The 137,812-nt window shown below is 41.5% G+C and overlaps 2 protein-coding genes across 5 annotated transcripts; one reads left to right on the forward strand and one right to left on the reverse strand.

Moving 5' to 3' along the window:
• Positions 1 to 50,405: 50,405 nt before the first annotated feature.
• MCM9 (minichromosome maintenance 9 homologous recombination repair factor) lies at positions 50,406 to 119,654 on the reverse strand. Of its 4 annotated transcripts, XM_075202986.1 has the most exons (15): positions 119,568 to 119,654; positions 116,006 to 116,111; positions 113,479 to 113,806; positions 110,423 to 110,736; positions 109,924 to 110,005; positions 108,820 to 108,888; positions 107,655 to 107,855; positions 106,152 to 106,277; positions 92,611 to 92,730; positions 69,280 to 69,454; positions 68,449 to 68,651; positions 67,796 to 67,999; positions 65,646 to 65,728; positions 52,480 to 52,625; positions 50,406 to 51,978 (listed from the first exon to the last, which is right to left on the reverse strand). In XM_075202986.1, the coding sequence occupies exons 3-15, from the start codon at positions 113,786 to 113,788 to the stop codon at positions 50,445 to 50,447; spliced, it is 3,567 nt and encodes a 1,188-aa protein (XP_075059087.1). In that variant the 5' UTR covers positions 113,789 to 113,806; positions 116,006 to 116,111; positions 119,568 to 119,654; the 3' UTR covers positions 50,406 to 50,444. The 4 variants fall into 4 exon arrangements, with proteins under 4 accessions (XP_075059087.1, XP_075059086.1, XP_075059088.1 ...); XM_075202985.1 differs by lacking the exon at positions 116,006 to 116,111 and having other exon boundaries at positions 119,568 to 119,631; XM_075202987.1 differs by lacking the exons at positions 108,820 to 108,888; positions 116,006 to 116,111 and having other exon boundaries at positions 119,568 to 119,631.
• ASF1A (anti-silencing function 1A histone chaperone) lies at positions 71,489 to 79,735 on the forward strand. Its single transcript, XM_075202984.1, has 4 exons — positions 71,489 to 71,877; positions 75,373 to 75,488; positions 76,271 to 76,447; positions 79,196 to 79,735. The coding sequence occupies exons 1-4, from the start codon at positions 71,769 to 71,771 to the stop codon at positions 79,406 to 79,408; spliced, it is 615 nt and encodes a 204-aa protein (XP_075059085.1). The 5' UTR covers positions 71,489 to 71,768; the 3' UTR covers positions 79,409 to 79,735.
• Positions 119,655 to 137,812: the final 18,158 nt, after the last annotated feature.

Consider the following 137,812-nt stretch of genomic DNA (forward strand, 5'->3'; position numbering starts at 1 on the left):
CAAGTTCTACAGAAATGCAAAATAAACATAAATAATTGCACTGGCAGTTCTACTGATGGCGCAGCAAACATGCAAGGACAATATAAAGGCTTCTCTACATGGTTGTCAACTGAATCACCACACCAAGTTCATGTCTGGTGTTATGCGCATGTACTGAATTTAGTACTGGCACATACCACAATAGGTGTTGTTGAAAGTGCCTCGTTATTTGCTTTAATTAATGATGTTGCAGTATTTATTCGGGACTCTTTTCAACGCATGAATACATGGCTAAGTGTCAGTCAGGACCCTCACCAACGAAGACTCTCTGTGATTGGTGAAACTCGCTGGTGGTCTAAAGATACAGCACTTAGAAAAGTATTTGGCTCATTTTCACAACCTGATTCTGCTTTGTACATTGACCTTGTTGTCACATTGGCAAAGATTAAAGAGCACCCAAAATCTAGAGCTGAAGTGCGCCTAAAAGCAAGAACATTTGTGGAATCTCTTCTTAAATACGAGACATTCTCACAGCTCAAATTTTTCTTCGTATATTTGAATTGACAACACCATTGTCAAAATATCTACAAACAAGTGGTTTGGACATATTAAAAGCTCATCACATGGTGTCTGGGACACAGGAAAATCTTAGAAAACTTGTAAGAGATTTTGATGTGGTTAAGAACACTGCAGATAATTTTGTAATGTGGGCAAATGACAAGCTGCAAGATCTTGAAGACTGTGACCTTGAAGTACAGACCACTCTACCTCAAAAAAGGTTAAGGAAGAAAAAAACCATTCCTGGTGAGTCTGCTCAAGACGAAGTTATATGTGATGCTATTACAGCATATAAAATCCAAGTACACAATGTGATCCTTGACATAATCACTGAGAGCATAAATCGACGTTTTCTCGCCAGTGGATCACTGTACGCTGATTATGCTTGCCTGGACCCTAGGAACTTTTTCATCATAAGAGAACAAGGACTTCAGAACACAGCAATGGAAGACTTAAGTAAAGTCTTGATCAAATTTGATGAAAACGCCACAGCAGAAAATTTGCGCTGTGAATTAACTAATCTAGCTTTGCACTGGGAAAAATTAAAGACATCAGCGCTAGAAGAATATACTGTTCGAGTGGCAACAGAAATCCTTGCAGAAGACCAGAGTGAAGAAGGTGGTGACATAGAAATGGAGCTGGTGAATAAGCCATGTGCGACATGTAAGAACTGTGCCATTTGTTGCTATCAAATTCTACGGCGATACAATTTATTAGCAGATGCCTATAATGTGATTGGTCTGGCCTACAAATACATACTGACTCTATCATTCACACAAGTTGCTTGTGAGAGAAGCTTCTCCACCTTGAGGTTTATCAAGAATAGACTGAGGAATACTGTATCCCAGGACCATTTGGATTCTTTCATGCTGATGGCTACAGAAAAAGACATTCTCATGAGTCTTGATGTGGAAGACATAATCGACAGAGTTGCAGAAAGGAGTGGAGTCCTGCGAAGTCAACTCATTCCTTAAAAGCTCGCCATGCACAGAGTTTTTGCAGTGATTTTAGGGGTTAGCTTTTATATGGGGGGAAATCACAAGGTTAAAAATAAGTTTCAGTTATATGTAAAGGATACAACATTTATATCACTCCTCGCCCACACTGGAGAGATCAGAAGAAATAACTATACTGCTATATAATTCAATACAATGTTGTATCCTTTAGATATTGCATAAGCTTATTCTTAACATGTGATTTCCCCAAAAACCTCTTTGAAATTACCTTCAAGTCTTAAAATAATTCAGTCTGTTAAATATACCGAATAAAAGTTACAGCAAAGGTGACAGCAGCCATAAAGGATGTGGGAAGTTAAGTAGCAGCGCCTCTTGTACCTGGTGGAAGGGGTCATGATGGAGGATATGCTGACTTTTGGTTTGTTTACATTGTAGTGAATAGGTAGTTTCATGCAGTTCTGTGCAATATTTATGTTTTACATGTTTTACTTGTTTAAAATACTTATTTTATTTACAATTCTTACGTTATTTAAAATAGTTATGTTATTTAAAATTCTTATGTTATTTATAATTCTTACGTTATTTAAAATACTTATGTTATTTAAAAGACTTACGTTTTATGCTGTGGCTTATAGTATGTTATGATTCAATAAATTACTATTGCCATTACGTCTCAAAACAATTACTGTCTTATATGGTTCAGGGGGAAGTAGCATGGAAACATTATACATTGTATTTTAACTATATATTTTGAAAGATTAGGGTTTGGTGCATTTTCATTGTGCTGCAGGTGATTTGCACAACAAGGGAATTGATCAGGGTGGGCAGAGGACAAAGTGTGATACACAAGTTTGTGCTGATGCTTCATGTTGGACTGCACCAGCAACGCCACTTCAGTGTGCAACAATATTGTGCATCGAGCCCACAGCAGGTGGGCCTGTGTGCTTTAAATGCCAGGGCTGATTTTTAGTCCCAGTCCGGCCCTGGTCAACAATAGTCAACAAAATGCACACGGACACATTCTGGACAATCCATATTTGCATTAGAAATTATTGAGTAGATATCTGATTGCACCTTTGTCACTTGTGATATTGCCCGCACAGATTACTGTCTTTTAGAATTTCCCGTCATTTATGTAGGGTGTGGGATTTGTGAAAACGTATGTGTATAGTACAGTAGATTTTTATAGTCTAGTGGTATATATATGAAGTAAAGGATTAATTATGTAGACCTGATCAGGGAAATGTTTTGCTGTATAATAGATTTAGAAAATGTTAAGTAGGTTGTCATGACTAGGATGTCTTATTACAATTTAGTTCAGAAGGTTATCATTATGTCTTTACATTATGTGATTACATCCGGATTTATACTGGTCATTATAGAACATAATACTGGATATATATATTGTGAACAGTGTAAGGTGAGGGATAGAAGTAAGATTGTTTAGAAGGGTTAAAATTAGTTTATTGTTTTATTACCTTAAGAAAAATGTATTGATTTCATTGTTTTAAGAAAGATAGCATGCACCTTAGCTTAATGAAGGACAAGGGAATTGTGATCAATTATTGAATATATATATTAGGTACTGCCGTTAGAATTGAGCAAAGTAATGACTGAGCCAAGCTTGGTGTGACCAGAGGGTTATCTTTTGGTTTTGCACAGCATCATAATCACTTTCAGACCTCTATCTAACTTTCATTTTATTTAAAAAAAAAATTTGCTTGGGGAAACAGCCACATGGCATGAACTGTAACAATGAAGTGACTGTCAAATATTTGATAATCGTAAGTCAAACAACTGAAGAAAAAAAAAGTGAGTTTGAAGATCCTCTCCCCAGACTTGTGAAACACTGACTGTTACCAGTAGAAATTTACTGTGTTCTGGTTGTGTAATAAAGCAATGGGAATGATATTACCAGGTGTTGAAGACTGCTACCACATTACTGAAGGTTGTGAAAAGAGACACTTGGATCCACTCTACCATTTGTAATAGGAACACCAAGCGATCAAAAGACCAAGCAGAAGAGGGAGAAATACTTCCACAGCTTGAGAATGTGTTTCAGGAACTTAAAGATTGATTGGTACAAGAAAGACGAATCAGTGAAGAAGAATGAGCCGTACATGGTGGCCACCACGTGTTTTTCTCCTCATTGATTTCTATATGTTCCAGCATTATCTATTTTCAATTACAGAACGGGGGATTTGAGAGTGATTCTGAATATGCTGTTAAGGTTTTAAAAAGGTAAAAAGTGAAGTCCAGTTCATTTCTTTGTTCAATCCACAAATTTAAAAGAAATTCATTAGTTTAGACATTAGATTTGGGATGATATATTGAGCATATCTCACTGGTTGAACAGATTAACAAAAATGGAAATTGATAGAATAATCAATGGTCAAAATACACACTAGTAGAAACATCTGGTACAGTGGAAGGGTCATACTTAGGTTAGGACAAATTGAGTTAAGCACTATATGGTGAAATCAAAGGAAGAATTTTTTATTATTATTATTATTATTATTATTAATACACTTTTAAAATTATTGTAGTTTTGGGTACTACAAGAGAGTGGAATGTTGAAGTTGTATATATAATAATAATAATAACAACATTTAGTGTCAGCAACCTGATTTGCAATATTATTATATATTATTATTATAATACATATTATTATATTGAGGAATTGCTGGTATAATACTGTGAAAAGGCTAGGAAATATATCTTGTGCAAATATCTCTTCTGAGAAAGTAGATCCGTGATTCATTGTAAGCCATTGACCTCTGTGATGACATCATTTTGTAAACACACCCACTTGTAAAAGTTTTTAAATTGACCTGCAGTCAATTTAGAGCAGGCATTCTGCTAAGAATCCTGATCTGTCTCATGTATGGTAACTATGTAACTTAGGATCTAAAAATGAAGTAAATCTCTTTTTATTGCAAAATCTACAATTGGACTGGACAATATTTATTTATTCTGGAAATTAATTCAACAATTTTTACCCCTCCCCCTTCCTCCTGGAACAAGTTGTATGCTTGCTTATGATTTTGTTACGGTTTCACTGTATTTCAATGTGAAAATTCAATAAAAAACTATTTTTAAAAAAACAAATTGTTAACATGGGCTTAATTCTGTAAATGAGCTACATTGTATGTTGGGAGTTAGTAAGTTGTAGATACATTTTCTGTGAGTAGATGCATTTGTGATTTTTTACAAAGTAATGGAACACAGTTGAGCAAGCATTAAACAAAATCTGAACATCACAAGCTACAATCCTCATCTGCTACCTTCAGAAACTACATTCACCGGACTTGGCCGGGGAGCATGTGCCCTCCTGGCCGGTACTATATGCATATTGCTGTGGTCCCGCTGAATAAGTGGGACACCCTAGTGTCCCAAATTGTCTGCGACCCAATGCAGAAATGATGCAACCGGGTCTTTCGTGCAGTGTATAACGACACACTCTGGGTGCGCCAGTGGGACTGTCCCCATTAATCTTCAAAATTTGCCACACAAAGAGGGCGCAGCCCTGTGCACACTGCCTGTCATGGATTTATCATTGAAAATGAATGGACTAAAAGACATACTTATAAAAAAGCAAAAAAGCCCTACCATTTTTCCGGCAATATGGATTTTTTAAACAAAAAGACAGTAGTTGTCAGTGCTTATCCTTAACACTGCATATCTGTGTGTATCTAGCAAAATGAAAACATGAGGTATTAGTTCCTATTTTGATCAAAACTCACCTGCCAGGTACAGGGGCTTAGTGCATCTGATTTTAATTCCATTTTAATGGTTATTAAAGCATATAGGGCAGTGTAGGACCTATATACTTTACAATGAGGTGCCCTTGATGCTGGGATGCAGGCTTAAATGTTTTGATCAAAATATGAATTCAAAGAGTAGGATTCCCCATGCAAAAAACTGTTCAATTATCGCTATCTCTGGATGCCAATAATAGATTAAAATCATTTAAAAATGCCTATTTTTTTAGAACATATTTTACAATATATAAAGGTTTGTATATATTTTTCAAATAAATTTGATCTACTTTTAAACTTTTTTTGGAAGAGACTGAACATAGTACATTAGAATTACTGGATGCAGTATAACTAGTAAACACAGCATTGAGAATAATTGTAGAGACATCCAATAGGAAAGCATAATGAAATGTTAAAATATTAGTCAGTGGTCGAAGTGGAAATTTAGAAGTGGTGGTATGAAAAATGTAAGCGATTGGTAGGGGGCAGTCTAGGCCCCTGAAGCTTCAATGGAATTTGTATTTTACTACATAATGTTAAAAACTACCAAAGACATTAAATGATGCATGGCTATCTGCGCCCACCTGTTCTCTCATTTCCCTTTCACCTTTTTCCGTGTCTCTAAAACTATCCCTGATGTCCCCCTCATCTCTTTGTCATACCTCCCTTGTTATTCCACCAGTCAAAATTAAAGTAAAGGGTCAGGGGTCATTGAGGTCCAAAAGAATTTTTAGGAATATGTTTTTTAAATAAATTTTAGATCCTTTTTCAATACTACTACCTAGCTCAAATGTGTGTCTGTATATAGCCCGCTACCCCCCTGCTGTATCTCGTCTCTGGTCCATTTTATATAATCAGTCTTCTATTCTCCCCTCAATATGTGCCTTTCCATTGCTTCCCATGCCTGTGTATTGTCTGCCTCCTTTTATGTGTGGTCATTGCTTGTCCCACCTCTACCTCCCCCTATACCTAAAAAGCCTGGGGCCTCTCCACTTCACAACTGCTATCAAATGTTATCACAAAGACATCATGCCTGACAGCCAGACAGTGAGGAGGAGGGAGCCAGGCGGTGGGCTGGGTGGGGGCAATCACTGCCCATCAGCCCTGGAAGAGAAGAAGTTGGTCTGCTTATCTAAGAATCAGTGCTGCACCCGGCACAGTACTTGCTGCTAGATGTGAAGATGAAGCTTCAGGTTGCGGGGGAAAGGGGTTTCTAGGCAACTGGAAACCCCCCTGCGTGTGTGCCTGACACTATACTCCTCACACTGGCTGACACACTGCATATTTTCTGCTGCTATATGCCCTCTGTTCTCAGACACTACACAAAGACCTCAGCATTTAACAAGACACAGACTTGACAGTTGCCTTATACCTGCCCCCTCCCGCTGACACACAATGACCACAGGAATCACCACTAACTTTTTCGTGGCTGAGCTGTCTTTCTCAGAAACTCCATTGCCCTGCTCTTGGACTCATTCAGGCTGTCTGGTCTGATCTCTTCTGGCATATTTATTAATTAATGGGGTCGTTGTGATGACAGATGTTTTTTCGACCCCATTTAATAAAAAAATCATCCCAGGACAGTGCATTGATAGGAGGCTGTCCCAGCGATGATTTCACTTATTTTAAAACTCACATTCTCTCTGGTCACTATGGCAATGTTGCTTTGTGCATGTACTTGCGATAATAGCCAGAGGGCAGTGCAGGTAAGCTGCGGTCAGGGATCTTTGGATCCCTCTACTGCAATGATTTCCCCATAGGCTTCAATAGTTAACGCCATCTTCAGATGGCACCTACTCCAAATGCCAATACCCAATCTATGCAGTTTGTCGAAGTGCTGGTTTGGCATACCTCCGTATACCATCCCACTTCGACCACTGATCTTCGCTATTTATTTAGAGACACAAATTGAAGCTATATGTTTCCTTAAATAACTAAAGAAAGAATCTTACCATCATTAATCACGGCATTTCTAAAAGCTCCCAAAAATGGAAAAAAAGAAGAGTGCTTTAAAAACAAAATGAATCGATCTACTTGTACAGTTTTTTAACTTACTCTATGAGAGCAGGGCAAGTTACATAGAAAATAAGGTAGGCCTACAAAAAGGAGGGGAAGAAGCCAAAATTATCATTAGTAATTATCATTAGTAACATTAGTAATTACTACAGAGGAGGAATCGCTAATTTGCTGTCATAAATACTGTCACGAACAGCGCTCACCTGAGTCTGCGTGATGCTTATGTGACACAGGGTTAACCAAACAACAACCACCTGGTCTGTCTAAAATGATTAAATCCTTCCCTATTTATGCCACACACTAGCTTTGCGACACTAATTACCACCACCAAGGTTTTTCAGACAAGAGCTGACACTCTTATTTAGGAAGCCTTCGGTTCTCCCTAGCATTAATCTAGCACAATTTACTTTAATCAGAGTTGACATAAACCACAAGGTTTGCAAAGTTTCCATTAGGTAGCGTCTGGACCAAACTGTCGCGTGAATTCGTAAGAACACAGAGACTAGAACTTATTAAGTGTAATTTAATATGGAAAATACATCCACAATGCTTAAGATAAAAAGATAATAAATGACATACAAATATAATGCAATTGTTTCTTATAAAATAAAAAGGATAAAACACAGAATTGATACCTCACTTAGAATCAAGGTTCTGTTGCTGGGAGAAGCAGGTAAAAAAAGGGACCTCTTCAATATCGAATTGACTCCCTCAGAGTGAACCCGGAGTTACATTTTCAGTACAGTTTTAAAACCCAGCTACAGGACCCCCCCCAACCCCCTTTCCTGTGAGGTTAGAACCAACAGGAGGAAAGAATGCAAATTAGGGTCTTATGACTTTGCTGTTTGAATACCTTTAAGCAGTGCCGTAACTAGCCATTTTAGTGCCCTGGGCGAGATAGGGAAGCGGCGCCCCCCATCTAAGTGGGAGTGTCAATTGTCGAGTGGGCGTGGTCAACCTACTGTGGGGGGCGTAGCTAGCTCTTTACAAGTTCTAGACCGCACTGAAACCACCTCGCTCCCCATTCTTCTCGGTCTGGCTTTGTAAGGATCTTTATGTAATAAGCCTCCATAGATCAAAGTACTTTAAATGCAGCTATCACATGCTAGCTGTATAAAAAATGAATTGGTTATTGAAATAAAACTCACTGAAACAAATTAAAACAAATGTAACAGTACCATCTGTATCACACTGCCCCTTCATCACACTGTGCCCTCCATCACAGTTTCTCCTTTATCACACCGTGCCATGGAGCCATGTTTATCCCATCGTGCCCCCTTATCACCATCGCACGAAATGAATATATATATATATATATATATATATATATATATATACACACATACACACATACAATATAAAGAGCCTCCTAGTGTCCGCCATACCTTACAGAGAGCATTCCTGTGACCGCCATGCTATACAGAGAGCATTCCTATGACCGCCATACTATACAGAGAGCATTCCTATGACCGCTATACTATACAGAGAGCATTCCTGTGACCTCCATACAATACAGAGAGCATTCCTATGACCGCTATACTATACAGAGAGCATTCCTATGACCACCATACAATACAGAGAGCATTCCTATGACCGCCATACAATACAGAGAGCATTCCTATGACCACTATACTATACAGAGAGCATTCCTATGACCGCCATACAATACAGAGAGCATTCCTATGACCGCCATACTATACGGAGAGCATTCCTATGACCGCCATACTATACAGAGAGCATTCCTATGACCGCCATACTATACAGAGAGCATTCCTATGACCACCATACAATACAGAGAGCATTCTTGTGACTGCAAAACAGATAAATACCTCACCTGAAATTAATAGACCCTACCATTAAATTAAAAAGCCCCAACAATAAATTTAATTGACCCACCAGCACCCCACAAATAAAATAGTACCCATTAAATAATTAGCCCCCACCTAAACGTCACCATTAAATTAATAGCCTACCTCCCACCCATGTACTAAGACACCTAACCTCCCTACACTCATATCACACATTAATTCATCCCCCCTTCCATCACACATTATGGCAGCATACCCCCCCTTCCCTCATAAAGCATAGCAGCATCCCCCCTCCATAATAGCAAGATGCAGCACACATTCCTCTCCTCCATAATAGCAGCACACCCCCCCTCCCTAATAGCAGCTCACATCCCCCCTCCTTAATAGCAGCTCACATCCCCTCCCTCCATAATAGCAGCTTACATGCCCCTCTCCCCTCCCCTCCCTCCATAATAGCAACTCACATGCCCACCTCCCTCCATAATAGCAGCTCACATCCCCCCCTCCCCTCCATAATAGCAGCTCACATCCCCCCCTCCCCTCCCTCCATAATAGCAGCTCACATCCCCCCCCTCCCCTCCCTCCATAATAGCAGCTCACATCCCCCCCTCCCCTCCCTCCATAATAGCAGCTCACATCCCCCCCTCCCCTCCCTCCATAATAGCAGCTCACATCCCCCCCTCCCCTCCCTCCATAATAGCAGCTCACATCCCCCCCTCCCCTCCCTCCATAATAGCAGCTCACATCCCCCCCCTCCCCTCCCTCCATAATAGCAGCTCACATCCCCCCCCCTCCCTCCATAATAGCAACACACATCCCCTTTCCCCTGCTTTGAAACTTACCTTTTTCCTCTTTCTTCCTGTCCAGCCGTCGCTGCCTGGCTCCTCTCTGGTTCTCTGCTCCTCTGCTGCCTAGCAACGTCATGACATCAGACGCTGAGGCAGAGGGCAGAGTTCAGAAGGGGGTGGAGCCGGGTGCCGGCCGCCATTTTGGATGCGCCGGGCGGCCGGCAGTCTGAATCTGAGGTCTGTTTAATTTTTATTTTTTTTCACTCCTCACACAGAGGCAGGTGCGGGCGGCCATTGCGCCCCCTTGGGACTGCGCCCGGGGCGGCGGCACCGCCCGCACCGGCCTCGTTACGGCTCTGCCTTTAAGTCAAGTTTTCTTTACACCATCCTAACTTTGCAACAGTATGGTTTATGAACATGATTTTACCCTTCACACAACAGGTCCTAAGTTTCCCTTCATCTGCATACCACACATGCCTCTGGTATGTATGATATTGGAGAAAATGATATGATCTTTTCCTGTGCCCTTATTCAGCTTGAATCTGTCATTAACATACAACCCTGTCTCTGCAGTCGGCCTGTCTGGGGCCTCCCAAACATGTGTGAGATTTCATTGTCTTGCAAGAGATATCCTCAAAGGCCTTCACATTTGCGTCCTGCCATAAATGGTATAAGGTGATATCCTTATCTACCAGCCCCCTCTGGGTGGTTTAACATACACAAAACCCCTTGATCTAACAGCTTCTAAGAGAACCATGTCACACTATTTCTAGGAAGTAATTCACAAACACCTATTTGCAGATTTATGCCTAAAAATTAGCTTGCATATGACACCTCTCAGTTCTAGAGGGTGGCAGGGAAATTGTTACCTACATGACGATTTTCCCTGCTCACCTGACACAAGGCTTTCGTTCTGACGTGATAATCCATCTGCATTACCATGGTGGCTCCCTTTTCGGTGCTGAACAGTGAAAGTGTATTGCTGGAGGGTCAGACCCCACCGGAGCAACTTCCCATTGTCCCCAGCCACCCTGTGCAACCATCTGAGAGGGTTGTGATCTGTGATTACCGTAAAGTCCCGTCCATACAGGTAGGACTGCAACTTTTGCAAGGCCCACACTATAGCTAAACACTCTTTTTCCACAACTGCGTAGGCCACCTCCCTGGGAAGCAGCTTCCGACTAAGGTACAGGATGGGGTGCTCTTCCCCTTGTTGATTCACTTGGCTGAGTACAGCTCCCAGCCCATAGTTGGAGGCATCCGTTTGCACTGTAAACCTCCGGTCAAAATCAGGAGCTTGCAATACTGGGGATTGGGTAAGTAGAGACTTCAATGCGGTGAATGCTTCTTCACAGTCTGGGGTCCAAGTCACCACTTGGGGCAACTTCTTTTTTGTAAGGTCAGTTAGGGGCTTAGCTAAGGAGCTATATTGGGGCACGAATTTTCGGTAATATCCAGCGGTCCCCAAAAAGGACATAACCTGTTTCTTGGTCTTATGAGTGGGCCATGCAGCAATAGCATCTACCTTCGTTGGCTCGGGACGCAGGGTATCTCCTCCTACTCGGTGCCCCAAATACTGCACCTCATTCATACCAATCTGACATTTCTCAGGTTTTATTGTTAAACCCGCCCCGCCTATTTTAGCTAGCACACTGCTCAAGTGGATCAAATGTTCTTCCCAGGTCTGGCTAAACACAGCAATGTCATCTAAGTAGGCTACAGCATACCTGTCTTGGCCCTCTAGCAGGCTATCCACGAGTCGCTGGAAGGAGGCAGTGGCATTTTTCATCCCAAAGGGCATGACCAGAAACTCATACAGACCAAACGGGGTGATAAATGCGGACCACTCCTGAGCCTCAGGCGTCAGAGGGATCTGCCAATAACCCCTACTCAGATCCATAATGGTTATATAGCGAGCATGGGCTAACCGTTCTAGCAATTCATCTATCCTGGGCATGGGATAGGCATCAAACACAGTAGCCTCATTTAACCTCCTATAATCCACACATTTTATGGGGATCAGCACTACTGGTGCAGCCCAGGAGCTGTGGGGCTTCCTAATTACCCCTAGCTCCAACATTTCTTCAATCTCCCTTTTCATATCTGTCTGCACTTCCAGGGAAACTCGATAAGCTGGCTGTCTGAGGGGAGGCTGATCGCCTGTGTTTACATGATGAGCAACTAGATGTGTTTGTCCTGGCTTCCCTGTAAAATGGTTCTGATAGGGCCTCAATGTCACAAACAGCTGACCTATCTGTACTTCTGTCAAACTCTCACTATGCTGGGTGTTGTCTAATGATCTCCCACTCTTGGCAGAGGCCACTAAGTCTAACAAGGGGTCTGGCTCCTGGTCCTCTTCAGGTAAGCTACATACAGCTAATACAGAGACCCCCCTTTCGTGGTAGGCCTTGATCATGTTCACATGATATACCTTGTGCCTCTTCCGACCCTCATCCCTGGCTACCACATAATTGACATCATTGATGCGTTGAACTATCAAGAAGAGGCCCTTCCAAGAAGCCTGTAACTTATTCTGCCGCATAGGGACCAATACCAGAACTTTCTGACCCACTTCAAAGATATGCTCCCTAGCACTGTGGTCATACCATTGCTTCTGCTTAGTCTGGGCAGCCTTCAGATTACTATGCACCATCCCCATTAGGGATTGCATTCTCTCCCTGAACTGCACCACATAGTGGACCACGGAGGTTTCGGGGGTTATTAATTTCCCTTCCCAATCCTCTTTGATCAGATCTAAGGGACCGCGCACCCTGCGCCCATACAGGAGTTCAAAGGGGGAGAAGCCAGTGGATTCCTGCGGCACCTCCCTGTACGCAAACAGGAGGTGTGGCAGAAACCTCTCCCAGTCTCTTCCCTGGGACTCCACAAATGTTCTGAGCATCTGTTTGAGAGTACCATTAAAACGCTCACACAGGCCGTTAGTCTGTGGGTGGTAAGAGCTGGCTATGAGGTGTTCCACGTGCATCTTTTTACAAAGGCTTTGCATTAAATTAGACATAAACTGTGTGCCCTGATCAGTTAACATTTCCTTGGGGAATCCTACCCTGGAGAAAATGGTTATGAGGGCATCGGCCACCTTGTCAGCCCGTATGGAGGAGAGGGCCACCGCTTCGGGGTACCGTGTGGCATAGTCCACCACAGTGAGAATAAATTGTTTTCCAGAGCTGCTGGGAATGGCAAGGGGTCCTACAATGTCCACAGCTACCCCTTTCATAGAGTCCTGCTATTATTGGCAGGGGCACTAGAGGGGCGTGTCCCACATCACCAGGCTTCCCCACCATCTGACAGGCATGACAAGATCGACAATAATTAGCAATATCAGTGCCCATTTTTGGCCAGTAAAACTTTTGCTTTAAGCAAGACTTAGTTTTCTTTATGCCTAAATGCCCTGCCAGCGGGACCTCATGAGCTACCCTGAGTAACCCTTCCCGATACATAAGGGGTACCACTAGCCGTTTCTCAATCACCCCCGCCAAAGGTAAATCTCTGGCTACACTTTCCTTATACAACCTTCCCTGTTCCCAAATCACTCTTCCTTTATCAGACTCAGTGGGAGGACTGCCTGCTAGGCATCTCAGTGTTTCCAGTGTAGGGTCAGTGTGCTGTGCTTGTTGAAAAGCTTGGCTTCTCACTTGCTGCTCAGTGTCTGGTGATAAAGGTAAGGCATCTGTAACTACATGTGCTGGAAGGAGGGGGGTTAGAGGGGGAGTTTCTGGGTCAGAGAGACTTTCTACCTCTCTCTCAGGAGTTAATTGTGAGGACCTATCCTTCTCTGCTTGCCTGCGTGTGACCACTGACACTGAGGAAATAGTTACATCCCCTACCTCCTTGGATACAGACAGTTGACCTAGGTCGGATACAATTGAGCAATCATTTTCCTTCTCACATCCTAGTTTACAGACTTCAGATACAACTGAACAAACATTTTCCCTGTCACATCCTGATACCTGGGAAAAAACATGGTTAAGTTCAGAGTCCACAACATCACTACTAGCAACATAACGAGATAACATCCTGCCTTAATCAGTTCCAAGCAAAACATTTGTAGGAATATTGTCCGATACCCCGACTTCCCTTAGACCTCTTCCAGAACCCCAGTCCAGATAGACCCTGCCATAGGCACAGCAGGGTGTATTCCTCCCACCCCTTGCACAGCAATAGTTTTACCTGGAATTATATCCGATGACCCCACCAACTCTGAACGCACTAGGGTAACATCAGCACCCGTGTCTCTTAACCCCACAGCTACCTTGTCACCGACAGTGACCGTTTGCAGATTGTCATTCCGGCTCACTTGGGATCCCGCAACACATAGGACAGCTGGAGCAGACCGGGGAGGAGGTGGTCCCACATGGGGGGCTGTAGATGTCTTTCTGTCTGGACAGGCGGCACTGAGGTTCCCTGTCCTGTTGCAAATAAAACAACGGCGGGTGTCTCCCTGAACAGGCTTGGCCCCCACCCTCCCAAAAGATGAAGAAACAACAGCAGGTGAAGGTGCTCCTCCGGGCCGCTCCCCTTTCCCGGCCGACTGTCCTGGCACAAAAGTTCCTCTTTTAGCTGCAGGTGCCCGGGTGACAGTGTACTTGTCAGCCAGTCTAGCTGCTTCCGCAGATGATGCAGGGTCCCGATCCACTACCCATTCCTTCACATCAGCCGGGTACAAAGTCAGAAACTGCTCCTGGATCATCAAATCTTGCAGAGCATCAAAGGTGGTGATCTGTAGCCCTCCAACCCACTGTTTGAAGGAAGCACACAGCTGGGCCACAATTCCTGAATATGTGTCAGAGGCACTGCATTTTAAATCTCTGAATTTCTGCCTATGCGCCTCTGGGGTGATGTTAAAACGTTGCAACAGGGCACTTTTGATTGCCTCATAATTTTCGTTCATCTCAGGTGGAAGATCTGCAAAGGCTTCTAATGCTTTACCTCGCAAACCAGGGGTTAAATATTGTGCCCACTGATCTTTGGCCAGTCCATACTGTCTGCAAGTCTTTTCAAATCCTCGCAAAAAAGCATCCAAATCCCCGTCTTTTTCCAATACAGGGAAATTCTCAGGACGGGGTCTGTTAATACCAGTCTCTTTGGCTTCTGGCTGGCGTTTGAGCTTGGCAAGCTCCAGCTCATATCTCCTCTCTGCCTCTCGCTCGGCAGCTTCTCTTTCTGCCTGTCGCTCTGCTTGGCGCTCCGCTGCCTCCATAGCAGCACGCCTCTCTGCTGCCTCCATAGCAGCGTGTCTCTCTCTCTCCTAACGGTCAGCAGCTTTCTTCTCCTGGAACTGCTGTATAAGTTGCATTTTAGTTGTAATGTCCGCTGGGCCCAAATATTTCAGGGTGGTTTGCATATAAACGTCCATAGCAGTGTCCACACATGAACCATTAGAATCATCCAAAATTACCCATCCCTGGTTTTGAGCAATATCCACAGTCAGGTCACCTTCTGAGTCCTGGCTATGCTCTTCCTCAGACACAACTGTGAGTTATGTGACACAGGGTTAACCAAACAACAACCACCTGGTCTGTCTAAAATGATTAAATCCTTCCCTATCTATGCCACACACTAGCTTTGCGATACTAATTACCACCACCAAGGTTTTTCGGACAAGAGCTGACACTCTTATTTAGGAAGCCTTCGGTTCCCCCTAGCATTAATCTAGCACAATTTACTTTAATCAGAGTTCACATAAACCACAAGGTTTGCACAGTTTCCATTAGGTAGCGTCTGGACCAAACTGTCGCAAGAATTCGTAAGAACACAGAGACTAGAACTTATTAAGTGTAATTTAATATGGAAAATACATCCACAATGCTTAAGATAAAAAGATAATAAATGACATACAAATATAATGCAATTGTTTCTTCAATATCAATATCGAATTGACTCCCTCAGAGTGAACCCGGAGTTACATTTTCAGTACAGTTTTAAAACCCAGCTACAGGACCCCCCCAGCCCCCTTTCCTGTGAGGTCAGAACCAACAGGAGGGGAGAATGCAAATTAGGGTCTTATGACTTTGCTGTTTGAATACCTTTAAGTCAAGTTTTCTTTACACCGTCCTAACTTTGCAACAGTATGGTTTATGAACATGATTTTACCTTCACAAAACAGGTCCTAAGTTTCCCTTCATCTGCATACCACACATGCCTCTGGTATGTATGATATTGGAGAAAATGATATGATCTTTTCCTGTGCCCTTATTCAGCTTGAATCTGCCATTACCATACAACCCAGTCTCTGCAGTTGGCCTGTCTGGGGCCTCCCAAACATGTGTGAGATTTCATTGTCTTGCAAGAGATATCCTCAAAGGCCTTCACATTTGCGTCCTGCCATAAATGGTATAAGGTGATATCCTTATCTACCAGCCCCATCTGGGTGGTTTAACATACACAAAACCCCTTGATCTAACAGCTTCTAAGAGAACCATGTCACACTATTTCTAGGAAGTACCGTATTTCCCCATGTATAAGATGCACCTTTTTTCAAAAAATTTAGGGTCTAAAAACGGGGAGCGTCTTATACAGGGGCAGCGGGGGATCCAGAGGGGGGGGGTGCGATTGGCAGATCCGTTCCGCTAAAATGTGCTGAGGGGCTTGCTGTCAGCGGCTGCACACTATGTGCAGATCCGTTCGGCAGATACAGGCAGGGAGAGTGTACTGGCCGGCTGCTCTGGTCACAATCAGAGTAGCCGGCCAGCACACTCTCCCTGCCGATCTCTGCAGAACGAACCTGCAGGGAGAGTGTGCTGAGCGGCTGCTCACTCAGAATCATCAATCAATACAAAAGGGGAGGGAGAGATGGTTCCAGCAGTGCAGAGGGTTGGCTGTCTTACCGGACTATAAAGGTACCAACTTTCCATAGCGCAGAGCAGCACACCCTCTGTCTCTTCCCTCCGGCGACCTGCGCCAACTGATTGCAATCGGAGCAGCCAGTCAGCACACTCTCCCTGCCTGTCTCTGCCAAACGGACCTGCAGGGAGAGTGTGCTGGCCGGCTGCTGCACAATCTCAGCACACTTCAGTTGAACAGAACAAAACGTTTTAACAGCAAATATATATTTTTTTAAAATTTCGGAGAAAAAATGAAGGTGCGTCTTATACAATGGAGCGTCCTATACATGGGGAAATACGGTAATTCACAAACACCTATTTGCAGATTTATGCCTAAAAATTAGCTTGCATATGACAAATACCAATCTGTTTCAGTATATTATTCTGAATAGATTCCTCTAAGCTTTCGATGTATAGGCCCAATTTGGAATCTGGAGTTTTCTCTCTCAATGTCTGGGACAGTTCCCCTTCTGTCAAAACAGAGAATTTCCAGCAGTTCAAATATAACGTCAGTTAGAAAAGGGGGTGTAGGAACTACTGACAAGAGTGGTTTAATATCTTGACATTTTTGGGTTGTAGGTCTGGGACCCACTTATAAAAATTGCAATAGATCTCTCCTTAACTTAAGACCTAAAACTGAGTTGATGTAGGTTATTACCTTACTTAAAAATTCTCAATATTTCTACATGCTCAGACATTATGGAAAATGGAAGCAGTTTCTCTTTTGCATTTAGGGCATGTGTCTGTTTCTCCTCTGACACAGGGGCCAATTCAAAGCAATGTGCCATTGAGTGCCTCTGGAATAGTCACAAAGGCACCATGCAGCAATGCAACATCACAGATTTTTCCTTGCATCCCATAGAGGCGTGCAGGAAAATCCCCCACGTAGTACTCAAAAACGTGTGCAGTACCCATGAATTGTTTAAAGAAAACTGTTCTTTTAATTGCTGATTGTTCCTCCAGTGTCAAATATATCCCTGATGGAGGCAATTACTTTATCTTTGCAGACCATAACATTTTTATTTTACAAATCTGGAATAAATGCTAGATTGAGATATTTGGTCATTAGTTGGGGGCTATTTAATTTTATGCTTATGTTTGTCCATGTTTCATATGTGACAATACGTAGTGAGGGAGAAGGGATTTAGAGAGGCGAAGCAATGCACCTGAAAAGTAAGGATGAAAAAGCTAATTTTCCAAAGTCCAATTGATTAAGAATTACGGATCTAGTAACCAGCCTGAAATAGATCTAAGTAATGTTGAAGCCACATATGCTGCAATATCAGTGAAGTCTATTCCACCATATTTATATGTGGTTTCACTGCAAAAATGTTGCAAAGAGTGGTAAAGGTGGTGCATTGACATACAGGCATCTGCATCAGGGGTGCTCTCTATGTGAAAACTACTGACTTGATTTCTGCATTTCTGTCCAGGATCAATAAGTTCAGATGGTTCCAGTTCTAAACTATTGATTATTTTTGTTAGTGCTTGAAAATAATTAAATTTGCACAAATCATGAGGTAACAATGGGATGTAAAAGCCTAGGTTGTGTTTGACTATTTTAAACTGAGAAAGAGCTTGAAGATAACCTGCTGTAAGAATAACTCCCATGAGGGGGAGGGCTTCTGATTAATTTATGTCATTTCTGTGGTTTGCAAACAATTGTAAGGTATTTATTAGGTTTAGTATCACGGGAATAGAGGAGATTGGTTAGATATGATCAACATCATATCATCGGCAAATAATGCCAATTTACATTCTAAATTGCAAATGCCTGCGTACTCCTGGCATTCCATGAGCGCAAAAGCTAATGTCTCTATGGCTAAAGCAAACAGCAATGGGGATAGGAAACTTCTCTGCCTAATTCCGCTTTAATAGCAAATGGTGAAGAGATGTGACCATGGGATATTATCGGAGTCTGTGTATTAGAATATAATTATCAAAGAATTTGTATGAACCCTTCTGCAAACCCGAATCTGGATAGAGTCTCAAATGAGTGTTCCCATGTCGAGAAGTTATCAGCATCCAACAATAGCAGTAGATTAGGACCCAGGTTCCCAGATAATTGTAGATTTTGTATCATTGCCAAAATGTACCTTACATTTGTGATTAAGTTGCTACCCCATATGAAGCCAGTCTGGCCTTTAAGGATAATGTTTGTGAACTTCACCTTTACACTTTATGCTAACATTTTTATGCTAGTATTTTGTAGTCAAGATAGGATGTTGATTGTCACACGCCGGTCCCATAACCAGGTACCGGCGCTGTTACTTTCCTCCTGTAAGCAGTGATTGAACCTACTATTTGGTTCTGAGACATCACTTTTACACATGTGCTCCTTGTTACTTTGTCTTGGACCTCCTCCCTATTCTCATTGGTTCTGGAGTATTATTTAAACTCCCATGGTTCTCTGTTCTTAGCCTGTTCTTCGTGTTACTCACTCAGTACTAGGATTTGGCTTCCATAGGTCTGACTTACCTGTTATTTGTTGATCGCCTGGATTCAGCTGTATTCTTCCATGCTCCTGTTTGTTTCATCTGGACTCGTTATTGTAGCTGAACTTCACTCCGCTGCTAACTCATATGGTGAACTATTTTCGTGAATTACTTGCTACACCTTGTCACGGCCACTAGGAGTCTTGCCCAGGAATTCACCAGATGACTGGGCTTACCAGAGTAGGGAAGTTCACACAGCGGTCCTCTGGTAGCAGGGTGACTAGAGGAACATATCTCACAGCAGATGGAGAGAGAATGCCAATAAATAATAGGAAAGTCAGTGACTTGCAGCAATCTTGGTCAATGAGTCAGCGACTAGCTGATATTGTGGAAAGGCAGATTTGAACACGGAGATCAGGATGGACGTGAGTAGATGCGGGAAGGTAGTAGGGAAGTCAGTGGTCTGCGTACAGCAAGTTGTACCACTGCTATGGTGAGAAGACTTGTCCAGGTGCAGGTAGGTAGTGGGGAAGTCAGTGGTCTGCATATAGCAAGTTGTACCACTGCTTATGGTGAGAAGACTTGTCCAGGTACAGGTAGGTAGCGGGGAAGTCAGTGGTCTGCGTACAGCAAGTTGTACCACTGCTTAATAGGTGAGGATGTGTACAGGTGTCGATGAGTGGAGGCATACAAGGATAATAGGATGCAGACACTGAGAGCACAGAGGAACTTGATCCCAATAGATATGCAGCGTATCCAGCAAAGTCTATAACGGTATGTGTGGCGCTGCTTGGTAGAGACTTGCTCAGCACAGATATGCAGGCCAATAATGGATAGTCAATCACAATTATGCATATAACGACTGATTAGTACGGTTAATTCCAAACAGGTATGCAGCGTAACAATAACAGTCTATAGCGGGTATGGATACCGCTGCTGAGAGTGGAAACTTGTCCTAGCGGATATGCAGAGTAAACGTAGAAAGTCAATAACAGATAGGCATACCGCTATTCAGTAGAACAGTCTGTCCACAGGGAGATGCAGGGACTGCAGAGACGCTGAACGGCAGAGACGAGTGTAGGAACCACAGGTGAGTAGATCCGGTAATCAGAGTCCAGCTGAGGACACAGGCAGGAAACAGGAGACTGTAGCAGGTATGGAAACCAGCGATGAGTAGCACAGGGAATCCACAGGAACTGAAGACACTAGTAGTACACAGGAGACAGTAGCGGGTATGGAGACCAGCGATGAGTAGAACAGGAATCAGCAGGAAACTGAAGACACTAGTAGAACACAGGAGACACCTTCAGAGACTCACAGGGAATGAGACTCAAGATCAGGCAATGAGGTAATGAGCACAGGTGCCTTAAATAGGGAGTTGCCTGATCAACCAATTTAGATTAAAAGCAACAGTCACAAGAGTTCTTGGGGGCTGCGCATGCGCAGACCATCAGGATGGGGGACGGCCGCGGTTCAGGATAGGTGCCGGCAGGAAGGCTAGGGAGCCACGCACCAGCGCAGAGGCACTCACGGTCCGGTGAGTGACACACCTGTGTTCATTATTGCAGCTCAAGTTCCTCATTCCTGTCCGGCTGGTTCAACATCACTATTGCTTCACTATTGGATCTACTGCTGAGTTACCTGTCATCTGTAGTTCCACGCACGGCTCAGCTATACTTCACTCCTCCGCTACTTCCAGGTAACGAACTGTTTGATGTATGTGTCTTCATCTCTGCCACTTGGGATTGTTATCTGTAGATCAACGAGTTCCACGCAATTGCTTTTTCTACAATGGAAATTATTGCGATGCCAGTAACTCACCTGCTACGTTGAATCATCTTAGTTTACAGATCAGCTAGTTCTATATTATCTTTCTGTTTGGACTTTCACTGTATCAGTGATTCGCCTTTATCTGCCGTGAGTTACTATATTGGATCTAGCATTCTCTTTCCATCATTTCCAGCGTTGAACTACTGCTCTACTCATTCCCTGCATTTGTCAAGGGTTACCAACTATGAAGTAGCGTGTTGAGACTTATTATGTCAACCTGACCAACCTGCCGTGTGTTCAGCTTCTGCCGTTATCTCAAGTTATCCTATCCTTCAATTATACCAATATTCATTACTTCCAGTCTACAGCTACTATTCCTCATTATTACTCTTATCTGTGATCCCTGTGAGCTATCAACTTTTAATTCGTGTAATTGCATCCTCCTCTTATCCATCATGTCTAAACCTCCACTACTATCTGCCACTACTCGTTTGGGAGAACGCGACCTGCGGGATAGGAGCGGTGAAGTCCATATCCAATTGCGGGGATCACTGGTGAAGACCTCCTACCTGTTAGACTCCGCACACCTGGGCGAGTTCCATCTCGGCAGAGACAAGGGATCTACTAATTCATTCAGAGTCGTGACATTGATAAGCCTGTATGAGGCTGGATTCTCCAATTCCCTCACTGATTTAAGCTAAATTTTTATGACAGCAGAATTAAAATCTAGCTGCATAGTATGTTACATTAAAAAAATATTATGAAATCCTGTCAGTGATCCAATTATAAAATCTTAGAAAATGTTATAAAATTGTCCACCGAGACCATCTGGCCATGGGCCTTTAAGGATTTTTAATGTTTTGATTACTCTTTTCACCTCTTTGCCTGTAATGGGTGCTGTAAGGGATTTAAATTGTTGGCTGGAAATTTGTTGCAACTTTAAGTGTCTCCAAAACCATTGCTTGTTTGTAAGATCAAGCTGATTCTGACTATATAAATTATTTTTAGAATTCCTTTAATATATTTAAGATCTCTTAACCATTGCTGACTAAATTGCCGCATTTGCTTCACAAATTTCAAGAAACTTGTGAGGTGACTGAGGAATCTCCATTGCTTATTAGAGCCCCAATATTAGAGATTGCAATATTTAACCATATCAGTGCATTATCAGAGAGTGCTATTGCTCTATACCATTTTTTTTTTAGCAGTGATGAGCAAGAATATTATTACGAAGTTAGATTCCTAACTCTCCATGTATCTAGTAGATATAATTGGTCAGTAATATATTTTATCCCTACCTTAGGTGGGTAATCCCCCTGTGTATATGCTCCACCCTGTCCAACCTGGTTTGAGAAATATGATGAAAAGAGTACAACTGAGTAACAATAATCTCAGTAGAAAAATGACTCTCAAATAGATGCAGCTGACAACTGGGCAACCAAGAGAATAATGTTTGTCAGCAAGATTATCTATTCCAGTGTTGGCTAACCTGTGACACTCCAGGTGTTGTGAAACTACAAGTCCCAGCATGCTTTGCCAATATATAACAGCTTATTGCTGGAAGGGTCTGCTAGGACTTATAGTTTCACAACACCTGGAGTGTCACAGGTTAGCCAACACTGATCTTTTCAAATAGATCAATTGAATGATTACATATCCCTAGAGTCCTACCACTGATGATCACAAGCAGCGCACTCAAGCAACGCATTTGTGCAGTTAAAGTACAATGCATGAGGGCAGTAACTCGGTGAACTGTATGATTTCAGTGACCATAAAAATCTTAATCAAAGTTGGAGTAGAGTAGATGACCAACAATGGAATAGAATAGAGAATAGAATAAACAATATTAAAGACAATTGAACAGTATAACAGAGAATGATAAACCATCATCAAATTTTCTACAACTCTACTGCAATAACCTAGCATCCAACTAATTGAAACATATTTCTTTCCCCACAGGTAGAGGATAGGCTGGTTAGCACCACAGCTCAGTCAAGTAAATGCTGGGATATAAATATCCTCTGACTATGAAATACTATAAAATTATTAACCTACATTTCACAGCACACTAATCAATCATGCCGGAAAACTCTCTCATACTGGCTAGTAAATGCACACAATATTTCAACCATCATGGGAAAACGTTCAATTGATAATTTCACCAAGTGGCCTAGGGATGGCTTGGTGCTATGTCAGGGGGATCTAATGCTGCTGGTTTCAATGCTATAGTGCCTCTAGCCCGGATTGGCACTGCTGATACTGATAAATTTGAGGGACCTCACACTTCTTGCCTCCACCCCCCATAATTTTGTCAGTACCGGCCTAGGCTGGCAACACTAGTGCTGGCACTGGTAAATTCTTGTATATCCCATGCTTTTGTCCCTTTGATTTTGCCAGTACCAACCTAGATTGGCAGCACTAGAGGCTGATTAAGCTTTTTGGGGGGTGGAGGTACAGTCTTAAAAACAAAAAAAAATTCAACACAACAAGAATCTACACCAGGATGAAAGCACCTGCAAGAGAAGGTGTATGTGTGGCTACACCCCCCCTAGGCATTATATATAAGGAGTGTTAACATGCCCTTACTTTACTATGCCTATGTTGCCCACCCACTACCCCACCCAGTGTCGGTCTGGGGCATGAAGGGCCCACTGGGGGACTGCAATGCTAGGGGCCCACCAGAGGGGATGTGGCCAGCCAGCCATCAAAGAGGCAAGACCAGACACCAGAGAGGGAGTGGGCAGCTCACGAAGGACAGGTAGAACCATAGTGTAGTATATAAAGAATGAAGTGTGTATTTAAAGAGTACACAGTCTTGACCTGCCCCTTAGTTTGGGTAGAACAGTTACCAAAAATCAGGATTGTCCCACTAGACTCAGAATATTTGACAGACTGTCCTACCTGTTCTTGTCACTTTCACCACCTGTGGCTACTGGTTTCTTTGGTTGCAGCTTGCCTGGATCCTGGAATGTTGGGGGCCCTATTTGAAAAAAAAACAATGGGTACATTTAGAAAATCCCAACCAGCCCCGGCGTTAAATCAATAGGACCCACAATTAATACTTAGGCCTTCCTCCAGCCCCAACATTAAAGTAATAGTATTCCCATTTAATAAATAAACCTATTTCCCTCCCTCCAGACAGCCCCTGCAATAAATTAATAGCATTTTCGTATAATAAATATACCCATTTCTCACAACCGTCACTGCCATTAAATAATTCATATTTACATTTAATAAATAGACCTCATGCTCCTCTAACTCAGCCCTGCATTCAATTAATAGTGCCCAAACCACCATATCTTAAATTAATAGTCCCCACCAACAAAATAGCACCCATTAGTTAGCCACCACCTACCACACCTACATTTCATTGCCACAAGCCCGCTGTGTCATCACACACACACATTACTGTGCCTCCTTGTGATCACACTGTACCCTCCATGCGGCTTTTGCTCCCCTCAATCACCCTGTGCCGTGCTGTTTTGGCCCCCCTTCACTCTCTGCCATGCTGCCTTTGCCCCTTCTCTCTCTGCCATGCTGCCTTTGCCCCTTCTCACTCTCTGCCATGCTGCCTTTGCCCATTCTCACTCTCAGCCATGCTGCTTTTGCCCCTTCACTCGCTGCCATGCTGTCTTCTGTGCTCCCCCTTCACTCCCTGCCATGCTGTTTTTACTCCTCCTTGCACTTACCTTTTCTATCTTCTGCTCTCTTCTTGCCGACTCCTCTCTGTGCCGCTCCTCACTAAATTGTCACACCCGACATTCAGTGCGAACGAAGCAGAGAGGAGTCGGGGAGCACCACGATCACATGAGTATATATATACATATTTTAAAGTTACCTGCTCCCCCCACCAACAAGAGAGAGGAGCGATTAGGGTCGTGGACTACCGGGGGATAGCCCGGCCCCCCGGTGGCCCAGTCCGACCCTGACCTCACCTGTTCCACCTCTCTAAACGTATATAGGCACAAGGGGGGAGATACGTCTCAGTCTAAGAGCTGACTGAGATGTAAGATGTAACCAAGCTGTAACTCATGACCCCTTCAATTTCTATATTCTCCTGTCCTGACAGTCCCACATCTTAATCACACTCTAGCAGGAGCCCTTGGTCAAGTGGATCCAGCTTCTCTGTCTTCTGTATCAAACATGGGGGCAAAGTCGCCGGAAATCGGCAACTTTGCAGCTAAAATTTAAAGCGGCGATGGCTTGTAAAGGCAAATTTGCCTTTATAAGCCATCGCTGCTTTAATTTTAGCTGCAAAGTCGCCGAATTCCAGCGAGTTGAAAAAATCGGAGCATAATACATTTACCCCCTGGTGTCTGTCTAAAACAAAAAGTGCTGCATTCAGAGACACTTCCACAAAAAAGAACATCAATGTGAATGTCTTCTCATGACCTCCTCAAATATATTGTTATCAACCAATATACAAGTTCACTAACAAATCTACACCAGTATACTGTATATCTCTTCACTTGTCTCAAAATATGTCTCAACGCAGCCCCTCTGCTCGAGATCTGTACCGTTCATTCACATTCATTACTTGCTCCCAGTTACAGAACTGTTTTCAAGCATCAACCACTCTGTGGCATTCCCTCCCTCATACAATATTTTCTCCAAGCTTCCAAACCTTAAAGAGATTCCTGAAAACTCAACGCTTCAGACAAGCTTATCAAATTGCCAAAACACGTTCTTAACCCCCCTAGGCTATTCTGCCCAAGTGCCACCCCTCTACATAATTCACACAAAACTTACCTTTATTGTCTATACTTAAAACCTACTCAGGGCAGATGCGTGAGTTCTGGGTGCCTTAGTTTCCCCATGTCTCTGTGCCACACTGCCCCCCTTGGCACCCACCACTTCTTACCTAGTGTAGAGTGGGGGTGTGGGGTGTGACATCAAGTCCAGATCCACACTCCCAGCCCGTTACAAACACCGAGAAGCAGTCAGCAGCTGGTACTCAGTGTGGGGGCACCTTGGTTACAATCAAAACACTGAATGAGTTACATTATGTAGCCTCGGGAAATTAAGAAGGTGGTTTTGGAATTTGATAAGCTTACCTGAAGAAGTGAGTTTTCAGAGATCACTTTAAGGTTTGAAAGCTCAGGAAAAGTCTTGTTACATTATGTCAGTCATTCAGTGCTTTAGTCGCTCCTTACACACTGGTGCATGAGTGTTAGCACTGTGGCTATTGATAAGCCTTTAGAACCGGACTAGTAGAGGTTTTCACCTTTAGCAGCTGCCTTTCCTGTAGAAATTTAACTGTTCGCAGGTACTCGGATGCCCCCAGGACTTATCTCTATGGTAGTAGAGGCTTATCAGGATAACCGCGGCACAGGGTAAAGAAACTGGAAGACTGGAGGCCTAGGTCGCGGGTCTGTAGACAGCAGGAATGACAGGGTAAGGCCAGAGATTGGGGCTGGCAGTAAACAAGCAGGTCCAGTATTCAAGCAAAGGTCAGGGTCACAAGCAAAATAGCAAAATCCAAAATCCAGGCAAAAGGTCAGAGCAGCAGGCAATCAGGAAAGATCCAAAAGATCAGGCAAGGTCACAGCAAGAGATCAATCAGAATGTCAGAAGGCAGCGAAGGTCAGCAACAACACAGACTGTGAACACTATAACTGGCAGGGAGGTTAAGCCCTCCCTGCCTTAAATACATGGAGGAGCCAATCAGAATTGGCGAACACAGCAGGGAGAAATCAGTCCAGAAGGCTAATAATAATTAATGAAACCCTTAGCGCACACGTCCGGCTGCCCCTCCTGCTGGAACGCGGCAGTAAAACAATGGAGCGTCCCGACCGTTGCCGTAGCAACGGCCAGGGCAAAAACTGAAAGTGACCTCACAATCGTCATTGAAACGGCCAGGACGCAGTGGATGGGCACAGCGAGTCACGGCGGCTAGAGCCAACGCTGTGGCTCATAGCAATGAATGGATCCCATAGCCTCACTAAACACTGGCTGACCAATATGCAATCTGTGGTCCTTAACCTTATATATCAAAGTCACATTTTTCTATAGTTTGTAAGATTGTGAGCAGGGCCATCTTACCTCTTTGTTTTTTAGTACCCAATTTTATACCAAAGTGTTGTGGAGCATTCTATATAGCACTAAATAATAATGATACAATTTGTGGAAAAGAAACCAGTGTTAGAATTAGTGTTTATGAAAACATTCTAAAACATGCCATATTAAAAAATAAAATATACTATATTCTAAAATATGCAATAAAAAAATATCATGCACAATTCTGTTCCTTTACAACTTCACTGTCAATTTTTACTTGTGGCCGTGTAAACAGACCATCTGTTTACATAAAGATCTGTGTTTTTCTCGCTTAGTAAGCTACAACTCTATTTTCAAGCTTATGAGCAAAATTCCTTTGTATGGATCTAACATATTCTACACTTCTCCCACATAGAGATCAACTTTACTTTGAAAGAAGGTGCAAAATGTTTGTCCTGGGAATCAATGAGTCACATCTGACACAGTAAGCAGTATTATAATTCTAACATATCCAGGATGCAATTAGAATTTTATTCAGTATTATTTTCTGAGAGATCCAAAAATGGTAGATTCAAGCATTGATATAGATATAAAACTAATAATTAGCCCATTGAGTTATAAGGTTAGAGACACAGAACATTACAAGAAAACAAAGATGTGACTTGACTGCACTTTGCTTTTTGTTTAGCTGTCAACATCAGTCATTAAAATGGCCTTCATTTGTATTATCTGTGTATACAAGACACATAAGTCATCTGTCCTGCCAGAGGCACAAAACAGGACTCATTGCATAAAATGTTTTTACGATAGCTTAAGGCCTACTACATAATGTTTTACATGTGATAACCCAAGAACAAAGACTGATGTTTTGAACTGGAAAATATGAAGCTATTTTTCTTTCCAGGACAGATCGACTGTTTTTGCAATGGCGGCATAATACAGCAGCTTGAAATACAATACTAACTCATTTCAGTCAGTGTATATAAAGAGTAACGCAGGAACAGTGCAAAGATCATTTAAAAAATAGAATTCATGATGTAACTTTTATGTTATCAGCAGTGAAAGGATGAAGCAACCATTCCCAGCATTCCCAGTCTTGCCACAAAATTAATTGCAATGTTTCCTGTGTTCTTCTAAAATACTAAAAATGTCCACAAGTTTCTACTATAAGTGGTCCAAACTGTCATGTTTACCATAGGGCAGGTTGAGACTGGGATGTTAAGCCATTGACAATGTGCTGTGGTTTCAAACACATAAACCACCCAATGGTTTTGTCAAAACCGCCAGAAAAATCGACCAACAAAAAAGTCAGGTTTTTTTTTAGACCTGCCTCTGATAGGCTAGATAGCTCAAATAGCAGGTTTGCCATACAAGAAGAAGCACCTCAAATGTATGAATTATGGGGCAATCAGTATCTATTGATTATAGGGACAAGATCACTTTATAGGTTATAGGTTATTTTTGGGGACATATTTTAATTTTCAGTATATTAAGGAAGTTACTATATAATTATATTAAGAGGAGAATCATATTTGCTTCCTATAAGGGCAATAATTATTTGGGATGATGGGGACACCATACATACTGCACAAATATGACACTACAAGTGCCAGAATGCACTTGCACCCATGTACATGCTGGCCATTGTAGTATATTATTGCCCCCTTAATATAATTTTATATTCCCCCATAATAAAATATTGTAATAATATCCCTCCCCTCAATATAAAATACAATTTACCCCCATAAGTTATTTATAAATTAATTTTGTCCCCATAATAAAATAGTGATTGCCCCATCATGCCATATGTTCTGAATAGATATATAGTTCAAGCATCATGCACTTGAGCAAACTTGCCTACCACACAATTGCCTCTTTTTTTCTGGCTGTTTTTCAGGCAGTTTGGCAAACCTCAGTATATTAAATCTGATGGTTTGTATTTTTATCAAGTAATAAATTGGGCGGTGATTTGTATTGTGGTGCTTTATTAAACTGTAGTTTAAGGCAGTTTTATGGCAGTTTAATAAAAGTGGTGGCTTTGTAACCGGTGGGTTCATCAAACCAACCTTTAGTACATCTAGCTCCATGTGACCAAGCAGAAGGGGTTTCCTACTCCATTATCCCAGCCATGGAAGCAACGTAGGAAATTCCACCTCCTCCACTGTTCTGTCTGGACAAATCCCCCCCTTCCCTACATAACTACCCAATCTAAATCCGTTTTCCTCTCAACTTGTCTGGTTTCTCTCCCCCATTGCATGTCTACCTCTCTACTCGTACAGTTCAATACTAGTTTAAACACACATATCACCAATATCCCATCTCTTGATACAGTGCCTCTTAATCCAGCCTCTCTTTCCAACTACCACCCTATTTTCCTCTTTCCCTTTGCCTCAGAATTGCTCAAGCTGTATATTGCTTTCTCCCCTCTCATCTTTCTGCAATCCTCCTGGACCACTGTGCCACAATGAACATGGAAGATGACCCTCTTCTCCTGCACAAACTTCATTCCATTAGCCATCAGTTCTTTCTTTGTTCACTTCAATATATCTCACACATCCTCCCCTCCCACTGTTGGTTGGGGTTCCACAAGGCTCTGTTCTCGATCCTCTGCTTTCTCACTGTACATCATTTCTCACTCAGCCACCAGTACCACCTCAATACTGACACCAAATCTACTCTCACATACCAACCTCGATCACTGTCAACATTGTCTTCCAGGCCCACTACCTTGGAGTCACACTTGATTCTGCTTTTTTCTTTACTCCCCACATCCAGTCTCTTGCATTCCTATTACCTCTACCAACTTCAATCGTCCTTAAATGCCAACAAAAGATTCTCATCCATTCTCATCACTCCACATCTCCACATCTGCTGCCCACTCTTCAAATCCCTACAGTGGCTCCTCATATCCCCCGAAATAAATTCAAATGAATCATGCTCACCTACAAATCCTTCAAACATATCTCCTTTATACATCTCAAATTTCATCTCACGATACCCTCCCTGATGGCTTTTTAGACCTGTCTGTGACCTACACCTCGCCTCCTCTGTTAACCACATCTTATTCCCACCAATAAAACTTTTCCCACCTATGTAATACCCTACCACACCAAACAAAACTCTGCTACAGCTTTAAAATCTTTACATGCTCTCTGAAAACCTACCTCTTTATTAGAGCCTACACTACTCCCACCAATATTATTCACACGGGTGTACCTTGTTACTGCCCCAATCACCACTCTGTGCCACATGTACTCCTCTTGTCTTGGTCCTGCCCTTTTTCCACTACATAGTAAGAAGAGCAATGCCCTCCTTGTTCTTTGTTTTGTTTTTTTGTGTCTGCATTTATTATTTCTAACTTTTATGTTGCTGCTTTAGGTATTCTGTTTTCCCCACTGTTCTGCGCTGCGGAGCACTGTGGAACCTTACAAATCAACAACAATAATAAAAAGAATACTGCACAAAATGCAAAAACAAAAAACATTACTGTAGCTGACCTTTACTGAGCATGGAACACCAAGATCCACTTCGTTCTTTCCATCAAATAAGCAATATTTTTCTCCACTGCAGTCAGTGTCATCTTCACAAGCTAAGCTATGCCCTTACCTCTGAGAATTTGCACAAATATCAACATTATCCCCAAAAAGGGGAACATTTATTCCAATTTATACCATGCATCTGAATTATTTCCATCTTGTTTCATTTGTTGTGTATATGACGAGTGATAATATATTTATAAAAATAAATAAACCTAAAGGATGAATACAATACAATATAACGTAATATAATAATATCAGGGGCTTCAATAATCATGTAAAGCATTTCTATAATGAAAATTCCTGCTTGTTTCATGCTTATTGTAAACTTATAAGCTGGGCCCTCTAACCTCTGTCTGTTTTACTTAGTATTGTTTTATTACAGTGTTTTTCCCAATTGTAAAGCGCAACAGAGTTTGCTGGCACTATATATAAATAAATGTTGATGATTAATTTTATATCAGTCAATTAATCTGCACTTGAGCATTTATTTTTAACTTAAATGTGGTGTAAAAATAACATAAGCAAGGTTTAGGCACTACACCAAGTTACCCTTTGCTTTTGGTGTCCCCCCCACAAAAATCCTACATATGCACCTGAGAAGTACAAGAAAGACAAAACAAAAGAAACATACATGCTTTATAGTATTATAACAATTAAGCTAAAACGTTAATTGATCATTAACGTCAGTAGTAAATAACAATATTTAAGTGAAATATAATTGTGTAGTTTAGAAAAAGCAAAAAAAGGACAAAAATAAAAAGACAATGCTTCCAGTCACCGTAATTTCTCACTACACAAACTACAAAATAGAATACTACTTTACAAATTAAATGTATTGTTTATAAAATAGGAAACATATTTGAAAATTGTAGTTAACTGTGAAAATGTGTTGCCCATAGCAACTAAGCAAATTCTAGCTGTAGCTTGTAGTAGAGGTTAGAAAAATGATGGGCTACGTTGCTTACTTTGAGGACTGTGTTTCAGCTCTCAAAAGGGCAGCAGTGTGTGCACTGTGCAGATGAGAAATTGTGGCGCAGAAATCGGCTGCCCCCATTCTGCCTCATTTTCTGCTCATTACAAATCAGTAAAATTCCTCTGGAATAGCAGACTAGGGGTCCGTATGGGAAGGCTCGGTGGGCTTCTGGTGGACTGCTTGCCGCCTGTTGCCCAACACCGGGCTAGATAATTAAAAGCAAACTTCTGATATACTGTATATGATGTGTCTCACCCAAAGTGTGTACAATTCTGTCAGTGTATGTCCCTCTTTATATAGAACTTGTCATGTTTTAACATACTTAGTAATGCAATTTACACTTTAGCTATAGTTTTTAGTTCCCCCTGGTTTTGTTATTTAAATACAAGTAATAAAAATATACAAATAAAATGTTATGTAATAACATTCTACTTCTATCCTCTAAACTATGTTAAGAAAACTCTCAAACAATGCATGTTCCTAACAAAACAAATCACCAACCCCTACTGCCAATAAAAATATTTCCTCATATAATTGTAAGATTGTGGATTAAGCGGAATCATTTTGGTTAGTGATACAAGCCACAGTAGATACCCAGGAGGAATGCTGCAGCCAGTATACATAATTAATTATACATTTACTAGACTAACAGGAAATAGAAGGCACTCAATCCTCCGCTGACCTCATCTTTTCACTCTAAAAGCCTGGCTCTGTGATAAAACAGCCAGTACAAAATGGGAAGATATAATTTCATCTGGTGGATTTCTAACGTGTAATGGGAGATGTGATTCAATCAAGGTCATGCCTGTGACTTTTATCATTCATGTTGGTTCCCTGCTGGATTTACTAATGTATGTGGAATTCTTCATGGCCGCAACTGCTGGGCAAAACATAGCTTTAGCTGGACAGCCATTCTGTAGGTTTACTTGGTCAGCTATATGAATTATTACAGTGATAGGTCAAGAGTGATGCAATTGTATAATTTGGTTTCCGGGGGGTGGTTGCGGGCTGCGACAAAATGTCGCACCTCTCTCCGCATTCGTACTTGCTCTCCTGGATCTGTTGGAGGGGATAAATAAAATGTTGGCAAGTATGTCAGAAATCCAAATAAAATAAGTAAATTTAAAGTTAATTTTAATAAATAAAGGCTTGGGACAAGGGCTGAACGATTTTCCATTCATTATTGTATTTCAGTTCATATATGACTGCAACATCTATTGTTATCTACAGTGAGATAGCATTCCTTTCAATAATTTCCTGTAACATGTTTGTCAAACAATAAGTGGTATGACAAAAGTACATTGTATTTACTGTACAATGCGTTTGTGAATAATTTCCTAACCCAATTTACACAATATTATTTCAATGTATACCTCTGTATCAGCTAAGTGAGCTTTAATTTTAACAATAAGTTGGGTCATTTTTTATGTATAGGTGTATTTGCTATATTCCAGTTTATAAAGTACTGGATTAGGAAGTGACAGTGGCTTCAATTAGGTGCTCACATTCATTTTATGTAATATTCATTATGCAAACAGGTAACTCCACAGCAATCTGCTGTTCTCTTTCTGTGTCAAAATTATCATGTAAGCGGGGAGTAATTTGCTTTTCTATTCCTCTACAGAGCCATAGCTACAACATAGCACACTCAAATCTGATGCTCAACTGGTTAATTGCATTAGGGTTCATTTAGACATTATATACCATTCCCACTCATTTACTGCCATATACGAATTACTCCCCGCTTACATGATCATTTTTATTGGAGCAGAATAAACCACAGGACTGCGAGATGGCATCAATCTTACAAGGGAGTTGTGTATGATTAAATTTAGCACATGAAGATAATAATATGGAAGCCATCACAAAGCCTGTGAAATGGTAGCCACAACTCATACCTTGCTAACCGCTTCTTCTCTGTATCAACATCTGGCTCCTCCTCCTCCCCCCAACCTCTCCCTGTTGGAGTCCCGCAGGGCTCTGTTCTCGGTCCTTTACTCTTCTCACTCTATACTTCCTCACTTGGCGCTCTCATCTCCTCCTTTGGTCTTCAGTATCACCTCTATGCTGACGACATTCAACTCTACATTTCTTCTCCTGACCTTTCCTCCACCCTCCTCTCTCGGGTATCTGACTGCCTCTCCGCCATCTCCTCCTGGATGTCCGAGCGTTTTCTTAAAATCAATATCTCCAAGACGGAACTCATTGTCTTTCCTCCGCCCAGACTCCCATCCCACCATGACCTCTCTATTGTCGTCAACAACACCACCATCTCCTCTGTCATCCAACTCCGCTGCCTAGGTGTCACCCTTGACTCCTCTCTCTTTTGCCCCCACATTCATTCCCTTGCCCAGTCCTGTCGCTTCCAACTACGCAACATCGCCCGCATCCGTCCCTTCCTCTCTCAGGATGCCACCAAAACTATCATCCACGCACTCATCTCCCGCCTGGATTATTGCAACCTTCTCCTCACTGGCCTCCCCCACTCCCATCTCTCTCCCCTCTGCTCTATACTCAACGCGGCTGCAAGACTCATCTTCCTCTCACGCCGCTCCTCCTCTGCCTCCCCTCTCTGGCTTGCCCTACACTGGCTTCCCTTCCCCTACAGAATCCTCTTCAAGCTCCTCACAACCACTTACAAGGCTCTCTCCCACTCTACTGCCCCCTACATCTCTAACCTCCTCTCCATTCACACTCCGGCCCGCTCCATGCGCTCAGCCAATGACCGCCGCTTCTCCTCCTCTCTTATCACTTCTTCCCACTCCAGACTTTTCCCGTGCAGCCCTTCACTGGAATGACCTCCCTCGTTCCATCCGTCTCTCTCCTACTTTGTGCTGCTTCAAACGTGCACTAAAAACTCACCTCTTTCGCATAGCCTACCAACCATCTACTTAACCCACCTCCACTACTCGCTCTCCCATCTCTCTTCTGGCTCCCCTTGTGCCTGATTCTGTCTACCCTCCTTTAGGATGTAAGCTCACATGAGCAGGGCCCTCTTCCCTCCTGTCTCACCTGTTCTTCTGCTCTGTGCTTATTGCAGCAGCCTGCCTGGAGTTTCTGAAGTATTGGTATTTTTGTTTATTGTTCTGTACTGTTTCACCCTGTATAGTCTACTGTTTGTACTGTGTACGGCGCTGCGGAAATCTTGTGGCGCCTAACAAATAAATGATAATAATAATAAAACACATGCAGACAGAAGATAGCCGTGTTCATTATGGACAATATATGCAAAGCATATTCATTGTTGTTTACATTAGAAACTCTATAGAAAGTGCAGCTGTTTAAATTACATGACCATCATCAGTCTCTACAGCAGCTATGGGTGTAAACAGGTAGACAGATTTGATGTGAAACATCTACGAGCTTGTGCATTTCAGTTGCATTGTTGTGTAACAGTTTTAGAGCATGAGAGGAATGTGTTCCAGAGTGGTGGAAGAATGGGGTGGGAGGGTACTCAGACTATGTTTAGTTTCTTGTCAAACAATTAAAGGTGGCTGCAAATTGTCATGGAGCAGGGCCATCTTTTCCATTGGGCACGATGGGCAGCGGCCCGGGGGCCCCACAGGCAAGGGGGCCCCATAGGCACGGCTCTTAATGAGAATAAAAAATACTGCAAAAGAAAAAAAACTGCAAAAAAACCCTACAATGGTCACTGAGCAAGTACATCTATCTATCTCTATATATCTATATCTATATCTGTATCTGTATACATCTATATCTAGGGGCCCCGATGCACTGCTTTGCCCGGGGGCCCATAATGTTAAGATGGCCCTGTCATGGAGAGGAACGGGGTCAAGTTTAGTGGCCCTCTTGCCCAAATTTAGGGGAATTGTAATTGTAGTATTACAAACAGCGCTCTAATTTTGATCAGACAAGGATTGGTTGTGTTCAGAATTGTTGTCCTGCTACCAAGGAGTGGAAGGTGTATTCCCTGCATGTTTGTAGTTCCCAGGTAAATGGCATTGGTTACAGCTGTGGATGTCGTACTAGCTGGTTTTGCATGTTATTATTCAGCACCTGACGTTGTTGTACAATTCAGTAGGCTATGATTATCTGAATGATTCCAGTAGTGTGTATTGTTCCTAACGCTAGAATCCTAATTTTAAGACTCGGTCAATATATTTCTGCAATAGTAAATAAATAGCAGATGATGGGGATTCAATGGGAAGTAAGAGATTTGTGAGTGATAGAAAACAGTGAGTGATTGAGGCACAGATCCTATTTTGTGATGATCAAAATGAAATGGTTGGGATAAGTATTACATAATAGGGATATACATATCTGGTATTACTCGGTTTCTCTTTGTGGACATTGTTCATGCTGGTGGTAGTGCATGCTGCAGCTGGTTCACTTTTTAATTGGTAATCCCTTGGTGGGATTTGTTGGTTCTTGCATCATGGCGTCATAGTGATAGGGGTGTGACATGCAATCTGGCTAATTTTCATGTTGCAAATCTTGTATGGTGATTAATAGGCGAGGAGTCTTTCCAAGGGCTTCTATTGATCTGGATATGATGAGTGGGCCAATATCCTTATTGATGTGTCTGGCGTACTCGGTCTGTATGACAAGGTTGGTGGGGAAAAGAACATCTGATAAGGATATATGAATGGATGTGGTAGGTGCTGGTTAATTGTTAAAAGTGAGGGGGTCTGGATCCTGATTTCTAAAGAATGGATTTGTTAATCATTTGTAGAGAATGTGGGACTTGAATGTTTCTAGTCAATACAATCTGGAATAACAACTCAGACTTCCTATCTGCACCAATTATTTTATCAGTTTACTGAGGCCTGAAATTGAAAGTGAAAACACACAAGACTTGGTAATGTAATTGTGACGATACCGCGCTTAGTGTATCGCTCTGTGCTGCACAGCTGGCCTACCCAGTACCTATCCAAGGTTCAAAATCACCCAGGCAAATATCCAAAATAAAATATCTAGGTTTATTTAACAAAATGGTAGCACCAAACAGCAATCAAAATATTTAAATTATAACCTGCAACAAATAACACGACAGTCTGGCACAGACAACATAAAATGGATAAAACACCTCATCAGTAGCCTAGACACTCTCAGGGACTGCTGTCTATCCATTCAAGCTACTCTCCCCTCTCCTTTAAGGCTACCAGTAAGGCAGTGGTCCTGAGTCACTGGCACTCCGCTTTTGGCAGAGACACAGTTCCCCAAGACTTGAAAAGATAGATCAGGGCAAAGGCAGTACTCCAGGGACCGATTGTCCCTTTCCTGTCAGGGGCAGAGATCTATATCTCAACGCCAGACCTGACTTGAACTATCACTCGGTAGTGAATACCAATTTGCTGATCTCTGGAGCTCCTTTTTAAAGGCAGAAATGACCTTCTCAGGAGTTTCAGCCTTTTCTGTGTTTACTTTTTCACAGATAGCAAATGATTTGCTCTTGATACAATTAGGGACAGATATTGTTCTATGGTTACACAGCAGTTTGTTTAAACAGCAGAGATCCAGACACATTACATTTAAAAACACAATGCAGTCCTCTATAATTAAACCTTGAGCTCTATTTGTGGACCTTTTCCTTAGCTTAACACATGAGACCCCCTAGTGTGATGTACATGCAGTACTGATAGACAATAATAATTTTGCCTACGCTGAAACAATGGACTAGTCTGCAAGATAAGAAACCATGCTGCCAGACATTTTAACTACTTAAGCTGGATACACACTACACTGTTTTCGTCCAATAATCGGCTCAAACAGCCGACATACGACCGCTCGTTTAAAAGTTGGGTCAGTGTGTACAGTGACACGATGGTCAAAAGTCTGCCCAAATGGACTATTATCGCCTCATTTGGTTGGTCGTACCATTTAATATTTTCGGTCCAATCTCGTTTCCGCTGTGTAGTGTGTATAAACTTCCGACCAATCCACGACAATCCTCCGATACTTCCTCAACCTGGGGGGCTTGTGTATGTTAATTTTTTATGTCAATCCCAGTCCCACGTGGTGCGGAATCCGCACATCACTGTGTTTTGTATCGATGTATATTGCACCTGTCTGGCTGCAGACCATTACACTTGTGTAAAGCACGTGTGTTATTTCCCTTTGCGTCTATGTCGACAATGTATTCATATTTACTCTTTATACACTTATACCTTTATAACCTATTAAAGTTATATTAACCTTTATTAACTTATAATTGTGAAGTACCCAGAATAAACCACACAGTGTTCAAGCAACATTTTTATTGCTGGAAAAGGTACAAAAATTTTAACACACACAGAAAGATCCGCATGAGAAGTGAGTCAGAGAGCTGAATACTGCAAAAAATTATTTTTAGTATTTAGTATTTTTAAAGGTGCTACTGGTTTGTGGAAGAACAGGTCTTGATGTCGCTTGGGTTTCTATTCCCTTTGATTTCTTTACGAAACAAGGAAATAAAAAATGTTTATCATTTAAATTCTACATCTGTAATTTATATTCAACGACATAAATACTTTCATTTTCTCACCTTTCACACTGCTCGAGATCAGTTTATATTTTGGTCCCTGTGGCGAAATCACAACAATAACGTGCTTAACCTCCGAGCATTCTGGAAAAAAGGCGCCATTTTGATTATTAGAACGGTTTTTCCTTTTCCTCTTCAATTAGAATGAAATAAAGTACTTCTAGCAGGTACACTACATGTCCTACTGACCTTTTTTAATGTTGTTGTCGTCCTGGTCCAGTACTTTTACCATCATCTCCACCTCTCTTGGGCTCATTGGATTTACTCTTCTTGAGTATCTCCATCCCGCACCTTAACTTTTCCAACATTTTTGGCCCTTCCAGCACCATCTCTAACTCTATCTCCGTCTCCATAGCTGCAACCCCCACTGACACCTTCTCACCCACAACCCCCACTGACACCTTCTCCTCACCTGCAACCCCCACTGCCATCTTCTCACTCGCCATCTTCTGACGCTCTTCGGCGCCAAACAGGTTCCGCTGTCATTTTATACACTCAGACATGGGCGTTCGTTTCTGCTGTGGACCAATCAGCGATCATGCACGCCTAGAATGGAGCATTCCATTACATACAAAGGGATTTTATTATTAGGGAATATTCATTGCATTCCACTTTAGCAGTTAAATGTTTTTCTAAATTTAATGTATATTACTAAACTTCTATTTTGTGAAATGAATGAAGACACAGTGTAGCCTTCTCTTTTTAGGCAGCTTTGGGAGTTAACTATAGTGAAAGTTCTGCCCCTTTATGCTAATGTCTTTGGTATCTCGTACATTTGCCGCAAATGTCACTGCAATGTGTACGAAATTTAAATCATTGTTCACGACAACATGGCTGTAAAAAGTCGCTAAAGGGACGTCCGCTCTTCCCTTTATCGTTCTAAACAAGGCTAGTGTGTATGCAGTCCATGGACCGAGTGATCAGACCATCGATCGCATGTAAAATCGCTCGGCATAAAAAGTTGGTTGAAATTTCTGTAGTGTGTACCCAGCTTTACAAATAGAATATATACAAGTTTAACTATGATTGACAAATATGGGGAACCAGGCGCGGGCTGGCAAAGTTCAGCCCGGGGGGCGCACAGGCGGCCACATCATTGATGGCACGGCCACCTGTGCGCTGACACGGCCGTATCGCATGTCTTGTGATGCGGCTGCTTGTAATATTCTTGAAATATTGTATTCAACAAGGGGGCGGCCGGCCCAAACAGCTGTCAGATGCCCCCCTGCCCAGCCCGCCCCTGTGGGGTACCAAAGGGCTAGAAAAAGTATGATTTTATAGACCAGTTTGTGAGAAACGAGATGCAGACTGGTGGAGAGGAGTTTAATACCTTGTTTCAGCACAGTAATGTTGGCTGATTTTTATGGTAACATGGGGGAGTGGGTCACCCTCATTTGATGTACTGTGTTTGATATGGTCTGGACTTCGTGGATGTAGAAGGGTATGTCTAATTGGTGACCTCAGATTGATTTTGTGTCAAATTCTTTGTCGAGTCCCTTGGGTTTTAATTTTTTGAGGTTATTCATCCAGTTGACGTCCTCCCTGTTGATTTTCTTTGTGAACCCCCCTCCCTCCTCTCCAGTTTCTAGCTAATTTTGTTATTGCTGAGAAGTTTAGGCCAGAAGGATTTCAATTGTGTACCTTTTGAAAATGATCAGATACACTGTGTAATGGATAGCCTTTTTAAAGTTACGGATGCGCTCACTACTGACTGATGGCCGCCCATTCTTGCCTAATCAATGCTTGGAGTTTGTCAGAATTTGTGTGTTTTTGTTTGTCTCTTGAAGATTGACCACAAATTCTCAATGGGATTAAGGTCTGGGGGGTTTCCTGGCCATGGACCCAACATTTCGATGTTTCGATCACCGAGCCACTTAGTTATCACTTTTGCCTTATGACAAGGTGCTTCATCATGCTGGAAAAGGCATTGTTCATCATCAAACAGTTCTTGGATGGTTGGGAGATGTTGCTCTTGGAGGATGTTTTGGTACCAATCTTTATGGCTGTGTTCTTAGGCAAAATTATGAGTGAGCCCACTCCCAGCAGTGCAGATCTTGCTCAGGAATGACAGCAGACAGGTGTGAGTGCATCTGCACGCACAGTGAGGCGAAGATTTTTGGAGGATGGCCTGGTGTCAAGAAGGCCAGCAAAGAAGCCACTTCTCTCCAGGAAAAACATCGGGGACTGACCGATATTCTGCAAAAGGTCTGCTGAGGACTGGGGTAAAGTCATTTTCTCTAATGAATCCCGTTTCAGATTGTTTTGGCATCTGGAAAAACGCTTGTCCGGAGAAGGAAAGGTGAGCGTTACCATCAGTCCTGTGTCATGCCAACAGTAAAGCATCCTCACACCAATCATGTGTGGGGTTGCTTCTCAGCCAAGGGAGTGGGCTCACTCATAATTTTGTCTAAGAACACAGCCATAAAGAATGGCACCAAAACATCCTCCAATTGCAAGTAATCTGATCACTCTTCATGATTGTGACTGGATCACTTGTAAATAACTTATGGTATAAAATTATTTAAAGTAAATAGTGCAAGGCACTTATTTATATAATTCCAAATGTACTTATTTAGGGAATTGTGTGTATTTTGGTAAAGGAAATTTCTGAGACCAGTGGAGGAAATTGTTTTTTTTTTGTTTTAACTGCTAGAGAAAATGCATTATTTCTGAGCTATATACCTGATGCAATAAGCCTTTGTTGAGGAAGGCTTTTATGTATTTTGGTGTAGGGAAATTGCTTGTTTGGGGTTTTGTAACTTTTCTTTGGGAATGTGTACTCTGCAACTGTTTGAAAAAAGGACCGATGTTAATTAGACCTTTTTCATGTGTGAGGGTCCAGCACCTGAAGGCACAGGAAGGTTTAATTAAACTTGCTGTTAGATTTCCTGTGTCTAAAGCAAGATCCAGGAAATCACAGCAAGTTTTATGATATCACAGTATGATGTAAATATTGTTAGCTTTGCATTGCATGTAAATCCATGTTTTGGTAAACATATTGCATCCTGATTCTAAAAATAGCTCAGACTTCAGGGGGCTGACTTATCCTGGGAGGCTGTGTTCAAAATTGCATAAAAAGCACTGTCTTGTATTGAAAATTGTTCTTCTTGTTTCATATGACCTGCTCACTGGTACCTTCAACCAGGGTGAGCAAATAAACATCACTTGCTTCAAAAGACATGCTTGGAAACTTGTCTATCCTTGTGACCTACAGATTAGACCCAACTGTAATCCATTCCCGGATGTTCTGAGACTTGGACCCAGCTTTCTGGTACCACCGCACTGCCCGCTACGAAGCAGGTCTGCCCAGTGTGATAGGCATGGGGGGGGATCCATCCACAGCAACCCTGATCCATAGGAAGAGGTCAGGGGTACCAGCCCTAGTACACCAGTAACAGGGTACATTAGCAGCATCAGTTACCCAGAAGAAACCCAGTACTGGATGTCGGTAAGGAGTCCACTGGTGGTAGCATTTGTAAGCCCCTCCTACTGCGGTTAGAGGGCGCATTTGGGATAACGTAAGGGAACGGTGTCAAAGTGAGCCCAGCCAGTTCCAGCAGCACCTGAACAGGGTAGCATAGGCGGGCCATCCTGTCACAATAGCATTCTGGGGAATATGCAAATTGCCATCAGTCAGCAGACTTTGTGAAATATGTGTGTGTTATTCTCAAAAGTTTTGTCCATGGCTGTATTTTGCAAGATGTGTAAATGGATGTGCTAATGTCAAGGCAAATGCACTAATGACCATTTAATCACTAACATCATTACTGTATTTGACGACTCACAAAGGTAGATTCCAGTTTACTAAAAATAATGTTCCCTTTCTGATTTGAATTAACTCTGTTAGACGTATGTATTACTATATACTATTCATGATATAATATCCTTCCAGCCACTTACACACACATTCTTCTATACATTTATATAGTATGAGCAGATCATATACACTTAGATACACATAATACACATGGACAATGACACTTATGTCCCCAAAAATTGCACAAAGATTTAGACCTCGATTTAAGATTTTATATATTCTCATTAACAAAACACTTCAGTAACAATCTTATTATTTAAAATTTAGCATAGACTGTACAATACATGAAATTTACATCAAATTATTTGCCTGTTTTATAGGTGTAAGTATTTATATTGTGTGTGCATATGCATATGTTTATCTCAGATTCCATTACAATTTCCAATACAACTCCCACTCATACAGGAAATACATAAACCACTGTTATGACACATTCACAGTACAGTCCTTTGTGTGATAATGAGGTCTGTAGATAATGTGTCTGGGTCTATCAGCCTGGTGATTTCTTATGCGGAGAGTCCCATGAGCTTCATCCAACATTATTTGTGAATTGGGGTGTTACTCGAATATTTAATTCAAAATTTGTTCAGGACATTGCTTATCACTTGGGAGGAGATGCCACTTGATGTCATTCCAACAAGTCTAGACCTTCATATCTAGGGCATGTTGGTGTTCAGTCTCTTGGAAAGAAGTCATCCGAGGCTTTCCTATTTTCTTTCAGAGGTAATTCTGGTAGCCAAGTTGGAAAGTTCCAATTGGATGAGTCTTCTGTTCTGTCAGTCGAATGGAGTTCCTATTCCAGGCCCTGAAAATCTTGTTTTGAGGGTAGCGCTTTGTTTGCTGTATAGAACTCTTCGCGATGTGCATCAGATGTAATCCAAAGATAAGAGGCATCACTGCACTGGGTTCAGACCGTCAAGAGGCTAAGCTTGCTCTTCATGGATGACATCACTGTCTTCTGCACTGACCAGCGTTTAGTGACAGCACTCGTCCAGAGCAGTGAGAAGTTTATTCGAGCTTCAGGGGCAAAAGTCACAGACGATGCTCTTTTGGCAGTAGCATCTGTCATCTTCCACTGCATTCCTCTTCACAATCAAGTCAGACTTCATCAAGATTCTTGGGGGTTTGGTTTGGCGGAGAGGAGACGGCCCCTTAAGTGTTGGGAAAAAAAAACTGGTGAGTCAGACAGAAAATTAGTTTGGGGAGCCTTACAGACCACACCATTAAAGGGAAAGCACTGGTGCTGCTCAACAAGATCCTTTCTGTTCTGCAGTACACAACATCAACACTTATTTATATAGCGCCAGCAAATTCCGTAGCGCTTTACAATTAGGAACAAACATTAATAAAACAATACTGGGCAATACATACAGACAGAGAGGTAAGAGACCCCTTCTCGCAAGCTTACAATCTATGGGACAATGGGAATTTGAAACACAAGGGCACGTGCTACATCATAATGCACATTGGATCAGCTAGAATGCAAAGTTAAAATAATTGAGTGGGCTGTGTGATCAGTCACACAGCAATGTTGGTCAGAGGGTTGTTGTCTTGTGTTAGCCATGTAGAAGGTGGTAATAGGGTAACCTAGGGAGATTAACATGGTGGTTGAGGAATATCATAAGCTTGCCTGAAAAGGTGGGTTTTCAGAGAACGCTTGAAGGTTTGAAGACTAGAAGAAAGTCTTACTGTGCAAGGGAGGGAATCCACAAAGTGGGTGCAGCCTGAAAAGAGACCTGTAACCAGGAATAGGAGGATGTGATGAGAGTGGAAGAGAGACGCAGATCTTGTGCAGAACGGAGGTGTAGCGTTGGGAGATATTTTGACACAAGTGAGATGTATGTCGGCGCAATTTTGTTGACGGCCTTGTAGGTTAGCAGAAGAATTTTATATTGGATTCATTGAAATACAGGCAACCAATGTAGACACTAACAGAGTGGCTCAACAGAGGAAGAAAGGTTTGCAAGGAAAATCAATCTAGCCGCTGTGTGAAAAATTGATTGTAGGGGTCTGACTTTGGGAAGAACAGTAAGGAGGGAATTGCAATAGTCGATGCGGGAGATGATGAGTGCATGACAAGGTATTTGCAGTGTCTTGTGTGAGATATGTGCATATTCTGGAAATGTTCTTTAGATGTATGTAACATGATTTAGATATTGAGTCGATGTGGGGAATAAATGATAGTTGTGAGTCAAGGATTACACCTAGGCAGCGAGCTTGCGGGGTGGGATTTATGGTCATGTTATCAACAGAAATAGAAATGTCAGGCAGAAAGCTTGTTTTTGGGTGGGAATATTATTAATCCAGTTTTTGAAAGATTGAGATCGAGTTGGCGAGAAGACATCCAAGATGAAATGGCAGAAAGACCGTCAGTAACGCAAGACAACACAGATGGTGAAAGATCAGGAGAGGATAGATTTCTGTATCATTCGCATAGAGATGATACTGAAACCCAAAGGAGCTTATTAATTTTCCAAGAGAACTGGTGTATATAGAGAATAGCAGAGGACCTAGGACTGAGCCTTGTGGTACTCCAACTGATAAAGGAAGAGGAGCAGAGGTGGATACAGAGAAATTAACACTGAAAGAGCAATTAGATAGGTAGGATGAGAACCAGGATAGGACAGTGCCTTCAAGACCTAGGGATTGTAGCCGAGAGTGGTCAACAGTGTCAAATGCAGCAGAGAGATCCAGGAGAATTAGAAGAGAGTAATGGCTTTTACTTTTTGCTGTGATCAAATCATTGACAACCTTGGTCAGCGCAGTCTCTGTGGAGTGTTGAGAGCGAAAGCCTGACTGAAGAGAATCCAGTAGGTTGTTTGCTGTAAGAAACTGAGGCGAGTGTAGGCAATTCTCTCGAAAAGCTTGGAGGGGCATGGGAGCTGAGAGATGGGGCAGTAATTTGAGATAGAGTTTGGGACAGAATTTAGTTTTTTTAAAATGGGAGTAATCACTGCATGTTTGAATAGTGAAGGAAAAATACCAGTAGAAAGAGAGAGATTACAGATTTTAGTTAAAGGGGGAATGAGCACAGGAGACAGGGACCTACTAATTTTTGAGGGAATGGGATCATGAGGACAGGAGGTAGAGTAGGAAGATGAGAAGAGAGTAGAAACTTCCTCTTCATTTGTGGGATCAAATGAAGAGAGTGTCAGAGGGTGCTACAAAGGAATTGAGATGATTGCTTTGCAAGGAAGATGATACCATTTCAAGTCTGATCTTATCTATTTTGTCCTTGAAGATTGCCCACCTCTTGCTGTTGTCTGCACGACCATCACAATGACAATTTCACACTTCATCTGTGGCTCCAAAATAAACAGAGTGAAGTGGTCGGGTATGTATAAGGAGCCCCTCGAAGGCAGGAAAGAAATACTTGATATCCACACCATGCTTCACACTTTCTTTGTAATTGTATCCGCATGACTTTGAGAGCAGAGCATTTCCTTTGCTGGAAACTCCATGTTCCTTTTTTCCTCCTGCCTCTTTGGAGGTCCCTTGGTTTGGACACCTCCTTTTCTTACAACTGGACTACACCATTGTTTCACCTATATGTTTGACAATTTGCGAGGGAGTACCATCTGGAGGGACTTAAACCAAACTTGTGGACGCTAAAACTGTCCACAAGCTCATCAGAGCTAAAAACGTTATGAAGTCTGTTCCAGGGCTCCCTGCTGCTACAGCAAAACATGTGGGAGAATGTGACCTGTAAGAGACTGACTGATAGATATAAAGACATTGCATGGATGGCTATCCAGGAGGGTTTGCCTTGCAGGACATTCATGCAGTCCCGGAACCTGTGCAGATATATTCACTGCCCCTTCTGCATTACCAGAAGGGAAACACCACTGCATATTTTTTGGGAATCCACAGCCTGCTAAGAGACTCTGGGCCTGATTCATTAAGGAAAGTTAAGCAAAAGTAAGCAAGTAAGGCAAAACCATGTTACATTGGAGGGGGAGGTAAATTTAAAATGTGATGGCAGATTGATAGTTGTGGTAGGGCATGTCCTAGATCAAATTTAAATTTCAGTGTACAAATAAGAGTATTTTTGTGCATCATTTAAAAACAGTATTTTCCTTATGCGCAAAATAATAAACTCATTTGCACCCCTTGCATTTCAACACGGTTTTGTCCAGAAAACTTGAGTAAGAAATCTTGCTCAATTTTTTTCTTAACTTTACTCAATGAATCAGGCCCTATAAACAACATTGACAGTGCTGAGGAAGATTATTGTTTTTTGTTTCTCTCGTCTCCTGCTCCCCCTATGTGTCTGTTTTCAATAAAGCTCTGGGCCTGTGAGTCCCCCCTCCCTCCCACTACCCCATCACTGTTTGAAGTTTTGTTGACATGTCTTGCGTTTAATTTATGCTCCTTCTCTTATATATGTGTCTGTCCTTCAATAAAGCTTTGGGCTTTTGATCTCCCCTTACCCCTCTCACCTACCGTCCCATCACAACCATTGCTTATTTGAAACGGATGTTATTTAAGTTTGCATGGTTAGTGCAGTCCTTGATGTATTGTGTAGGATGTCATATCTTGTTTTGTACTAAAAAGTATGAATAATTATGTTTAACAGTGTATTGTGCTTACAGCTGCGCTGAGAAGCAGTACACTGGAATGTAATGTATTATATGTTTTTTGTATCTTTGTACAAAAAACATATAACATATAATATAACATATAATATAAAAAACTTATAAAGATACTTTTTCAATAAAGAAAAAGTGTGTTGGATTACTTTTAAGTGGACACTTTTTAAGAAAACCGACTGAAGAATATGGAAACACATACCACAAAAATAAATAGTTACACAACGCTATTGCAATGTTAACCAAATCAATGTATTTAGTATTGTAGCACTGTTTCTTTTACAGCCAATTATGATTTACCAGTGTTAGAACCATTTAAGTGAAGTACAAGAACGAGTAGAAAATATTACATATGGTTTTGCACACACACATTCTGACTCTCGCTCTACTATTTCTTTCTCCCTCTCTTTACACATCCACTCATAGACCCACCTGTACTCCAAAAGTTTTCATGTCAGTCATGCCCTGTACATCCCCCCCCCCCCCCAGAGTAAAAGCTAATGATCACTAATTAGCAATTACCACTATACCATCCTGTCCAAAAATTGCACTTACCTTGTTGGTCAGGATTTCCGCTGAAGTAGGATGGAGATCAAGTTCTGCTGATCTGCACTGCCCTCTTGCTCCTCCTGTGGTCATATGACAGGGAAGCAGCTTTCTCCAATCAGCTATATTTATAAACCTGGATGAGTGCCACAGTTGAAAGCTCTCTGGGCAGCATGTTGCCCATCAGTGGTTTAAGGAGTCTCATTTTCCTTGTTTGCTACAATCATTATTCACATATTCCAAAACACAAATCATTTTTTCCCCTTAAAATGAAAATTACACTCATAAACGGACAAATTATATAAATCTAGTCACATCACACTAACAAATACATAACATTTTTTATATGTAAAACTCTTCATCAAAATAATTCATCCTATTTCACCTTTCTTTTCTTATAGTAACATTTAACCCCCTTATTTTACACCAATTTCTACATCATTTAGAGTGGAGCTTCCACTATTAGTCCACAAAAACACAACTACAATGAGCTGACAAAGAGGGTTTAGACATTTCTTCTTTCTCTCAATCTGCTATCTATCCTGCCCAACACTGCTTTCACAAACAAATGTTTTTCACTACTGGCAATATTGGTGGACAGGACTTTTTGTATAGGTATTGTGGGACATAGAAACCATTAGTAGAGGGCCATAGATCTCATTAGTGGGCCACCATACCCAATTGCTAGACATTAGGGCTAGATTTACTAAGCTGCGGGTTTGAAAAAGTGGGGATGTCGCCTATAGCAACCAATCAGATTCTAGCGGACATTTTGTAGAAAGTACTAAATAGATGAAAGCTAGAATATGATTGGTTGCTATAGGCAACATCCCCACTTTTTCAAACCCGCAGCTTAGTAAATATACCCCTAGGGATACATTGCATCTGTACTCTAAAGGTAGAGGTTATGCATTTTTTTTTAAATTTAACCAAGGACTTCTTCCAAGGTTAAGGTTACTATTTTTAGAATTATATAGCTGTTGCAGGAAGTCTGCTATCCAGGCTCCATGTTGTAGCGGTAGTGGGCCCAGGGAGAATGTTTTTTTTTTTTCAATAAAACAGCCCTGAGCTGGTATTTACATTATAATTATACAAGGCTAGATAAATACATTATAGCATACATCCCTAATAACGTATTGGCAACAATGCCAGTTTTCTTTACAACCTGTTTTCCTGTGTTCTCCTAGTTGCAGCAGGAAGGTGATATTGTACTCATTTGAGATGGAGAACCCCACAATCAGTATGCTGTGTGCATGCATAGTTATTATTATAGTTATACTAACTTTTATTTATAAAGCGCCACATGAGGTCTGCAGCACCGTACAGAGGGAAAACAACTAGACAGTACATAGTATAACAGTACAATAGAGCAACCAAAAAACAATAACTCTCAACACAGCTACTGACATGCAAACCTATGCCCATTAGCATGGGTGCAACTAACAGGTTTAGAGCCACTAAAAGAGGCCCAAAGATAATTTAAGAGTGGTGTCAACGGGCAATAAGTAAAAATTCTAGGTGATGAGAATAGGAGAGAAGAAGTCCCTCTTAAGAGCATACAATATAAAGGGAAAGGTGCAGACAAATGGTTGGTAAGCCAATGTAGGGGATCTGAGGGCAACAGTGGGAGAGATGGATAATTAAAGAGGGTGAGGTATACTGCATGGTAAAAGTGTTGAGTGGAGGACTGGTAGGTTTTTCTAAACAGGTTGGTTTTCATTGACCATTTGAAGCTACACAGGCAAGAGGATAGCTGATAGAATGAGGGAGATCGTTCTAGTGGGTAGGGGTAGCAGGGGAGAAATCTTGGATAAGGGAGTGATATGTGGTTACCAGAAGGGAGGAAAGGTTACGGTCATTGGCCATGAGGAGAGGGCGAGAGGGTGTATGTATGGAGAGGAGGTTGGAGATGTAGGAAGCAGTAGAATTGGAGAGGGCCTTGTATGCTGAGCGGCTGGCGGAGGGGGTGGGGCCATGGTGTCAACTCAAAAATGTCAGAGCTGTGGGTGGGCGTTTCTCAGCATGAGGCAGAAACCTCAGTGATGGCTTCACCTCAAACTGTGCTCACATTTGCAGTTTGTATATTATTAACGGAGATTATATTGGTGAAAAAGACTTGGGGGTTCCAAAAAATGTCTCTGAACGGCAGATCAAAAAATCTTTTCACAAACTTTCAATGAAATATCACCCCAAGGAAAATAAAACTCCCGATCCTGAAGCAGTTTCAAGAAATTGCTGAAGCGTGAGACCCTTTCAGATAAAATTAAATGTAAAGAATATGATCAGTTTAGCCATCATGCTTTCACAAATGTGGGAAGAGAAAGCAATGAGAAAAACATCAACCATTATTTCAACTTTGATCAGTTCAAAGAGTTTGACCTTTTTTGGAGAGACCCAAAACACTCTATAAAAGAGACACTTTGAAAACCACCATTTTAGGGGCCACCTTTGGCACAGATGACTTTGCATTTGGCGGTGATTTATTTTAGTTGCATACTTTTTAAACATTTCACCACATGGTTGGCTTCAATTTTAAGAATTGCAAAACCCTGGTGTGAATTAATTTAATTAATTATATGTTACAAAAACATCTTTAGAATGAATTTAAGTCAGCCCTATTTATTTAAACTGCAAAATATATGTGGGGAAAATATGGAGCAGACCACTGTGTTCGGGACTCCTCTGTGATTGGTGGACACTAAATGTGGAATTACAGAGCTGATCTTGGGTCATTGCCAAGCTCTGTAGGTTAGCTCTTGTTGCATTTAATTCCCAGATTCCATACTGCTCCATGTATTTGTATGAACTAGTACTTGCCACAATTCTCCTTAAATCTAAATTCTCCAATACCTCACATAATTACATTAAAAAACAAGTGAACACTTTATTCATCTTTACTCCTGCACACTGGGTAACATCCAGGTCACTTGTGTTAGTATGTGAGAATGCTATAAATACAGTTTTATATTGTTGTGTTTTTTAGAAGACATGTACTAATGGTGTTGTCAAAACCTTGGAAACATACCTTGGTCATATTTTAAAATATTAATGCTCCCTGTATCTAGGAATTGTGAATGTCGTTAACAAGGAAAAGTTACCACATAATCAACCTATAAAATCTGCAAAATATCATAGAAAAAAACTTATTTGACAATATAAAATCATTGTGTTTCTGGCGTAGCGCCACTCTTGTCTGCTTCATTTCACCTTCGAACTCAATGAAACTATGCTCAGATTTATTTATAGTATCCACTGGATATTATAAAAACAATATGAATATTAATAAAATTTGGTGAGGAGTTGTTTCTAAAAATATATCTAAGAAAATAATCTGCAGCTATCCATTACGCCCAATGTCTGTTAGGTAACCTCAGGTCCATCTGTAATTTGAATACAAATGAAATGACACGCTGAAATGGAACTGTATTAGGACTACGAGGTCAGCACTGCCATCTGCTGATATTACAAAGTATTGGGGATACAATATACACATCCAAATAAAGAATTGTAATCCAAGTTGGTTCAACATTACCAAATATCCACTTTCCAAAGAGAGAATCAAAATGTATTTAATATAAATGCAGCATTAGAATCACATAACAGATCTTTTTACATTTGTCTCGTCATTCCAATCAAAATCTAATGTTTCATCATCCAAGTCTGTGGTATAAAAAAGAGATTTACTTGTTATTATAGTATTACTGGTAGGAGGATCCAGCTGAAAACATTTTCTTTTTCCCCCTTCACTGTGTTTCTTGGGTGATATTGTGTCTTCTTTGTTGGGAGCAGCATATACATCAGCAGTTTTATCAGATGTAGAAGTGAATGAGAATTTTGCCAGCTTGGCAAGAGTATTAGAAGAGACCTTTCTGCTGTGTGACCCCTCTGTCAGTTTATTTTCCTCACTTAAACACACAGGAAGGGAAATTACATTACTTGTGGCAGATCCTTTCACTGCTTCATCTATGGTGGCAACACATGTGTGATTTCTTGATTCCTTCTGACTCATAATAACAGAACTGGTTTTCTCTATACTACTCGATTTCCCCAATAGCTTCCGTATTTTTTCTGTAGGAGCAGCTTTTGCCTTTTGCCGATCCTTAAATATGTCACCAATTTGACTTTCTTTCTTACCACCAGAAGTCGTCATGGATTCATTTTCTATTGCCAGATAGTGCACTAGTTTAGTTTTTTGCTTAAATGAAAACTTGGCTAGTTCGGCTAATTTGGCGCGCATATCTGGATCCTTTATACCTGCTCTCTCTTCTTCTAGGTCCTTAATAACTGGCCCCCCTTCTTCTGGGTCCTTCATATCTGCTCTTCCTTCTTCTGGGTTCTTCATATCTGCTCTTCCTTCTTCTGGGTCAATCTGGAGTTTTCTTTTTCTGCCTCGTGCAGGGGTGCTATGCAGAGGACCAGCCATTGAAGTACAAACATCTTCTAAAGCAGTTCTAGTTTCCAAGCACTCTGCTGATCTAATAATATTAGAAGCACTTTTTTTTAGTGACTGTTTGTTCATTTTTTGCCATTTTTTAGAAACATGCTCAGTAATAACTTCATCTGGCACATTGCTTACATTTGTGCCACAGGAACTTTTCCCTGCTGGTTGTGCTTGTATTTCCTTTACCTCACCTAGACCTTTATTAAAACCATTACTGCTGATTTCTGCAAGTCCTGGTTGAATTTTTAGGCTTGTATATCCCTCAGTAGCATTAGATATAGGAGAAATTTCAATTCTCTGGTGAACTGATGGAATAGAATCAAACCATCCCAGACTGGAATCATTGCATGTCTTGCTTTGGCTCTCTGAAGGACTCAATGACTGTTCATTACAACTCAGCTTTTCAGAATATCCCATTTCCAGAATATTGTGTGTGCTCTGCTTTAGTAATGGATCAGACATATCTCTGCAAATAAGATTACTTTTTGTAGCTTTTGAAGTATTTTGGAAGGCTGAACATTTTGCAGTGCCTAAATCTGAGCAGATTTCTCCTTTCAAGATGGAATGTTCTGAAGTCTGCGGGTGTACATTATCGACATGCAATATTTTATCTACCATGGAATATTCAGAGCCACTGGGGTTACTTTTACCAGAATGAGGGTGGCAGGAGTCCTGATTCTGTTGTCTGTTTTGAAAAGAAAATATATATATGCATAATAAACAGATTAGAAACTTTCTACTATTACTATGTTCCCTACAATATCTTTTGGCATAAGCTTTAAGTGGTACAAATTTAACAAAATAAACTGAGACTATATTGAGACAGCTCATCGGTGTATATATGCTGACTGATGATGTTGTGTGTTCCTCCTGCTCTTAGGTTTTAAATATATACACGTACACACATATGATAATGTGATAAGGTCAGCTTTGTTTTTAATTATTATGAGAAATATCGCTCTAACAATCATCCAATTACCACACAATCTATGAGAAGACACTACATAATTTTGGGCAACATCTGGTGCATGTATTAGTTTTTAGTATTTTGCAGTGAAAAAAGTACAAAACATAGTGTGATTTGTTTTCCTGGTTTAGAATACTGAAACATTTTTAATATAGCAATGCTAAAACTGCTCCCTATGAGGCAGTATATGTTATAACTTTCTCTGGTAAGTGTAGTTACCTTTCCAGCCTCTGTAACTCTTCCCTTAAAATGTTCTGAAGACCAAGCCTATCCAAGAGGAGCTCACACTGCATCTGGTACTGCTCTTGCGGATTTTCCGGGAATGATGTGTGTAGAGCATTCACCCCTCCAAGTAAAGCACCTCCCTGCATTAGGGGGAAATACACTTCAGTGGAGAACCAAACTAACAAAACATTTTACTTGGTTACATTTTGTTCGTGCATGAAGCCATAATCATGGAATGATCCTACTGTAAAGTCATGAACATGATTTCTTTCCTGTGAATAGTGGGTGGTGAAATGGGTCACTGTGACTACGGCTGCTACCCACAGATATGCAATATTAACATTATGTGGATGTAGTAATTTCAGCAACTGTAAATATGTCGACACTTATACTGTCCACACGAAAATGGTGACTGTAAATTTCCACAAACTCATTCTGGGTAGGAACATGTTTGGCAACATAAAAAACCCTCACAGATGACTATGAAAAAATGACAGCCGCTAGGGCTATTTATAATCTGGGGCTTTCAGCTCTGATAGAGGGGGAAAGTCCTAGGTTATAAACAGACCTAGCGGCTGTCATTTTCTCATTATGCGACAGGAGCTCCTGCAGTCAGGGCCCAGAGTGTTTATAATGATTTCTTTATTTTGACAAGCATGTTGCGGTGGATTAGTTGGGTTATTTATTAGATGTATTTTTTATGGACAACCACAGAGCTTTGGAATTCATTTTATTAGGTTTTCTCCTTTTTTTTATAGCTTGGAAGATTGGAATTATTACAGATGAAAAACTTTTTTCTTTATTTTCAATGCATTTATTTGTCAAATGAGGTGTGTGGTTTATTTTACATTGGTGCACTACAGGTCACAGCGGGCCCTAGGTGCCAGGGCAAGCTGGTACTTGTGGTTCCCTAAGTGCCAGCATGCCCTGGCAGCAATAGGTATGCTGGTTCTTGTAGTATTACAAGCACCAGCATGCCCACCAAACTGTTAATGGCAGGTTTGGGTTGCTGGGACCACTAGTGTGTTTTAATATAAAAATATATTTTTATACCCACACCCACCGCCCAGAGGTGTGGAAAGAGCCCTGGTGCTTACAGCATGGGGCTGGGTAAACCTGGCAGGGGCGGGGGTTAGAATGAACGCTATGGGTTCACCTGCTATAGTGCTACCAGCCCCGGCTGGCAAAGTCTGGTGTTTGTTCTAGTAAAATCGGGGGGACCCCACACTTTTTGTTCCCCCGATTTTGCTAGTACCAGCCTAGACTGGCAGCACTAGGTTTAATCTGTTTGGGGGTTGGGCATGTTTTGTTTTAAATTTATTTACTGTATTGGGGTCTGCTAATACCGGATACGTTGGCAGTACTAAGGTTTAATGTGTTTTGGTGGAAGGTTTGGATTCATGCTATGTTTAATTTTTTATATTAAGCATTTTGTGCTGTACGGCGACTGCTGTTGGCATTGCCCTTTGAATGTTGACTTTGTGACTGTACAGTCACAATTTGAATTTGTCGACAGAATCAATATGAACATTTGCACTGTCACCATTTTGGTGTGGACAGTATAAGTGTCAAAATATTCACAGTTGCCATATCGTACTCAACCTAACGTTATGTATTATGCATAAGTCTCCAGCTCAAACATTCTTTATCTTTTTTTGCTTTGATTAGAGGAGGCAGCTTATGATTAATTTACTTTCTTGGAATTGCTTTACTCTTGGCTATAGATAGACAGGTTATATACCGTAATAAAAACATGTATTAAAACGACATAACTGTTAATGTATTAATAATCTTTTCAACATAATATTAAAATAGCATTAATAATAAATTAATTAATTTGCATTATACATTATTTTATCCTTAAAAAAAAAAAAAAAAAAGATAACTAGTGCACATTTTTTCAGATCCTTACCCCTATGGCTTTAACATGCTTATATGCCAAAACTAAGACTCTTAAGTTCTTGTGCCATAAGTGTAAAGTACACGACACTGAAGCTTCCAGGTCCATATGTAGACATTTGCTAGTAAACATGTGTTTTAAAATGCACCATACAATGAATCCTACAAACACTGTTATTCCCCTCATATTCGACCTAACCTGATGCATCCTTTCACAGACTTTTTTTATTTTTTTACTGTTAAAAATCAATCACATGGTACTGTGGTGGGGCAGAGGATCCACTCAATTTTAAAAGAATGTCTGTTAAGAGGGAAGGGCGGGTCAGGCAGACACCTGGGGGTAAATGTATGAAAGTCCGATTTTTTCAACTCGGCGAGTTTTCAGTGAAAATTTAAAACGGCAATGCCTTTAAAGGCATTGTTTTGCATTTAAAGCCATTGCCGCTTTAAATTTTCACTGAAAACTCGCCGATTAGCGGCGAGTTCAAAAAAAATCGGACTTTCATACATTTACCCCCTGGTTTCTGCCAATCACTGCTTTCGAGACAAGTACCATCCTCCATATACATTGGAGATTGGGGCTTTCTATACATAAAAAAAAGTGTAAAATTATTATTATTATTTTAAAAAGTGTTCAAAATAAAAATTAGAACATACATTAACAGCAGGGTAGTATATGAAACAGACATGTCCATGAGCAGCTGTTTGCTGGATAGGTCTGCTACATAAGGTCAGGGAGTTGCTAAGAGCGCAAAAGCTAAAATCACTTTAAAATTAAAGGAAACTATTAAAAAAAAAATCCTGATCCCCTCCTCAAAAAAATGAAGTTAATGATACACCTCTCAATTTGGGGAATAGCCGAACTAGCTGAAACTACTCTTTTATACTTACAGGCCCTGAGACAACAATCGCAGGTGAAAACTGTTATCTTCTAGATTGCAATGTTCCAATCCATGAATCCCACCAATGTCGACTATCCTCTTGCCTGCTGTGCCAAAAGCAAGCTCCTGATTTCACATTCCCACCAACAAGACCTGCCCTAACCAACTGATTCCATTTTCCATGCAAACACCTTGTTGAGTCTTTCATATTTGATCAATTATGTTGTGATCAAAAAGTAAATAAATCAAAAAGTATAGTTCGGGGATCACGCAGGGCAGCACTGTATTGTAGCCAATAAATGATCAAATGTCAGGGCTCCTAATAAACAAATACAGACAACCATAGAGCCAGAAAAATGAAAGTATCTTTCGCCAGGTATTATGCACTGGACAAATATGAACTGCACTGGTTAAGTCCTCCTAAGTACACTGATGACACATTTATTAGTGTATAAAATAATCTTATATAGTTGATATTTATTATTTATAGTCAGGTATTATGCAGTCTGTTCACAACAGATGTGTTGACAGAGGCTTAGGATAATCACAAAGATTACAGCAAGATGCGAGCAGGCCTGGAGAGGATAGCCTCCAGTGGAGAGGTGATGTGGGAGTGAGGCCTGTTCCACGTCGTGGGTCGGTCATCCAGGATGACACTAGCATCTGAAGAAGTGGGCTAAGAAGGATTCCAGGGGGTAAATGTATCATCCTCCGATTTTTTCAACTCGCCGGAAATTGGCGTCTTTGCATTGAAAATTTAAAGCGGCGATGTCTTTACAAGCCGCCACCGCCGCTTTAAATTTTCAATGCAAAGTCGCCGATTTCCGGCGAGTTGAAAAAAAATCGGAGGATGATACATTTACCCCCAGGGGTTGGAGGCACCAGACATTGACCACAGGACAAAAGCAGAGGCAGGTTGACCCCAAAAGTCCCTGATGTACATTGGGATAATGTCAGAATGATGGAGTCAAGTGTTGAGGAGGCTTCAGGGATGGCCAGGAAAGCCGGGCAAGAGGACTAGGCTGCAGCCCTGGCTTATATTAGCAATGGCAGATCGTGTTAGCGTCTGTAATGGAGGACTCACTCAAGGATAGGGAAAGCAAATTGTCAGCAGAGGTAACTGGATGGTAGAGCAGGGCCTGGGCTTCACCGGATAATTTTGGGGCACAGACGATGTGAGCACTGGGTCCCAGTATCTACCATCTGCTCTGTCCGGGAGCCGGGAGATATCACTGATATAACATGTTTATACATTAACAAGGTAATTCTGAAAATAATGTGTTAATATGTAAAATGTTTCCCTAACAAATCATGTTGTACCATAAAGAAAATAAAGGTTTACTGTGTTAAGTCCAAAATATTGGTTTCATGTAACTTGTTATGTTGCTAATCTCTTTGAACCCCCAATTATCATATCTATAATTTGAAGAACAATTTATGGACCACTTGGATAGGCCACAATTTTAATAAAAAAAAAAAAAAAATCTGCTCAGGGTGTCTTTGAACCTACTCGTACTTACTATATGAAGTCATCAATCAGGAAGTGTGCCTGAAAGATGACTTGGAGTGGAGCTAGGGAGTGCACACAATTTTATGAGAATAATTACCATGCGCTGCTCTCTACTCTATGCTGCATGCCCAAAACCCATGACTGAGCAGAGCTGGATTTAAAAATGGCGTAGCTCTGCTCCTAAAACCGAGCACTGTGACTATATGTACATGGAGCCCTTAGCATTCAAGACTTTAGGTCAATGAAAGTCTAAACATTACAAATTATAGTAAACCTAAGTATTATTCCGATACATCCATGTCTGGGAAGCCCCTTGCGTAAATGCATAGTCCCACAAGTTGCGTAATGAAATATGTCAAAGATAATCAATTATGGCAGCAGGAATTATGGCCAGTGAAGCAATATAGCTTCACTGGCCAGCAAAATGTTTGATATTAATTTAACCCGAAAGTCCTACTGATGGGAAACCCGATACACTCTAAGGACCCCATGTGCAGCCCTCTAACCTTCAAAAGGGCCACCACACATTATCCTTAATATCAGCAATAATAATACATATATTTACATATTTCTGATACACTGCATGGCCAAAAGCATGCAGACACCCAAACATCATATTTATATGTGCTTGTTAAACATAAGCCACATTCATCTGAATTAGTGATCTGGCTCACAGTCAGCATTCCAATTCATCCGAAAGGTGATCTGGGCTTGTGGTCAGGGTTCTGTGCAGGCTGTAACACATCGGTGTCTTAGTCATACTTACCATGTCATGGCCATCTGGCGTCTCCTGGTCACAGTATTACCATTTCTAAACAAACACTTTCTATCTGTTCTGCTGCATGGATGCAGCCATATTGGATTTTGTTAGGTTAACTTCCCAGTCCAACCAGACTCCAGCAGCTGCGTTCACATGACCTGTAAAGTCAATAGGCACTGGGAGCACCCTATTTAAACCAGCTCCTGAGTTCAACTCATTACCATAACAACTCACTTCCTTCTCCTGAGAATAGTTCCCTGGCTCCAGGCTTCAGTTGTTTCCAGCGCTGTTCCTGTCATTGTTTGCATTTACCAAAGTGCTCACTTCCCTGCAAGAACCCTGCATTCACCAAAGTGCGTATTTCTCAGCAGACTCCTGAAGACATTATCTTCTTCATGGATCGCCATTCCTCTCTGCCAAACACCTCTGTGTTTCCTTTAGCACTCCCATTCCACAGTTGCCTGGTGTTCTGCCAGTATAATCAATCAGTCTTTTAGCTGGGGCAAGCTCTGAGTCTCTAAGACTCATTTCCAGTTCTTTGAATCTTTGTGTGGGTTCCGGGCCTATAGGCAGTTCGCAGTCCTGAGTTCTCCACTCCTGGTCTCAGTTCTGACCTGTTTTCAGTTTTAGCTTATTCGGTTTTGAGTTTACATGCGTTGTATCTTCTGAGTTCCCAGAAGTTGGTTCCAGCTCCATGTGGTTGGTCACAGGTGCCGGGGTTGAGCTCTCCGTGAACGGGTCCAAATTATTATAGCAGTGGATTTCAGTTCTGTATTCTGGCTGACTCCGGTCCTAGACTCCTCCCTATCTGCTAGTGCTACTCTGAATTCTGGCAGTTAAAGGAGCATACCTCGGCATTCCCCAGATGAGCAGGTTTTATCAAGGCCCCAGGTTCAGCTATACTCCTGTTTCAGCAACACCCAAGGATCCAGATACGGATCAACAAAAACAAACGACTGTGACACAGGCTAGTCAAGTTCTTCCACACCAAACTCAGGAAACAGTTTTTTGTTGGACTTCACTTTGTACATGGGGCACTGTAATACTGAAACAGGAAAGGGCATTCCGCAAATGTTGCCATACAGTTGAAAGCACACAATTTTCAAGAATGTCTTATGCTGTAGCACTAAGGTTTACTGGAGCTAAGGGGCCCAGGCCAAACCATAAAAAGCAACTCTAGACCATTATTCCTCATCCACCAAACTTTACAGCATGCATTAGGGTAGGAATCATTCTTCTAGCATCTGCCAAACCTAGATTCATCCTTCAGACTGCCAGATTGTGAATTGTGATTCGTCACACTACTGCTCCAGAGTCCAATAGAGACAAGCTTTACACCTCTCTGGTCGACTTTTGGAATTGTGCTCAGTGATCTGAGGCTTGTGTGCGGCTGCTCAGTTACGGAATCCTAATACATGAAAATCCTGACAAACAGTTCTTGTGCTGTCATTGTTTCTAGAGGCAGTTTGGAACTCAGTAGTGAGTGTTGCAACTGTAAATAGACTATTTTTATGCACTACATGCTTCAACTCTCAGTGGTCCCGTTCTGTGAGCTTGTGTAGTGTACTGCTTCATGACTGAGCTATTGTTGCTCCTAGATGTTTCCACTTCCGAATAATTGCACTTACAGTTGACCAGTGCAGTTCTAGCAGGGCAGAAAGTTTACAAACTGACTTATTGTAAATGGCGGCATCCTATGACAGTATCCCGTTAAATGTTCCTGAGCTCTTCAGTATGACCCATTCTACTGTTAATGTTTGACTAAGTAGATTGCATGGCTTTATGCTTGATTGTATGAACCTGTTAGCAATGGCTGAAATGGCAAAACATACTAATTAGAAGGGATGTCCACATATTTATAACCGCGTAGTGCATGTTCCAGATGTGGACTATGGCATATGTTGGTGCAATGAATAGAAATGTTCTCGGGGCAAAAAGTAAACAAAATGGTTGTTAAAACAGATTAGCACACCAACACACCTCTTTCAGTGATGTCACAATGGAGAGGGGTTCAGGCAAAGAAGAAACAGGTTTAAAGCAGAACGAAAAATAACACATGTAAAGAGATGAAAAATTGTCTTTTTGGTTTCAGCCATCCAATTCTGGTCTTTACCCAGGCCACATAATTCACCTGAAATTACTGTATTCCCTGTTTTATATTTATGTATTTTTATAACTAGTTATCAATTTTTTGTCACATCAATCATATCTAGTAACGCTCTATCTTTGTGATCTTAAAGGGCTCAGATTTTATTTGTTTTTTGATATTGCTATATTTATGCAAGGAATTGGTTTCCAGCAACTCGGATTAAATTAGGCATTTTGGGATAAATCAGAGTAACTGGAGATTTCTTAAGACTGTCAGATTTTGAACTAAATCTTAGTGGCGGCAGAGTTATGTTTTTAACACAGAGGGAGATTTTTTGGGCTTTAATAATTTTTAGACAAGCCAGGTGCTTTTGTTTTGATTAACCTTACCATACCCATGTCACATATGACAATCTGTGCTGTGAAAAACCCTAACATACTTGTATTCATCTACCTTTGGTCAAGGGTATTAAAGTAATTTTATCGTTTTAAAGTAAGCATTGCCCAATCAATTGTATGTGTTTCCAAAGCACAAAGTGATTTATTTTAGCAGATGTAAATAGTCAACAATTCAATACACTATTATATTATGATAAAGTACAGTACAGCCAATACCAAAAGATAAGTACATACCAATGCTATCGCATGCGCTCGCTGCGCACCCACGGGACCCGGTGGACAGTATATCTGTTAGAATACCGTGTCAGAGTTGACTGAGTACCAGGGGGTGTGCAGCTATGATTATATACAGTACAGTGTTACACTTGAACAATAGAGATGACGTAGATTGCTTCTATAGGTCCAGACGTTGGGTGGGTCCAGGGTAAACAGATCATAGGTTGATTCAATCTAAGGAATACAAAGGTGGGGGTCGTCTCTCCAGGGGGTCTGCTCCTTTCATAGCCAGCATCATACAAAGGATTATTCCCTAATATCAATAACTAAAGTATGCAATGTGCGATCTCTTCGCCGACTGCACCGGACAGCTGCTGATGAATAGGGTTTCAGTATGATACCAGACATGGTATCATACTGAAACCAGGGCAATGTTTATTTAAACAAAGTTCCTGCAGTCATAATGCATATTGCTACCCCCCTAATTTATTTTACAAAGCATTAAATATTTGGTGTCTTGAAATACAGTTTGTCTTTACTTCATGTACCATACATAAATCCCTTTCTCCGATTCCATCTGGGGGACACTACTACCATGGGGTTGTATAAGGGAACATGGAGTAGGCACTCAAATAGATAACTAATTTGATTCCCCTAAAAGCTCACCGTCAGAAAGTGCGAGGGGAGGATGAGTAGACCTCATGCTTGGGTTCTGGGAGTGTCCAGAGACCAATTTAACTGGTCCAGGCCTTTAACTAAGGACGTGTACCACACAGGCTCTCCCTGAGAGGGGCCTCTGAAAGAGGAGGTGGATGACCTGCCAAGAAGGCCCAGGTTCACAACCTGCCCTGCTGCCAATGGTGCAGCAGATGGGGCTAAAGGGTGGGAGCCAGGGGGATAACCCCAGCGAACACTGGTATCTCTGCTGAACGGGCAAGCATCTGAGTCAGTGCCAATACAAACTGCGCCAGTGTGACCGCCCATGCTGGTTCCTACAACTTTCCAACTACAGTGGAGCAGAACCCTGGGCCTGGTTACCCCTGGCCCCGCACCACAGTCCACACAAACCACCCCTGTGTCTGACTGTCCACTAGGAAGCTTTACTATACATTTGGAGCAAGTGGAATATTTAGTCCAGGGTGTCTTACCCTTGTCTGACATTGTTATATATCAAAGTAATACTTTCCCCCTATTACCAGCCACCTGTCTAGTATAGAAGAAGAAGGTAACTGCTTTTTTTTTTTTCAGAATAGGAAAGAAAAATAACTTTCTTAGAGGATACTGTTTTGTCTATAACATACCCCACAGTACCTCCCAACCATAAAAATATGTATCTATACACACATGCACCTAGGTACCAGCCTATACTCCTATAGCAAACCTAGGTACAGAAATTGTGATTTATGTGGCACAATGTTTATTCCAAACAACAGCATACATATATCCACTATAACAATATAAACACTGTGCATATTTTCTTTTATAATGTGTAAATAATGATAGAAAAAAGTACTTAGCCCTCCTAGATGGCCAAGGACCAGCTCAAAACGATTTAGAGAGGAGAAAAACCTGTGCAGTAATGTCCTGTCCGAATTACAGCCTTGGCTGCCTCAATTGTATTTCCCTCTTGGGAATATACCAACTGCTCCAGAAAAGCGGGAAGACTTCTACATCTTTTTCTTTCCCCCGGACTGCTCTTTTCTTCTTTGGCAGTCTGAGAATGCTGACCAAAGGTAGGCTTCTCTCTAACAAGCCCGTTGGTCTGCTTTTTTTTTTTTAATATAAGCACACAAAACCCCCCAAAAATGTAGTGAGTAGACCTCAATGTATTATACATGTATCAACTTCACTATATTCTCTATAGTACACAATATACTTCCCCTTTGCATATAATGCAGCAAGTACAATGTGAGATAGAAAGGCAAAGGAAAAGATACTTAGCTTCCTGCTAACACTAGCAGACAGGAGGGAATCCGACAGCAGCCAATATGTGTTTTGTTTGACTGCAAACATTCCTCCGTGCTCAGCAATGGATTGGTGCATCCAGAAGAAACCAAAATGCTGATGAAGGCAGGTGGAGCTCCCTATTAACTCCTCCCTGTCAGTCTACCTTGCCTAGATTTCTTTAATACCCCCTGTTATGAGGGGCTTCCAGAATTAATCCCGCAGACAGTAGTATACTTTCTTTCTCCCCCTAATCATGTCTTGTGCTCTAGATCCGATCCTCCCCCCTCCCCCTCTTGAGGAGGGGACTTGGAACATTTCCAAGATGGCATCTGCAAACATGCTGAGTGCCGGCACTCTATGCCCCACAGAGCAATGCCGGACCTCTGAAATGATGAGACCGCGGGCCTTTGTGCCGCCTATCAGCATCAGTACATGCTGGATTCCGGCGCTCTATCCCCGACAGAGGAGTGCCGGTCCTCAGAACAATATGACCTCGGGTTTTACCCGACAGCATCTAGGGGGCATGTAGGGGAGAGAAAAATGCAGTCAGTGAGAGCCTCTGCTGTTCTCACTGTGACTGCTACTACTCAGCTGAAAACTATGAGCAGTGTGCTTGTTCCAGTACTGCTATTAATAACAAATAAAACTATCAACTAAACAAAAAGCCTATCTTTGCAAGAAGAGTACACCAGAGGGCCTATGCCTCTGGCAGGGGATTGGAGAGGGAATATAGCCTGTCGGCAGGAAGTTAAGTTAGTTAACTATTTGAGTGCCTACTCCATGTTCCCTCATACAACCCCATGGTAGTAGTGTCCCCCAGATAGCATGAAGGAGAAAAACTATTTATTGACACATAAGTGGCAATTTCAATAGATAAATTGGTGAAAGGCGTTTCTAAAATAACCTTTTTAGTGTTTGATCGTTATCATCTTTCTGATCAAATTACTACTTAGCCAATATACCAGGGAAAAACTGATTGTCAAAAAGCCAAGTAAGGTCACTCTCAGATTAAGATAGATTACTCACAAATTTAAATCAAGCACATATCCTGAAACTATTACTATAAAAGATCTGTTTCTACCATCTCCTATTATAGTACAAGATCAAACTAATCCTTAAAAATAATTGCCACACCTTGAATAATGCTAGCTCCTATGTTTCTCATATTTTGTTGTGTATGCAATGCAAGAGAGCATATTTTGCTGCAATCAGTACTAAAGCAATGGACTTGGCAAGACTGTTTCTATTGGGGTGTCGTTTGGGGAGAAGTGCCCTAATTTAGTAGGACAGTTAGGACTCAAAGTTTTACATGCTAACAGATTGAAATAACTATGTCTATATTTGGATTGTCAAAATTCTATATTTATTTGCACATTTCAAAATATAGAGGGTACATTGGTGAAAATGCTAAAATGATTAAAGTTTGGGGATGGACAGAAAAAAAATCTTAAAAGGAACACTGCTAGAGTGCAAAATGTTATATTAACATCCAATCTCTTTTTAACCTCTCCTTTCATTTCATTTTTCTCCTTAAATATTTCTTGGCTTAGCGTCACTTATCGCTAAAATAGGACCAAGGGGACATATGTATTGTCTTACATTTGTTTGTGTGTTTGAAGTGTTTTTTTTAGGCAAAGTGTATTTTGCATTCAAATGTGCTTATCTGTCAAGTTGTAACTGCAAGGTGCAAAACTCATTACATTTATAGGATGAGGCATTTTGCTAAGTGAAAATGTCTGTCTAACCTTTAACACAGCAAGGAATGTTCCTAAAAAATGCCCTTTTCATCTCTTTTCTTATTTCAATAATCTAGCTCAGTAACATGAAAAGTAGTCGACCTGAGGTGCACAGAACGCCCTCACTCCGCCCACCTCCTCTCTCATCTACCAGTGCATTAGGTCCTCTATAAACACCTTATTGCGCTATAAGCATTGGAAGAAATCTAAGCATGTAGTGGAAAATCCTCTTGGTGGTGGTGCATCATGTCTCAGTCATTTATGGTACCAGAGGACCTGAACAGGCCTCAATAACAGAAATAATTGTAATAGGTATAAATTATAATTTATCTCTTTCTTCAACAAAAGGAAGCAAAAACGAATGTAGAACGCTCAGATAAGGCCTGGTTCTATGGATATAGAAAGCACAGTATTTTAGGAACGTGTAGAATGGAAAGAGTGCAGATGGAAGAGATGGCCTCTGTTTAGCTGGATGTCCCTCTTCAACGCATCTTAGTGCAAGAGAAAACAAACAGCTTCAAGAGGACATAAAACAATGAGATGTCTAATGTCCTGAAGGTTGATGAAAAACTGTATAAGAGAGCATTGAATAAAGCACAGGATGAAAGTTAAGAGATGTAGGAAAGACACCTGTAAATAAGGTCCTAATAAAATGAAGTCTTGTTTGATATAAAATTTATAAAGAGGAGCATAATTTATATCTGCTCAAAGGGCTTTAACAGTTATGAAGCAATCCTGGCCAGAGGTACCTTAAAATGGTTAGCATGATACGTTCTTTTCTTTGTTGTGCTACTGAAACTCTACAAGAAACGTGGAAAGGAAAATTTTTCCCAAGGTCAGATCCCTTGTAATTGCCTGAAGCAGATTGAGGAAGTGAGCTTCAGTGTGCTGCAGCCTGATAAAATGAATCTCAAGTATCATTTACACATAAACCTAAGAGAGTTAAATAATTGAACCGCTCCTCTACCGTACTCAATGTTGCAAAAGTGGAAAGATTAAGTGTTTCTTAGGGACACAGGTGAAAGAAAAACAATGCCTCAAGTACGTGCAAAAAATATAAATAAATACAGCTTTTAACAGGGTTAGTAGGATGTGCCAAGGTTTAAATATAAGGAGAATTAAATTAAGAGTCTATAATGAGTGGCCATTTATATAAAGCATGTGCTAAAGAACATGGAGATGTGTGAGTAACGTTATGCTTGGAGTGTCCATAGTTGAGTAGTACTGTACAATACCTGGATAGGAATGCATAGAAAATAAACAGGTCAAGCTAAAGCAGATTATTAGGAAGATTATGTGGAAACTAATAATCTTAATGCATGTGTAATTCTGTGTGGAAGGGAAAATATACCTAAGGTGCAAAAATATATATCCAAGGTACCTGGTGCGCAAAAATGTTTGCTTCTAGAAGGATTATAAAGCCAATTTAGAATAGATTTGTTTTTCCAAATGAGTGGAAATATAACAAGAGTACCCAACACTTCTATGTAGTTCCAAAAGGTAGAAAAGGCAGAATCCGTGTCAGAGAAGAGTGGGTTCAGATAGAGAACCTCAAGGGGTACTGGCTGTGTAAAATGCAAGACATCAAGTTCAATCCAGCAAAATTATTTCAAATGTGAGCATTATTATGTGGGAGACATTATTTCAAAAATGTATTCCTACAAAAAGCATGGAGAAGTCAATATTTCAAGGCAGTATATAGTTAACCAAATAAATACACGTACCTGCATGGATGACTCCATTACGGACACCACAGTGATAGCATCTTCCACAGTCACAGTATCTCGATACATAAGTCGAGCATGGGCTGGAGAAAAACAGGTCAGCAACAGTTTAATGCAAAACATATTATGGTTTATTTAAGAACATCTCTTCTGTTGCCATAGCATGCATTACGAACATGTAGAGCCATGTCTGTACATTAATATATAATATATAATATATGTTAAAGCATTTGTAGTATGGAGAAAAATAATATATCTAATGTTTAAACTTTGCTAAATCTACCCAGCATCCTGTCTATTCCATCAATTACAGAAAGCATGATAGAGTCTGATAAAGTTCACAACGTGTTTCGATGTCCAGTATACTAGGCAATTGGAATGTTCTGTACAGACTACAAATTTATATATAGGGGCAAGTATGTTGATGCATAACTGACATGTCTGCTTTATCATTTGACCTTTATGACTCATTTTGAACATGGTTTGAGATTTATGGGGGTAACAATACCCGATTGTGGTGAAGTGTAGGAAATAATTACGTTTTAGTTTTTAACAGATCTTTGTACATGAAACTTCCATTTGGAGGTTTATCTTTTTAATTGTCCTTTAATATTAAAAATAAAATTCATTTGAAATAACTTTTTACAGCATAAATATATAAGAACAAATGCCCATTTGGCATTTATTTCGTTTTGCAATCCAATATTTGGTAAATATATCATGTCTAAGTTCTGTTTAATGCATAGTGAACATATAAAAAGCTCATTAAGCTTTAAAAACATTTACGCACAACTTCCAATATGATTGTAAGGCATATTTTACTGTGCTGTTCAGCTCATAAAAACAAAAAAATGCAACTTTCCCACTATTAATGTGACCTGTTTTGCCCAGGTTCACAGTATCTTTAAACTGAACTAAAAATCTTGTTCAATGATGGAATGATGCTTTTCCAATTCTACAGTATATATGCTCTCATCACAGTCCTTGCAGTGGTTTAGCTTTCACAGCTCCCTGCCATCTCTGTACTCCTTGGGAAGAGACTTGCGCTTCTTAGGCTGGGGTGTTAGAGGCTTTACTACATTACATCTTTCTCCGGACTCCACATACAGTGTCACTATGTCCCTGAAGGCTGCAGTACTAAAGTACCTGAGCCTGCAGCACATCACTCTGAACCCTATTGATTCCAGACACTGGCTGTACAAAGTTTAACACTGTGCTGACCTATTCTGCATACACAGAATGCCTTACAAAACAACTTAAAAAAGTGCATACAGCCTACATGGATGGGACAAGTGCTCCAGACAGTTTTCCAGATGGTGTTGCTCGCAGAGGAATCTTGGCCTGGCATGGTCTCAGTCAATCTCTGAGGTACATAAGGCTTGCTCAGCGCCCCACATGTTGCTATGGGGGAACCCCTTACATGACCTAAATTTATCATCAGCAAAAAAACAAACAACAAGAAAAAACCTGTGCATTGTGGTGGTGAAGGAGATAAATTAAAATCTCTATTAAGGCTGCATCATGTGTTTGTATATTTCAGTTACATATCATTTATTTATATAGCGCCACTGATTCCGCAGCACTGTACAGAGAACTCATTCACATCAGTCCCTGCCCCATTGAAGCTTACAGTCTAAATTCCCTAACATGCACACACACACACAGACTAGGGTCAATTTGTTAGAAGCCAATTAACCTACTAGTATGTTTTTGGAGTGTGGTAGGAAACCGGAGCACCCGGAGGAAAACTATGTAAACACAGGGAGAAAACATACAAACTCCACACAGATGAGGCCATGGTCGGGAATTAAACTCATGATTCCAGCGCTGTGAGGCAGAAGTGCTAACCACTTCGCCACCGTGCTGCCCCATAGTTGACTATAAACAGAATGGTATCATATTGTATTTCTGTTATGTAATGTTATAACTGCTATAGTGCAGTTGACTTAAGCCTTTCATATGTGCTATAGCTCTGTTGCTGATTTTTGTTAACATAACAACCCACTGACCCCAGAATCGATCAATAACACACAAAAATGTCGTATTACAACAAAAACACCTTTGGAATTTCTGTAGCTTATTAAACAAGATGTAAAAAATGGCTATTGACGCTTTATCAGCTTAAAGTTGTATTAATAAATTAGACTTGCCTTCCGCCAGACGTATCAAGCTCTCTAGAAGGCGGATGGTGGTACGTGCTGCATTTCTGCTATCACTTTGTCTCTGGAGCTGATAATAGCGCACTAAAATCATGTTAGCCCCTTCAGACATCTTAGGCTGCAAGCTCTTTACAAGGCAGAAGTAGGTTTTCATCTTTTCCATGCTCCAGAGCTTATCAGATTTGCGTGGGCAACCTATAATGACATGGATAAGAGATAAAATAAATTAAATAAGGGGATAGGCTTTATTTATCCAGTAGTCACAAATGCATTTCAACATACAGCATAGCTTTTTTTTTTTTTATACTAATTTATTATACATGAAATATTTTTTTTTATATTAAACTAATTATGTCCAGCAAGCTCTGTCCCATTTCCTTGCATCATTCTGAAAATAAAGAATGAATTGTGAACTAAAACTCTCTATGCAAATCAATGGATTCAAACATAAGGCAAGGTCAGCAACTGACGGTTTAAATATCTAAGCATGTGCTTCTATTTTCTACTTCAGCTTTTGTACCCGCTACAGCAGATATTTGGTCACTGTCACATTAGGATATATTTTTTTGTTGTTTCTGAAGAAAGGGAATCTCAACGACAACAAACATTTAAATGAATAGTAATGTGACTGGCAGTCAATCTACCTTTGTTTTCCAATATAAAAGAAGATATAATCCTGTCCCAGTCTTCATTTTTTGTGTCCAACAACACTAGAACCAGGTCAAATCTACTGAGAAGAGGACTAGCGAGGGCTACATTAACCGAGATGGACTCTTCTGGGTCATATGGTCCTTTTGGATTGGTAGCAGCAAGGATAGTTGTTCTAGTGTTTAGTTTGCACACCAACCTAACAAACGAAACAAAGAAAGTAAGTGTTCTGCCCATTAGTTCTAAAAAGTTCTAACATCAGAGTTAAATAACATGCAAATCATTAACCCAATATGATAACAGGTCCTTAGACTTTTTACAGTGGATATACTAGTTAAAATTCCACTTTTATTATAATGTATTATTTATGAGTTTTAGTAACAAACACAAAACAATCTTATTCTATTCCACACATGTACCTTGTCAGCTATTAAAATGAATATCTAAGTTGTTGGGATAGATATGGCAATTAAAAGGAGCACTGGCCAGGGGAAAGCTAGCTCATCACTCTACAGGGCTAGTAAAAGGAGTATTACAATGATCAATGCATGTTACTAGATCTTGGAAAACCTACATGGATATTTATGGTAAAGTAACCACTTTTATTATATTATGAATGGTAGGTTTTCTCCCCCTTCAAAACCAGGATAATTTCTTTTGTTAATCAGGTTTACTTATTGTAAATTTTTGAGTTACAAATAGAAACACAATTAACTTATAAAATAAAAGCAAAGTCAAAGTTAGTAAGTCATCACAAATTAAATATTTTGGATATCAATAACCGCCCTGATACTGCAACAATACCATTATTTTATTATTTATTTTACCCAGCTTTGGCCACGCTGATCGTCTGCTGTTCCATTGCCTCATGGATGCTAGTTCTGTCATGTTCCTTGATACTGTTGAATTCATCAATGCAGCACAAACCTCCATCAGACAGGACCAGAGCACCGGCCTCCAGATTCCACTCGCCAGAGTCCCTCACCGCAGTTACAGTCAAACCTAAAAAAAAAAAAAAAGACATTTCACACAATACAGAAGCAGTCATATGAAATATATATTAGACATAGGTAAACTGACGTATTTCTAACAAAATAGGTTATAACATTAAAATAATTCACAACTATGAATATCAAGAGTTACATTTGCCTTGATGCGCATTGATAACGTCTGCCTATTTAATATTACCTAAAACAAATAAGTGTATAAAACCATAGTTAAAAGTTTAACATGGAAAGGAAAGGGTTACACTACTATTTGACAGATGGTTTTAAAACAATGTTGATGACATAAGGGCATGAGAATCAGATGTGAATGTGTAATAAGTAATCTCTTAAATCACAAAACATGGACAAGGACAAATGCAGGATTTCTGGGTGTACTAGTGCATAAAAATATAAAGAGCCACAAAGGTGTTACCAAAAGATATTTATATGTCGAGATTAAATCACAACTCATTAAACTGTTGCGGGAGACACTGAAAAACATGTAATATTTCTAGCATCATTTAGGTAATCTACTCATTCTCCCAGTATGAGAAAAGCCCAACCCTACAGCACCTAACCTAACCTTTGTTTTGTGTGGAGTTATCCTTTAAAGTGTAACTGTACTTAAAAAGTAAAACACTAGTTTTAAACTATAAAAAGTAATAAATTAGTATTTTGACGAATTAACTATTTTTTCAATCTCAGCCTCACCTGAATGGGAGCTGTAAAGAAGATGTTTGTGATGCTGCTTATATATTGAAAGCAAAGAAATCTGTACCAAAATAGAAATACTTATCTGTGCTTACCTATTTTTGTATAGCCGCATATGTCAACAGGTAGAATAAGTTAAAAAGGAAAAATGCTGCAGCATACATGGCTGTCAGTACACAGATCAATGTTAGTGACAAACGTACAAACAGAAATATGCCAGCACTTGGCAGCATGCAGTGGGCAATCTCTGATTCACCAAAGCTGTTCTGACACTCAGGGGAAGGTAAGACAATAAAATTTACCCAACTTTATAAAAGATCAAAATATTTTTTCAGCTTTATTTGCATTTAACATTAACAGCTACCTGTAGGTACTTTTCCCTCCAAGCAAAAACTGTGGTATGTAAATATTGGGATGGGCAATTATAATAAGTATATAGTATCGCTCATAAATCAATTTAATCTCTCTGGCTGATGTGGTTGGGCATGTAGCATCATGAAACTCCTAACAATCCAAGGAAAAATCTCTTGGGTACAGTGGTAAGGTAAGTTGGTGTAAAATGTGGAAATCAAAGAGTTAATAAATACACACACACTGTCAAATGTTAACTATTATTCTGACTGGGGAAGCTAGATAAAACCAAAGGTAATTTATAGCAGACTTTGTAAGGGACATGCAATAAATTGTGAAGGAACACATCTGTTTAGGTTCATAGAATGAAGGTCACATAATTAAGGTTTTATAGATGGTGGTTTCAGCAAATCAGCATATTTGTGTATAGCTTCATATTATTGACACATCATTATGCATTCTAACCCAGGCACAAAGTATTGAGGGTTCCCCACCCACCCTATAGACGCAGCTGAGCAAAAGGCAGGAATAGCAATTATATAAACAACAAAACACAAGGTACTGAAGACCCTGCTCCTGAGAGTGCTGTGTCTAGAGGGACCAGAGGGACACAGGTGCAAGAAGCTGATATTGTGGTAATGAAAACAGAGAACAACCTCACACAACTGATCCCCTTTGGGTCCTGGATATTTATCTGGTAGATACTGGATTACATAATATATATGTTCAAGTGCTATTCTACCCAAAGCATACTACATATTACACATGGGGTCAATAAAATAATAGTTCATAGAGCAAAGATGTGCCAATATAACAGACTGTATCCAACATAGGAGTCAGGTGAAAGATCCTCCCCGAGCACTGTATAGCTGTCAGCCAGCAGGTGGAGCAGCTGCTAAACATTTCCAGCTCCACTAGTCATGACGAGTCTCTCTTTTCCCTTCGTGTAGCTTTTAGTATTAGGGGAGGGATTGGGAACAGCCAATCCAGACACACGCTGTTATAGCAACAGAGCAGAATGTGCTGTAGTGAAGTGAGATAGGAAAGCAGAGGGGGATTAAAAAAAAAAAAAAAAAAAAGAGACAAACTAAATAAAAAAACAGAGTGGACCCACATTGAATTGCATCAATGGAATAAATAAAAAGCCGTGTGCTGGAGGAAAGTTTCTCAGGACTCCTGTGAGGGGCTGCAGGATCCTGCAGAGATAACCACTGCTGTCTCTGGTCTGCTCCCAGACACCATCCCCATTGTTTGTGCGTTTCCAAAATATGGCAAAGGTTCAGGTGAACAATGTAGTGGTGCTGGATAACCCATCTCCTTTCTACAACCCATTCCAGTTTGAAATCACCTTTGAATGCATAGAGGACCTGTCTGAAGGTGAGTTACGGTCTGCGCTTAATAGTGGCCAGTTTGCAAAGGCTGCTGTCTAGTAAACATGGAGTTAAACTTCAATGATCGTAGGCCCGGTGCTCGGCGTGAGGACAGCGGCAGAGCAGGGTCTGCATCAGATCCAGGCTTGTCATCGTACGCCCGAGAGAAACTTGTGTGTATGGGAATGCCAGCTGCACACATGACAGGGAAAGTTTGAGATGTCATGGTGGCTGCTGCAGCAGCCATAGAATGAGTGTGACACCCAGCTGCACAGAGGCAGGAAGAGCTCAGTGACCCAGCTCTCCCAGGGCATTGTCAGCACATGCTAAATACCTCACTCAGAGATCAACCAGGAAATGTATCTTCATCAAAGCCGACCTCTCAATCAGAGATAAAATAAAGAAAAGTTTTTCCTAATATTTATTTTTACTAAACTGGTGGTTAGACATTTAATATATAAATATCAACACTGATATTTCTAAATGAAATGAAACAAATAGGTTTTATATATGCTTGGACATAAACGCGATTGCTAATATTAGAGTACATTTTCCTCTCTTAGTTCATAGAACACGGTTTAACCCTTCATGATTTTTAAAACTAGTTCATAGTGATATTTTGTAGAGTTCAAAACCTGCTTCTATGTTTTTATGTTGTTTGTTGTCAATGCCTTATGAGTTGTCATTAATTGCATTGCTGTACACACACAACAATTCCCATCAATTGAGCATGAAAATGCACTAGAACTTTACAAGAAAGCAAAGAGCTGTTACTCACAATGTATTATTGTTTATATAGCACCAATACGCCAATAGCTACAGCGCTGTACAGAGAATGTGTAATGATTTGCTAAGCCAATCAAACTACATAGAGCACCCGAAGGAAATCCACAGAAACCCAGGGAGAACATATAAACTGCATACAGATAGGACCCAGGTCAGAATCGAACCCATAACCCCAGTGCTGTGAGACAGCAATGCTAACCACTGTGCCACCATGCCCACAGTAAAGAAAAAGTAAAGTAAAAAAACAGCTGTATCATCTACCATGTATGTTCATACAAAGATACATTGGCATATAGAAATATACATTTAACAAAAAACTGTTATTTGGTTTATTTAGACATTTACATACAAGCTTAGAATTAAAGTGAGCAAAATAGTACTGTATGTGTAAATGTGTCACAGAGAGAAATTGTTATTTTATTATTATTTTAGTGTGAATGCTGCCACTGTTCTGCGCAGTTATAATATATCATACATTAACTTTATTAGGATAGTTATCACAAAAAAATTGCAAGTAACTAGTATGGCAGAATTTTTGAATAAAGAAGCATGCATTGTATTACTTTGAAATGTGATGCCCTCTGCCAATGTAGCAGTAGTGATAAATGTATTTGTGAAAGTTCACAGAAGTCAAGATGTTTGACATTATGGGGGAGATTCAATTGTTGGTGATGCTGCGCGCGGATATCACAATGTGCACATTGCCAGCGATTACGGTATGAATCTCTGCTCATTTTTCAGGGGTGCAAGGAAAAATGTGCGGAGATTCCAGTCAGAAAATCGGCGCAAGCTGTCTCAGAGGACATAGTGGAGACATCTCCCCCTGTAACATCGCCCCTCAGTTTGGGAATTTATAAATGTCTATTTCAAAATGTGCCATATCTCTGAATGGATGTTTATAGATTTACATTTAAGATGGAGACCATACTAAATTTCCACAGATGGATCTTCCAGTCTCTTCATACCTATTTGCTTTTAAAGCTATTTAATCCATTACAAACAAATGAAAAGTACATTAAACATAGTGTAAACTATTCCATTGATTGGTAATAGTTCTATTATGTTCAGAAATCTTAATACTGTGTTTTTGTGCTAATTGCTCATTTCCAACCCAGCCTTTTTTTATTCAATACGAAGAGGCAGCATATGGAGATAAAAAGAATTACAAGCACATAAAGGGGGGAATTTAATTAGCCACAATGTACCGCCGGTATATTTAGTTCATTAGTGGATTATCAGAAATGTGTATTAATAAAATATTAGAAATTTTTAATTGATTAGTGTGGGCCTATTGAAAGTGCCCCGATAGACTTTTTTTTTTTCTATCACTGCGATGTCTGGCTGCGTACATTGCTGGTTAATACAGTACAGACTCTCCGCTCAAAATGAGCGTAGATTTGAGTAAAAACACCACCACGTTGTGTCTCCGCGGACTGTTCCAGACACACAATTCCCCCACTGACAGCCATGGGACCATGTACCATTTCTGACTGCAGATCACTGCATGCTGAGTTCAGACTGAATGCTGTCAACATTCTGTGGAATTTTTTGACATCACATTGTGATAATTATTAGGTGGCATAATTGAAAAGGACCTTTGACAAAATCGTTAAAGTATTTTATCTCCCCTAATGTTGATCACATTTCCTGCTATATTTCAAGGGGGGAAAAAAGCTATTTGTTTCTGTTCTGAAAGGTACAAAATATCTCCATCATAAAGGGGCTGTCATCCATTAAAGGCACACATTACCCATCTCCCCTGCAGTGTAAAGAGTCTTACTGACAATATGACAAATGTGTATTTAAATGGTGCAATCCTGTCCAATTTGTCCACTAACATGGATGACCAAATTAGAAGAGTGACAGATGTTCAGCACGTAGGCTTGGTCAGATCCAATCTCAATGAAGTCGGAAGATGATCACACACAGGCTGACAGCAGTGATCTTTTATCTACATGCTCAATTCAATTCACTGGGATAATTATCCTGCATTGCAGTCATTTTGCGACCACAGGGCTGTAATATTGGGTAATTATTTAATATCAGCTGTGATATTGCAGTGTGTGACAAGCTTGCGAACAGAGATTCCAGCATGATCAAATTTGTATCATAAATATCTTTAGTTCTAATAAGTTCCTGAAACTTTTACAAATATCTGTGATCATTAGCTGTTTTATATAGAACAAATTTTTTATCTTGTATGGATTGCTCTTCTAACCAATTTCTGGATGTTATAAACAGAACATCTGAATTTGCCATAAAACAATATGGACATTAATAATCACACTTAAGATAGTGGCTGCTCACCCCTGTCACCATTGCTGATCAAAGACCTCATACCCACTTGGCATGAAAATACATCCTTATACTAGCATTTTTAACTCTTGTAAAAGCATGTAATGGGTATGGGAATGTAACCAACTGGTTCCAATGACCCCATATCCACTAGCACTTGCAGAGGGGGGAGCATTTGCATTGCATTGTTATCTATCCTGCCTTTCATTGCATGTGAATGCACTGGAAACAATGGAGTATAATGTTTCAATGCAGCTTTTTACACTCAAAGACCCAATAAAAAGCTGATAATAATGTAGGCATTTCCATTTAGGTTGTATCGATCAGTCATGTTACTGTTCAATCTAGTCCGATTAAAAGGCATGCATATTTTATAGAACAGAGGTGTGCATTAAAAACCCTACTTTGTTTTATTCCTTAGACTTAGAATGGAAAATAATATATGTGGGATCTGCTGAAAGTGAAGAATATGACCAGGTACTGGACTCTGTGTTGGTAGGGCCTGTACCTGCAGGACGGCACATGTTTGTATTTCAGGTGAGAGTCCATATATTAGAATACCACCTAGCATCTAGTAGAGTGGTTCAGGAGACACTCATCCTTGTTGGTTCTGCACTTGATGTTTCTCCCAGGCCAACAGCTGAGAAAAGTCTGATTGCCGAGCTCATATCTACTTACAGGCGTTTTATTATAAGAATATTACTAATATATATATATATATATATATATATATATATATATATATATATATATATATATATACACACACACAATATACATATATTTAGATATTAACTGTAGTTCAATGCCTGTAAATGGGTATTACTAGAAACTATAGTTTAACATATAATCATACCCACTACAAGCGTGACCATGTTGCAATAGCATTCCGTTTTGTGTTTACATTGGAAAAAGCATTGTGGAAGCCTACAGTGAGCTAATAAATGTTAGTGAAAATGCTTGTAACAGGCATGTTTAATATGCATTTGTACTAGCATTAAAAACGCTAATGTACCACCATTGGGTATGTAGCCTCAATTTTCTTGTACTGGCAACCTCTACTGCTATCCTTTCAGTGGAGATAATGAATATTCAAACGTCTTTTGGCTTATAGCTAAAGGGAGAAACGTTGACAGCAGTGCAATGTGAGTTGACAAAATATTACTGTTACTTGGAGCTTCCAGATTTATCAAATGTTTTGAGTTTTTTTCTTTAAAAAGGTGCAGTAGATTGTTTTTTCCCCCCCATGAAACCTTTTTAATTGCAATATCCAAAACCCATGTTCTCTTTGTTGATATTAATGCATCTCTATTCTTTAGGCAGATGCGCCCAATCCTGGACTCATCCCAGATGCAGATGCTGTTGGTGTCACGGTGGTGTTAATTACATGTACATACAGGGGTCAAGAGTTTATCAGAGTAGGGTACTATGTTAATAATGAATACACTGAAACAGAGCTACGGGAAAACCCACCAGTAAAACCAGACTTTTCCAAGGTATGTGCAGCTGGCTAACCATTCATCTGATTGGCACCAACTATGTGTTCCAGTCAGTTACTTGTTTCTGAATTATAAATAGTGCAGTAACCAGTTTCACAAACAATGACATTTCTAGCAGATAAATCCCAATAATGATAATAAAATACTGCAAAAACACCACAATGTCTAGCTAGGCTGTCACTATACAATAGTGCCCCTGCAGTGCTGCTCAGTGCATCTAGAAAACAATGTTCAGTCATAAAAGCAGCGTGATCTGTAGAATGCAGAAAACAAGTGTGGTTTATATGCCCTTCCTTGCAATTTTCATATAATTATATGCTATGAAAAGTACAGCTTGTTTCTTGTGCAGAATGTACAGTCATGGCCAAAAGTTTTGAGAATGACAAGTATTGGTTTTCCCAAAGTTTGCTGCTTCAATGCTTTTGGTCAGATGTTGCTATGGTATACTAAAGTAAAATTACAAGCATTTTATAAGTATCAAAGGCTTTTATTGACAATTACATTGAAGTTATGCAAAGAGTCAATATTTGCAGTGCTGACCCTTCTTTTTGAAGACCTCTGTAGTTTGCCCTGGCATGCTGTCAATCAACTTCTGGGCCACATACTGATTGACGGCCGCCCATTCTTGCCTAATCAATGCTTGGAGTTTGTCAGAATTCGTGGGGTTTTGTTTTTTCCACCCACCTCTTAAGGATTGACAACAAGTTCTCAATAGGATTAAGATCTTGGGAGTTTCCTGGCAATGGATCCAAAATTTTTATGTTTTGATCTCCGAGCCACTTAGTTATCACTTTTGCCTTATGACAAGGTGCTCCATCATGGAAAAGGCATTGTTCGTCACTAAACTATTCTTGGATGGTTGGGAGAAGTTAATGTTGTTTTGATACCATTCTTTATTCATGGCTGTGTTCTTAGGCAAAACTGTGAGTGAGCCCACTCCCTTGGCTGAGAAGCAACCCCACACATGAATGGTCTCAGGGTGCTTTACTGTTAGCCTGACACAGGACTGATGGTAGTGATCACCATTCCTTCTCCGGACAAGCGTTTTTCTAGATGCCCCAAACAATCTGAAATTGGATTCATCAGAGAAAATGACTTTACTCCAGTCCTCAGCAGTCCAATCCCTGTACCTTTTCCAGAATATCAGTCTGTCCCTGATGTTTTTCCTGGAAAGAAATGGCTTCTTTGCTGGCCTTCCTGACACCAGGCCATCCTCCAAAAGTCTTTGCCTCACTGTGCGTGCAGATGCTCTCACACCTGCCTGCTGCCATTCCTGAACAAGCTCTGCATTGGTGGTGCCCCGATTCCGCAGCTGAATCAACTTTAGGAGATGGTCCTGGCGCTTGCTGGACGTTCTTGGGCACCCTGAAGCCTTCTTCACAACTAATGAACCTCTCTGCTTGAAGTTCTTAATGATCCGATAAATGGTTGATTTAGGTGCAATCTTACTAGTAGAAATATCCTTGCCTGTGAAGCCCTTTTTGTGCAAAACAATGATGGACTGCACGCGTTTCCTTGCAGATAACAATGGTTAACAAAGGAAGAACAATGATTTCAAGCACCACCCTCCTTTTAAAGCTTCCAGTCTGTTATTCTAACTCAATCAGCATGACAAACTGATCTCCAACCTTGTCCTCGTCAACACTCTCGCCTGTGTTAACAAGAAAATCATTGAAATTATGTCAGCTGGTCCTTTTGTGGCAGGGCTGAAATGCAGTGGAAATGTTGTTTTTCAAAGTTCATTGTCATGGCAAAGAGGGACTTAATTGCAATTCATCTGATCACTCTTCATGAAATTCTATATATGCAACTTGCCATCATATAAACTGAGGCAGCAGACTTTGAAAAATAATATTTGTGTCATTCTTAAAACTTTTGGCCATGGTTGTATGGTTTGTTGTTAACAGAAACTATTACTAGAAATACAATAGACAGCAGCAGGGAAGTAGTGGCAAGTAACTTACTTGACCAATGGGGAAAAATAATTAAGGAAATCAACACACCCATGGCCTAAGGGCCAAACAATGCTGATCTAAAACCAAACTAGAGCTATGAGTTCATTATAGAAACGGGGTAATTGTTCTAATGGTACCCATACAGAAAAGCAAAATAGGCCCAGCCCACACAAATGGCAGTTCCAAGCGCATGGCGATAGAGTAGTGTGATTAGCAGTTTCCGTAGACCACCTGGTACATTTTTTTTTATATCCTGTGGCTAATATAGTGTATGAAACCAGCAGTTTGCTTCACAAACATGCTCCATACAAAACAAAAAAACTTTTATCGAATGCTGTAGCAATAACAGCCACTGAAAAGAAGTACAGTTTAAACAGTATTTTTACTTTTCCCCCTGTTCTTCTCAAAGCTTCAGTTCTTTCGAGTTACATTGGTAATTGTATTCAGTTACTACTAAAATTAAAATACATTTTGCCTTAGACAAAAGATCCAACTTTCCATCCGTCCGTACACAGTAATGTGAGATAGAAAGTAAACGGTCTATCAGGACATAATTAACAATCATGTCTGACAATTTGCCTAATCTAACCTCAGGTGACAAACAACATGCATTATTGTGCATGAAGACAAAAAAAATCCATTTTGGGGATGATAAATATGTTTTCTGTTTGGGTTTGAGCAAGGAGAGGGAGATATAAAACTATAATTTAATATAGGTGCTGACATTTTATATACACCAGTGTATCTTATTGTTCATGTCCATTCTGAGGTTCTTCTCACTGTTTTGCAGCTTCAAAGAAACATATTGGCATCAAATCCTAGAGTAACAAGGTTTCACATAAACTGGGAGGACAATACAGAAAAGTTAGATGAACTAGACAACAGTAACCCCAACTTACAGTCTATGCTTTCCACAGAGGCCATGCCATCAGCTTCAAAAGGCTGGCCCTCCTCAGAGAACTCACTGAACGTCATGCTAGAATCTCACATGGACTGTATGTGACCTGCCGGTCTCCAAAAACAGGACTATTTCATCAGGATTCACAGTCTTCTGACCAGTACACCATTGGGAAAGCGTCCATAAAAACTCCAACACCACCACCACCACTTCTAGGTGGAAACACAATTTGAACTCAAAACAATTTTTTAAGTAAGTTGCTGTCAAAACATAGTATTTTTCATCCTTTTCCTGTAACACAGGGGAAGGGGGCTAAAAGCAACTAAAGGTTTGTATTTATTTTCAGGTCTTTTAGTTCTTTCCATCATTGCTCTACATTAGTGCTTTTAAATAAACCTACCCTGTTATGCCTGATTGAGTATCCAAAATTTCTCAGCACCATAACACACATAAGGTGATGAAACAAGTTTAGATCGTTCGGTATGTGAAATGATTGCCTAGTGTCATAGCAATACGAAACCTTGATAAACACAAAAATAACAGTATAATTTGCAGTCAAACATTGGTTTCTTAGCTAAAGAACTTGAGCATTAATTTGAAAATAGAGTTTTAATGGAAGCTATTTTCCTGCATATTTAAAGAAAGAGCCACATAGACACATTTTATGCTACTTTATTAGTATAGTAAGGAATCAGTGTTCCATTAAAGAGGTACCTCTGACTGGAATCATCAATGTATTTTGATTCCAAACAATGTATTTTCATTATTAAGAGATTACCGTAACTATATTTGCAAATTCAAAAACACCTGCATCTTGTCCGCTGGAGCTAATGAGACAGAATAATCATTCGCTTTAAATGTTCTTATTTAAAAAACAAACAAGTTAACCCCGATTTGACACAGGGGTGGTACCTCATTATCCAGAAGAGGAGGTACAATAAATGGTTTAGTTGTGTATGTACTAAGACAAGGGTAGCTAGAGTACAATACAATAGATACCAATATAACCATGAGGCAGATAGTCTGATTTGTGTTTTTGGGGGGAGAGGTGTGGCGTTGTAGATTGATAATGGTCTGGTAATTTTATTTACAGGAGTGTAGAGTTAACATTTAAAATACAGTCACAAAGTAGGATATCTGTGTCTAACCAGTATTGGGATATTTGTTTAGGAGCCTTAAGCACTGGTCTCGCTGAGAAACAGAAGAGTTGTGCAGGGAAAATTAAGTTGTGAAAAAATATCTGGCTCAAAAGGAACTGGATATAATAATAAAAAAAAGACTTCACTTGTTCCCAACACTCCCTAGCCACACAGGATGTATAAGTTTACCTGGAGCTACCAAATATTCTGGGACACACAGGTCTTTGGATAGCGTAATGAAAAGAATGGATTATTATTACTTTTCATCAAGAAACTCCATGGCTGCCATAACCATGATAGTTTCATTTTCCAAGTTAGGTAGAGACAGGTAACAAAAACATTCCTCAGATGGTATATAAGGCAGTCCGCTCCTCTTTCCCTGTGTCTTTGAATGACTTCCCAAGCTTACTTATAGAAAAATGTAACACAACATTACAAGCTGAACTACGAACATGTTTTCCAAACTGAGCATTCAAGGTGTGTAGGATATCCAAATGACAATGACTAGTGAAAAGCATGAATAGGCAACCATCCAGCTGTCGCGCAAAGCTGTACTCCCAAAACCTAAGCGTTGCTTGCTCAAGATGTTGTCACTACTTCCATTACTCGTGTAGGCCTCTTTATAAATTCTGTGATCCAATTAGAAATGTTTGCTTAGAGGGAGCATACCCTCTAATGGGCCCAAGCTGTAATCATGATGAGTTGTTCTGACAGTGTGTGCTTCTTTAGCAAACAGATATATGGAGATCGCTCTTACTATATCTGGTTTTCTTTCACTTGTCTTTTGGCTATGGACAAAGGGATAGAAGTACTGGATTAGCTCTGAATACTACTTTATCCAAATAAATATTGAGATAAGCCACTTCCCACCATAGAGCTTGCAGTTCACTCACTTTGCGTGCAGATGTAATTACTATCAAGAAAACAACTTTCAATGCCATCCAATTTCAAGGATCCTTTCTGCAGAGGCTGAAACAGGTCAGACATCAGTATATTTAAAACTAAATTCACATCCCATGCAGCCATGAAAGACTGAAGGATGGACAATTCCTCTTCACTGCATGGAAGAATCAACCAAGTAAATCTTGTGAGGCCAACTTTGTGTCTAAGATTATCCTCAATGCTGACACTTATACCTTAAGAGTAGATGCCACAAGGCCTTTGCTGAAATCATCCTGGAGGAAGTCAAAGAACAGTGGAATGGTAGCTGCTACTAGATTTAGTCTAGAGCCGCCACACCAGGCGATAAACTTCTGCCAAATCCTAATAGATTCATTCTCTGTTCTGACACCCCCTTCGTTCTGAGCAGGCTCCACTCAATATTCATGTCATCAAAGTTAGCCTCCTTGGATTTGGAATAGTAAATCTGACCATAGAGAAAAGGCCAAGGGGTAAATGCATCATACTCCGGTTTCTTCAAGTCGCAGGAAATCGGTGAGTTGACAGCTAAAATTTAAAGCGGCGCTGCCTTGTAAAGGGAAACTTGCCTTTACAAGGCAGCGCCGCTTTAAATTTTAGCTGTCAACTCGCCGATTTCCGGCGACTTGAAGAAACCGGAGTATGATACATTTACCCCAAAGGCTGCTCTCTGGCTACTGGAAACACTGACTTCTGCCTTATGCTTTCAGACCACCTTTGTTAGCATTGGAGTGATGAGTGGAAACAGAGGAAAGACATGACCCATCTAGAATGTCCATTGAATCTACAGAGCATATATAGCAAAGACGAATAGTTGCCTTTGTTTCTTTTGTGATATTTTTATTAAAACCAACTAAACACTGAGTTAACTACAACTTTTGGCTAATGTCTTAAATTGATTAACTGGTCAGTGTTTAACTATTGGGCTGGATATGAAATTGTATGTTTCAGAGGAAACCACTTTTAAGTGGAGAAGCACATCAAGTCAGCTACCAGACCAAACTTTTTTCAGTGCATACTCTATATTTAAAGCTTATATTTACTGTCACATCTCCGAAGTTTGATATTTGAAAACAGCTCTTTTCAATGGTTACTACATTTCCTACTTAACAGGAGAAATTGCTGTTCTGGAGATTTTGGAATGGTGTCAGCCAAGTTATTATTATTAATTATTATTACAGTCAATTGATTTCTGACATATGTGGCTTTATTGGAGGGCCTATTCAAGTTTCATAGACTGGTCAGCTACTGCTGTATATTGGAGGTACAATTATTTCCAAATTTGTATAAAACAACTCTAACATTACTACCACACAAATCACACCCAAGCCCGTTGACTTGGGACCATATTTAATTCTGCCCTAACCTCTACTCCCCATAATTGCTATTACAAAAATAGCTGGGTTGGGGGCTCATTCAGCAATTCCACAACAATATAAATGGATAAAATTAAAGTTCTTCAAGTCATCAGATACATATAGAGAAAGTGGGGAATTTCTAAGATAATTCAGTCCCATGTTGCAGAAGTGATAGATAAAGAAATAAAAAGCTTCTTTAATATTTAAAGCTTTATTAAATTATTATGGATGATGTACTCCCAACATAGTTTAGGAATACAATAATAAATGTACTGCCCGGGGGCGTGGCCTGGCAGCCATCGTGAGTGGCAGCAATAGAGGAGAGCTCCGTTAACATCGGCTTAATTTGGACCTGAAAAGTCCCCTTCTGCCCTTCTGACCTGCAGGAGTGGGATCCGGAACCTCTCTGGACCAGGGTGAGACTGGATCTGCCTTTGCTGAGGGCTACAACAGCCCCAACGGAGGCGCACGGAGGCCCCTCATAGCCGCCCACTTCATTGCTGGTCCCCGCCTTCTTGACTGCTTACCACCTCTACCTGTCCCCACCGGCGGCCCTGGCACACAAAGAGAGAGACCCTTACCTGGTCCGACATCGGTGCATCCTGCGGCCTCCACCTAGCGCCTCATCTGCGGTCTCCAGCTCCAGCGGTGACCAGTCAGCAGCACTTCCGGTCCCGGCGTGGGACTTCCGGTCGGCGGGTCCCCGCAGAAAGCCAGCCTGCAGTGAGTGTGTGACGGGCGTCGCGCTCCTGGACTTCCCTGCCTGCCCTCTGGGGTCTCCGCTGGCTCCCGTCAGAGCTTTCTGCCCATCGGTGCGCCGACAACGATCCCCGCGGCCTACTTCCGGTAGAGGCCTGGGACTGAGGTTAGAGCCGCCCTGCAGATCATCTCCTTCCGGTACCGCGGCGGGACTTCCGGTCGGCCTGAAGTGAGCGGAGCTGGCACCTAGTCAACGGGACCTCCACAGCAAGGTATCTCCGCTACCCCTTTTTTACTGCACGGCCAGCACTCTCCACAAAAACGTCTCCTGCAGGCCCCTCTCATCCCACCCCCGCTTTCTCCCTACTATATTTGACACGCAGCTGTCCACATCACTACAACACTCCCTCCACTACCCCAGACTTCCTCCCCTGCGAGTTCTCCAGTGGTCTGAATGAAGTAATATCTGTTGGGTAAGAACTGCTGGAACACAGAGAATTACACAGCAGTGTCCCTACAAGAAATATATAAAAAGGGTCTTACAACAGTCACTGGCGGTGGGAAAAAGAGGGATCAGTGCTCTGTATTTAGGAGAACTGCCCGGATCGTGGAAGACAAAGTCTGTGCTCTCCTCCAAATATAATCCACCAGGGCAAACTGTATAATATTGATGTTGCAGGGGCATCTGTGATTTTAATTTCCTCCTGATTGCCCAGCTTGAATTACCCATGTTCTAATTCTACTTGACTCGTGGGAGCGGGTCATTCTCTGTAGTACTACCCCGAAAGTAACCACACCACTTCTGCTGTTATTCACTCTATCCGATAGTGTAATCGTTTGAAGCAATCATGTCACACAAACCAAAGAAGAACCCTCCACCTCAAACACCTGGTATGTTTTCCAGAAGCGGAAAGGCTGCCCTACCGTCTACTTCTGCCCCGGCATCTCCGAGTTCTGATACTGACACTCCACAGCCCTCTATGGCTGATATAGTGAAACAAGTGAAGACCACTATCCAGTCAGAACTTCGGGCTTTAGTTACAGAGTTACGCTCTGAAATCGCTGCCCTGGGTGTTCGCACCGACTCTCTGGAAAAAACAACTACCGATCTCTGTGTCTTCCAAACCCAAACTGACCAGGATATAGTAGCTATTCGGGCCGACTTGGACTCTCTCAAAGAACAGTTTGAGGACCAAGAAAACCGCTCCCGTCGGAACAACATTAGGCTCAAGAATGTTCCAGAGTCGATCACATCTGAGGAACTACCTCCATATTTGCAGGGTCTATTCACTTCTTTGGTTCCAGACCTACCTCCTGACGATTTCCGCTTAGACCGTGCACATCGGGCTCTCCGACCTAGGCCCCAGCCCTCTCAACCTCCTAGAGATGTCATCATACGCCTTCATTATTACTCCACCAAAGAGAAGATTCTCGTCGCTGCTCGGGACCATCGAGACCTTTCCTACTCCGGGACTAATCCTCTCTTCTTCCAGGACCTCTCTCCTATCACATTAAAGAAACGTCGTGACCTAGCTGACATCACCCAACGCCTACGTTCGGCCGGCATCCGATATCGCTGGGGGTTCCCCTTTCAGCTTTCTTTCTCCCATGATAACCATGCATACTCAATCAAGACCCCGGAACAAGGTCGGGACCTGTTACAAACTCTGAAATTCCCAGATCTCCCGAGCTCATCCTCTACCTCGTCTGCAGTGACCCGTAAACGACCTCCTCAAGCTGAATGGTCTTCTACGTAAATATTGCTAATTTAAATGTTCTTTATCCTATTGTTCCGTATTTGTTACTCTTGATATAATACTTCCAGTGTGTATCCTATGTTTTACTGTTTACATTTGCTCGGGGTCTTGCCCTGACGGGGAGGATCCGAAGACTCTACTCCCACTTGTCCCTGGGCCACTCTCGGGCCACTTGCCCTTACCCACCGGCTCTCCTCCCGAATGGCCAGACCTCTGACCAAACTCACCGTTTATAACTTAGGAGGCGATCCCACATGTTTCACACTCTGTTAAAACTATGTTAGTTCATTTCCCTTTTGGATTTGCTTATTCATCTCGTTTTCCTAAGATTTGCAACAACACATGATGCTGTATTACACCTGTCCATTGTTTAGCATATAACTATATATGTATATATATATCTATATATAAGCTGTCCATACACCTTGTTTATCCTCCTCTAGAGGGAGGCTGCCATTTCGACGGACATTGAGCGGCGAGGTCTCGCCTCTGTGTAATGGTTTTCTATTTAGATTCCACTCAGTTGCTGCTGGGTGGTCGTCGACATGGTTTTGCTCCACTCCTATGTTCTTTGTAGATTTAACATAATTCATAATCTACTTGTTTTTCACTGTGGTGATCTTTACTCAGTTTTTTGCTATTTTACTTGTGTTTGGTTTACTTGTAAAATGTTTCATTGTTTCTCATTGGGTAGTCTCACTACTCCTTACTTGACCTGCTATCCCGCTCCCACGACCTCTTAGCGGTCGATTTTTCCGTTCATTTTTGGCTGTCCATGCCTTGCCCCCCTTTTCCGGTACCTATGTTGTGCCTCTCGTTTCAAATCCGGACTGGCTTCCCTTCGGGGAAATTGGTCTCCCTCTTTTCCTTTTCTATCCCCTTCCTGTCCCTATTCACTAGCCCTCTCACTCGCTCCAAGCCCCCAGACCCGCCATGACTCTCAAAATTATCTCCCTCAATACTAATGGCCTCAATTCTCCCACCAAACGCACAATGGCCCTTCAGCACTTTAAACGTCTTAAGGCAGATCTCGTTTTCTTACAGGAAACACACTTCAAGATCCCCCACCCTCAATTGACATGCAAGACATACCCTCATACTTACTATGCATCCTCTGATTGTAAACAAAGAGGTACTGCCATCCTCATACATCGCAACACTCCTTTCTCACTGGAATCTCAATACTCTGACCCTCTAGGCAGATATCTAATTCTGGTTGGATCTCTAGGTCGCGCCAAGCTCACATTAGTGTCCCTATACGCTCCTAGTGTGGGGCAGGGTGCCTTTTTTCCCGCATTTTTTGAACAACTTGGCTCCATATCTCAAGGTCAAATAATTGTAGGTGGCGACTTCAATTCCACCCTGGTCCCTGGGATGGACCGCTCCTCTATCTCCTCCTCCTATTCCTCCGCTCACCGAGAATCTAAAACTCTGGTATCCCTACTCAAATCTTATGACTTCTACGATGCTTGGCGCCTCGCTCACCCCTCTGGCAGACAATACACTCACTATTCAGCTCCACACAACATCCACACTCGCATTGACCTCATTCTTATAGATCGCCTTACCACCCAGCAACTTATTGATTCCGACATCCTTCCGGTTAGCTGGTCGGACCATGCTCTGGTCCTGCTCGAAATCGCCTTCCCCCGTCCGCGCTCTTCTCCCCCAAAATGGCGATTGGATGACTCCCTACTTCTAAAACCCGATCAGATCTCTTCCATTTCCGAATCCATTAAGGAATTTATCTCTCTGAACTCCTCACCAGATATTTCGCCTTCCATTCTCTGGGAAGCACACAAAGCCTCCATACGCGGCACACTTATTGGGCTTTCCGCCTCACGCCGCAAAGCTGAACTCTCTCGCATCGCGGATCTCGAATCACAAATCGCAGCTCTAACGGCACTACACGAGCGCTTTCCGAAACGCAAGACCCGACTCAAGCTGAGTGCTCTTCGCGGGCAGTTACAACAAATTCTCTCCAAAAAGGCGGCCAAAACTCTTGGTTGGCTCCATCAGAAGTTCTACGAGAGAGGAGATAGAGCGGACAGACTCTTAGCCCAAAAGCTACGAGATAAGCGCACCCGCAACCGTATTGACTCTATCAAGAACCAATCCGGAGTTCTCACCTATGATCCCAAACAAATAGCCGACACCTTTAGAGACTTTTACACTTCTCTCTATAACCTCCCCTCTCAAATTTCTGACCCGGTATCCTTACACTCTAAAATTAATGACTTTTTATCCTCAATTGCCCTGCCCTCTCTTACCACATCACAATCTGATTTCCTTAACAAACCGTTTACTGCCGATGAAATTGCCCAAACCATCAAAGAACTCAAAAACTCTTCAGCCCCCGGCCCCGACGGCTTCACGGCCGTGTACTATAAAAGTTTTTCCAACTTCCTTATGCCCATGATTCTCGAGCTCTTCAACGCCATACTCCTCGGCTCTAAGTTTGATCAGGCTACAACTCGGGCAGACATTGTGGTTATACCCAAGCCTGGACGCGACCCTCAACTCTGCGGAAATTATAGACCTATTTCCCTGCTCAATGTTGACCTCAAATTATTTGCAAAACTCCTCGCTAATCGCCTGAACTCAGTCATCACCTCTCTCGTTCATCCCGATCAGGTCGGTTTTATTCCGGGCCGCCAGGCATCGGATAACACCCGGCGAGCAATTGATCTGACCTACGTCTCCAACTCACGCAAAATCCCCACCCTACTTATAGCTTTAGATGCGGAGAAGGCTTTTGATAGGGTGGCCTGGCCTTATATGCAGCGGACCCTCGAGGTCATGGGCCTGAAGGGCCCCTTCCTTCGGGGCGTTGCCTCCCTGTACTTTAACCCGACCGCTTCCGTCCTGGCTAATGGCTTTCAGTCCTCTCCCTTTGAAATCCGAAATGGTACGCGTCAAGGGTGCCCATTATCCCCACTTATCTTCGCACTTATGATTGAACCTCTCGCTCGTAAAATCCGTATTAATCCTGACATCTCCGGTGTTCGTGTGGGTCCCTCCGAACATAAAATATCTCTATATGCGGACGATATTCTTTTGTCAATCATAAACCCTATCATATCTCTTCCAAACCTACTCAAGGACATTACTCTCTTTGGCACTCTTTCCAATTATAAAATCAATGCCTCCAAATCAGAAATCCTGGACCTTAACATCCCCTCTACTCTTCTATCAACCCTTAAATCCAGCTATGATTTTAGATGGCAACCCCACAAACTAAAATATCTCGGGATCTATCTTACTAGACTCTATGATCAATTGTACGCGGCAAACTTCCCCTCTTTATTCTCGGCCATTAAGGCTGACCTTTTAAAGTGGGATAAACTCATTATCTCCTGGACTGGCAGAATAAATTCCCTTAAAATGAACATCCTCCCTCGACTTCTATACCTGTTTCAGACCTTACCCCTCAAAATCCCTGCTAACTCCTTTAAGCTCCTTCAACAAATGGCCACCAAATTTATTTGGTCTGCTAGGAAGCCTAGAATTCGCATGCAGATTCTCCACAAATCTATTCAGGATGGGGGCCTGGGCGTTCCTCACTTTCTCAAATATTATCGCGCTACTCACCTCACCCAGTGTGTTCTTCTTCACTCTCCTCCAGGACAGCGAGTTTGGGTCGACATTGAATCCGCTCTCTCAGACACTATCTCGCCCTCCTCGCTTCTTTGGCTTAAACCCCAACATCGGCCTCCTTCCTCACGTCTCCCCCCTCCATTAGCATTCTCACTGACCTCTTGGACCCACACAGTCTCCTCATATAATTTAGCTCCCAACTCATGGCGCATGACGCCTCTCTGGAACAACCCCGCCTTTCCCCCTGGACTCCGCCCTATTCAATTTTCTCACTGGACGCGTTGTGGCATCAACTTCCTCTCCGACATCAGGCCATTGCCAATCTTTCCATCTTTCACCGATATTCAAACGCGATTTCGTATCCCTTCGCCCTGCTTCTTTCAATACCTACAACTTCGGCATTTCTATAACTCTATCCGGTGTACAGTCGCGGATATACATCTAACTTCTCCCTTGGTCTCTTTCTGTAGCCTTCGCTCCTCCTCTCAGGGCCTGATTTCCACATTCTACCGCCTCATGGTAAAATATAATTGCCCCCCTAAAGATTCTCATGAGCTCAAGTGGGAGGAGGACATGGGGGAGTCACTCTCTCCCGGAGAATGGGTTAAGATTCGCCTGAATCTCTCTAAGACCTCTATTTGCATCAAGATCAGCGAAAACAGTCGCAAGATCTTTTACCGCTGGTATCTGGTCCCTCACCGTCTTCATATGATATACCCAGACTCCTCATCGCTATGCTGGCGCCAATGCGGTCGGGAAGGCACCCTGTCTCACATATGGTGGCACTGTCCAAAACTACTTCCTTTCTGGAAGTCGGTCCATCGGTTAATTTTTGATATCACTCAGATCTCCCTTCCGCCATCTCTGTCGTATTCCTTACTCCCGCGCTCTATCCCCAAGATATCAAAACCAACTCAGAAACTCATCACACATATACTCAGTGCTGCTAGATGCCAAATTGCTCTATTTTGGAAAAATCCGAGCCCTCCCTCTCTGCCATCGGTTATTAACCGCACATGGCAGGTTTACCATATGGAGTATATGACTAGCATTCTCCGCCACACCCCCGTTCAATTTAACAAGGTCTGGAGTCCTTGGACTGAGTATTACGGAGCCTCCTCCCCTCTCGCATTTTAAGGCCCTCAAGCCCCTACTATCATTCCTAAACCGTGTCATGGTTCTCCACCTTCTCCTCATTTCACTTTTCCTTGCTTTGGCTAGTGATTCCCCCCGTCCCTCTCACCCCTATTCTTTCTTCTCTCTTTCCCCTCCCTTCTCTCCTCTCTAAATCCATTTTTGCTTCTTCATATCATTAATAATATACTGTTTATATTTCGTGGAAACTTTGTTGCAGCTATCTATCACCTGTATTGCCTGTTTCCCTTTTTGTCTGTTTGGAAAAACTCAATAAAATATCTATTCAAAAAAAAAAAAAATAAATGTACTGCCCAAACCAGGAAGAGATTCAGAAATCCCAGCTGAATTTTACTCAGCTTTATAGAGCTCAAACTGGGTTTTTCTGGAGTAGAAAGTCAGTAACTGATGTTATGCAATTACTGTCAGTAATTCAGTAGAGAACTCTGGAATTTGGGATCTCAATCTATTATGCTCTCTTGATGCCAAAATGCATTTGACCTAGTAACTTGGGATCACTTATTTGAGACTACATAACTTTGGATTGTATATGTTAAACTGCTAAGAACTTTCTGCAACAGTCCTCAGGGAGGGAGCAAGACAGGACTGACTCTTACCCCCATTATTGTTTTAATTAACACTGGAACCATTTGTGATAACCCTAATGGAAAATAAGACACAATCTGGCATCCAAGTAAAATGAGAGATGTTATGTTACTAGTTTCAAAACTTGAAAACTCAGTTCCTAAAATTGTAGACATTATCAGCACTTTTAGTTCTTTTGTTGGATACAGAGTAAATGTAAATAAATCTGAACTACTGTCCTTAATTCACACTGAACATATTCTTAAATCCTCACAAATTACATCTCAATTTATACTATCAAAAAGGAAATTAAACTACCTAGAAGAGTTTATTAACTTACTTATAAATCTAACTTCTCACCAATTATAAACAAATTGAAAAGACTTTTAGAAAACTGGAAATACTTCAATCTTTCGCATTTGGATTACCAATTAGCTTAACCAAATCTGAAGCATATAAATGTTCCAAAGTATCCTCAGCTTTATATGGCAAAATAGAAAGTCTAGAATAGTCTAGATTTGTTTGTTTTTTAGTGTATTTATATTGTTATGCAGCTGGAACCCTGAATTTTTATACAGGTATAGGCAAGCACTGGCATATTGCTTTACTTATATATGGGAAATTAAAGAAAGAAAAGTGTGTATACATTAACAGTAATATGTATGCTCCCAAACTTCCAACTAACAAGAAGCCTGGATGAGAAACAAGTTGTGATTGGCTGTTGGCTAATGGGGAGCCCTGGCTATTCCTGGTCATAGTTATTTACTGATGCATGTTTAGCGAGTGGGTAAATTGTTTCATAGGGAAATTTTTTAGCATTTAGAATATGACAAATAATGTATTTTATATTTAATTGTTGAACAGGGTGTATTTTTGTACCATTATAATTTTAAATTATTTAATATTTAAATTATTTAATATTTTAAAATTGTATGCATTTTATTTATTTTTACACTTTTGGTATATTGGATAGGGATGTAAAGGACTAATGTCCATTATAATGGGACCACTAGGTTGGCAAAGATGCCACTACAGTTGTCCGAATCTTACACAGCGCAGAGGAGGCTATGGCCATTCTATTTTTGACAGACCTCCTCCTTATTGGTCCAGCAACAAAGACTTGCCTTGACAGTCAGTCCCATGCACCGCCCCCCCATCCTTGGAACACAATTACAATTATATGGACACACATACTGTAGGAGGAGTGGTGGTGACAGCCTATCAGAAAAGGGCAGAATAGCCTCCTTCCCAAGTCAAATCCTCAAGATAAATAACCACCACTGAATGGCTACGATCAGGAGTATCCAGGACTCCTTTGACTAAAGCCAATCTTTACTAGTTTCCCATGCTGGCCACTTCTGATTGGCTGTCAGTTAAGAAAGTCCAGGTGTAGTGAGCCAGTGGGTCATTTTGTATCGTACTGAATATGTGTGTAAGCAATGCAGTTTACATAAGCGCCATCATCTATTTGATATCAGTTTTGCATTCCTGACAAAGAACACAAGCTTGCAATGCATTTCTTTTACTTCATGCAAATAGCACCAAAAGGATAGTTAACAGAGTGTGATAGATATATATATATATATATATATATATATATATATATACACACGTATATATATATTTCCAATATCTCTATGATTGCTGTATAGGAATCAACGTATTTTGATTATGTAGATAAAACTGAATTAGCAATTAAAAATATAAAAATACAGTAGTAACTTATAAAAATTATCTTTTTCTGTGATGAGTTGTACATAGGAGCCCATTATTCATATGACTTTGCAGCAAGGTCTGCTTGAAGCATAGATAGATAAGGTGTTGCATAGCACTTTAGATTCGAAGGGCTACAGGACACAGGAATTTTGCCACAAGCAATTGTCCGCTACTCAAAGAAAGAAAATCTATCTTTACTTCTTTCCAGAAAATGCCCCACTGACTGGATTGTTCTTCTCAATTATTGCTCTTGCATTCCCTATGGGAAAAAACATTTTTCAAAACCCAACCCCATATATATTGTTAAACATGGGAGCTAAAATCACCCAAGACAAAAGTTCACATTAATTGCATGACTATAATGAGAAGAACTGAATGATATAGAAGGTTGATGAAGCACTAACCTGCACTAGTCGATCCGATGCCTGCAGTAAGAACTGATCTTGGAGTAATCTTTACAGCATATTTCAAAAACTGAGATTTTCCTGTACCGGGGTCTCCAACAAGCAGTAGATGGGACTCCCCTAAATAAAGAAAATAGATAAACTTCTGTCAATGATTTAACATTGTAGGTGCTGTGTGGAACTTGTTTAAACCTCATATTCCTAGACAAAAACTTCTTACAAATATTACAGAAGAGAAAAAGTTATTTGGTGCATTGAAAATACTCAATCATTTTGACAATATTAGCTCTACCTATCCACGAGAAATTCTTCCCTCGCCACTCTTTCATTTAATTTCAAAGCTTGTTGTAAATGGTTTGAAAATTACCATAAAAGGTCTCTAGTAATAAAGACCCCCAGATACTTAACATGTTTCAGGTGCCATGTAAAAACAAAGGCATGTTGTTACAGAATTTGAACAGATTATCTTAAAATGTGTAAAACTGCAAATCCAAATTTGGAACAGAGATTACCGGATTTATAATTATTGCAAATCATCAGCGAAAAGCACAAGTTTGTACGTAGATTTACCCACTTGAATCCCAGAAATATCAGGGTTTAGTCTTATCAACCTTGCCAATGCCTCCATGCATAAAACAAAAATAAGTAGTGATAAAGGACATCCTTGTCTAGTACCATTTAAAACTGTCACCGACTCTGAAAGATCACCATTTATTTTTATTCTAGCTGTGGGCTGGTGGTGTAGTGCGAGTATATGTGTAAGCATGTGTATTCTATGAAGACTTGTTTGGCCTAGGCAGGTTAGAACACCTCTCAGAAAAGTCCAGTCTATTCTGTCAAACGCCTTTTTGGTGTCAGTTGACAGTAACATAGACTGGGTGGAAGAACCGGAAGCCAAGTGTATAAGATCAAGAACTTTGCAATATTATCCCTTATCTCACGGCCAGGGACAAAACCAACCTGATCAGAATGTATGATTCGCTGTAATTTTCCCACGTGTTTTGAATATTTTGCAAACTCTACAGATTTACATTCCTAGTAAGTGGTTCGCAAACGTGAACCGTCTGATTAGACATAGGGGCATATTCAATTGTTGTTTTTCCGCGAGCTGAAATCCAGCAAGTATTTTACCATATTAACACTTAATAACGGTAATCGTGCACGGACCGCGGGATTTTCTGCAATCCCGCCGACAATTGAATATGCCCCTTTGTGTGGGGCAGAAGGAAACTTCTCTTTAAGCATGAAATTTTATTCAGGTGTGACACTCAGGTGGGCTTCAGCTCCCTCACTTCGAGACTTACTATGATGCTGTGAAAATACCAGGTTTTCTGCCCCAATTCTACCCACTTCAGAGTGGGTGCTTTACTATGCCACTGAACCCTACCCAGTACCTTCTAGGATTCATATAGTCACTCAGGCAAACGCAGTTAGAAAGGAAAAATACATTTATTGTAATAAAAACAATCACTAGAATATTATATACACAAAGTAAATGCCAGGTAGGTTCACTACATTATCTGTACTTTATACCAATATCTTAAGGAGTTAATCACCTGGCTGTCCTGATTTGCAGACCCATGGAACTCTCTCAGCTACACATGTAGTCTCTGGTAGAGAACGACAACTCAACACCAGCACCTTCCAGGATCAAATCCACAGAATGACCACCATCCCCCCCCCCAATGGAGTGACTTCTTATATCTAGGGTCAAATTTCAACAGTGTTTTCCCCTCCCTGGGGAAACCCCCGGCTCTCTCCCTCTTTAAACATTGGTGGATGCTGGATCAAGGGGTTGGAGGGGGAGTGGAGATGAGCTGTTATTCCAAAGTGGCTCCCCTGCGGTTTTTGCCAGACATAATGTCTCAGTCAGTCCTCTGGAAGACAATGGGTACTAATTGGCCTTCCCCACCTCCAAATATCAGATAACAGTTAACCCCCTCTGAAATTAACCCCTTACACTAGTTTGTGATGTCACAGGGTCCCTAGTTGTTCCATGCTTCCTGTAGAGAAAGGGGGGGGGGGGAATGTAGCTACAGCCCCCTTACCTGTATCCTGGAACCTGATATTATTATTATTATTAATATTTATTTATAAGGCGCTACAAGGCATCCGCAGCGCCGTACAGAGACAAACAAAATCACAATACAATGGGAGACAGCACAGTACAATAAACACAGCAACTCAGTACGCTCAATGCACAGCTAGAGAGGGCGGGGAAGGGGGAGGGAGGATCCGAAAACGACGGGGCCCAAGAAGGGGGGCGCGGAAGACAGGGAGACCCCCAGGGGGGAGGAGGGAGCGAAAGTGGACGTGGTGTGGAGGACCTTTGAGGAGGAGGGCTAAGTAGCTGGAGAGCAGAGTTAGAAGTGGTGGAAACAGGAGGAGAGATGGCCCTGCTCAGAGGAGCGTACAATCTAAGGGGAGGGGTGGACAGACAGAGAAACGCAGGGGAGAGAGGGAGAGTAGGGGGACAGAGGCAGAAGATAAGGTAGGAAGTTAAGTGGGAGACAGAAAGGCTTTAAGAAAAAGGTGGGTTTTTAGGGCCCGTTTGAAGCTGGACAGATTAGGGGAAGTTCTGATGGAGGGAGGGAGCTTGTTCCAGTGGAGGGGGGCAGCGCGGGCGAAGTCTTGGATACGCGCGTGGGAGGAGGTTATAAGGGGGGAAGAGAGGCGACGGTCAGAGGCAGAACGGAGAGGGCGGGATGGAGCATGAATAGAGAGGAGGGTGGAGATGTAGGGCGCAGTGGAGTTGGCGAGGGCCTTGTAGGTGAGTGTGAGGAGCTTAAAGAGGATTCTGAAGGGGAATGGGAGCCAGTGAAGGGCTAGGTAGAGGGGGGAGACAAAAGAGGAGCGGCGAGAGAGGAAAATAAGCCTAGCTGCAGCGTTAAGGACGGATCGAAGGGGATCGAGATGAGAGTGGGGGAGGCCAGTGAGGAGGAGGTTGCAGTAGTCCAGGCGGGAGATGATCAGAGAGTGGATAAGGCATTTGGTGGCATCTTGGGAGAGGAAGGGCCGGATGCGAGCGATGTTGCGCAGCTGGAAGCGGCAGGATTTAGCAAGAGAGAGGATGTGGGGGCCAAAGGAGAGAGAGGAGTCGAGGATGACACCAAGGCAGCGAAGTTGGGGGACAGGGGAGATAGAGGTGTTGTCGACAGTGATGGAGAGGTCAGAAGGGGATGGGGTATGAGAGGGAGGAAAAACTATGAGCTCAGTTTTGGCAAGGTTAAGTTGATAGCCATAACTCAACTCGCTACAATTTAAGAAAAATGAATAACAGCTTCACTGCAATATCAACGATATACAATAAACCATATACATATTTACAATAAGCTTCAATGTCCCCTTACCCACATCTAATTAGACACTGCAATTGTACTCTGCTGAGCTGGGGAACAAAAGCAAGGGCTATAAAAAGTACATGCTATAATCCACATGTTGTGAGAAACGAGGGACAGGCTGGTTAAGGTGTTATCACACTCGTTTTGTCACAGATGCTATTATGTGTGGCAGAATACTTGATTGGACAAGGGCGAGAGCAGACAAGCAGTAGGTGGTAATAGAACAATGGTCTCAAAAATAATTCTAATGTCATTCCTTGGCTTACGAGTTTGCCAAATATTCAGTACCCTATAAAAAAAAAAAACTACTGTAATACATCAATTTTTTCTTCCTTGACCCCACTGCATGCCAACCAGTCCTTTCCTCCCGGAATCCAGGAAAAGGAATTTAAGAAAATGGTCTCAGGCACGGATCATTCACACTGGCCAGCTGATGGGCCCATCTGGTGTGCATCCCTTTGAATATATAGAGGCCAAGCGTAATATAAGGCCATTTTGGGATAGCGTCATTGCTACTTCAAAAGAAATTATGAAATCCAAAGTACAAGACCACACAGATTTTTGGTTATTGAATCGGACAAACCTTCCAATTTCATTGTATAAAAAATCCCTGTTAAAACATCTAAATAGTGTCACAAAGGCAGTGATTCCAGTGCAATGAGGATCCTCCTCTCCTCCAACTCTGAAGGAATGGCTCACCCGCATAAAATTTTATAATTATATGGATGATCCGATTCTCTGCTCTTCTGATAGGTTTAATGACTATTGTGTCACATGGTTCTACTAATTGGCATTCCAAGACACTGAAAAATATTCTGCTTTATCCAAATAGTCCCCTTTTATGGAGTTTCTTGATGGGAGTTTGCACTCTTTCCTGTCTTCTCCTTTGCCCCCTATCTAGTTATCATTGAAGACCGGGATCCTGTTCAAAAGGACGCCCCCACTTTCCTTCTCACATTTTGAGAAACAAAAATAACAAACTAAAACTACAAACGCCACAATATTGTAGAGAAAAAAAGATTCAGCAAGATGCTTTCATAGGAAAAATTAAAGCTTCTATTTATAAATTCAGTTACCTCTGCAAAGCCATTAATCGAGTGCTTTCCAGACATAAAGACACACAATGTATACAAATAGCTAGAAGTAATGTACTCTATGTCAGGCTATGTAATACAAAGAGTATTGCACTGCTTGGGAGTCACTGGATAATGAAGCAGACAATACGGTATGTTTTGTTACAGTCTTGATGATTTTTCAGAACAGGCACTCACTGTCTTACTTTAACCTATGCATGTCCACTACCTAGGCCAGTGGTTCCCAAACTTTTTCAGTTTGCGGAACCATTAGAGTCTCCATAATTTTTTCAAGGCACCCCTCCAAAATAATTACCGATCAGTCCCGTTTTTAAGTGTTTGAGTCAAAATAACGTAATAAGTATTTAGGTCAGGACAGAAATCCTCGGTAAGTTGTTTGCAAAAAATAATATACATAAATCCAAGGGAAAAGAATATTTTTCATATTATTATTCATAATATTATTTTTTTTTCAATTATATTTCTGTCAAAGAATAATTTACAGCTAATATTAAGAGGAATAAGATCAAACAAAATAAAACAAAATAAAACAACATGTACAAAAATCATCCACACACACACCATCTACCCCTCTTCATCCACACACACACCGTCTGCCCCTCGTCATCCACACACACACACACACACACACACACACACACACCGTCTGCCCCTCGTCATCCACACACACACACACCGTCTGCCCCTCTTCATCTTCATCCACACACACACACACACACCGTCTGCCCCTCTTCATCCACACACACCGTCTGCCCCTCTTCATCCACACACACACGCACCGTCTGCCCCTCTTCATCCACACACACGCACCGTCTGCCCCTCTTCATCCACACACACACACCGTCTGCCCCTCTTCATCCACACACACACACCGTCTGCCCCTCTTCATCCACACACACTGTCTGCCCCTCTACATACACACACACACGCACCGTCTGCCCCTCTTCATCCACACACACGCACCGTCTGCCCCTCTTCATCCACACACACGCACCGTCTGCCCCTCTTCATCCACACACACACGCACCGTCTGCCCCTCTTCATCCACACACACACACCGTCTGCCCCTCTTCATCCACACACACTGTCTGCCCCTCTACATACACACACACACGCACCGTCTGCCCCTCTTCATCCACACACACGCACCGTCTGCCCCTCTTCATCCACACACACGCACCGTCTGCCCCTCTTCATCCACACACACACGCACCGTCTGCCCCTCTTCATCCACACACACGCACCGTCTGCCCCTCTTCATCCAGACACACGCACCGTCTGCCCCTCTTCATCCACACACACGCACCGTCTTCCCCTCTTCATACACACACACACACGCACCGTCTGCCCCTCTTCATCCACACACACGCACCGTCTTCCCCTCTTCATACACACACACACGCACCGTCTGCCCCTCTTCATACACACACACGCACCGTCTGCCCCTCTTCATACACACACACACACACACACGCACCGTCTGCCCCTCTTCATCCACACACACAAACCGTCTGCCCCTCTTCATCCACACACACAAACCGTCTGCCCCTCTTCATCCACACACACAAACCGTCTGCCCCTCTTCATCCACACACACAAACCGTCTGCCCCTCTTCATCCACACACACAAACCGTCTGCCCCTCTTCATCCACACACACAAACCGTCTGCCCCTCTTCATCCACACACACAAACCGTCTGCCCCTCTTCATCCACACACACAAACCGTCTGCCCCTCTTCATCCACACACACACCGTCTGCCCCTCTTCATCCACACACACACACACCGTCTGCCCCTCTTCATCCACACACACACCGTCTGGCCCTCTTCATCCACACACACACTGTCTGGCCCTCTTCATCCACACACACACCGTCTGGCCCTCTTCATCCACACACACACCGTCTGGCCCTCTTCATCCACACACACACCGTCTGGCCCTCTTCATCCACACACACACCGTCTGGCCCTCGTCATCCACACACACACCGTCTGGCCCTCGTCATCCACACACACACCGTCTGCCCCTCGTCATCCACACACACACACACACCGTCTGCCCCTCTTCATCCACACACACACCGTCTGCCCCTCTTCATACACACACACACACACACACACCGTCTGCCCCTCTTCATCCACACACACACCGTCTGCCCCTCTTCATCCACACACACACCGTCTACCCCTCTTCATCCACACACACACACCAACCATCTGCCCCTCTTCATATACACACACACACCGTCTGCCCCTCTTCATCCACACACACACCGTCTGCCCCTCTTCATCCACACACACACCGTCTGCCCCTCTTCATCCACACACACACCGTCTGGCCCTCTTCATCCACACACACACCGTCTGGCCCTCTTCATCCACACACACGCACCGTCTGGCCCTCTTCATCCACACACACGCACCGTCTGGCCCTCTTCATCCACACACACGCACCGTCTGCCCCTCTTCATCCACACACACACGCACCGTCTGCCCCTCTTCATCCACACACACGCACCGTCTTCCCCTCTTCATACACACACACGCACCGTCTGCCCCTCTTCATACACACACACGCACCGTCTGCCCCTCTTCATACACACACACGCACCGTCTGCCCCTCTTCATACACACACACGCACCGTCTGCCCCTCTTCATCCACACGCACCGTCTGCCCCTCTTCATCCACACGCACCGTCTGCCCCTCTTCATCCACACGCACCGTCTGCCCCTCTTCATCCACACACACCGTCTGCCCCTCTTCATCCACACACACAAACCGTCTGCCCCTCTTCATCCACACACACAAACCGTCTGCCCCTCTTCATCCACACACACAAACCGTCTGCCCCTCTTCATCCACACACACAAACCGTCTGCCCCTCTTCATCCACACACACAAACCGTCTGCCCCTCTTCATCCACACACACAAACCGTCTGCCCCTCTTCATCCACACACACAAACCGTCTGCCCCTCTTCATCCACACACACACCGTCTGCCCCTCTTCATCCACACACACACACCGTCTGGCCCTCTTCATCCACACACACACACCGTCTGGCCCTCTTCATCCACACACACACACCGTCTGGCCCTCGTCATCCACACACACACCGTCTGGCCCTCGTCATCCACACACACACCGTCTGGCCCTCGTCATCCACACACACACACACCGTCTGCCCCTCTTCATCCACACACACACACACCGTCTGCCCCTCTTCATCCACACACACACACACCGTCTGCCCCTCTTCATCCACACACACACCGTCTGGCCCTCTTCATCCACACACACACCGTCTGGCCCTCTTCATCCACACACACACCGTCTGGCCCTCGTCATCCACACACACACCGTCTGGCCCTCGTCATCCACACACACACCGTCTGGCCCTCGTCATCCACACACACACACACCGTCTGCCCCTCTTCATCCACACACACACACACCGTCTGCCCCTCTTCATCCACACACACACCGTCTGGCCCTCTTCATCCACACACACACCGTCTGGCCCTCTTCATCCACACACACACCGTCTGGCCCTCTTCATCCACACACACACCGTCTGGCCCTCTTCATCCACACACACACCGTCTGCCCCTCTTTATCCACACACACACACCGTCTGCCCCTCTTTATCCACACACACACACCGTCTGCCCCTCTTTATCCACACACACACACCGTCTGCCCCTCTTTATCCACACACACACACCGTCTGCCCCTCTTTATCCACACACACACACCGTCTGCCCCTCTTTATCCACACACACACACCGTCTGCCCCTCTTCATCCACACACACACCGTCTGCCCCTCTTCATCCACACACACACCATCTACCCCTCTTCATCCACACACATACACCAACCATCTGCCCCTCTTCATATACACACACACACCGTCTGTCCCTCTTCATCCACACACACACCTCCTGCCCCTCTTCATCCACACACCTCGTCTGCCCCTCGTCATCCACACACACGCACCGTCTGCCCCTTTTCATCCACACACACGCACCGTCTGCCCCTTTTCATCCACACACACGCACCGTCTGCCCCTCTTCATCCACACACACGCGCCGTCTGCCCCTCTTCATCCACACACACGCACCGTCTGCCCCTCTTCATCCACACACACGCACCGTCTGCCCCTCTTCATCCACACACACACCGTCTGCCCCTCTTCATCCACACACACACACCGTCTGCCCCTCTTCATCCACACACACACACCGTCTGCCCCTCTTCATCCACACACACACCGTCTGCCCCTCTTCATCCACACACACACCGTCTGCCCCTCTTCATCCACACACACACCGTCTGCCCCTCTTCATCCACACACACACCGTCTGCCCCTCTTCATCCACACACACACCGTCTGCCCCTCTTCATCCACACACCTCGTCTGCCCCTCTTCATCCACACACACGCACCGTCTGCCCCTCTTCATCCACACACACGCACCGTCTGCCCCTCTTTATCCACACACACGCACCGTCTGCCCCTCTTCATCCACACACACACCGTCTGCCCCTCTTCATCCACACACACACCATCTACCCCTCTTCATCCACACACATACACCAACCATCTGCCCCTCTTCATATACACACACACACCGTCTGTCCCTCTTCATCCACACACACACCTCCTGCCCCTCTTCATCCACACACCTCGTCTGCCCCTCGTCATCCACACACACGCACCGTCTGCCCCTTTTCATCCACACACACGCACCGTCTGCCCCTTTTCATCCACACACACGCACCGTCTGCCCCTCTTCATCCACACACACGCGCCGTCTGCCCCTCTTCATCCACACACACGCACCGTCTGCCCCTCTTCATCCACACACACGCACCGTCTGCCCCTCTTCATCCACACACACACCGTCTGCCCCTCTTCATCCACACACACACACCGTCTGCCCCTCTTCATCCACACACACACACCGTCTGCCCCTCTTCATCCACACACACACCGTCTGCCCCTCTTCATCCACACACACACCGTCTGCCCCTCTTCATCCACACACACACCGTCTGCCCCTCTTCATCCACACACACACCGTCTGCCCCTCTTCATCCACACACACACCGTCTGCCCCTCTTCATCCACACACCTCGTCTGCCCCTCTTCATCCACACACACGCACCGTCTGCCCCTCTTCATCCACACACACGCACCGTCTGCCCCTCTTCATCCACACACACGCACCGTCTGCCCCTCTTCATCCACACACACGCACCGTCTGCCCCTCTTCATCCACACACACGCACCGTCTGCCCCTCTTCATCCACACACACGCACCGTCTGCCCCTCTTCATCCACACACACACACACGTCTGCCCCTCTTCATCCACACACACACACACACACGTCTGCCCCTCTTCATCCACACACATTGTCTGCCCCTCGTCATACACACACACACACACACCGTCTGCCCCTCGTCATCCACACACATGCACGCACCGTCTGCCCCTCTTCATCCACACACAAGCACCGCCTGCCCCTCTTCCTCCACACACACGCACCGCCTGCCCCTCTTCATCCACACACACGCACCGCCTGCCCCTCTTCATCCACACACACGCACCGCCTGCCCCTCTTCATCCACACACACACCATCTCCCCCCTCTTCATCCACACACACACACCATCTCCCCCCTCTTCATCCACACACACACACACACCATCTCCCCCCTCTTCATCCACACACACACCGTCTGCCCATCTTCATCTTCACTCTGGCCCCTTCTTCATTCATTTGCCCCGCCATTACTGTTTCCTTTCACCTTCTCCTCCGTTTCTTTACCTACCATACTTGGCCTTCTTTCTACTATTTCTTCTGTCTTCTCTTCTATCTTATCATTGGGGCGACGCCCAGAACCCAGCATTCTCCTCTCTCCTGCCTCTTCTCACTGAATATGTCGGGCTTGATGACGTCACACCCAACATTCAGTGAGAAGTGAGGAGGATCCTGGGTCCCGGGCGCTGCCGGATTGGCAAGTTGTTTTTTGTGTCCCCTGGCCGCGGCACCCCAGTGACAGCAGCAGCGCATACTTTGGGAACCGCTGACCAAGGCTTTAATATGCATATTACACAGTGCAACTGTACCATAGTGGTTCCAGTGTTGCTATGCTCTTTGAGCTGAAATTTTCTGCACTTCTCTGCAACTGTTTATTGAAAATTTTCTCTTTGGATAGCCATTTAATGGCCTGGTCAATTAGACGAATTAACCTATGCTCAATAAATAGAGGGCGCTGTAATATATTCAAACACGTGTGTATAAGTAACATATAAAAATAAACTTTAAAGCGGAATCCTGTAAAGGCTGTTAAGAACATATAGTCAGGAGTTATAGTTCTGAAGACCGACTTTTACACAGATGTAATGTATATAGCTCTTTTGTGAAAAGGTCGTGTGGTATCCAGCAGGAGTATAAGAGTCCATAATGACGTAATTCTTACCCAGATGTTCCCGCTGGTGCCATCCCAATTACTGCTCTTTTTCGATCTCCCGCAGCTAGTCGCACATTTGGTGTGTCAGGAATCTTCTAAAACTGTCCCGCGTGATTACACGGAACTGTCACTGGGTAGTCACTACTGTGGCTTGGTTAGGTCAAAATTATCCTCAATATTTAATCCATATGTTCTAGGGATTTCAGGAAATAAATCCATTTTGCTTCCATCCGTGAAATTTTTTCCATGAAGTTCCCTCCTCTCCAAGATTTCCTTACTCGTTTAATACCAATAAATTTCAAGCTTTTAGGATCATAATTGTAAATATTCCAAAAATGATTAGAGACACTATGAGTAGAGACCCCTTTATGAATATTAAGTATATGTTCTGCAATTCTAGTTTTCAATTTACGTTTGGTCCTACCTACATATTGAAGTCCACAGGCACATTTTAACAAATAGATTACTCCTTCTGTGCTGCAGTTAATCTCATCTTCAATTTTAAATTCCTTCACATTTGAATTGGACTTAAATTGGTTGATAGGCTTTGTTGTAAATATTTTGCTGTTGTTACATCCCTTGCAATTTAAACAGAAATGGAATCCTTTTGCCGTTTTTGCATACTTGTTTCCAGAGGTTGGTAAATAGCTTGTAGTAAGCATATTTTTGAGATTATTCGCTTTTTCATAAATAATTTTTGGTTTCTTTTGTAGAAACGTCTTTATTTCTTCATCTAAGCTTAGAATATGCCAATGGTATTTAATTATGTTTTCTAGAGGTTTTGTGTTGCTTGCTATTAAACTGCGTAATAAACACAATTTCTGGAGCAGATTGTTGTATTGCAAAAATTCTTTCCTATCAATCCGTTTCACTTTATTAAAGGCTAATGTTACTTTTCTATCATAATTCCTTTCTAGAAATTTCCTTTTAAGTTCTTCTCCCTGTATAATAAATTTTTCTAGGTCTGTACAGTTTCTTTTAAGTCTCCTAAATTGTCCATTTGGGATATTTTCAATCCAATTCCAATGATGGTTACTTGTTGGCAGCACTAGGTTATTGCTGTCCACTTCTTTTGTAAAGTTCTTTGTTTTTAATTTATCTTCCTCAATGTATATAATAAGGTCCAAATAATTGATTTTTGTTGTACTCGCCTCGGCCAAGAATTCCAGATTGCATACACTATTATTTAAATAAGTCAAGAATTGTTGAAGTTCACCACTTCCTCCCTCCCAAATGAAGAAGACATCGTCTATATAACGCCTCCAACATATCAATTTCTCTCTAAATGGCTTATTGTTCCATATGTAGTCGTCTTCCCACTTCGCTATAAAAAGATTAGCGTAACTAGGGGCAAAACGCGTCCCCATAGCAGTTCCTGTAATTTGAAGGTATAAGTGCTCTCCATACAAAAAGTAGTTATGTTTGAGAATGAATTCCATCATAGTCATAATAAAATTGATTTGTTCGTTTTCCAGGTCCGTACATGTTCATAAAAAGTGATATGCATGTGCGCAACCATCTGCATGCCGAATGCAAGTGTACAAAGATTTTACATCGCACGTGCCCAAAACATAGGATTCTTTCCATTTGAAATTTTCTAACCTTTGTAATATGGTCGTAGTATACTTAAAATGAGTTTTTTGTTTACATACCAAGTCCTGTAGAAAGTGGTCCACATATCCTGACAAATTTGATGTTATTGAATCAATACCGGACACTATAGGACGTCCTGGTGGATTCAAAATACTTTTATGGATCTTGGGCAAGTAATAAAACACAGAAATCTGAGGGTTCTTGTCGTAACTAAAATCGTACTCTTGTTTGGATATAAGGCCCAATTGTTGGCCTTCCTCGAATAGATCTTGAAGCTCATTCTGATATTGAGATGTGGGATCCTTATCTAATTTCCGATAGGTACTCTCATCTGATAGGAGGCATTCCAGTTCTTTGATATATCGGCATTTGTCCACGACAACAATTCAATCTCTATCTGCAGGTTTTATAATAATTGTGTCATCGTTCTTTAATTCGTCCAAAGCTAATTATTCTTTTTTTGGCATGTTTCTTCTAAAGGATATTCTATCTGGAATTTTCTCAATGTCATTTTCCACTAATCTTTGGAAAGTTTCCACCATACTTCCCTTACAGTAACTTGGGTAAAAATTACGTTTTACGTTTAAAAATTTTGAATCCTGTATGTGCATATGGTATCATTTTTGCTCCTAATTGAATGGGGTTCCTAAGAAAATACTTTTTAAGACAAATTTTCTTAACAAATCTGTGTAAATCAATGTATATATCAAACTTGTTTGCTCTGGACTACAGTGCAAATTTCATCCCTCTCTTCAACACCTATGCAAAGCTTAAGAAAATACTGAAAACATGATCTGGTGTACTTGATAAGGCTTGCATAGGAATAATGGATTCCTATGTTCTCCCCCATAACAGTGTACACACGTATTACAAGCCAAAATACACTGTCCTTATTGTTCATATAACGTGTTGGATAAACTGTAAAAACTTTATGTACCTAATTGACTATTATTGATTCAATACATATTTACCTTCATGCAACTAATAAGAAAGAGGCTAATAAAGCATAGAAGTGCATTTAACAAATACAAACCTCTCACTCTGGTTCCAACAGAATCAATTCTCTGTACTCCGCCTGCCAGTACCATAGCTACTGCCAGCTTCACCACAAACATGCCAAACACCTGTGGGCACAGGCTAGCTAGGATCTCATTCCGACCTGTTAACAACAAAATAAATATTTTACCTAAGATCATTTCAAGATGTCACAGTTAGACTGTATATACTATTTAATGTTCTTCGAGCAATTTCTACAAACAAACAGAATTTTCACTAGCCGTGGTAGAAATTCTGCTTTTTGCTCAAAGACCATGCACTAAGGTTTCAAGAAGATGCCAATCATTGCATACTTTTTACTCCAAACAACAGTTACATTATATGAAACGCATATATATATATCCCAATTTCAAAATGACATAATAGCAAGTAGTAAAGTAAAAGGGTGTTATTTGCAGAAATTGACAATTCTTTCTTAAAAGCTTAGTGATCTATTTCTGCATCTGGTAGTGTCCCACAATTGAAATTACACCAATTCTTTGGTCCTTGGCTGCTTGCTCTGGAAGAGGAACAATATCATTGATAGAAGGCTTGGATGACAACTGGTAAGCATTTATAATACATATGTAACAGAAAACATTAGGAGGTAAAAATATATATGAAGGTGGACATTCCTTTTAATCAAACACATAATCTAAAACAGGGACATATAATGTCAATGGCGGCATCAGTATAATACAAATAAATCAAAAGAATAGACTAATGGACCTTTTGGTATTCTATGTACCAGATATTAAGATAGTGGATTGATTCATCTTCGGACGCAAGTCCCTTTGCGTGCCGTATCTTGCGTGTAATAACTCTGCACAGAAAATTACTTTTTGCCAATGAATGCAATTGCATGCAATTCATGTCTGAACGCAAGTTACACTTACTAGTGCCTACGACTTGAATGTAGGCAAGTGGCGGATGAATGTAGGCATTGTACAGTAAGGGTGTGTCAACACAGATGTGGTTGATACAAGGTCTGGATTTCTCTTAAGTACATTCCTTTAACAGTATCATTTGCAACAGCTCTAGGGCAGCTGTAAGTGCCAACTGATTGCGATGACTGTCACGACTGTCAAATATTACACATATGTGTGCCACTAGATAGCAAAGTATATGTGCATGCAAAAAAGATCAACTACATAAATACATTGTATGTAGTTATTGTTTTTACAAATATTTTTATTAGTGATTATAGTATTAAGAGTTAATTTACTTTATAATTGTTTTTTTGCATCTGTTCTGATGGGACTTTGCAGGATATGCAAATGCATGTGTTTAATGTACAGTGTTCTGTTTACGGCAAGTAACGTTTAGGCAGAGCGTACTTGTACCAAGATTCAAATTGAAACACACAGTAAATTGAGATCTGCTCGGAAATACACTCAAGTTCCGTGCTCGTTTTTAACCCAGTATGTGCAGGTTAAACTTTACTCTATATAAGATCTACTCAAATAATCTAGTTGTTTTTCTGGGAAGTCTCTGGTCTTACCTGCCAAGGGATTGTTCTTAAACCTTTCCCAGAATTCTTCATATTCCTTTCGAACTTCCTCATTTATGACCACCCCACAAGGCTGCTCATTATTCACGGCAATGTAGTTGGCTTTTAGGACAATCTCAAGGTCGCAACGTGTGTCCACATAAAGGGGTTTCCACCGCTGCATCACGACACCATTCACTGTGACATCATCCCCTGATAAAAAAATTAATTGGATGTACACTAATATTACTTATGATGGCATAGGGGCAGTGTACATTTCACAAAAAGTCAAGAATTACTCTTGAGGTCTGATGTATATTTAATTAACAAAACAATATTTTCTTGTAATGCCATGTATTGAAGCTGAATTTTAGAAAAATGAATAATGCTTCACTTCACTTAAGCAGATTTATGACCATTACCAACATTAATATTAATAAATGTAATATTCAAAGATCATATCTGTTAGAATATTCCCCCTGCAAATGTATGGTAGGATACATAGTTGCAGCACAAATGTTCAATATATTCACAATAAGTCTTTAATATAGAAGACAAATTTATCTTCCATGTTTTATCTTAAATGGTAAAATACTTGGGTCATAATGACAAAACACAATGATAATTGTAATACTGGTAAATGGACTGATCAGCACAGCCACCTGTTTTCAGCACTGGAAAATACAATGAAAATGAAGATGGGAAAACTGTACCTTGTGGGAGACTATTACTAAGCGAAGGTAAATAAATGGAGCAAATTTCCAAAATGCATTAATTTACTTCTTCAACAGTACTTATGTGTCCATTAATATTAGACGATTACTAATTAAATTAGTTTGATTCCAACAAATCGGGTTTCTTTCTGTTTTGTATGACTTGGATCCCAAATTAACTTGGTGCTTCTAACTCCTGTATGCAATTCAAACCACCAATATAGCACTTAATGGTCTGCAGTCTCATTCTTTGCCTTCTGCCCCACCTTCCTTTTTCTTCAATTAAATCTATACCTAGAAAGTAGCGATGTAGTATGATAAATAAGATATGGTTATGCGATCAATAAATAGGTACAAATGTAGCATGCACCAAATTGTCTTTTAATGCTGGCCAAGTTCTCCACCATTGCGTAAACCAGTTAGTACAACCTCTCCATGCACAACATTAATGTTTAACAACAAACCATTGATAAGTTTTACTTGCAATACCATGGATGCAGGGTTGGTTGTGACATCATTGTAAATACATGAGACTGCAGGGAGAACCACAATTTACAGTTAATGACAGATGCCAGTGATTATAAATGACTATTTTTTTTGTTTTTAAATTGGCAGCATGTGTGAGCTGAACAGAGGTAACGGTCAGTCACCTGTAGTATAAACACACATGGCTGAATAGCGGAGAATTGCAAGTGAAATTGCCTAGCTGATGATGATTATAATGTGGCAGACATTTGTACACAACTGTCCATTATACTGGAACCTCTGAGTCCCTGCCCCATTGGACCGTACAATCTAAGTTCCCTACCATACTCACACAGACTAAGGTCCATTTTGTAAAAGTCAATTAACCTACCAGCATGTGTTTGGACTGAGTGAGGAAATCTGAGCATCCTGATAAAACCCACTCAAATACAGGAGAAAATACAGACAACACACAGATAGATGGGCTGGCTGGAAATGAACTCATCACCCCAGCGCTCTAAGGCAGCAGTGCTAACCACTGTGCCACTATGAGGTTTCGATAATGACTTATAAATAACAATTTTAATAATAGATTAAAATAGATTTCCAAAGTACATAAAGCATAGTTGTTGCCAATCCTCATAACTTAATTCCAAAACCTATATGTGCTTGGTGTCATGTTTTTCCACATGCTATGATATCTACCGACTTCAACAGCATAAATATCAGGCATGGTGGTCAGCGTGATCAGAAGATGACCACTATCAGCCCGTGTGTATCATCTTCCAACTGCACTAACAGATCTGAATGAATCTGCAAGTTAACTAGGCAAATTTGGACACTGGTCCTGAAGTTTGATGCCCAGGCTTTAACTTAACGCCTTCATTTCTAGTCTGTAAAATGTATCATGTGAAATTATTTTGCAATTCTCCCTTAAGATTGCAAAATACCAAATCAACATCATATTTACCTAAAATAATTGCTCATACAAGTGGTTGGATAAGTATAATAAAATCATTATTAACTAAACTTATGAGCTTCAAGTACTTGTTCTATGCACAAATTACAAATTACATTGGTAAATTAAAAAAGCGGTGTCTTACCAGACTTACAGCTGTCCACAAGGTCATCTTCCAAAACCACAATCATAGATCGAGGGATACTGCCCACCGACAGCCTCTGAACCTAAACACAATGTTATACAGGAAAGTTAGGCTTTGTGTAGTCCCTGTTGCTACACCGAACGGTGTTCTCAGAAGCATGTACAAAGTGTGTATGTAGTTCCCTGTTCAACATTAAGTTACAGTGTAATTACTGTTCAATGTCAACCCATTACTTCATTTCTGATGTAACTGCAATCTTCTGATATACAGTATGTCTAAATTGCAAAGGTAAGACAGTCGGCAGAATCCATGTTGCTAGCAGAACGTATCTGAGGTTACCGTCACAGTGTTGTGTAAGTGCATTACTGGAAAGCAAACTAGTAATCATCAGCAATTTACTGCACATATCAACAGGAGATGCAAGCAGATATTTTACTTATTTATTCAGGCATTTCTTTTTGGCCACAATTTTTGTGTATCTCACTTGATAGTAAATCACCTGCTCCTGTATTTTGATCTCCTGGTAGTCCCTGCAGCTAGCTGGAGAGGATGCATCAGAGAGGCAGGTAAATTTGTTAGAGTTGCAGCCTTCTTCATTAGTGCAAACAATGGGAGGAGAGAAGGAGTAATACTGCTCAAAGTCAGCTTTCACTGTGAGGACATGTTTACACTTGTTGCACATAAAGTCCTGCTCATACTCTAAAACTTTCACTAGACTGGTGCGGATAACTGTGCCGGTGACTGACAGGAAGTGCCCCACATCTCTGGATCGTGGAATGTGCTCTCGCGTTAGTTCTGGACAGACCGGCAAACCTGTGAGTAGGGAAACAAACATTTTAGATAATATAACAAAAAAATCCTTTAAATTTTAACATGTACATTGGAGCAAGGCAGTGTCCTCGTTCCTATAGAGAGAATCTTTTTTATATATATTTTGGATATACATGACTACAACCTTTGAATTTCACTTGATACTAATTCTGCTATAAGAACAACTTAACTTCAGCTTATGCAACTTCATGTTTTGTCACAAATGAAATTTTAAAAAACTACCTTCATCCATGGACACTCCTCACACTTCACATCAGTGGGTTTACTTTTAGGTTAAGTCGTTGCCTGACCAAAGGTCTGATTGATACACTTTTCTTATTTCATAATGTTTATTTTTGACTGCATCAGTATATATAACATTATGGTTTGCTTTAACTGCAATTTATTATAAATCACTGTCTACAGACACTTTACATGAGTGGACCCATCCATAGAATAGGTCTATACTAGACTAAAACCTGATTGGTAAACCTTAATTACCCTTTCATTACACCGGCAGCATCTGTATTGTGGCCATTCAAGAACTGTTAAACATCTGGTGACAACTATATATAGAACCATGTGGGTATGTGTGACAGGATGAACCGCCTATGCCACCCTGTCTGTTGTTGCTGGGAACCGGCTGGGCTTACTTTGCCACCGTCCCCTTTTGTTATTCCGAATAGACCCCTCCTGCCGCAGTAGGAGGAGCCTGCTGCTACCACTGGCTCCTGTATGGCGTCCAGAACCATGTTCCTTCTGAGTATCTGTTAGTGTACTCACGTGCTGGTAAACTTGGGCTGGTACCACTGACTGCTTACTATGAATCAGGGTGCTGTGGATGGATCCCACCTGTCCTATCACACTGGGTCCAAACCTCAGAAACAGCCGGGAATGGATTCGATTTTGGGTCTAATTTGTAGGTCACAGGATTTTCATTCAGCATGGAAGATATTTTCAAGCAGGTCCTTGAAGCAAATGATGTTTATTTGCAGTCACACTGATTGGAGGTACCAGTGCGAAGGTCAGATGAAATCAGAAGTACAACTTTTAATACAAAACTGTGCTGTTTTTATACACATTTGAACACAGCCTTACTGGGTAAGCCAGCCTCCTCGAAGTCTGAGCTGTTTTTTATAATCAGGATGCAACCTGTTTACCAACACATGGATTTACTTGCAATGCAAAGCCTACAATATTTACACTTATCTGTGATATCTTAAAACCTTGCTGTGATATCCTGCATCTTATTTCAGAGGCGGAAAATCTACTAGCAAATCAAAGGGTCTAATTAACATGAATCCTTTCTTCAGACAGTCGAAGAATACACATTCCCAAAGAAAGGTACAAACCCCAAACAAGCCATTTTCCCACATCGCAATACACAAAAGACTTCCATCCACAAAGGCTTATTGTATCAGATATATACCACCAAAAATAATGCATTTCCTCTAGCAAGGTTAAACAAGAAACAAAAGTCTTCCCCTGGTCTCAGAAATTAAAGATTTCCCTTACCAAAATATACACAATATCAAAAATAAGTGCATGTGCAATTATATAAATAAGTGCCCTGCACTATTTCCTTTAAATAAAATTATACTATAAGTTCCTTATAAGTGCTCCAGTCACAGTCTCTATTTTCAACTAACCCTGAGGAAGTCCGTTTTCAGACGAAACGTGCAGGTTTTGACTCTATTTATCACTGTCATCAGATTCAGAGACTCTTTGTATACAGAGTTCTGCACTTCTATCACACTGAACAGCAAGTGAGAGCAGGACCATGCTGAAAGTGAAATTTGCGCATGAGCAACACTCTAGCAACACCAAGCTGAGGACATTCTACACCTAGAGGCAGGAAAGACCGCAGCGTACAGAAGGAGGGACGGCAGCACACTGAAGGACCTGGAACCATCCCCTGCAGTGGGGTAAGTCAGTACTTTATCCACCTGCCTGCTACCAGGTGCTACTGCCAACTTCCGTTAAACACTTTGCTGCATGGACACAATCTGTATTTATCACAGCAGCAACATTTTTGTGTATGGAAACATCTAAGGGACTGGTACTGAGTGTTACTGACAGAGAGCCTGACTCTCTCTATATACGAACTGACCAGGAACTCTATAATTCTGATCCCAGCAGCATAGCATTAGGACAAATATTAATATTACAGGAGCCCAGTTTTTACATTACTTCATTTCTTTCCAATCAACTTATATATACAATTTCTATATTTTGCATTTAGACTTTTTTGGCTCACTGAATTATCATCATCATCAACATTTATTTATATAGTGCCAGCAAATTTCGTAGCGCTTTACAATTGGGAACAAACATTAATAAAACAATACTGGGTAATACATACAGACAGAGAGGTAAGAGAACCCTGCTCGCAAGCTTACAATCTATGGGACAATGGGAGTTTGAAACACAAGGGCATGTGCTATATCATATTGCACACTAAGGAACATTATTGTTGTATTGATCTTTACCACAGTTGTTATTTTGTTATTCTTTTCAGTGCACTGATATAAAGGTTTGTATTTTGAGTCTACATAAATCCATATGGGTTTTAAATAAAACTCAGTTTTGCTCGCATTGTTACTAACACATTTATTAGAGAAAGACAGAACCCTAGAATTAGGACCCTGCTCATGGAACTGGTGAAATATCCTACATGATATATAGATATATAATGGCTGCAAGAGCACAGCCTAATGGGACACTTGCCCAACATAAATGACGTACCTGTTATCCTTGCATGCAAATTCTGCTTCATGATGATCCTGTCATTTTGTGATGTGGACTGCATGAGGCTCATGGCTGCTCGACGCAAAGCATTATCAAAGACTGGCAAAACCGCATTGGGAAAAGCATTGAAATAGTCTCCAATTTCCATGTTGGTTTCAAAAAGGGTCATGGCATTCACAACTACAGAGTAATGAGCATCCTCATCACTTTCAAGAAGTATTTGATTTATCTCTTTCTGGTGGTGCTCCAAAGCATAGGACTCAAACACCTGGCCCACGAGGGCTACTTGTTCTGGATACAGATACATATTTGTAATTGGCACGAGCTGTAATTGAGAATAGACAGAACAGACACAGATCATAATACTATTACCTTTTATTTATAAGCGCCACAAAAGGTCCACAGTGCCTTACATGATATTTACAGTAATATACGAAAAACAGACAGCAAGTCCGGTCCATAGTACATTACATAATGCATGAAAAACAAAATACAAACTAAGTCCAGACATCTAAAAATTCAAGAAATAGTACACAGATAATGTGGATATACAGATCAATTTATTTGCGGGACAGTGAGTGAGAGTGATAGTATTGTCCAACGTGAAGTAGTCCTGGGGTCTATAAAAAAATTAAAAATAAAAAAAGGGCTAGGAAAGCAGGACTAGAGGTACAGAGGGTGATGGAATAGTAGGAGAACAAAAGGAGTGAGAGCTTACATTATAAAGGGAAGGGGAAGAAACAAATAGAATGGCACCAAGTGGGGGAGTTAGGAGGAGGGCTCACAGGCTTGAATAAAGAAATAAGTTTTATGGGCAAGCTTGAAGCCTTAGAGGGTAAAAGCAAACCTAATATGGTGTGGGAGATCGTTTCACAGGTGTGGAGCAGCCTGAGAAAAGTCTGGATGCAGGAGTGGGAAGAGGTATTCAGCATGGTAGTGAGCCTGCAGTCACTGGCAGACTAGAGGAGATTGGGTGGGATGGGGGGAGTGATTGGTTGAGAGCTTTGTAGGTGAGGAGTTTAACATTTACTCTGCAGGCCACGTAGAGTTAATGCAGTGTCTGGCTTCATCTCTATGTACAGATTTGAAGACAATGTCCAAACAGTTCAGCTAATTGACAAAGGTGACAGGTAATCAAGAACAAAGAAGCAGAATAAAAGGCTTCAAAGGGGAGTAGAATGAAGGCTAAACTAGTTAGAGCAAAGAGAAGGCTGCTGTTGCAATGTATCTAAAACAGTTACCAAGTGTTTCAGAGAGAAGTAAAAAGAATACCCGCACAGTGAATAGTAAGCATTCAGTGATATAATATAATAAAATGCGCTGTTGATGCTCCGACATTCCATGCACTCATAGTTAGGCATGCTGTTACATTCACTAGACAACAGTAGTTTTCTGTACCGCATTTAGTACAGTAGAAAAATCCTAAAGCACCATGAACAAGCCCATGGGTATATTGGAAACTGGACAGGAACAATATATGCTGTTTCACCCCTAATAAAAACAAGATGGGGAAAAAAATTAAAATAAAAACTTGACATTAATGCCACAACATGCATATATGAATTAATGGACAAATACAAAACTAAAATACCTGGGATTGTCTTAAGAATGGAATCCCTATTCATGACAGTGAAAAAGAAAATGGGCTAATGCTGACTTATTACCTAGCACCAATTACCTATATTATAACTCTAAGAAGCCTTAGTCTTCGTTTTTAAATAATAAATCCATTTTAATAAGCAGTGCACATTATTTAACTATCTAACTTAGTAACCATTATGCACTATTGCTATAGTGGTTACAGTATATATCCCTCACAGTAGATGCTGCATCTTCTGTCTTCTATTTTTCCTTGTTGACCAGGACAGCCATAGTCCACAAAACCCAGTTTTAATTTAGGTTTTGTCCCTCAGCCACATGTCTGATTGACTGCGCCAGGTGAGTTGGGTTAACAATGCTACTTGTGTTTAACAGTTACTATTTAGTGTATTATTAATAAAGAATAAGATTTTAATGTTTAATTATTTATTTTGTTTAAACCCTCTCAAATTTTAAAAGGTGCATCATTTCCATATTTCCTTTCTACAGTAAGTGAAGAGAAGTGAATCAGTTATTATCAAAGACCCAGGTATCTCCTAGTAAATAAACATTTCTGGAACCCTCAAAATACATTAAGTGTTTGCCAACAATGCCATCTTGGAAGATTTACATTGCCTCTACTGATGGGTGCTTTCCCTGTACCCCTGGTATATTCAGCCTGACCTGTGTTTACTCCTCAGTGAACTGGGCTAAACCAATACTCAAATATGGTTATGAAAAATACATTGGTAGTAATAATCAGCATTCCGAATGGTCACTGCATGGACATGGATACAGCATAACCTATTGTCCACCATCCGTATCCACTCAAAGTTCACTACGAACGCTCATGAATACTGCCAGTGAACCTGTTTGCAGTGTCACTTAAGTCCCGATCAGCATGCTGAATCATGTGTACAAATTATGCATGTTTTACAAGATTTACCTTCAGATCTGTGCTATTCACTTGTCATAACCATCAGCTGAAAAGATCGTGATTCTTCACACTCCATGGAGATCTATGGACAGTGCCAGTCGTGACTGCATATACACTGCAAAACGACATTGTTCCATCGTTGAACGAGATTTTTAGATTAAAAGTCAAATGGAATAAAAATAGTTAATCGCTGGAGTGTACACATTACTGCAATATCGGACCGAACGGTCGTTTCTCAGGTGATTAACCCAATAATCGCTGAAGAACATGGAGTGTGTATCCAGCCTTAAGCTATAGTTCAGGGCATGCATACCAGAAGAGCAGGGAAAGCACCTGTATATAGGAGCCTTAATTTAATTTCACTGTTTAATCTTGGATCTTAATTCCAGCTCAGGAGCCTTCCATGATATTGCTCTAGTGCGGCGGTTCCCAAAGTGTGCGCCGCGGCTCCCAGGGGTGCCGTGGCGCTGTCACTGGGGTGCCGCGAGCCAGCCATAGGAAAAAACAAAGAGCACATAAACTTGCCAATCCGCGCGGCGCCAGGACCCAGCAGACTCCTCTGACGTCGATATTCAATGACTGCTGCGGGAGAGAGGAGTCTGCTGGGTGCCGGCGCCGCGCGGATTGGTAAGTTTATGTGCTCTTTGTTGTTTCCTATGGCTGGCTCGCGGCAGAGGAGTGAGAGGGAGCGTGACAGCGGGGCAGGCAGAGGGGTAGAGGAATGTGACAGCGGGGCAGACAGAGGGGTAGAGGAATGTGACAGCGGGGCAGACAGAGGGGAACAGCGGGGCAGACAGAGGGGCAGAGAAGTGTGACAGCGGGGCAGACAGAGGGGCAGATGAGTGTGACAGAGGGGCAGAGGAGTGTGACAAAGGGGCAGACAGCGGGGCAGAGAAGTGTGACAGCGGGGCAGACAGAGGGGCAGAGGAGTGTGACAGAGGGGCACACAGAGGGGCAGAGGAGTGTGACAGAGGGGCACACAGAGGGGCAGAAGAGTGTGACAGAGGGGCACACAGAGGGGCAGAGGAGTGTGACAGAGGGGCAGACAGAGGGGCAGAGGAGTGTGACAGCGGGGCAGACAGAGGGGCAGAGGAGGGTGACAGCGGGGCAGAGGACGGTGACAGCGTGAGAGTTGCAGTGGAGGGGGACACAGCGTGAGAGGGGCAGTGGAGGGGGACACAGCGTGAGAGGGGCAGTGGAGGGGACACAGCGTGAGAGGGGCAGTGGAGGGGGACACAGCGTGAGAGGGGCAGTGGAGGTGGACACAGCGTGAGAGGGGCAGTGGAGGGGGACACAGCGTGAGAGGGGCAGTGGAGGAGGACACAGAGGGCAGAGGAGGGGACAGCGTGACAAAGGGCAGAGGAGGGGGGGACATCGTGAGAGAGGGCAGAGGAGGGGGAACATCGTGAGAGAGGGCAGAGGAGGGGGGACAGCGTGACAGAGAGCAGAGGAGGGGGGACAGCGTGAGAGGGCAGAGGAGGGGGGACAGCGTGACAGAGGGGGCAGTGTGAGAGAGGGCAGTGTGTCTGGATGCAGAGGGGGCAGTGTGTCTGGATGCAGAGGGGGCAGTGTGCCTGAGGGCAGAGTGTCTGTATGCAGAGGGGGCATTTTGGCATACAACTAAATAAGTATTTCTGTCCTGACCTAAATACTTGTTACATTTTTTTGACCCAACTACTTCTAAAACAGGACTGCTCAATAATTATTTTGGAGGGGTGCCGCGAGCTGCAAAAGTTTGGGAACCACTGCTCTAGTGTATGATCTTGCCATTACTTAGTTTGCAGTTTGTATATTCTGCATGTGATGTTAAATACTTTCGTGTCAAAAAAGATAAAAGTATTAGAAGAGTTATACCTTTATTGGCTAACCAATTAAAATTATTATTATATTTGCTAGCTTTCAGAGCACAGAGGCCCCTTCATCAGGCAACTTTACAGATGAATGACTAAGAAACAAACACAGCATTTAAGAGCTATTACAACAAGAAATTTGTACAGGGGAGGGGGAGGGGATATATCACCAAGATAAACTAAAGTAATAAAACTGAGGTTTTCCCTAGGATGGAAGCGTAAAGCCCTATGAGTTCAGAGATCTGGGGCTAGATTTACTAAACTGTGTGTTTGAAAAAGTGGAGATGTTGCATATAGCAACCAATCAGATTCTAGCTAGCATTTATTTAGTATAATCTACAAAATGACAGCTAGAATCTGATTGGTTGCTATAGGCAACATCTCCACTTTTTCAAACCCGCAGTTTAGTAAATATACCCCCTGGAGTCACTTTGCTGTGAGGTGTGAAGTGTATCCAAGTAGTGGGTCATAAATCCAGGTGCAGGTGTTAGATTGAGCCCTTGGGGCATATTCAATTATTGGCATTTTCCGCCATGGAAAAAGTATTACCGTTATTACGGTAATACTAAGCCGGATTTCAGCTCGAAACTCCCTGAGCCGCAAGCTGAAATCCAGCGTGAAGTGTACTGGAATAACGGAATTTACGCTCACTATTACCGTAATGACGTTAATAGTGCACTCGCCGCGTTACTTTAGGCAGTAACGCCAACAATTGAATATGCCCCTTTGTGTCAATAAGTAGAATGTTCTTAGCATCTTAATTTCCCAGATTTTTCTCTCCCTCTCATTTTTAAAAAGACCTTTCAGTATTAGGACTTTTAAATCTGTCATACTGTGTCCTGGTCCAGATATATTCTGCAGAAACTCATGTATACCTAGATCATTAAAAAGAAAACATTAATTATACTTGTTTGCACTGTGTCCCAAATATATACAAATGTATGTACTTAATACACTCTCCTAACAGTTTCAAGTTTTTAAAGTATATTTGGCTATGACTTTTACCCACACAAAACTAATTATAGACCTAGTCTATCAGCAACTGGTCCAAACAACCAGATTGGAAAGGGCTATGATACTTGCTGACCAGCAAGTGACCCCATAAGAATGGAGATGGGGATCAATGTACAGATTTATACAATTATTGAGACTGTACGATTTTGTTGACACTTTTTTTCCTACATGTATCCTTCAATGCCAATAACTTTTCACTGATTAATGGATTCTGTCTGGATATTTAATCTTCCATTTTTTGCTTCATTCACCTTGTATGATTTTTAGTGTTCTGCTGTGTTTGCAATGTTGTTTAGGGTTTGCTTAAGTATATAGTTTCCATTATAAACATAGCCCAAAGGGGTAGACAGCATTCTGCAAAAATTGAAATGCCCAGATGAAGCAGACACGGATATGAATGAAAAATAAAGTGGAGCTATATTTTACTCACACCACTGCATACTCTTGTGTACAAGCATGCTTTCTGGCGAATACATTTTATTTTATAAAACACATAATTAGTAGACCCTCACAATAATGTTGGTTTCATTTTATTCTTGAAAAAAATACATTTAGCATAGCTATGCTTATTCGCAAGACACTATTTGACAAAATAATGATTTATAATGGGAAGATGCCATTGCAACTGAGGTCCTACAACGTCCAGCTCCAGGCAGGATCAGACACCTATGGACAATTACTGAGCGATAGGAGCTCCCACCACTTACCCTCCATGCAGCGTCACTGGTCCTGGAGCTTATTCTCTCACATACTATGCAGCTAGACCAGGCGCGCTACTCTACTGCGCCTGCGCAACTTGGCTGCGGTCCAAGCCTCAGTTCTTGCTGTTAAGAGGAGCCATTTCTGGAGCGGGCAAACATTGAATTTGAGGTAAGTCGGAGAACGAACAAGGGTAAAAAATAAATGGATTTTATTTTGAAGATATTATGCGGATTACACTGCATAAAGTTTTGTTTGCACAACGGATAAGTCTACTACAAATTTCTCACAAAATATAAATACCGCCCGCATCAAACATGGCGGCACACGATACAGTAGTAAAAATAATTCGCGTCCACGGCTTTCTGGGCCTTCCGTGTTTATATCAACATGTGAGTGATAGACGATTGGTTTCTCTCCCTGGTATGCAGAACGAAAGGAGGAGTTGTGAATATTATTGGCTGATGGCTCTGAACACCTGAACGATTGGCTCAGCAGTGTCTCTGAATACTACTTTAAAGTTGCAACTATGATTTTTTTTTATTGTGTGTTACTTATTTTACACTATTACTTTTTTTTTTACTATGTAACAGTACTAATTATATTAAACAATGGAAAAAATATTTGCTGGCTTCACATTTACTTATTAAATTTGCTCAATGTAATACTCAAAAGATCTTGTAAAGCACTACGGATTTTGTTTGCGCTATATAAATAAATGTTGATGATGATGATGATCTTGGGTCTGATTCATCAAGTCACATATTCTGAGCACAACCATGCACATATTTATACTTTATGTCTGCCCGAATTCAGCAAGCCACGGATCTAAAGATACACTGGATGAATTAAATTTGCACAGAAAAATGAAAAAAAAATCTTGCGTTATTGATACCTACAATAATAAAGGCATTAATGTTAAACAGTTTTTGTTGGGGTTTTCTTTAAAAAAAGTTTTTTTTGTCATTTTTCCTTTCTATGAAATACAATCATTAGAATATTGTTATTGCCTACTGAGCATAAAATAAATTTTTATAGTTGCTTGTGATTGCAAACATGTGTTTTTATATATATATATATATATATATATATATATATATATATATACACTATGACTATATGTAGTCATGACTACTGATTGGGACTTTGACTAGCCCTTTAGCTGGAGCAAGAGATACGGCAGAAAAACAAGTACTTTTGAGATGCCCAAAACTTGAATTGGACATGGCTGCGTGCACCAGGGGCGGATCTAGAACTTTATTTTATGGGGGGCAATTTAGACCCCGCCCCTTTTTGACAGTTAAGGCTGCCTGCGGCTGCACACTATGTGCAGGTTCGTTCAGCAGACAGGTAGTGAGAGTGTGCTGTCCGGCCGCTCTGCTCCCCCTGCATCCGCCACTGGTGTGCACTTGAGTTTGGCACGCCCCTACTGTAAATTCACTACGGCAAAACGCCCCTTCCCTGCCCAGTTCACAGGTCTCAGCAAAACCAGGCTGGGTCCTGTAGTGCAGCAAGACAAAGTGTAAATAATTTATACACATTGTTGCCAAAATAATTTTATTGGGAAAAAATAAAAAAATAAAAAACAGTAATACTAACCAATATCCAGGTTCTTCATCTGTAATAATTCCCATTATCCATGCTTTTCTAAAAAAAAATCTAGTAAAATTAATTCCAGGATTCGTGCATGTCCAAAAATAAATTTAGTATAATTTTTTTGGACAAGCATGGATAATGGGAATTATTACAAATAATTTTACGCGGGCTTCACTGCTATAGTGCCTGATTTAGACCTCATGGGGCCCTTGGCAAGATATTGGTTTGGGTTTCCCCCTCCCCTCTCCCTGAAACAATTCATAGCATTATATTTTTTTAGCATAGCATATACTCCTATAGTTAAATCGAAGTGTAAGCTATGTGCCGCCGCACATCACGCTGCTCCTCCTGCATCACACTGCGGCCCCTCATTACTGTCCCTCTCATCACACTGTGCCCTCCTTTATCATTACACTGCATCACACTGCGGCCCCTCATTACTGTCCCTCTCATCACACTGTGCCCTCCTTTATCATTACACTGCATCACACTGCGGCCCCTCATTACTGTCCCTCTCATCACACTGTGCCCTCCTTTATCATTACACTACGTCACCATACGGCCCCTCATTACTGTCCCTCTCATCACACTGTGCCCTCCTTTATCATTACACTGCATCACACTGTGGCCCCTCATTACTGTCCTCTCATCACACTGTGCCCTCCTTTATCATTACACTGCATCACCATGTGGTCCTCATTACTGACCCTCTCACCTTACTGTGCCCTCCTTTATCATTACACTACATCACACTGTGCCCTCCTTTATCATTACACTACATCACCATACGGCCCCTCATTACTGTCCTCTCATCACACTGTGCCCTCCTTTATCATTACACTGCATCACACTGTGGCCCCTCATTACTGTCCCTCTCATCACACTGTGCCCTCCTTTATTATTACACTGCATCACACTGCGGCCCCTCATTATTGTCCTCTCATCACACTGTGCCCTCCTTTATCATTACACTGCATCACACTGCGGCCCCTCATTACTGTCCCTCTCATCACACTGTGCCCTCCTTTATCATTACACTGCATCACACTGTGGCCCCTCATTACTGTCCCTCTCATCACACTGTGCCCTCCTTTATCATTACACTGCATCACACTGTGGCCCCTCATTACTGTCCTCTCATCACACTGTGCCCTCCTTTATCATTACACTGCATCACACTGTGGCCCCTCATTACTGTCCTCTCATCACATTGTGCCCTCCTTTATCATTACACTGCATCACACTGCGGCCCCTCATTACTGTCCTCTCATCACACTGTTTCCTCCTTTATCATTACACTGCATCACACTGTGGTCCCAGCAGTTAAAGAATAATGACCATGGACCCCATATTTTGTCAAAGGATCTAGCAAATTTTTTAATTATACTGATCATAAACTCCATACAATAAATATTAAGCTCAGTGGTCGAAGTGGAAATTTAGAAGTGGCGGTATAAAAAATGTAATGGGAATGTAAATAAGTGAATGGAATTTTATTATTTTACAATGAAGGCAGTACGAGAAGTAGCGGTATGGCATACTACCATATTCACCCCACTTCCACCACTGCTTACCTTTCAATTTACGCAAATTGTACTTTATCTTTAACTAAACTTCGGTATTAATCATAATTAACATGTGAAGAAACTGCAGTTCAGGGTTAGCAAGCCCAGTAATAAAAAAAACAGCAGTCTCCTATCACTATCACGTCATAGACCGTCTACTGACTGCAGCCCTCTACCTACAGAAACATGAAAAAGTGCTGGAATGTAATAATCATGTTAATATGTCAGTCTTCTGCATGAATCCCATAGTGCAACATTTAAACAAGTCAGACCTCCTCATAATATAAATCCCACCAGATTCAGGATAGTTGGCAGACTGTGCTGCTCTCTCCTACCTGTTCTCGTCACTTTCATCACTTGTGTCTGCTGTGTCTTTAGATCAGTTGCTGCTTGTCTGGATCCTGGAATGTTGGACATACTTTACATAGATATATAATTAAAGTAATTTAGGCCATAAATGTAGAAACTGAGATCAAACTGGACTTTATTAAGTACAATAGAAGGTTATTACAATAAATATTAGCAGAGAATATATCATACATGTAATATCTGATCATGGACCAATTCATTTTGCATGATCAAGTATGTGACAAAAAATAGAAGTCACATTAGACATGTATTGTTTCTTTTTCAAAGTTCTGTGATTCATATATTCCAAATGTGCTTTGATTCTTTTTTACAGGCTAGCAAAGGACTAACAAACACTTATAAATTAACATCATTTTTAATAATAATTTAATGCCATAAAATTATGCTAGTTATATATATTATGTTCTTATTGCTTCTTCAGGAAAATCACACTGATATCAGAGTTGTCCATGGCAGACACTTGTTCAACATATGGCTTCCAGGATTTCTTTCTGCATATTTTTACAAGTAAGAATGCGCCAGGAGTTATATGTGAACTCTGTTCCAAAGCAGTTGGCGATGGAAGCAGTGGCTATACATACTGTAAATTACAATCACAGCATGATTCTTTATCCTGATAGCACACCTGTTGTATTGAGGTATCCAATGATTGCTAACTGCTAAATAGATATGATCACTGCAACAGCTTATGACATGGACTTTCTTTATTCCTGGTGATAATTTAGTCAGATCCCACTGAATACATCATGTATACCTTGTATATACAAGGAAGAATTCAATTGACCACGTTTTTTTTTTTACACCTTAAGTCATTTTAATGCGGTTTTCACACATTTTAGAGCGGGTTAACTTTGCCCGATATTCAATTACATTTTTAACGCAGCAGTTTTTTTTGCACAAACGGTCCTATCGCGGACAAGTAGAAGATCCATTGAAGGTATAGGGAGGGAGGGAGAAGTGTCAAAAGCTATTCAATTGTTTTTTAACGTGGCGCAGTAAACTGTCAAATCTCCAGTTTTATCTCGCACCTCTCATGGCTGTGCAAAAAAATTAAAAACATAAGAAAACTATTTGAAATCATGTAATAATGTAAAAAAAAGGATAAATTATATTTATCGGTAATGCATGACATGAAAAAGGTGATTTTCTTTTACAAAAAGCATGTAAAAAAAAATAATAATAAAAATAATAAACACACAAATCACTAATTAATTTATGTATGTTATATGAACTAATATGCATGTACTAATGTGTTTTGTTATGGTATAGATGATTGTATAGTAAGAAAAAGTACTGTATGTAGATATTATAAAAAGGAAAGGTTGTGTAATGCAATAAAATGTATGCCAATGCAGTTTTTTTTTTATAGATGACCGCGTTAAATCCTCCCCTTCACTCCACAAAAAATTTGCAAGCACCAATGATTAACACGCGGGGGCTGGCTTACCTGTTTTGGAAATGAATTGCACGACTTTTTACACGGCGATAGTTAAAACCGGTCGCACCAGCAGGTCAAAACCTGTGCGGTTAATTTTTTTTTTCTAACCCGGCGGGAAAAAAACCCTCACAGTCAATTGAATTCCCCCCAAAATGTCTGATCGACATAAGAATGCTACCACCATTTATCTATCATTATTAGGTCTATTATTTATGCCACCGAGTTAATTTTGGTTTTATGTAGTTTTAAACCAATCATATCCACCAAGCTGGTCACAACTACTAATCGTTTGCATGGAGATATTGGCAAGGCTTTCAAAGTTACCGTTACTGCCTAACCAAGAGTTTGTGGAATTCAGTAAGATTAAGTCAGAGAGGTAGAAGCAGTAGGAAAAGACCTGATAACTATTATCCTTCTTCTTGGCAGCTCTACATTCCAGCTGTCATTCCTTAGCTGCTTCAGTTTGTTTCTTCCTCTTTCTCTTTGTAATAGTTATGGCAGCATGGGGCAGCACGGTTTTTATCTAGTATTATCTTCTCTGATTTTCAGTATTCTTTGTTTTCTGTTTAATGTCCATCTTTGATAATGTTTGACTGCATAATAAACATGGGTGTTTGTAGACTATAGTTTGAAATCCATTACTATAATTTATACACCATTGGGTAGTTTTATTAAAGCTTATATGGCAAAGTGGAGGTGTTGCCTATAGCAACCAATCAGATTCTAGCTATTGTTTATCTAGTACACTCTAGCGAATGATAGCACCCCAATGTGCTCTAAACAGGAAGCTGCTACTATTGGCCTCTAATGAGAATATCATAAAATAAAAATAAACATTGATCTCTAAAGAGAAAATAAACAAAATAAAAACAATGTCACATATATGACTCATTCTTATGTCATATACCTGTCCAATTCCAATACTAAACATTTTTTTTTATTTTAGATATGCTGAAGTGAAAAATGGATTTTGTAATGTAAACCATTTAAATGGGGAGGGGGACCACAACTAACAACCAGCAAAACAACCAACTACGTATTGATGTGCAGTTACAGTGACAATATATTGCAAATAGATAATAAACACATAGTGGACCTTTTAAGTGAAGTATAGATAGGTTTAAGTAATAACAAACTGAATCATACCTTAAATACAGGATTTCTGAATATTTGCATAACATTCAAAATATGCAATTTATGTCTAGATCCAAGCTATTGAGACAAAAATAAAGTTAGTGTCCAGAGTGCCCCAAATAAGCACATTTTTCCAATTGATTCAATAAAGAGTTTAAATTTTATTAAGAATTCCAGTTGCAGAGTGCCCCAAATAAGCACATTTTTTAATTGATTTAATAAAGAAATTACATTTTATTAAGAATTTCAATCGCAGAGTGCCCCAAATAAGCACATTTACTTCTTTCCTCTTTTCTTGACTTGTACTAGCAAAAATAAATTTAACCACAAGAAAGATCACACTTTTTCAGTATGAATGTTAAGTGTTTTCCACCACAATTAAAAAAAAAAAAAAGTTGACTTCCAGTGGGTGGGGCATCAAGAGTGGCCAAATTTAGACACCCTCCTTGACCTGACCTAGAATCTCATGCCATCCTTCTAATTGCAGTACTCCTAACACCGAAGTATCGGCTTTACCAGCCGCAGCACTTACCGGGGACCTTTACTTGTAATTGGCAGATCTGGAGACCCTTTTCTTTCCTACAGGGTCTGGCCTCATTAGAGAGGCCTAGGAATTTTGCTTTCCCACCAGACCAGCGGTGTGCATGCAGAGGCGACTGCAGCCCTCAGAGTTCGGAACCCTATGATGTTTCCCCTGCCACTTTAAGTCTCCTCTACCATTGGACTCTCTGCCTTGAGCTGGCCAGAGCACGGGGAGGATCTATACTGACACGCTCATCTTACTTACCCGACCACCTACCTTTGCCTGCTCCTGTGTTTGTGCTGCTGCACCTGGGCGCGCAGATGCTGAACCAGGCTTTCTGCATGAGGAGGAGGGAACGACGGTGCTGCCAAGACGTGACCACCGGCTCCCAGATCTGTGGGCACACCTACTGCACGAGAGCAGTTGATTGGACCCACACCTTGGAGCGGACCCTGCTGAATATGCGACGGAGCATGATGTTGCTGCTCAACTCTTCTTTGATGTTACCACACGGCAGTGTACTTCTGCCCGCCGTCATCACAACCTAATCAACGGAAGCTGGGGGACCCCAACATAGTGTTATCTAACAACCACCATCTGCAGATACAGCAGCAGGTAATCTCAATATGACCCTGTGTGCGCATTATAATATCCACACTGTTTACCCTGTGGTGACTATAATTTTGCAAAACCGGAGTATACTCAACGGCAAACTAACACATTGTCACACATTGCACCAGCTAACCTGCATTTTGGTTACTGTTCTTACCTGTTTCCCTTGGTTCTCACTCCCTGCATTCACTTGCTGGTGTGAACTGAGCATGGGCACACCTGGTCTTTTCAAAACTTCATGCACTCTCTTGATTGGCTAATTGCCTGTCAGCTCTGTCTATTTAAAGCACCTGCTTCTCTACTAAGTTGCCAGATCTTAAGGTCTCACTGTTCTCTCTGGCTCCCATCTGCACATCGGTATCCTGTGTTACCTGTTCCACGATCAAGACCTGTGGTATTATTGTAAGAACCCATGTCAGGATTGTGAGCTGGACGGAGCTACTAACTGGTATTAGCTCAACTGTACAAGAAGGCGGTATTCGCCAGGGACCCCCGCAAGGTGGTTTGGACTTCGCTGCAAGAGGTGCGCAGGTCGCGGTTCTCCAGGACAGTTACCAGTGTAGTAGTGGCGAGGGTGGTCAGGACAATCCGGGTTGAGCCAATAGGACAATGCAGTACCGAGGGAGATCCAAAGGAGGTCAGAGAAGCTGAGGTCAAACCAGGAGAGCAAACCAATAGAAATAGGATCCAGAAGCATAATCACAGAACAAGCTGGGTCAAAACAGGAGGAATAGCTGAGATCTCTTAATAGAAACGCTGGAGGCAGGAATTTAACTGATACTCTGGCACGCTAATGGTGCCAGAGACAAGTTTAAATAGTAGAGCCCTGGATTAGATAGGCCGGCATTCAATGACGTCACAGACCACGGACCAAGAGCCGAAAGTAGCGTCCCGTTGCCTAGCAACGGGGCATGCTACTGCGCCTGCTAGGTCGAGGGAGACTGCTCTGTTGCCTAGCAACAGAGCTCCCATGGCCGGAAGTGACAGGCAGCCGTCTTTGCTCCATGGTCGCGATGCGGGTACTGTGCCTGACAGTTCAGTCCTCATGCTATTTGCTTTCCAGGGTTCTCAGTGCATCAGTTCTCTGCAGTTCACCACCTCTCAGTTGGTATCCTGTGTTACCTGTTCCACGGTCAAGACCTGCGGTATTGTTGCAGGAACCTCGTGCCTCATCATCAGTCCTGTTCTCAGCTATTGGTTCACTGCCATTCAATTGAACCTCTGCATTTATCGTCCAACAATCCTGCTCCACTCAATGGTTCCATCTCACCCTGCTCTAATCCCCCTTAGAGGACCGCAACCTGCGCCAGAGAGCAGCTAAGTCCATATTTCCTTGCAGGGATCCCTGGTGAATACCTCTCTACCGTTAGACTCTGCACCTCTCTGGGGGTAAGTCTATCTAGAGCGGGACTTCAGAACTATTCCAAACTCAGGCTCCGTGACACAAATGCTGCCTCCTGTTATGCTGGTTATTGTGGTCCAGTGGTAGACACGTGACACACAGATTTGGATCTGATTAACATATCTTTTACATTTATCCCTTTTAGAAGACAGAAGTGAATACACCCACGACCTGTGCCTGCAGTTTTCCCTAATACAAAAGCCCTACTGGTATAACTCTTGGGGAATACCCAGAGCCGTAACTAGGGTGGTGCGGGCGGTGCCTTCGCCCCGGGCGCAAGCCCAAGAGGGCGCAGCAGCCGCCCGCTACCTTCCCCAGACCGCCGGCATAGTAAAAAAAAATTTTGCTAATAAAGAAAAATTGTTAATAAAAAAAAAAAGGTCACCTGATCTCCCGGCGGCTCCCGGCAATCTCCTCTCTCCCACTGAATGTCGGGCGTGACGTCATCACGCCCGACGTCATATTCAGCGAGGAGAACTGCTGGGGCAGAGCAGAGCAGAGCAGAGCACAGCGCAGCGCGATGGAAAGGGTAAGTCAAATTATATTTATATTATGTGTGTGTGTGGGGGCGCAGGCGTTGTATTTGTACCGAGGACCAGTGGCTGGAGTATCACAGAGAAGGAGATTACAGCATTTTTTCATAATTAATAAAATCAGATATAAAATGCTGCACTATGTGGGTTATTGTAAATGTTTAGTTCCAAGATATGTTTATTCATCATATCCACTGGTGAGTTGGAGGTGTTGGTGCACATTTTCTTGGAACCCCTCAAGCCAATAAATATTGCACAAAAGATATTAAGAAAGGTTTAAACAAAAATAAATTACAGTGCCACTTAAGATCATGCTTCTATCTAAAAAATAGGTTTATTATGCTTTTTAAATTTCCTGCATTATCAAGATAAGGGGAATATCCAGTACAGCGCCAGCAGGATTGAGTACTCTCAAACTGTGGGGTCCACTCATTTGGGTAGATCACATTTCTGCTAGTTAGGGGGCCGTTGGCTGATGACTAAGAAGTTCATTTGTGGATGGATATAATCTTTAATATAGATATTTATTACGAACAGCAGATGTATGTCAAAAGTATTAAATGTAAACTATATTAATAAACAGATAAATAAAACACATACACAAAAGTAGACTAGACTAGATGTATCTGTAGTTAGTATCTTTTGTACCACTATGCTCACATCAATGACTTCTCTAAATTTGGCAGGTCCATGACCTTTTAAGGGCTGAAGAGAGAGAGAGAGAGAGAGAGAGAGAGATTAACATTAACTTACAAGAAGTGCTTCTGCCCTTAAGTGGAACGCATGTGCGTTCCACTGACAGGAAGGTTGGCATTTGGAACGCAAGTTTGCATTCCAAATGATCTATCTCTCATTCTCATTCTCTTTCTTTCATTCTCTTTCTCTCATTCTCATTTTTGTACCTGTGTAATGAGCACAAACTTCAAGATAAAGTAAAAATTTTCAAATATAAAACAATGACGGTTAAATATCTTTTGGTTCAGTGATATTCCACTGCATTTCTGCTAAAAAGTAGAGTTTAATAGAGTATATTTCCTCCCCATTACATAACAGACAGCTAAACCTACATCATACATTTTTAGAACACTCTCCTTAAGGTACCTTATATTCTTGTGAAAAAAAAGCTAAAATTGTATCAGATAAGCTGCCATGACATCAATATCCCTGCCCCTCTGTAATAATTCACCAATCACCACAGTGCATTTCTGCAGAGCAAGTCTGCAAGCCTCTCAGTCACACTCTGCTGGCCCACAAAGTGAAGCACCTCCCTTCTAACATTGCAGAGTAAATTCATAATATTTAAAGGATTTCAACTACATCTGCCTCCAGAGACAAGGATAACACATGACAATTTTTGTCACAATATATTAAAGTAACTTCAACCTACACATACTGCAGTATTTGAGTTACATTGAGGCATTATATGAATAAATGAATAAGACAGACAATTTAGTATCACACCTCAAATTAAGTATGTGTGAACCCCCCTTAAATTCATGCCCAGTACAGTTTATGTAAAATAAATATATACTTTGTCCTCTACATAAAACAACTAAACTTATGAATTTCTTCTGCACTGCTGTACAGAGAACTCTTTTTACATCACTCCCTGCCCCATTGGGGCTTTCACTCTAAATTCCTTAACACACAGACACAGACAGTTTTGCTGTTTTTATTTGAGTATTAAGTGCATAAAATATTAGAATACCTATTGCTATATATTTTTTGCAAACTTTAAATGGTCATTAGGGCAGAGAGCCGGTTGTTAATTTATTGGAATCCCACCACTGTGTGTGTGTGTGTATGTATGTATGTATATATGTATATATATATATATATATATATATATATATATATATATAATTTATTTATTTATTTTTTCTTTCAGTAAAGTGGTAGCCACACCCACACATTAGGTTGGTCACACCCACTTGTGAAATGCCACTCCCACTTAGATGGGGGGCGCCGGTACCCTGTCTCGCCCAGGGCACTAAAATGTCTAGTTACGGCACTGGGAATACCCCCATTGCAAGGGTAGACTGTGATGCTGTACAACTGGCATCTACTCTGTGATACTACTCTCAAGCTGCCTTGGCCTTATCCTGTCCTGATATCCGTCCCAAGCCTGGCACTGCCCCATTCATATTTCCAACAGGATTCCCAGCATATATCATACAGCTTGACACACATTTATCAGTCCACTCTGCTGATTGTTTCCTGCAGCATTATCGCCACCTGGTGGATTGGGTCATGTATAGCAGACATCTGAAAACAACTTGCTTCGTAGTGCTTGCTGCTCCCTCCACAATCTACACTCCAGTTTACTTTGGTGACTTCTCTGGAGACTAGTCTCTCCTCCCCCCTCCCTTATATGTTTGTCTTATATTGATCCAGATATTTGCTGCCATTATTCACTTTGCATAGTTATTTGTTGAATGTAATTACTTTTATATCTGCAATGTATTTGTGGTGTCTTCTCTAGAGAATGTAAAAATTTAGTTTTCTCTATGGTGACAACCTAGGCACACTACTCTAATTAGGGTCCCCTCGCTCACAATTCCCTTGTCCCCCTAATGGACAAATTTCTACACAAACCAAGAAAAGTTATGTGTTCCTAGAGCCCCTCTGTCTACAATGGGTAAGCCAAAAACGCAAACTAACCCAGCAGAGAGGTCAAGAAGGATAAGAAGGGAGTAGTGTCTATTGGATTTAGCGGGGAGAAGGTCATTAGTGACCTTAGTGAGGGCAGTTTCAGTGGAGTGGAGGGGGCGAAAACCAGATTGGAGCGGGTCAAGTAGTGAGTGAGAGGAAAGAAAGGAGGTGAGACGGTTGTAGACAACCCGTTCAAGGAGTTTGGAGGCAAAAGGAAGGAGCGAAATAGGGCGGTAATTAGAGAGAGAGGAGGGATCAAGGGATGGTTTCTTGAGTATGGGGGAGACAAGAGCATGTTTAAAAGAGGAGGGGAAGATTCCAGAGTAGAGGGAGAGGTTGAGGAGGTGTGCAAGGAGGGAGCAGGCTTCGGGAGAGAGGGAGCGGAGGAGGAGGGAGGGGATTGGGTCCTGTGTGCAAGTGGAGGGGGGAGAGGAAGAGAGAAGGGTATGGACTTCATCTGCAGATACGGGAGTGAAGGAAGAGAAGGAGGGTGAGCTTGCTGGAGGGGAGAAAGGAGATAGCAGCAGCAGAGGAGGGTGAGAAGGGGGACAGAATGGGCATGGAGAGGGGAGAGGGTGGGGTAAGAAGGGACTGCTGGGAGATGTCATAATGTATAGACTCAATCTTGGAGGTGAAGTGGGTAGCAAAGTCGACAGCAGAGAGCGTGGGAGAGAGGAAGGGGAGAGGAGGGAGTTGAAGGTGGCAAAAAGCCGACGGGGGTTGGAGGATTGGGAAGAAATGAGAGCTTTGAAGAAAGATTGTTTAGAGAGGGAAAGGGTCGAATCTGACCAATCAAATAACTATGAACCCTCTATGGCTCCACTACAAACTTTATCCCCATCTATATCTCTTCAGTGGAATTCTCTGCCATATTCATGCCCCAGATTGACAAACAGTTGCAGTCCTTGCACAGTACTGTTGAAAATGCCCTCTCTACAATTTCGGCCGACATGACCATCATCACTGAAATGGAACAACGCATTAATGATATGGAAAATAATATTCTCTCCATCAAAGCCACAGTAGATCACCAGTCGCAAGCCTTACAGCAACTAACTGACAAGCTTGACGACCTGGAAAACAGGAATCAGAGGAATAACCTATGCTTTATAGGAGTACTTGAAATGATAAAAGGCACCACTTCACTCAATACCTTAGTGTGTTAATCCCATTAGCCTTAGATGCCATATAGCTAGGGAGTGGCCCAGTGAAACTCTCGTGGGACCAACCCATCATTGCAATGGACCAGTAAATCTATACCCTATTAACGCAATCTCTCAGACACCTTTTTCTCTCCACAGACCTTAGAAGTGCATATAACTGTGATCCACAAAGGGAGGTAAAGATCCCTCTCAGTGTCCGAGTTATAGGCCTATCTCCCTACTGAACGTAGACATCAAGTTATACGCTAAGTTCATTGCCAATCGACTAAAAACCCTGTTGTTGAATCTGTTACATTCAGACCAGGTTGGTTTTGTCCCGGTTCGAGAGGCTCGGGACAACACCACCAAAGTAATTGACTTAATTCACCTAGCATCACAATCAAAGCTCCCGTCAATGTTTCTGTCCACGAATGCGGAGAAGGCCTTCAACCAAGTTGACATTTATGTGGGGTCTGTTAGAAAGACTGGGCCTAGGTCTGATATGTCTCCACAGAATTCTACCACTTCATCGTACACCGACTGCGCAAATCAAAATTGATGGAGATTTATCGAAACCTGTGACAATTGGCAACTGCACCAGACAGGGGTTTCCGTTTTCTCCTCTTATATTTGTCTTATCTATGGAAGCCTTAGCCAGAGCCATCAGGGCCAACCCTGACATTTCAGGTTTTTGGGTAGGTGAGGTTGAACACAAACTTGCTCTATTTGCAGATGATTTTCTCACGGTAGTTACAAATTCAATGGTCTCGATACCGAATTTGTTTAAGAAGTTCCAGATTTTTGGAGCTCTCTCAAATTTTAAAATCAATTATTCAAAATCGGTAGCCTTTAACATTTCTATCCCTGGTCCCATGGAAAAGGTCCTCTGACATGCTTTTCCATTTGTCTGGCACCCCTCTCACCTTAAATATTTGGGAGTCATGCTCTCTAAGGATCTCTCCAGACTTTTGAACTGAATTTTAAACCACTTCTAGGTAAATTACCAACTGACTTTGGAGAGTGGCGAAACAGAAGCTTCTCATGGGTAGGACAAATCAATATTGTTAAAATGAATATACTTCCCTGCATCCTTTATCTCCTACAGACGTTATCTATACATATCCCAGGCAACTGGTTCAATGACATACAACGCTATGTACGTGACATTGTGTGGAGTGGGAGATGCCCAAGGTTTAAACATGAGGACTTTTATAGGCGTAGATACCTTGGGGGACTCCAGCTCCCTCACTTCCCCTCTTATTATGATGCAGTCATATTGGGCAGGATCCTGGAATGGACCAAGCTGACTGTAGACAAACAGCGGATGACAATCGAAGCTTCATCTATACCTACACAGGTCACGTTACTTTCGTGGCCCACCAGAATACCTAAGAGTTCACATCCCACTATAGGTCCCACCATATCAAGATGGACCAAACTTCGAACACTTGACTATGTCTCCTCTCTAATTTCGCCACTGACCCCTCTGTTTGACAATCTGATGTACCCTCCGGGCTTCCCACCAACGGCCCTTAATCAGTGGTCTCAGGTAGGTATTCATCGTGTCGGCCAGCTGATGAGTCAAAGAAAAAGTGTTCAAGAAGTTGGAGTTCTATAGATCAATGGAGGACATGCTTCTTTCGACAGAAGACAAATTAGAGGTATACTATGCCATTTGGGGCCCTTGGCTAAACTCTATAGATTCCTCTCTTTATACTCCCATTACTTGCACCCCACAGGGAACACTCAGGAGTTGAGTGAATTAAGCTACCATTGTTATTTGTTTGCTTCCTATTGTCCACTAGTGAACTCTACAAGCAGCCAGGAGCCGGACATAGCAGGGGTCACCTGAGGGGAGACACCTGGGGAGGTAGGGGAGGGGGCTGGATAGTGTGAGAAGTCCACCAATCGAGACCTTTTGCAACATCCCTGGGAAGGCAGCTCCCAAGGTGGGATTATGAGGTGACAAAAGAGGCTACCCTGGGAGCTGGACATGTATGTGACTGACTTTGGCCAAGAAATGATGCTCTGCCAGAGATGTGCTGTGGAACCTATCTCACTGGATTTATTTGAACTGATTTCCTCACTTGTTGGACCTGCTATTGTTAAGGGGACCTTGCTGTACCTATCCCACTGGATTTATTTGAACTGATTTCCTCACTCGTTGGACCTGCTATCATTAAGGGGCCGTGCTGTATTTAATCCTGTTCTGCAGAATAAATCATCCTTCTATTTTTCCTCTAATACCGTGTCTGAGTGATTTGGGAACCACGTATCTTCACAAGGAATATTATAAGCTTGTCTGAAGAGGTGGATTTTCAGAGAACGCTTGAAGGTTTGAAGACTAGAGGAATGTCTTGTGTTGCAAGGGAGTGAATTCCATAAAGTGGGTGCAGCCCGAAAAAAGTCCTGTAACTGAGAATGGGAGCAAGTAATGACAGTGGAAGAGAGACGCAGATCTTATGCAGAACGGACGTGTTGTAAATAATTCACTTTTAATAAAGTTCCAACTCACATAATTTTATTAGAAAGACTTAAAGGTTATTTATAAAAAAATAAAATTACATTAAAGGTATTTATGTTTCAGGTTATAAGAAATGTATGGTGTTTGGTCTTATATTAATCCACTTTTTACCAGCAGAAATCCCGTACCATCGGAGAAGCGATCACACATAGTGGTTGGTAGTTATGATTAGTATACGATTCATACTCAAAAATACTTTGCAAAAAAGGTTAGTTCAAACCAGTTCTGGTCGGTTCCCTCAGGCAAGACATGTGCTCAGCTGTTGGAATGACTTGCGCCGACGCCCAACTTTGGAGAGAAATCCTTTGAACTGACCTATGATCTGCATTGTGCTAGACTTACACCTTGAACCAATGAAGACCTTAGTTTATCTTTGTGTACTTTGTGACATCATCACTGTTTTTTGTTAACTCAAACTGCATAAAAAGCCACTGGACAGTATCATTCAGTCTCTTTGAAAACACAAACTTCAGGATTGATGGCTGATTGCTGGATTCCAGTGCGCTGCGTAATGTATTTGTTTATACTTCTTATACTTTATCATGGTTTGCTATATTTTGCTATTAAATCTCTATGTTCGTTGGAACCACATTAATCGCATTGGACAATCTTTATTGATGAGATAGTAACGGATATTACACTGTCCAATAGGTTACTGAACAGCATGCCTGTTTAATGGAAAGGAAGAAATTACAATATATATGTGTTTACTAGCATAGTTTATTAGCAACTTTGTTAAGGAAATCTGAACATAATACTAGTTGTTAAAGTAATTCTATCGTTTTAAAATAAGCATTGCCCAATCAATTATATGTGTGTCCAAAGCACAAAGTGATTTATTTTAACAGATGTAAATAGTCAACAATTCAATACATTATTATATCATGATAAAGTACAGTACAGCACAGCCAATACCAAAAGATAAGTACATACCAATGCAATCGCTTGCGCTCGCATGCGCACCCACGGGACCCGATGGACAATATTCTGTTTAGAATATTGTGTCAGAGTTGACTGAGGCCCCAGTGAGATGCAGCTAATATATATACAGTCAGTGTTTCATTGTGAACAATAGAGATGACGTAGATTGTTTCTATAGGTTCAGACGTTGGGTGGGTCCAGGCCAGACAGGTAATAGGTTGATTCAATCTAAGGAATCCAAAGGTGGGGGTCTTCTCTCCAGGGGGTCTGCTCCTTTTAATAGCCAGTATCATACAAAGGTTTACTCTCTAATATCAATAACTAAAGTATGCAATGTGCGATCTCTTCGCCGACTGCACCGGACAGCTGCTGATGATTAGGGCTTCAATATGATATCAGGCATGACACCTTTCCTATTACCTAAACCTTTAATAACACTACAATGTACATATAATCAACATATATATATATATATATATATATATATATATATATATATATATATATATAGACTAATAATAAACCGAACACTATCTGCTCCTGAATTACAGTGTAACAGAACCAATATGAAATTATATAAATAACTAACTGTTGTAATGCGAGTGTGTGTGTGCGTATTTTACCGTGCGAACACACCACGTCACGTAACACGTGGCGTACGCTTCGCAATACGCACGGCAAACCAATATTAAACCAATATACTTTCTTTCATCCAATTATACGACTTCAACATAGTATATTAATATACAGTTTATCAACCCATCTAAATAATATATAGGAAAATGTAAATTAGAAGGTTTTAAAAGTCTGCAGAATTCTGTGAAAAGTATATTTTGTGTTAATATATTTTTTTACAAACTATTGGAGTGGATATCTTATTTTTAATGTTATGTTCGGAACTATCGTCACCAATAAAGATTGTTTCATGCGGTCAGTGTGGTTCCAAAACACAAATAGATTTAATTGCAAAATATAACAGTATAACCGATACATACGCGTGCACACTGGATGCAGTAACAGTCATAAATCATGAAGTCTTTGTAGAGAGAGAGATTTTTACTGTGCCCAGTGGGCTGTTTTTATACAGTTTGGGTTGAAAGAAAATTGTGATTTTTAGTAGTGATCTCATACTAATCATAACTAGCGATCGCAATGTGTGATCGCTTTTACGATGTTACCAGATTTCTGCTTGTCAAATGTGGATTAATATAAGACCAAACACAATACATTTCTTATGAACTGAACCCTAAATATCTTTAATTTGAGATTTACTACATAATGTTTACCATTTTGTAATAAATCTCTAAGTCTTATATTAATAATAAAAGAATGTGAGTTGGAAACTTTATTAAAAGTGAACTATTTACAAATGTAGGTGTGAATATAAGTGTATTTACTTTGTTTTCCTATACAATTGCGTAATTAACCCTTGTGCGCCATTGTGTACTAATTGCAATCGTACAGGAAACTATTACTACTGGTATTTATGAATTTAGAACGACTTCATCCAATTATTTGACTTCAACAGGCCACCCTTTGATAGTGCACAAAACTATCACCTAATTACATTTTCTGTCTCAGGATTGTAATATAATTCTTCATTTTCTGTGGTACTTACACCCCTCACAACCATCACACTGTCATTTTCTGTAGTCACCTCAGTCGAATGTTTCTAACACTTCAACACAGTAGGAACATATCTGATATATAAGCCAATAACTATAAAGACACCAACTATAAGGATAAGAAGCTTACCTATACTAGCAATCATTTTTATGTCCATTCTCCTTAACCTGATAACCATTTTACTGGGTTCAACTATGAGACCCATCCTACTTTTTC

The sequence above is a fragment of the Mixophyes fleayi genome, chromosome 3 (genome assembly GCF_038048845.1).
Source record: "Mixophyes fleayi isolate aMixFle1 chromosome 3, aMixFle1.hap1, whole genome shotgun sequence".
In the NCBI taxonomy this organism is placed as follows: domain Eukaryota; kingdom Metazoa; phylum Chordata; class Amphibia; order Anura; family Limnodynastidae; genus Mixophyes; species Mixophyes fleayi.

Bases quoted from the DNA above. Each gene is read 5' to 3' on its own strand.
- ASF1A (XM_075202984.1), top strand. From the start codon at position 71,769: ATGGCAAAGGTTCAGGTGAACAATGTAGTGGTGCTGGATAACCCATCT. The intron at 75,489-76,270 runs GTGAGAGTCCAT...TCTATTCTTTAG, and splicing joins GGCACATGTTTGTATTTCAG to GCAGATGCGCCCAATCCTGG. The intron at 76,448-79,195 runs GTATGTGCAGCT...ACTGTTTTGCAG, and splicing joins TAAAACCAGACTTTTCCAAG to CTTCAAAGAAACATATTGGC.
- MCM9 (XM_075202986.1), bottom strand. From the start codon at position 113,788: ATGTATCTGTATCCAGAACAAGTAGCCCTCGTGGGCCAGGTGTTTGAG. The intron at 68,652-69,279 runs GTAAAATAAATA...TTCGTTTGTTAG, and splicing joins ATCAGCGTGGCCAAAGCTGG to GTTGGTGTGCAAACTAAACA. The intron at 52,626-65,645 runs GTACGTGTATTT...CCCCTAATGCAG, and splicing joins TAATGGAGTCATCCATGCAG to GGAGGTGCTTTACTTGGAGG.